General features: G+C 47.0%; 2 protein-coding genes across 6 annotated transcripts; one reads left to right on the top strand and one right to left on the bottom strand.

Moving 5' to 3' along the window:
* Positions 1 to 3,229: 3,229 nt before the first annotated feature.
* Positions 3,230 to 87,030, top strand: CHD2 (chromodomain helicase DNA binding protein 2). 5 transcript variants are annotated; one of them, XM_033070388.2, is made up of 43 exons: positions 3,230 to 3,489; positions 20,360 to 20,432; positions 21,128 to 21,212; positions 25,273 to 25,333; positions 30,650 to 33,803; positions 34,139 to 34,272; positions 47,269 to 47,476; positions 50,166 to 50,252; positions 55,789 to 55,850; positions 57,094 to 57,216; positions 57,513 to 57,659; positions 58,469 to 58,602; positions 59,258 to 59,483; positions 60,181 to 60,281; positions 60,946 to 60,990; positions 61,143 to 61,318; positions 61,993 to 62,117; positions 62,731 to 62,947; positions 63,542 to 63,631; positions 64,484 to 64,674; positions 65,677 to 65,865; positions 66,316 to 66,478; positions 66,851 to 67,003; positions 67,482 to 67,553; positions 68,615 to 68,764; positions 69,356 to 69,504; positions 70,013 to 70,109; positions 70,858 to 70,950; positions 71,434 to 71,607; positions 72,499 to 72,674; positions 74,106 to 74,147; positions 75,108 to 75,247; positions 75,937 to 76,075; positions 76,214 to 76,364; positions 77,640 to 77,762; positions 78,081 to 78,209; positions 78,955 to 79,095; positions 80,243 to 80,377; positions 81,403 to 81,581; positions 82,129 to 82,228; positions 82,688 to 82,904; positions 83,688 to 83,937; positions 84,023 to 87,030. In XM_033070388.2, the coding sequence occupies exons 6-43, from the start codon at positions 34,211 to 34,213 to the stop codon at positions 84,354 to 84,356; spliced, it is 5,490 nt and encodes a 1,829-aa protein (XP_032926279.1). In that variant the 5' UTR covers positions 3,230 to 3,489; positions 20,360 to 20,432; positions 21,128 to 21,212; positions 25,273 to 25,333; positions 30,650 to 33,803; positions 34,139 to 34,210; the 3' UTR covers positions 84,357 to 87,030. The 5 variants fall into 5 exon arrangements, with proteins under 5 accessions (XP_032926279.1, XP_032926276.1, XP_032926277.1 ...); XM_033070385.2 differs by lacking the exon at positions 3,230 to 3,489 and adding an exon at positions 17,351 to 17,764; XM_033070386.2 differs by lacking the exon at positions 3,230 to 3,489 and adding an exon at positions 17,969 to 18,496.
* Positions 87,031 to 89,948: 2,918 nt separating this feature from the next.
* Positions 89,949 to 114,949, bottom strand: RGMA (repulsive guidance molecule BMP co-receptor a). Its single transcript, XM_033070390.2, has 4 exons — positions 114,713 to 114,949; positions 107,518 to 107,633; positions 95,252 to 95,763; positions 89,949 to 93,111 (listed from the first exon to the last, which is right to left on the bottom strand). Exons 1-4 carry the CDS (start codon positions 114,724 to 114,726, stop codon positions 92,416 to 92,418), a joined length of 1,338 nt encoding a protein of 445 aa, XP_032926281.1. The 5' UTR covers positions 114,727 to 114,949; the 3' UTR covers positions 89,949 to 92,415.
* Between the last annotated feature and the right edge of the window lie 26,720 nt (positions 114,950 to 141,669).

Consider the following 141,669-nt stretch of genomic DNA (forward strand, 5'->3'; position numbering starts at 1 on the left):
CTCCCTTTCTGTGGAAAATGTGTTTATTTTAGTGGTGGCCAGTGCTGTGTTTACCCATTATGCTGTGACAACAGTGTCCACTGTGTGGAAACCCAGGTTGCATTAGCAAATCTAACAAAGCTGAGGCGTCTTTGCATGCCCTCCCTCGTCTGTGTTGACTGAGACGAAACCCCTTTTGCTTTCTTTGTCTCAGAGCACAGCCTTGGAAATGCAGCAGAAAATTCCCTCAGTTCCCTCCAGCGGAGCAGAGGCTGCCACATGGGCAGGTCCACGCCTGACCATGGGTTCTCTGTTCCTCTATGCAAGATGTCTTTATGTAACCCCAGCCTCCAACCAAGATTAGCTTTCATGGAAATGCAGGTTTGCAGCTATTCCAGGGAGGCTCTGCAGGAAGCCTTGTGTGCTGCTGGAGGGTTTTATTTCACTTCTCTGTACAGCTTGTAAAAAGCTTCTTGGAAACCAGATCTTTGCATTTTACTTTGAGTTCACTTATCTGCCAAAAGCTGTTTCAAGTTACTCTTTCCGAACCATATTAAATTAATCCTTAGGTAGGAAGGAAGCAGCAACAAGTACTGTGTATCTTTGTTGAGAACTCACCGCTTCTAATTACGTTTCCCTCTTATAAGGTTTAATATCGAGGACTACAAAATGAGGTCAACCTCTATTAAATATAATGACTTTCCCTGTGGAGCTTGCAATGAAAAGGTTCACAACAAAGGTTTCTATTTAAGGGAGAGGAAGTTTCTATTACAAAGTAGTCCCCTAACTTGGTGCAGGGGCTTTGTTTTCATTTGCTGGCTACAACAGAGTGAGAAAAGATTTGGGTTGAGGCTTTAAACAGTGCTTATCTGAGACAAAACAGGCGAGTTAATACATGAAGATAGGGAAGAACAAAAGCACTGTTGTTGCACGAGGTGACCTAGAACCAGTCTGGCATGCAACATCTCTGATCCTGAGCCACACCAGGGCCACCAGGAGCTGCATACAGTGAGCAAAAAGGAAAAAAAAAGCAAGAGCATAATCTCTGCGTTTCTCTTTTTGCTGCTGCAGGCTGGACACAGATCCCTATAGGCACCCCAAGAACAGGCAGTGTGGTCTGCTCGTGCAGGAGATTAAATGAAACTTGTAAGGGAGAGAGGAGCTACTTTGGAAGACTGGAAGAGCACCTTTTGGTGCTGTGCCGTCTTGTTGGGCAGCTTCTGTGTGCTCCGGGGGCAGATCCTGCCCCGCCCAACCAGTAACTCTGCATAGCTCTGATTTTCAGAGGTGCAGTGGCTCGAACTGGCTGATTGGTGCTCCTCTAGCTATTTGCGGGTTTTTTTGGCTTGGTATTAAAAGCTAGGTAGGCACGATGCTGCCTGATTAGCTAAATTCTCTTTTACACAAGAAATGGAGGTAAACATGGCCATAATTTTTTTTTTTTTTAATTGCTGTTGTCCTTTTAGGAGCTTAACCACTACCAAAGTTTGCTCTTTATTTAAGGGTATTTTTTTCTTCCTGCAGCCTTGCAGGAACGTGGCGGGCAGTTGTTAAAACACTGCGGCTGCCAAGCGCAGGAAGGTTATTTTGGTATCAGAGCTGCGCTAAGGTTGCCGTGTTCGAGCAGCTCCAGAACGGCAGCATCTCCGGCTGCTCTGCTCCCCCTTTCCCTCGCTGCTTTACGTTCCTGATCCCCTTATCCGGCTGGAATAGCACGCAAATTATAATTCCCTGTATTAATGTCCCGGCGCTGCAGGCTGCTCGCAGGGAGCACGGGCTGACCCTGCGGAGCGGGATGCGCATCAGCCCTCCCCGCCAGCGGCGGTGCTCGCCCTTTAAGAAAAAGCCTGCAGTAATTTTCCATTAGCCTGCACGGTCCTGTCTACGTGGCAGGAATTGTTTGTGGAGGCTGGAGCATCGCGGGTGAGGCGCAAGCCCCAATCCGGCTGTCGTTGCCTGGCTACGCGCTCGGCATGCCGGCAGCACGCCAGGCTCCTGGGAAGCACCTTTGTTCCCGAGAAGGGATTTGAGCTGTGTTTTCATGCCCAAAGCTGGGGACAAATGCTGCTTTTCTCAAGCAGCCTGGTAGAACTGGGCTTTCCAAACAGCACGAGCCGGCCAAAATGCTTAATAGTAATAATAATAATAATAATAATAATAATAATAATAATAATAATAATAATAATAATATGCGTGGAGTCCATCGTGGAGTCCATCTCGGAGTCCATCTCTTGTGGCAGTTTCTCTTCCTTTGCGCAAGGAAATATCTTGTAATGAGCTTGTGATGTTTGTTTGCTGTTGCTCTGATCGTAACAGTCAATTAATCGAGGTAGAAATACTGTCAGCACAATCCTCCCCCATTCTTGTTCATCCCATCTAATAAACCAGACAGATCGCTGTTGTTCTACAAGTTGATAAGCAGGTTATTTTTTTTTTTAATGTAATCTCTGGAGCCCGACAGGAGAGTGGTCTGAAATACCTAAAATATTTCAAATGCTGCCAGCAGAACCTGCAGCAGCAGGAAGAGCAGGTCTGTGTGCTGTTCCTACTTGCTGGGGCTTAGCTTCAAGTATGGCAGCAGCGTCAGCGCAACAGGCATTTCCATGATGTCTCGAGCATGGCTTCAGCTCCAGGATAGCTTATTTTATCTGTTTCAGGCTTGATACCTGACATGAACAAGCGTTCTGTGTTCCTGCTAGCAGCTCATGGTGCTCAGGTCTCTCCCAGCATCAGCAGACAAACTACACTGATAGCTGTCACACAAACAAATGTGCCACCCCACAAGTCCTCCCCACTTCAGTGATGCTGTCACTGCTCCCCAGGAGGAATGAATGAAGATGACTTTGGTGTGTCTGTCTACCACTGGAAACCTGCGAATTGGAAAATTTGGTATAAAGTGGAATACACTGAGCATCAGCCTTAATTTTGCTTCATGGAGTATGCAGCCAGAGGGGAATTTTGTGCTGGCATTCTGGCATCCTTCATTGCACCGATGAACAAACCTCATCCAACAGAGCCCTGGCAGAGCTACACAGGGACCCCACTCCTTAGGGAGCTCCACTTGGATCGTGGCTTTGAGGCACCTCTCCTGGGCACAGGCACAGCCTGCCCTGCAGCCCTGTCACCCTGACACCTGTGTCTCCTAACCACAACCTCTCTGAGGTTTGCATTTAAGAGATGTTGGTTTCCTGCAGTTTCTCTTGCAAATTAGCAACGTTCTCTGCTTTCTGGGCTCTTTTTTGGTGCTGTTTCTTCACACCCAGCCTTTCCACCACTTCCTCCTCATCCCTGCTGCTGAGGGCTCTGTTGCTACCACCCAGCAGCTCGGTTGATGCCCAGACCATCTGGGGGCCTGCACAGCGTTCCCCACCTCCAGGAGAGCCATGCAGGAAGGGTGGAGCAGGGCATGTTTAGCAGCTTGGCTACATGCCATCCATCACCTGGAATATTCTTGTCCTCCATCCAAGTGTGCCTTGTCTGATGGGAACGACTGAGCAGACGTTTGGGAGGGTGAGTTTCAACATCCCAAGGTCGAATTTTCCCGTATGGGTAACTCGATGGTTAGAACAGCACCTTATCCATGTTACACATTCCTTGGCTCTCTGCTCAGTGAACTTTTGGACTTGTTTTATCTGACCCTGGATTGGTTTTAGTTTGTTTGGTTTTTTAAAAGCAGACTACTGCCTCTTATTATTAAAAAAACTTATCTGAGAAAAGATGGGTTTGGCTCTTAAAAAGCAGTTGTTGGTAGTAGCCCTTTTCCTTTTCAGTGTGCTTTCAGAAGTGAAAAGCAGTATTTGGGAGCTCTTTATTGATTCAAGAAGGCACAAAGAGGTGTGCAAAATTGGGTCCCTTTCCAAAATACATCTGCCCTGTGCTGTGTCCGCAACAACATACCATCACGGCCGCCTTTGCTTGGGATTTGCTCCACACAGGAAAATGTGGAGGATACTAATTGCCAGAGGAGGGTTTGCCTGCCTTGTTTTTGCAGTTTGGAATGTGGGTGAGTCACTGCCTTCTTTGAGGAATGAAACCTTCCATCCCAACCCCTTATGCCTGTGTTTGCTTTTAGAACTGCCGTGCTGCTGGAGGTAACTCACACTCCCGTGGCTTCTCTGGGGCTCAGGTTCAACATCTGGTTTCACGTTTTGTATTCCCTTCTCAAAAGCACAGGGATGGGACTACATCTTCCCACGAGTGGTCAAAATCCCTAGGATCCTGAAGAGCTCAGAGATCAGAGCAGGCAAACCCCCAGCCGGTCCCCAGCGAGCGAGGCTGGTTTCCAGCACCATCAGTGCAGTGGGGTGTGGCTCTTTGAACAGCAACGTCCCTAATTAAAAGAGGCAATTTCCAACGACAAAATTAGAACAGTCTTTGAGGTAATTTTGTTTCAGGAAGGCAAGAAAAGCAGAGGAAGAAAAAAAAATGTGCTAGAAAGAAAAAAAACCCCAGAGCACAGTTTTCTAACTTTTCTAGCTTTCAGCAATTTAAGCTTAGGGACCTGTGGCCATTTTGTGTATTAATTATCTGATTTCAAAGATTTTTAAATACCTTACATGATATTTCTACTTTAGAAAATTAAGTCCTTACTTTATGGAGATGCTTAAATATCAGTTTCAGTTCTTTCAAGTTATGCAGATTGAAAAAATATATAAAATATTTCTTACATAATTGTGCCATTTCCTCGACTGTAATTTGACATCTAAACCTGATCTTTTTTTCATATAGAATAGATGGTTTCATTCTTGGGTTGATTTTTTTGTTGTTGTTGTTGGGTTTTTTTTAGACTGTAAATCTGCAAGTTATTCCCAAAAGCCAAGTATTTATATTTATTCCATAGTAAGCGTGTGACTGGTGTGACTGCATAATTATATCAAAATAAATTTGAGTTCCTTTTGTCACAAAATGTTCCGGGGCTACAGATATGTTTTGAATGCGTAATAAGCACTGGGTATTGAGATTACAAGAGAAACTATCTGCAAAATCCTACGGATTAAGGTCACGCATGAGATACTTAATTCTCCCTCCTGTGAGGTTTGATTGCAAGATAGTGTGCTCCCACTGACTTCTTAAAATGAGAAAACTTGAAAAATCGACAGATTCTGTCAAATTTGCTTCACTGCTAGTGGAACTGGAGGTGTTGAAGAAACGGGGAACTGTGAGGAAAGGAAGAAGCAGAGACCAGGAGGGTCAAAATCCCTGCTGGTTCACAGCTTGGAAGTGAGGAAAGACACCGAGATGACTTTTTTTTTCCTGCTGCAATTTTATCTACTGTAGAATTTGCTATATGAGAGGGGGCAGCTCTTCCCTCTGTTGCTGTGACTGCAGCAGTGTCTCAAGGCTGCACTTGGGACCAAGGTTCTGTTGTGCTGGGCCAAAGGACGTGTCCTTGAGGGTAAAGGATTCAGAGTGCAGAGGGGGAAACGCAAGGAGCCAAATGGAGAGCGGGAGGGAGCATTTCAGCCCTATGGAAATTCAGTCATATCTTTTCCCCCTGCCCCAAATGTATGTATGATCAGTGAATACACCACAGAGACTTGATGGAAGGTAAGGCTGGGTACAACTCTCTGGGGGACAGCCAGTCCCCAAGAACATTGCTCTCCTCCACATCTGCCAGGAGGTGGATTCAGAGAATTCTTTTTTATAACTTCCAGTAACTGATTCTGTCATACAAATGGGGTGTATCCTTACAGAGGACAAACAACCCCGCGTTTAAGTTAAATATGGATCAGTTGCATGGACTCCCTCTCCAAAAAAGGTGTGGATGTAACAATTTCACCCTGTTGCAGACATGATTAGTCACTCGTGTCGTTTGTGCTGTCTGTAACTAGGGCATCGCTTCTGCCTCACTGCCTGTCCCAAGGGACCTGAGTGGTGTTTGTGCAAACGCCATTGGGCTGAGGAAGGGGTGGAGAAATGCAGCTCTCAGCCTGGGATATATTTAGTGAATGCAGCTGTGGGAGGCAGCAGGAACAAGGGAGCTTTTGTATTGCCTGTGCTCTGACAGCTCACATGCCTAAATAATCTGCTAGCTTCTTACCCATATGTTTCCTCCCCCGGTCCCTAATGTTTTTAATTTGAATGTAAAGTTATACTTTAGTCAGAATCCTTCCTAGAGCTTAAAAGTGAGATGTGGTACAGTGTCAGCCTTGGTACAGCACTTCAGGCAGGGCAACCTGCAACTTCCATGGGCACTGGACTTTCTCCATGGTGACTAGGGAAATTTTACTTCATCTTTTAGGGAAGGTAGCGATCAATATGCCTTTAATGTGCACTGCAGAGCTTGTTGGAGGTAGGAGCAGACCTGCAGCGCTGCTGCTGCCCCTCCCAAGCAAGTAAAGTCTGCTTCTTGCCAGGGCTGCTGAGCTGGGCTGCAGGGCCTGCTTTTGGCACCCTGGGCAGTTCATTGAGCTGTACAAACCCTGCTGGTCCTCCTGGCATCCCTGGGAGTCTGATCCAGTATTTGCTGGTACGTCATGGGATAAAAAAGGAGGACAAAAATAGGTTTACTGACCCGCTGGGTCAAGCAGGAGCAGGTTACTGTTGCTGTGCCTTAGGACTAATTTGTCTGTGCTCTCTGGCAATGTTCAGTCTTGTCCCCAGAGAAAAATATAGAGCCTGAGAATTCCCTTTGTGTCTTCTTCCCTAGCTTGTTTGGCGGCACACAACAATTCACGAGCTGGTCGGCCTCAGGCTTTAAAAGTTTTATAACAAATTATACTGCAGAATATAAAAACACCTTTTATTTTTCAGGGAGGGGGTCTTGTTCTGATGTGGTTAAGGAGTTGACAAAACAAGACTGGTGCAGGATAGCGCTGTGTGGATGATGGCAACATCACGTTTAGAGGGAGACAGGCTCTGCCATTGCTTTCCTAGAACCTGTCCCACCTTAGCGTGTTTTTCCACCCACATCAGCATCGCTGGGAGATGTTGCAGTGACACATTCTGTGGCAGGGCAGCACTCTGACCCTTCCCAGCCTGCCATGGGCAGCGTGGATTTGCTGTTCCTGTGGCAGGGACCTGATATCCATATCGGAAATGCACCTCCTGTGGGTGGCTTTTATCGTTCCACCGCTGATCCTGAAACACGTCCAGCTTCTATAAAAATTGGTGTGTGTAAATGTGCACGATACAGCTGTCCCACCTTTGCATGCTAAAGGAGTTTCGGTGGCCGGTTTGCCTATCGAAAGTATTTATTACTAAAGTAAGGAAAAAAAATGTATGTATGAAAAATTCTGTACAAACACGATGCCCTGGGAGCCCACACCACCTTTTGTGTCAGGAATCCCGCGGACTGTGTGCCGGGACTGGCTTTGTTTCCGCAGTTAAATGGTTAACCCGAGCACTAATTGGCTCTGAGCGCTCCAGCCCTTTGCAACAGATTATTGGCATGCTGGTAGAAGCAGCTCCCTTCCTTCCCTTCCCCCTTCATTATAAAAACATGTACTGTAGAGAAACCAAATACCACATGGCGCCCTGCGCCGAGCCCGTCACCGCGTTCAGCACAAAAAGTCCTTTTATATTTGGGAAGCGGAGGGAGAAAATTCTGGAAAGGCAAGATCGTGGCGATAGCGGCTGAATCGGCACATTTATTTTAGAGTGTGCAGGGGCTGAGCCCACAGCCCCACGGCCGCGTGGGGAGCAGGGCCGGGGGGGCTCCCCAAGGCCGTTTTGTGAGGGGAAAACTCTCCCCGCACCATTCGGCTTTGTGGAGGGCTCTCGGGAGGCACCGAGGGGCTGGATGTGAAGAGAGAAAAATAAAAGCTTTGCGGGGGGAAACCAACCAAACAAAAAGAAGCTGCGTTTGTGTTTTGCCGTGGGCAGGCAGCTTTTTGCCTTTTTGAGGCAGCTGGCTGCAGGGGCAGGCGCCATTTCGTGAGGCGGCGTTAGTGCAGCCGGAGGAGACATGTTGTGTTCGTGCCGTTTGGATTTTAAGGGGTTTTTTGTCCTTGGTTTGAAGCTTATTCATTCCGCCTTCACCCTCATTCAGTTCAAAGGCTTTCATTTTTATAAACTTGAAGGGAAAACTAATGATAAGCAGGGAAATCTAGGGAAAAGTTCTCCTAAGGGTATCACACTGTGCAAGCAAAATCACATCTGTCTCCAGGAGAAACAAAATCTTGGAGGTGAACACGGTTCCAAAAATGTAGGGAGGATAACCAGCATGGCTGTACACCCAGCCCAGGTGTGCAGGGAAAATGTGGTACGTCAGGCATGTTTTAAATAGAGGATTATTTTCCTGCTGCAAAAAAAGGTCTGACTGGTCTGTGCACAGGCAGAGCTGGCCTGTTGTGATTTACCCGAGCTGACTTGACTTGCAGGTATTGAGATGCTAGTTTTGATCTAAAAGCCCAGACTATTGCTGGTGGTGCAGAACTGCTCTTTTAATCAAAGGAGAAAATAGGAATTGTGGCAGGAGTGAGCTCAGGCAATGCCCTTCAGTGCAGAACTGGAGTAAGCTGCAGCATTTTCATTAAGGGCCTTTGGTATGGGAGTTGACTTTTTGCCACTCCGAGGCCTTTCACTTGCAAAATGCATTATCAGGCTCATTTGTTTAACAAGTCTGTGGGAGCTGGGAGAGAGAGAATTAATGCTGGCATTTGGGAATACAGCTGATAGTGCTGCATTTGATTTTGGTTTCATGTCATTATTTTCTGGTTTCAGAGTCAGGAAAAGCTGCTCATTTATTTTTCATGTAGCTGTATTTTTTTCCCTGGCTTCTTAAGGAGGCAGAGCTCATGAAATCGTGCTGTTGAGACCTGGAGCTTTTGATCTGATGTTCAGTTTCAACAAATATCATGTTCTAGAGGTTCTGCACTTCAGGGGAAGGCTGCATGTTAAAGAAATGAATCAGTGCATCTGCTAAAGGAAGAACTGCAAAATGAGTGCAGAAGGGTCTCTGTTCACTTTCCTTGCTGACCCATCAATGAGCATCTCGTTGCTGGCTGACCGGTCCGTAACGTATAGCTCAGAAATGCTGAAGCCTCTGCAGGAATCAGGAATATGGTGTGGGATTGGGAATGCTGCAGCAGTGCAGCACGCTTGGGTGTGGGGCTGCTGACTCCCAGGAGAGCAGCCATCGTTATTTCAGCTGCTCACAAAAGACTTGAAAACTTCCAGCCCCAGTATTCAAATCCCAACGAGGTTTGCAAGGAGTATTAGTTATATTTAAGACTCCTCTATGTTACGCGCAGCTGAATTTTGCAAGGTCTTTGATCTCCTCAATCTGGGTCTAAAGGTTCCTTTTCAAGCTTGTCACCTGCAAAGATTTCTTTGAGACAGTGATTGCTTTATTCCAGAAAAACCTCTTTGCCATTGTACAACCATTATTTTCTTGATTGCCCTTTTTTACTTTGCTAAGGTTACCTTCCATCTGCAGTTCAACCATAACCTGGGTGCAGTGCACCGATCACCAGCAATAAATGTAGTGAAAAGCTCTGTGTGACATTAATGCATATCCTTGGTTTGTTTGTCTAAGACTGTGCGTTATAATGATAATATAAAGCATAAAATAGTTTCCATATATAGAAATCCCTTTTCCAGCATATACTAATGTTCCTTTTGGAACCTCTTAATTAGGTTACGTTTTCTCCTAAACTTAATTTCACATTATTAACAGCACTTGAGTAGACTTCAACATTCCAATTTTGGTTACAATTTTCATTCTGTTCAGTGTGTGTGTGTAGATATATATGTATATACAAGAAGATAATCATCCTTTACTAATCTTTTGAGCAGAACAGTTTTCGTTTGTGCAGCAAAAGTCCTGTGCCTGAATGTTCATTACCAGCACCTGATATTCTAGCCTGGAGCACAATAGCCTAATAATTGGAGTTTAAGAGGATAAAAAAAAACCCTAGTTATAAAGTCACAGTGTTTCATTTTCATGCATGTTATGATTGTAAATTATTCAAGCATTTGCCTTTAGCTCCTACACGTACGAACTTATGCTACCCACACATTTTTTCCCCAAAGTGCTCTATGGTTTCCTTAGTCTTACACCCTAGGTTAGAGTATTGAAATGTACTGATTAATACCAGTGGCATGTGTGGCTAGTTACAAGAAAATCTGAGATAGTTTCTCAATTAAAAGCATTTTATTTTGACCTATTTGCTTCTACTTCTGTCTAATGTCTGGTCTCTTCATAGACAATATTCTGTTTTATGGAAAGGTTTTAAAGGCATACTGAAGGAGAGGAATAGGAGGTGAAGTATCTAGGACAATTTATGTTCTTTTGTCACTATTAATAAAAATATGAAAGAAAAATAAGTATTGGGGAAAATTAATGGAACTGTGATGCAATTATATCTGTATGTGCAAAGCTACAATATGCTTGCTCTTACTCTTGAAATTTAGACCTTTGCTTCAAGTTTTCTTTCCCTTTTACAGACTGGATTAGCTCATTTCAGTTGCATTTTCCAAGTACTACCATCCATGCTCATCCCTAAATTCACTTCATGTGCTTCCAAATCCTTAGGACAACATTTGGTTTAGACACCAAGAAAAAATTGGAGTGATTCCACGGGCCTAAATGTAATTACTCAGCCCTGAATTAAAGACACAGGCACATAACTTATGCCCCATGTGTTTGGAGTAACAAGAAGAGATAAAAAATCTCAGCTTTTGTCCCTAAAGTGAATGTTTCTACACTTCAGACACATTTGTAGAGAGAGGTTGTAGATTCTGGTTGGATGCGTGATTAAATCTTGAAGAAAATAAATCTTGTTTTGGGCACTTAGAACCTTGTTGGGATCTTCCTCTGGTGAAACGGCAACGAAGCTGGCAGTCGATGTTTCAGGTGGTGACCAAGCACTGTGCATGTCTCAGCCAAGATGTATTGTATTTGCTCTGCTGCTTTAATTGCACAAAAAGCCATTGACCTAATTTTGTGTCAGGATTGTACCAACAGTGTTTTCTAGGGCTGCTTACGTTTTGGCACAGCTCACCACGCCATACAAAACTTTGACTATTAAAATAAAGTGCACTGTGAATGGTTTTAAGCTGAGACAACGTTATCACTATTGACGGCTTGGTCAGAGAGAGGGGAAGTATTTGTTTCAGCATGAAAATCTCTTGTCTGCAGCAGTTAAAGCTGGTAATTCTGGAGTTTATGTGCCTGACACGCCCAGAGCTGCTCTAGTCTCTAGGCTGATGAGCTCTCTTGAGTTTGGTAAAGCTCTGCCAGGAGCCACTTTATAATGAATTGACTGTAGGAAGAAAATATAAAAGCTCATGGGAAACATCAGCTTAACACAGGAGCTGTTTCTGTTCAGGTGACATTCTAATCCAAGTGTGTTGGTGCACCACTACAGCAAAAATTGATTTGATTCCACATCTAGCAAGTATTGACAAATAGGAAGAAGTTTGTTTTGAGCTACTACATAAGGGGTCTTTTATATATCTGGTGCATTACAACAGGGTGGTTCAGTGCTTTGTTACACTGTCTGTGAAATAAAAAAAAGTATATGCTTGTAAGATTTCAGGGAAGAAAAAGGTTTATTTTCCCAGCATGTGGCAATTTACTGAATAATGCATCATTTTGTCAACTTTTATATAGCAATCAATAAATGCCCTACAGTGCTACCTGCACACGGGAGACGAGAATGAAGATCATTATGGAAACAGGCTTGAAACTTGCTTGAAATAAAAATCCCTGTTCTATGTTTGTGGTTTTGGAGGCCTGGGCTGTTTTTCTTTTCATTCTAGAGTAGCTGTAATTTATCTTGTTCAATCTGAGTGAAATTCCTCATGTTTGCAGGACTGGTATGAAACCTTTTTGCCTCCAAAACTCCAAGGAGATTTACCAAGAAAGTATAGTTTTGTTATAATCATCATCATGACTTTCCAAAGTCTCCACTAGAACTCAAATAGAGAGTAAAAATAAAAATTAGAGCTTATAGTTGGGATTGTTTTCCCCTCAGTTTTGATGTGTAAACACATATGTGTGCTAAGCCTGTTTTCCCTTTTCTGATTCTATTCCTCAAACACTCAAGCAATCAAGGTTTACTGGCTTTTGTTTGCAGGAAATAAGTTTCAAGGATGGTCAGGTAAATGCCTTTGGAAAATGAGCTTTAAATGTGCATGAGGAAGTAATCATGTTAGAACTTCAAACTTTCTGAACTTACAAAAAAATTAATTTCATTGTCTATATCTTCTAAAAATATAGTTTTGCAGCTACATTTAAAATCCAGGTATTCTGAAGATTTGGCTTAAAAGTTATAAAATGTTCTGACTCTTTATGTAACAATTCCATAACATATTGGAAAATGGGAGAGCAATATCTATTTTGAAATCTAAGATGGGATTTTAATTGTGCTGATGTTTTTGGTTTTTTTTAAAAAATAAACTCTTGATAAAACAATTACACAAAACACTCCCATGATGCTGCAGACTCTTATTTCCAGCCGGAATGGTGAGATAAAGAGCACTGCTTGCAGCTTCAGCCTTTTAAAGTGATTTTAAACCCTATCACCACGTCTAATCCTTGTGTGGTTCCAATCCTGCAGGCTTCCAGCAGTTCAAGTGTGTAAGCCAGCTCACAGCACCTGCCTTGGTGTGCTCTACCTCTGGCATTACAGTCCCTGGCAAGGTGCACTTTAGTTTCTTATTTACTTTCAAAGGTGATGTCAGCACTAAGCAAAGTTGCATCATAATTTTTTCATGTAAGGAGATATGTAGTACCTTGTTAACACTTTTATAAATTCCAGTGTCTAAGTGGAGACAGGTAAAATGATCAGTATTTTTCTTCCATGTCCCAGTCCTCTTGTAAAAGTTTTCCAAGCCAAGCAGAATAGTTTGTTATGTAAAAGGTGACCTTGAAAAAACAGAACATTGCATACAAGAAGCAGGGGCTAAAAAAGGGGGTAAAGAAACAGATTTGTTGTTCCAAGCTCCAGTGGTTTACTTTAAGAAGCAATTAAACGTATTATTATCCAATCAGCCACATTATTTAAGTTTGAAACAGTCTAGAATTTTAAACTCTTATAAGATTTTACCAAAATAAGGACTACTGCATCTTTCTGGCTTTTCTTGTACCTCAAAGGCTACCATTTATGGCAATAGCTGTGTGTTAGACCAAATACAGCATAAATACCTTGACTGAGATGGTCTCTATTTCTTATATCCGGTTAAGATGGCAACAAGGGTTAATTTGAAGATGATCTGTAATAAAAACGAAGAGTTTCAAGTCTCAGACCTCCTTAAGAAAAGTGGATTTGATTTGCCAAGAAAAAATGTGTGTATATTCCCTAGAGGAGTTAATATAAAGCATAATAATTAATCCTCTCACTAGACAAAAATTGCTGGTCTGTTACTTGCTTTATTGTGTACAGGAACTCATGCAAAACTGAAACAGTGAGGTGTGTCAGTTGGTAAGGAGCTCTTAGATCTAAAACTTGAGCTCAGGCCACAAGATCACGTGTACAGCAACCGTACTGACTCTTTGATACATTCTGATCAACAAGCTAAAAATTTGCTTAGGAGAGACCATTAAACCCCGCAAAATATGTTGAATCCACTTCAGACTTCCATTTTGTCTTTATATTTTTTATTAATAACTTACTTTTCTTTGAAAGCAGGAATAGAAAGAGCCAAATCTTGGTTAAAATTGCTTCATTTTGAATAAATTGAAAAAACACTGGGGTTTGGCTTAGACTGAAGATTTTTTTTTCTTTACCATATGTTTATAACACTGATAAGAATTTGTTTCTAATTATTCATGGTAATAAATCTTTTCCTTGTTGCTCACAAGGTTCTTCATTCTGAACATGAGCCCCATGAAACTGCCAGCAAACCCCCCATATTAACATAATCTCAGTTTTGGTGTTAAAGCCTAGGAACAAAAAGGGCACATGTAAAAGTTCTCTTTATGTGTGTCGATGTGTTTGCAATTATTCATTACCGGCTGGAGCAAAAGTCTGGATTTCAGTCCAGTTCCAGACTCGGAGCAGAATGAACAGCACGAGTTCATTGCTAGAACTGAGTTTTATCCTTGCTGCTGCTGGGTTTATTGCTTGTGTTGTGACAGTAGCAAAATGGTTTAGCTGAGATCGATACAACGTAATCATCTTCACCAGTCACACAGGGAACGTGGTTCCATGCTTAGAGGGTGAATTTGTATCTACCTGAGCAGTTACTGTGATTTTAACAGTGAATTACCGAGGAAGGAAACAGAAGGGGGCAAAAACCGCAACAGATTGTTTGTTTGACCAACATGTTACAAGTTGCATTCAAAATCTGAAAAAGAGACCCTGCTTGATACAGGACAAAGCGACAACTTGTATAAACACCCAGTCCACAGGAAGTTAAATGCCTGCCACAAACGCCTTGCTGTGCTCAAAGGGCATTCCATATCCTGTTTGAATATTCTCTGTCCAAGTAATCCAAACTATTCTGTTTGGCCTAGGAAATTGGCAATGATTTCTTCTGAAAAGTGAGAGTTTTGGGGAAAAGTTTGGTGATATCTCTCAGTCTTGTTTAGGCTCCTGTTTTCTACTTCAGAAGGTGGATACAATACTTAAACATTTTGTCCAATATTTGCCTTGCCATTATGCTTGTGTTTCCAAAGATCTGTGGGCTACACTGTATAACAAGGAATAAACTGCTTCACCAATCCTTTGGTGTCCTCTGGTACACAGGGCAGGAAGGGACACTGCCCTGTGGGATCACAGTGTGCCTTTGTATGTTGTCCCTGAGGGCTAATAACATGGGGCTGGGGGAAAGAAGGTTCTAGAAGAAAATAAGAGTACAAGAAAGTCAGGTTCTGTGCCTGCATCTGAAATTCCAGCCTCAGATGCAATCTCAGAAAACAGTTCCCAAATTAGTAATGAAAACATTAATTTATGTCATTATTTTCAGACACGCGGTTCGTAAAACATGGCTGAAGTGTTTCATCTAATGATACACAAAGGAAGAGAGTGTGTCATCCGAATGAGAAGAAATAAACTTTATAGAGGAAATTGCAGTGTAGAAATGCTGAATTTAGGAGGAAAAAATGGGGTAACTGCAGAGGCAGTGGGAATGAGAATTTTGTTCCACTCTTTCATGAGGAAGAAGAATGCAAACAGTCTGCTCCTGATAAGGAGAGTGACTGCTTGTGTTCACCTCCAAGCAACTCACTCAGGGCCAAGGAAAGGAGAAGGTCATGGATACTCATGTAAGGTTTTTTGGAGCTGCTGTGGTCTTGGTGCCCAGGAAGCAAAAGAGCAGTGCTGCACATATTTAATGAAGATATTAGACTTTGAGCAATTTTTTGGTTACACATAGCAGCAATAGAGTAAGGGACTTCCAGAAACATTTGTCTATAAATGTACATAGGGTTTGGTTTTGGCTTTTTTTTTAAGAGGAACAGTCTGTTACACTAGACAGTCTGGTATAGTTAGAGAAAATCAGATAACAGTCTGAGCACACAGGTTACATCTTGTTCAGGTATAATCTTAAACTCTCCTGGCTGGAATCACACTACTCTTGTAAGGCACAATTATGTCTAGAAGTCCTGATCTCTCTTCTCCCTTTCATGAGGTTATTGCAAGTGATTACACATATATTCTTCTAGCAATGTACTTGTGTTTTGGGAAGAACCAAGAGAAAGGCTGGAAATTGTACATGGAATTACTAATCTTGGTCCTTGCTGTGAAGTTTTACCACTCAGGATCGGCTGAAAATGCTGACATAAGGAGAAGTGCTGTTGCTGTACCCTGCTTGCATCAGGATCCTGCCTCATCCTTCCCCCTATTTTCACTGCTGATGGTTTTCCAAGTAGGACAGCACCTGGGTTCTGTCCGTGCAAGCACCTTTAGGTACAGCTATATGTGAGAAGTTGCACTGAGAGCAGGAGGATTGGCCTTTGCAGGAATCTAAATGGGAATGAAGTTGCAGAACAGGCTTTCTGCTCTCCATAGTCTCCGTAGACCAGAACTTCAATAATTCTTCTTGTGAGAGGGGAAAAAAGGCCTTTTTCTCCTTTTCAGTGAGAAGCTGTATCAGCTCTTTTGTACCATCACTGACTCCTTGACTGGAGGTTCCCATGCAGTGGCACCTTTATGTAGGTCACCACCATCCCTTCTCTGTGGATGGTAACACCTTATCCCACTGTCTACAAGTGCTGGATATCCCCTGCTATCCTATACACAGGTCAGCTTCTCTCTGTATTTTGAAAGGAAATACATCTCTTGGCTCAAAGTCATAGGGATTGATTCTTTTCAGCTGGCCACTTCTTGTGGCTTTTCCAGTACTCAGGAGAGAACTACCAAAGTCCAACTGCATGATCTCATGTGCCAGACTGGATCCTGAGGCCTTCCATAATAATTTGAACTATTGTTAGTTTAATTCCGCCATAATTACCCAGGTTCATTAATATGAAATAGGAAGACTTAGACAATTTATTTCTGCTTTTAATGGAGTCAGCTGAGCAAATGAAAGAAGGTGAAAGGTGTGCATATCATTCAGTGACTGCTGAAGTGTATAAATATCAGTTCTGTTTGCTGTGTGTGCTTCTTGCGCAGGAGCAACGTAACTGGGGACAAGATTCATGACAGTGACCAGGAATGTGAGGGATGCCTTTCCATCTTGCAGATATCTGAAGTGGTTTCCATGGCTGTAGTCAAAATAGGAGACAGTGTCCTGGTGAGGCTGGCACAGCAGAGTTTCTATGATGTTGGCTGAATAAAGCAGGATACCTGGTTTTATTTGTGCGTCTGTGCTGTTTCCGAGCAGCAGTAAAGGGAGATGGATGTGGCAGACAGGCAGGTGACTGGATTGTGCTGGCTCTGTGCTCCAGCCGGGCTCGGGAGCTGAGGGTGCACAACAGCGGTGTATCCCATCAGAACAGAGGGGTTCGTGTCCCCACTTCCCCTTGGGGACCCTGGCGGGTGAGCTGTCCCTGGCTCATGTCAAGGGCTGCGAACAGACGTGCCGCTTGTGGAATGGCGGCAAACGGGGCCGCGAGATGCGGGGCGCCAGCAGCACCTCAAGGGGCTGAACCCCGCTGTGTGTGAGTGCAGGCAGAGGAAAGCACGAGGAGATGTCTGGAGCGGGGTCAGGGCTGCGCTGGGGCAGCACAGGTGGGATGGCCCGGCCAGGTGGGGCTGGGAGGGGGCGGCGGCCGCTCCTGCTCCCGCTCCCGCCTCCCCCTGAGGGGCGGCTGCTGCGGCCGGCGCGCGAGGAGGCGGCGGGAGCCAATGGGGGGCGGCTGAGGCGGGCAGCGCGGGCCAATGGGAGGCCGCGGCGGCGGAGCGCGCGGGGCCCGGCCGGGGGAAGGCCAATGGGGAGCGGCGCGCGGCGCGCGCGCAGCGCAGGGCGAGGAGGGGCGGCGCGGGGAGGGGCGGGGCGCGCGCGCGGGGCCGCCCCTTCCCCGCCGCAGTGAGGAGCGACCGGGCGGCCATGTTGTGCGGGGGGAGGGGAGCAAGGAGTTGAGAGGAGACGGCGGAGGCTCCCTCACACACACGGCACAAGATGGCCGGGGAGCAGCCGCAGCTCCCGCCCGTCTCCCGGCGCTCTCCCCGCCGCTCGCGCCGGGGACGCCCGGGGAGCGCTCTCCGTGCCGCTCCCGGGCGCCAAATCGGGCCCGGCACTCTGTGGGCTCCGGGGCTTCGAAGGGCGGCGAGCTGGGCTGCCGAGCGGGGCTGCCGACGGTCGGGCAGCAATGGCGCCGGGCTGCGGAGCCCTGCCCGCGCCGCTCCCTCGCCGGGCGGGCGCGGGGCTGCCCTTGGCCGCGGGCAGGGAGAGCCGGGAGCAGCGCCCCGTCTTTGGGGTCCCGGGTGCCTGCCAGCGGGCTGTTCTTCGCCGGGTAAGTGCCGGAGTCTCGGCTTCTCATTGTCCTTTGTCCTTGGGAGGAAAAACAAAATGTCCTTGGAGCCGGGAGGGGGAGGGGGCGCTGCCTCCCCCTGCCCCCCCTTCCTCCCCCCCGCCGCTCGCTGAGGGGACCTGCGGGTACCCTCGGGGACCCCGGTCCGTGCCGAGACCGGGCTGGGCTGAGGGGGAGCGGCGGGACGAGGGGAGCCCCGGTGACCCTCGGCGGCTGCGGGCGCTCCCTTCCCTCTCCTGCAGCAGCCGGGGGGCTCCGCACGCCCCGTCCCCGGTGCAGCCCCGAGGGGAGCAGCGGCGGGGTTTGGCTCCCCTGTGCAGCACCCAGCACAGGGGGGGCTGCGGACCGCTGCCCCCAGCGCAGCCTGCAAGGGGGGGATCTGCAAACCAGCCTGGAACTCCAATGCAGCAGTGCAGGGAGGGGGGAGAGGTGAAGGCTGAACGACAGCATCACTGAAATGTTTAGCCCCGTGTCGGTGTAAAGAGCGTTTCTTGCCCGTCGCTGCTCGGATGGGGATATGTTTTCGTAGTTTCTAAGAACAAAGACGCCATGTCCTTTTCTCTTAAAAATAAAACTTGGAGTGATTTTTTTGTGGGGTGTTGGCTTTTAACTCTTTGTAAACCAGTAAGAGAGAAGCAGGCTGCGGATGAGACAGACTGATACTTTATGAAACAATAGAGAGAAATTGACTTCACTGGAGAAACGGCAATTCAGGTGCAGAAGTTGAAAAGAAAACTCTTAGGAATTACGTGCAAAATTGATTTTGTAATTAAAACGGCTATGTAGAAACTTAAAAGCTCGAGAAAAACAAAGCTCGGTCATGCCAAGTCTACAGTTTAAAGTTGGCAAAATACTACAGTTGTGATTTAGACGACACTACAAAAAGAAAAGAGAGTTACTTAAATACGAATTACACAATAAGGAAACGGATGAGTTTGCGTCTGACATTGAAAGCTTTTAAAAAACATTTAATGGATATCAGGTTTGTTTTTATTATTCAGTTTATAGGTCTTTCAGAGACCTCACAGTTACTTCTCTTTACAAAACATTTTAATCGTCGTTTCTGTGTTCTGGTGATTTAGAAGTTGTACAACACCTATTGCAAGACTTTCTAAAAATGCAAGTTTAAATGTAATGGCTGACGTTTGTTTTGGGTTGGCTCGCGTTCAGCAATTACCAATTTAAGGGTAAAATTGTAATTCTAAATGTATAAAGTCTGTAGCAGAGCCAGAGGTAAATACTAAAAACTTTAGTTTTAATTGGAGGTTGTGTATAACCGTATTTGTTGGCTTTTAATGTTGTATGCTTGTGCAAGGTTATAAAACTCTGTGCCGATTTTAAATACTGCAGTTGGAGGTAAATCTACATTTTTCGGTACTTCCTCTGCAAATAAGAATCTGTCATTGCAACAATTGGAGTTAGCCCTTTTTTTTTGGAAATAGAAATATAAGTTTCAGGAACCACTGGACTTCTGTCACCTTTATGCAAAGTGTTCGGTGTCTTTATTTTAGGTTTGGATTATGGTGGTTTTATAACCCCAGTAACAGTTCTGCAGTGTAGAACAGGTTCTGGCATACACACTTTGCCCTAAAGAAAGTTCTAGCTTTAGGTGGGTGTCTGCTGGATTTGTCTTAAGTATGTTAGAGGATAATTTTTAAATAGTTTTGGCTGGTTTGTTTCAGCAGCTGAATGTCAAATAGCAGGTAATTGTCCAGAAAATAAATTACTTGTAATTCATAATGTGTTTTATTTAATAGTTCTGCGGTGGGTTTTTTATGTTTAAGGTGTAGGGGTTTGAATTTTTACATTTTTTAATCCAGCATTAAAGTATCTTTTAAAATTTTATGTTTACAGAATGAGTCTACACTTCTAGAGTATGAAGTTGTGCTGGTGAAAATATGATTGCTGGAAAATAAAATGTTATGGCTTTTTATAAAAGGGAGGAAAAGTTGGCTAGAGGTAGTGCAAATATGGTGTTCCTGGTGCTAAAAGAGCATAGTTTTGAGATCTGATTAAAGGTTAAGAAAGCTGAAGGCTTTAAAACTGTATTTTAAAGGGCAAAAAAAGATGTTTTTTGGAGGTGAAGTAACTTAGTACTTAAAATTCAGAGAGGCAGATGACAGAAGCCATTTTAAAATAACCTTGCTATCAGTAGAGGTTTTATTTAATTTTGCATAGCCTACTTTTAAAGACTTTAATGTGGACAAAAAAGTAGAAGGGCTGAGAGATACTGTGTGATAAATTACTCGATTTAAAGAAATCTAAAATTGATATTTTAGCTTTAAGTCTTTCAAAATTAAAGTGGTGGGAGACAGTAGAGCAGACTGCAGTTTTTCATGAAAAACACAGATCATGCGTGCTGTATGTCAGTCACTCATTTCCAGTGGGTTTTTCTTCAACCAGGAATGTACAGCCACTCATACTTTTATTTTTAGAGTTCAGTTCAAAAGATAGTTACTGTGATCATAAGTTTTTCCTGACTTAATAATTATCTAAAGATTGATAGATTTTTGGCATATGACTTAAGCTGCTTTTCTAAAGCAAAATACTGAAAATTTCCATGCTTTGTTTTTTCAGGTAGAATTTCATGAACAGAACTGTATTTCCTGACTGGCTTCCAGAGGATTCGCTCATGCCTTATTTTTCTTAGGTAAGAACAGTTATGTCTTGTGATAATACATTCATTTCCTTGTCATTTTTTTGAAACTGAAATTTGCTTTTTAGCTACTGTGCAGATGGGAAGGAAAAAAATCTCTTTTATATGGAGGGGACACATTTTATAAATTGTTTGCACTTCCAAAAAGCTTTGCTTTGCAGTTACAGGTAGACTGTCTTCATATAATGTCAAGTTTATGTGCTGTTTGGGTATAAATTTCAGTTTAAGGCTATTTAATAGGTGGATTGTTTATTTTTGTAATATATGGTACATATGGAATACATACATATAATACGTTGTATTTCATGGAAGAGGACAGTATTTGCAAATAAACTGAAGTTCTGTATGTCCCATTTAACCAGTTAAAATCTGCATTTAACTTTGAAAATGATTGAGGTTTTTTACTTAATGAGTTTGTAGCATTAATGTTTTGGGAAATTGTAGAATTTGTATATGAAAGGATTAGATCAAGACTTCAGGAATTCATAGAGGAGATTTTTGGGGGACCTGTTAACGCTTAACAACGATAGAATATTGGTTTTGTACTGTTGGTAAAACTTTTGTTAATTCAAAGACATTTCCTTTACATGTTTTCATAAAGTTTGTCGGTCAAGAATGTTAGGACTTAAAAAGCTTGTCTGTACCTTGTTTTCAGACAAACCTGGTTTTGTTGTTTTTTTTCTTCTAAGGGTGTTACTGGATATTGTTCTTCCAAAGATTCAGATGACTGGTTTGCAAAAGACCTTGAGCAAAATTCTGAACTGTGCGTGCCAGGTATGTTACACTGTGTTGTGGGGTTTTGTTTGTGTTTTTTGTTTTTTAATTATCCTGGAAACAACTTTTTTCAAAATAAAAATTGAACATTTAAGTTTCAGTGTTTTACCTTGTTGAATTCATTTTCTTTCGAGCTTAGTGCATTTGGAAATTGTTAGTATGTACGTACTACAGGAATGTTAATGTCTCCTGCATCTTTGAAGACTTTTATGGTCACTCACAAGTACAACTTCTTAACAATCTGCTATGACCATGTTGACATGTGGTGAAGCCAAAGGATTGTCATCTCCTAAGGATATTGTCTAATCAAACTTCAGGAATGCTTTTCCTTAGTTCAAGATATTGGTTCATTAGCAAGGAACACCTAAAAGTTTTTCCTTTTCAAGAAATTGTTTACACAATAAACTTAAAAATTCTGGTTTTGGTGTAAATGTTATTCTAAAAGCCTAAAGTGGTACCAACTTGTTACGAGGTATCTTGCTCTCCTCCTGAAGTGTAAACAAAGCAGCTTTTTAATCTTTATTTTTTTGTTTTTGCACTTCAGATTCTGCATTTAGGATCAGAGTAACATGTTGCCTTTTGAGTCAGGCTTTCACCACTCTGTAATTAAAAGTGGGGGATCCTGTTTTCCTGTCTTACCTGGCTCCTTTTCACAGCTTCCCGTGCTCATGTACTTCGGTGCATACTCAGGACCTCAGAGCGTAATGCGTCTTCATGAGGACACACGTATCAGGATTCCCAAAAATACTTTTGATGACTTGCTTTTTAAAGTTACATAATTCATCATGATAACCAAAGAATACAATTGTGAATCCCCACCTGAGTGCAGCTGGGTTTTTTTTTTTTTGCTTGGATGACGCCTTCAGTCTGTTCATAGAAAAGAGATTGTACGCAATTTTCCTTAAGCTTTACACAAATGTCTCTTCAGGTTGTAATAAACCTTTATCTGCAGTGAGTCACTGCTGATGTGCAAGGTAGAGTTCAAATTATATTTATAGCTATTGGACATGTGCCACCATCATGGATGTCCTGCAGCAAACACAGCTACCGAGCAAGGTGATATGTCAGTGTGTTCCTGCAACTTCATCGTGTGACTGTCTGATGGGAAGTGTGAGAACTAGAACTTCTGTTAGAAATTCTCGTACCTTAAGAACAACTGGGCATATCTAAAATCCCACATAAATCTGAATCTCAATTTAGAGGGTCAAAAATCACAGATACTGCGCAGTCTGTTATGATAAAGGCAAGCCCAACCTGGGTTGCACAAAAGTCTGATAATAGTGATGGGGTTGAGCCCGTCAGATTCGACTTAAATTCTGAAATATCTGAATCTGCAATTCCTAACTGACCTGCTCTTTAAAAAAAAAAAAAGGTAGAAAAGTTAAAATTAAAAAAACCACAGTGCTCAGGAGTAGATCTTGGCTGACCTGAGCATTTTATGGTAACCTTGAAATTGGGCACTTTCATTTTAACGGTCTTGCATCTTCCCAGTGTTGTCCTGATGCTACCTGTGCTGAATAGACATTACAATAAAAGCAGCTTTAACTGTCCCCTTTGTGAGCTCTTTGGAGCTGCCACTTCTTGCAGGAACAACTTGTTTTCATCTAACAGTGCCTTCACCTCTAGGTTAAGTAGACCTCAGTGGGTTAGATGCACACTACTGGGACTTGAGGGAAGTTCCATGTTTATGGCTACGCTACAGCGTGCTCATGAGGATCCAGGGAGTCAGGAGAATCTCAGGTTGAGTCCAAACCTTTTTTCAGAGGCAGCTGTTCCTCTGTGGGGATATGAACCCATGTGAAGTATTTCATAGAATAGATTTTGGTAGCGTTGACAGCGTACATGGAAGAACATCACCACTGGTGTGGTGATACATCTCATCTTTGCCAAAATACTTTGTTAATTAAATAATGAATACAAAATAAAATGTGATAGGTTTTGGGCGTCTGACCTCACCCCTTGCTGTAAAAGGAGATGCACTGTGTGATATCTAGTGCCAGTCTCTGAGAGAAGGAACCATGGACCTATGAAGCTGGGCATGTTTTGTGTGGCGTAGGCTGTTCTGAACTTCGAGTAATTTTAAACTGTACTTCTGTAATTCTAAAACAGAAAATGAGCTACAGTTACTAGATTACTTAGAAAAAGTAAGTTCATGTTTATTTTCAAATAGGGGATGAATTTTTTAAATCAACCAGGCTACAACAATTACAACAAGTAGTTTGATTAAAAGATTTTGACATTAGATACAGGAAATACAACTGTTAACATGAAAGGTTAATTTTTTCAGCCAAGACTTGTATTTCCGAGCTCTGGTTTCTGGCTCATGGCATAAACCTGTACCTTTGGTGATTTATTCTGTAGTTCAAAAGAGAATGTGTTTCGGATGTTATTAAAACTCAAAATCCATGGGTATGTTCTATAATAGTGGAAAAAATCACTCATGTGAATGAAATATATCAACATCCTCATGCTGCTTTTACCAAAACTTCGTTGTTTGGTTCATCCACTCACTTCCAAGAAGAGAAGTGTCACTACTATGTGATACCACTCTGACAAACAAAAGATTGCTTTTGCACAAGAGTGCCAAGGTCAAAGAACAAAATTCTGATGGCGTCTTCCTAACACCGTCATTAGAGGAAGGTGCTTTGTGGTGACAGCCATATTAAATACCCTAATTAAAGTTTCTGTCAAACTACCCTAGCTGTGTACTTGCTCTAGAACTAAAGAAAGCAAGAACCAGCTTGAAAGCAATGATGGATGTGTAGCTGTGCTGTAAATTATTAAAAATGGCTGAGAGCTGTAAACTGAGTCTCTCAGTCATTAACTTTGCCTGTCTTCATATATTAGATTGTAGTTTTGAAGTGGCCTTTTTGAGTGAAGTGATTGAAAGGGCCTAAGGAACTCCCCTGGTTAATTTTTCATGCCTTGGATGGCTGGTGGATGCCTTGTGGCTGATCTGAGTTCAGCAGCCATGTTGTGTTTCTTCTAAAATGGTGGATGGGCACTTCACAGGAGTTCTGTGCTTCCATTTAATAGCTGCTTGTGCACATTCAAATACATTTTAAAGTATCATTGCTACACTTTTAAACCTCTAAATTTCACATGCATTAGGATATACTGCATGCTTCTGTTGGTCTACTACTATATTTATTTCCCTTTTCAAAAACTTTTTCCATAATAAGAGTTTCAAGTAAAGTACATCAACAGAGAAATTACAATCCTGGTCCAAGCTTTCTTTCTATACATCTGAGTAGCTGTCAAATGGAAAAATTTAGAGGATTGCACACTATACTGTCACTGGATGGGTTCATTAATTTTTATGTATTTGAGGCTATATTTCAATCTAAGTAGATAGTGAGACACTACAAGAGAAGTGGTTTGCTTGTACGTATCAGGAGGATAAACTTGACTGGCGAATTTCATGTAATTGAAATTTACAGTAAAAAGAGGATTCATGAGTTGTTTTAGGTCTTTAATCTTGCTACCTTTGCTGAAGGTAACTGTGATTAAGAATTTATTGATACAGCTTGCCAATAGGCGTTTCCAAAGTCAGATTTCCACATTTGGACCTTGCCCTGTAGATGAGAAACTTTGAGCTAGAGGAGATAATTTGTTCCACGTAAATGTGTTACATAATTGCCCTGCATCCAGCTGATACCTCCTCTCAATCAAAAGAGCATTTTATTTTCTGTTGTGAAGGTCCAGTCAGTTTGCTTAAGCATGCTTCCACTTCATGCCTGATTGATCTTCTTCAAAAACTTCAAAGAATATATTTTTTTATTGTTTTTTCCTCAGTGAATTTGTGGACTGGGTTTGAACTTCTTGGTTTGTTTGCAGGTTCTTTAATAATAGGCTCCTTAGCGATACTTTTAATTTTTTATTATAAAGATAACTTCTGCAGCACATGCTGGGAGCTGGGAATGCTTGTTTTTTGTTTTTTGCTTTTTTTTTGTATGATGTAATAAAAACTAATGCTTGGTCTCATAGACCTTAAGGTCTAGATCTCTTATTTTTTAATTTGTTGTAATTGAAGTGTTTTAATATCCCATTTTCCCTACAGATGTGTTGAGGAATTGATTTACTCACTGTAAGCAAAATAGCTGCTCTTGGTTGAAGTACTGGTAAGTTGTTATTCCTAATAACATTTACTTTTTAGCTTTAAAAAAACCCCAGCAACCACACATGGCTCTAATGTTTAAGTGGCTGAAGGATTTGGCTGAATACATTCTGAAGTTCATTAGTGTGTGGCCATGTGTGCATGTGTGTTTCAGACAAGCTTAGTTCAAAGGCCCTGGGATCATTCCTGCTGGGCTCTGGGACAGTGAGCACTGCTTGGACAGTGCTCTCTCCCTGGCTGGCTGTAGAACAGCTTTCAGATCTGATTCTAGTTCTGGGGGCTTCCATGATTTGACTCCAGATTTCACTGAGAACTTTTATATCACAGTTCTGCTTGTTCAGAAATGTTTTTGGTATGCAGATGTCTGTCTCTAGAGAGATACCACACACAATTTGGATAACAAATGGTGTGGAAAGTATAGCAGGAAGAACTTGCTGTGCAAACATCTTGTGTTGTCCTTCTGTCAGGATCAGTGGGAACCTTTGAGCAGACAGTTACTGTCTCCTGTTCTGCAATTGTTCTGTTTCTGTTCTTCATTCATAAAGCTCTGACTTTGTACAAAATGATAAATGCCAGTACAGTTTTCTGTTTAGTTTTTTTAAAATTGCTAGCTGATAGACTTTAAATCATTCCTCATATAGTCAAAACATAAAATTGGCAGGCTTGAGTAGGTAAATTAATTCAGTTCTATACTGGATGAATATAGGGACAGGATTTTTTCCCTTTTTCTTAACTAAAAGGAATTTGGTCTTGACCTTTTGTTGTCTTTGGCACATTTTATGACTTTCTTGGGAGTTGCCTTTGGAAAGACAAAAGTTTTTTTGTCTTCTGTCTACTTAAAATTCAGACTCCTTGATTCTACATGTTTAATTAGGGCATCCATAGCATTTTGTGTACATGGATTAACTTTTTTTTTGTGGGGAACCCTATTCCTGTTGCACTGTGCTTTGGAATATTTGCTTTTCTTTAAGAGTTTCTTTTAGTCTGACATGCTACCTGATTGAGCAAGGCCTTCCTTAGGCTTCAGGTGGCTTGGGAAAATGTTCCAAGATGCAAATTCACTCATTTTAGTGGCTAGATGATGGTGAATTTTAGGTGTCCCATGGCTGTGTTTGTTAGCAGAGCCCTCCAGCAGCCACTGCCTTCTGCCCTGCCTCAGGTACTGGAAGAGAAGCTGTTTGTACTCCAAAGTGCTGTGCTTCTCTTCCACTCCATGGTGTGGAGACTAATGTAGAGCCTTTTTGAAAGGGAAAAGGAATATGTGGGGTTAAGGTGCAAACCTTGCTAGGCTGTCTTAGTCTGGCCTCCTGCTGCTTCTGGGTCCATTTCATTTTGGACCAATTTTATCAGTTGAGTTTTCAGTCCTGAAGCAACAGTAGAAAAAGATGAAGTAAAAGAGTTAATGGACTTTAAGGAATTAAGTTTTAATGTGTGTACACAAACTCTGTTTTTTGATAAGTATTTAATCTCTTCTACTACTGTGATCTGTTAAATTTTATTACTTTGTTCTTTCAGAAGTCTTAAGATATTTTTCCCACAGCAGGTGTGTGTTGAACAGCATTATTTCTTGATATGTTTCTTTTCCAGCTGTCCCTCAAAACTCTTCCTATGCTATCCACCGGTGTCTTCCTAGAATCTCTAAATATGTGACTCATGTTCCATTTTAATATTAATCTTCATGTGATTCCTACATCTTTCTGTGTGCATTTTTGTTTTTTCATTGGGTTGTAAATTAGCCATTGTCGGATGTGGCTCTTTGAGTAGAACTTTGGCTTTTCAGTTACACACTGAGTAATTCTTCCATCCTTTTCTGGTTTACAATCCTTACCTAAAGGAAGAGGTGAATGTGAAACCCTTAAATGACTTAATTGAAATAGTTGTGTACAAAAGAAGTTGCTTCAAAAAGCAGTTGTGAAAGAGTTCAAATGAGTGGATCTTGAAAGATCTGGTGTTGCATTCTCTGGTTAACATGGTGTTTAGTTGAAGCACTGATTTTTATCTTTAACTCTCTTTTTTAAGAGAAGAGAGGAAATGCTTGAAAACACCAGGAGCTTTATTAAAGCTGGCATACTTGCTTAATGCAATAAAATTTTTTATTTAAAAATAATGCCCACAAAGGAGTGCATTTGTTAATAAAATTCCACATCTTATCTGGAATTAACCTTGAAATCTGTCAAACCTGGCAAATAGCCTTTCTTACCTAAAAATACCCAAACCTACATGAGTTGTGCTTTTACTGCTCTGCTTAAGGAACATCTAATAGTGGTAAAAGCAGATTTAGGACTGTCCAGAGCACTTAGTTCCTGCTCAGAATGGTACAGAATAACCTAATGGACTTAGCTGCCAATGAAGGACACTTCTTTCCTCCAGTGTATAAATTACCTGGGATGTTGTTGAGAATAAAACTTGCTTTAATGAACTTTGAAGTGTAGAACTTGAGGTTTGGTTTACTCAGAACCTCATTCTGTCCATTCAGCTCCCTCTGTTGGAGTGAATTCCCTTTCCCAAGTAGGTCACCTTGGTTAAAAGTTTAAGGCTCAGGTTTCATTCTGGAATAGTTTGTAAATGTGGTGGTGTCTTATGCATGAGTGTTACATGTGTTGGGCTTCAGTCTCACACTTGAAGGAATGCAGGGTTACAGTGGGCCTGAAATGGCTGAAGCCATGGGTTTGGTCATAAGGGATGTCTCTTACTGCTGGGATCTTTTAATTCAGCAACAAATAATTGCAAAAAAAGCTGAAGAGAAAAACTTTGTAAGCTCAGATGTTTTGTAATTGTTGCCTTGAACCTTTAGGTAGGTTGGAAATGGATGACATGGAGTGTCAACATGTTCCCAGTAGTTTGAAGGAAACTTGGTCAGTGTTGCAAGATTACCCAGGTCCCTGATTTATTGTGACCAAAGTACAGTGCTGGGAAACCAAACCAGTAATTAGTAGATAACAGAAACTTGAAAAGTGGGCAGATGCCTAATTCATTTTACAGTAGGAATGGTAGAACCATGTCATCTGGGGAAAAAAATGGGTTTTTCAATATCTACCTCAAGTGTAGGATCACTGCATATGTCTTCATGGAGGAGTGTATTTTTGTTACATGATTGAAATTTCTTAGTAAAATGTGCCTTAATTCATAAGTAAACAAATGCTGTGAAATCTTTTAAAGCAAATGTAAATTTCACAAGTGTAGAGACTGCTATTAATATTTTGGCCATTCTTGTGGCATCTTTTTGATGTATAATAAGAACAAGAATGTGTTCTTAATTATAATACCTCATCAGTTGTGTTTACTGCTAATTATTTTACAAGATTTAGAGAAGAGTTTAAGATGAACGTCATAGGGTTACTTGCAAAGTTCTTGCTCCAACCCATTGTAGGTGAACCTAGCAGGGAAATTTGCCCTGAAATTGCTTTTGGCAGGTTCTGTCAGTGTCTGAGGCAGAGGGCTGACACCAACTGGAAAGAGCCTTTTAAGGGTGACTAATACCTAACTAAATTACTTTTTTTAGAGGTGGGGAAAGTTGATGTCAGTAATTGGATTTCTGTATGTTAAGCTTATTGAAAATAACTAAAAATTATTTTAATGGTCTTATTTATGGCGTTTCCACTGTACACGCTAGTACTTCAGAGTGTTTGATTGTGTCAGTAATGGACAACTTGGTGGTGGTTTTTTTCATGTTTTGATACTTCAGTCAAGGCATTACCATGAAAAAATATTCAAACTTTTAATTCATTTTTGAATGCCTAAATAGACTTGAAATTAGTTTTGTGAGAACTGGAAAAAAAAACCAAACCAAACCCAAAGCAACCCCAAGACCAGATTAGTGTGAGGGAAAAGCACCTTTCAAAATATAATAATTGTCTCAACTGAGGATGAGTTGAATGTTTCAAACAGAGCATTTCTTTAAACCTGAAAGTTCTGTTTCTGAAAACATGAATGACCTGGGGTTGAATACTCCTGCAGCTATGCACATTTCACAGTGCAAAGTGAAATTACCAGATCCCATATTCCACTTCTATGTGCAGTACTTTCCCATTGTATTTCAAACAAGGAAGACTATAGAACAGCATAACACAGGACACATGGGTACTTGTGAAAGTCAGACTGGGGCTTGTTGTGCTGCTCCCAGTGCTCTTTGCTTTGCTGTAACTGGTGATTTTGAGATGAGACTGGGCAAGCTGGGATGCCGAGGCAAAGACCACTAGATGGCCCCACTGGTTTTTGCTGGGCTGTGGGTAATTTCTGCATCCCTTGTCAGAATCTGCCCAGGACCATCAGGGAGCAGAGTGGTGGTGAAGTTGGCTTTCAGAGTAAAATGAGGTTAAACCTATACATATTCAAAAAAATAAATTGACGTTGGAGTGCAGATACTCAAAATCGTGAGGACATTTTAAAACCCTTTTTTACATGTCATCCTACAGTCAGCATTGGTTTCAAAATGATGTTCTTAACACTTAGTAACTTCCTGTACCCAAGTTTTGCATTTGAGGAGGAGTAAGATTTTACTTGAAGTAAATTGAGCTTATATTTCTTGGAAGATAGGAAGATGGGAACGTTGGGTTTGTATTTATCCATGTGGATATTGGTGCTCAGTTTGGTTTGTCATTCACCTATGGGCTTGGTTGCTGTTCCATGATGAAAAGTTGGAAAATGGCTCAGGAGCCTTGCTAAAGGCAGCTAGTGTGACTTGTGACCATTTTCATGTGATTTCTGGTGTGTCCTTTCCCACCAGTAACTAAACCAGTCATTCCATTTGCTTGTGTGTTTGCTGTTGCATTGTACATCTTTCACGAGCTGGAAAACTGGGTTAAGATGGTGCAATGTCTTGTGTCCAGTCACCATCTGTCCTTAAGAAACCAGTTTCCATTGGTTTTGATGGACCTGTGTCTTTGATGAAAGGAGCTTGAACAATACTTACAAATTTTGACTTGTTTCAAGAACCTTGGTGTTCGACTAAGCAATGTCAGCTTCAGGGGATGGGCCAATGCAATGAAAATGGTTGCAAGAGCAAATTTCTTAGATTTTCCACCACAGATTTCTCTAGTGGTTTAACACTGAAGAAATTTCAAATGGGATTCATGGATCCTGAAAGGATTCTTGCACTTCTAATAATTTCTCCCCTGTTTTTATAGTTTTGGTTGAATTTTCTATTTTTGATTCTTGAATTGATTATTTGACATTGTTTTTGATAAAAGTAGCTATTGTGTAACATAGAATGAAGCATCAGTTACATGTTTAAATTATCTTCAAGGTACAGTAGTTGAATGTCTTAGTTTAAAGCAATGATGTGATTCCAACAGCATTTTTCTTCTAATTTTTTATAAAGAATCCATTCAGATGAAGAGTGTCAAAAGGAGTCTACGAATGAGACACCAAGATGGCAGTTCCACTGGGGATTGAGAGGTTGAGGAAATGGACTAAGGCTTGAGTGCTGGGATGTCTGTCCAAGAAAAGGATGTTAAAACGTGGACTCTCATGTTATTAAACCAGAGAAGATCTGGGTTGTGATCATCCTATCAAAATGGACTGTGCATTTGAATTAATCAGTGGCTATCCAATGATGGATTTGTTTGAGGACTGGGTGGCAAAATTTTCCTTTTGCGTTATGTTTGCATGACAGGCAAATTAATTTGGTAAAAGATCTGTTGCTACCCCTTTCGAGAAAATGTAATTTATAAAGTGACTTTAAATAAAAGGTTTTGGTTTATTTCACACTTTGTGTTTGTCCTTTCTGGCTGAATTTTTTTATTGTGTTGATATTGAAGTGGGTTACCTTTTTGGTTGCTATTAAACTGAGAAATATTTTAGCAAGTACTGAAGGCAAGGTAAAATTTTGTGCTATACTTGGTATCAAATGTGGTTTTCATTTGCAAATTATGTTCACTTTGCCATGACTTCCAATGAATTTTTATTCGCTGGCTTGTTCATTCAGGTGCTTAATATGAGGAGTTTTCAGCACTTGGCCTATTGTCAGGGCACTGCTGCTGAACTTTGTGAAGTTATTTTAAGATGGAATTGATACCAATTGAAGGCTGAGAAAATACAACAATAAAGGAGTACTTGAATGTTTTGTGTAACTTTTTTAGGTATGTTCTTGGGTTGTGTTGTGGGTACAGAAACTTTTCAACAGATTTCCTGGACTGCAGACTTCCTGAACAGTCTCTTTGGTCTTAAAATTGTTCTGTGCAAGTGTCCAATCTGCTTCATTGCTCTTGCATGTAGCTTTAGTGTCACCATACTGTGCCATGTGTTTGGTGAGAAAAAAATGAGTTATTCTTGATATTGCATTTGATACAGATGACATATTAACCTTTGCAAATTAATTTTAAAATGTTTCTAATATTCAAAGTCATTATTTCCTTCCAGGTATCTAGTAGTCATTTCTTCTCTGTGTGTTTCACCTGAAACTCAAACTTGTCTTTGTTTTGTGCTGGTGGGCCAAGGTGATAAACCTGGTGCTAAGATAACCTTGAAATTGTCTTTGAAAACCCAAAAAAATCCTGTTCATTGTCTGTGTTTAACCATTTGCCTTGCTCAGACTTTTTTGGAAATACCCATTTTTGCCATGATGAGTTGCTCATAGCTGTTCCATCCAACCATTTTGGTGGGACATGCTTGCCCCAGTTTGGTTTTGCCATGTGTTTTTATGGTGGAGTTGGTTACTGTGGGTCTTCTGAAGGGTTTCTCATTCAAATGAGTGGTTTTCCTGAGTGTTACCAAAAAATGCTTGGCACGGTCTTGCATTGGGGTTTTTTAGTTCTTGCAGTCAAGGTGCAAGAAGTCTTCTGTGAATAATTGGTAAAGTGGGATTTTTTCTGAAACGGTTTGTGGCATTGGAGAGTTCCTAATGAAACCCCTTGTGGAAAGAGGCTAGATGGTTGTAGGAGATAAATGGCAGGTCTGTGGAGGAATTAAAGGGGATGGTGTTGGTTCTATGGTGGAAACCAATGGATTTGGGCTGTTGGGATGCTGGCCCATGGATGTTCCCATAGAACCCCAAACTAGCCCATTGCCCCTTCATCCTCCAGTGGTCCCCCAGTGGCTGATGCTCCTGTCTTGTTGTGATGCTTATGAATATGCCAGATGTCCTTGTGCTTTGAGGGGTTGGTTTTGGTCATGGAAGACAACTGGTGGCCAGAATGGAGTGGTCAGGGAATACTTGGATCACCTCCATTCCCTTGGTGATATATCCTCTCAATTCCAGGATGTTGTGTTGGCGATGTCTATTGATTGATTTGCAATTCTGCAGCTTGGCTATTGTGCAGCTTTAAAATTAATTGGTGTTAAAATCTGTTAATGACCATGAATGGGTTAAGAATGTGCGTTAGAAATGAGCAGTTTGATGGCGTTGGACTGGCTTGACCGTAGTGCCTCGGTGTAGCTGACGGAAATGGCGTGGCTGTCGGATTTGAGTTGTTGGGGGAAACCACTAGGGAGGCGCTGTGGAGCTGCAGGGCAATCTCAGCTCTGTGGGCTTGGCTTGGGAGCTGCTCATGCTCCTGTCCCCCCCTGCCAGTGCCAGCACTGGGGGGCAGAGGGGACAGCTCTTGTCTGGGGATTCTGCCTCCGAACTGGGGGGAAGCTGCCCCTTGGGTGGGGTGACCCCCAGGGTGGGCTGCTGCTGCCTGCATGGCTGTGAGCTCCACTTCCATGCCTTCAAAATGGCTTGTAACAGCACCACTTCCTGTCCAGGGAGGAAGTAATTTTAGCCCAGGCACTGAAATATTTAGCAAATCTTTAAAACAAAAGGCACAAATTCCATTTCTTTCTGGCTTCCAAAGGGTGCCTGAGCCACATGGGGTTAAGGTGCCCCTTGAGCTGGGGTAGTTGGAAGGAGCCAGGGCTGTGGGGTAGCAGGCACCCTTTAGGTGGAGGCTCTCTCTTTTTTTGGTAGAAATGAAGGGGTGGGTCTATGGTACATCACCTGAGTTGTGGGGTAAATGTAGAGAGTGTCAATCAAAGGCAGAGCTCAGAGCTGGGAAGGAGCTCTAGATGGCGGCTGTGCCTTAGAGAGAGCGCGCTCAGCTCCGTGCCTTCCCCAACACTTTACGCAACTTTCCCTAACTTTCAGGCAGCCTCAGGGGGCCCCCACAGCCCCTTGCCTCTCCTAGGCACTAATCGGGGGCCGAGCGGACCTTTTTCGGGCAGAAAAGCAGCTTTTGAGGGCTCCCTTTTCGTGCCTTGCTGGAAAGAAGAAGCCGTGGAGAGAGCCCAGGTCGTTGTTTTTCCAGCTTAGAAGCCATGGCGTACCTCCATTTTTGTGCGCTCTCCTAATGAGCTTTTTCCCCCGGACGTTTTTGTACTAATTACCGCTTCTTTTGCTTTATCGGCAGCGTATTTTTGGGATTAGAATATATATTTTTTTTTTCATTTTCGGAAATTTGTATTTTATCGGTATAATTCTAAATATTTTGGATCTAATGTTTTTCCACTACCCGAAACTAATATCGACTTGGTCCTGGCGGCGGTGCATGGATCAGGTAGGTGAGCAATTAATAATAATAATTTTTAGATTTCTACCGTTTTGAGTACTTTGATTTTCGACCGATTTGTGCTGTATTGGGATGACGCAATAAGATACAGAGATTATTTGCATCCAGTGTTACTTTGGGAAAGTTTGCAGGATGCTCCTCTCCTGTGTTTATTCTCGGATTTTTCTTGTAAAAATGATTATTTGTTTTAAATCTCCGGTTTGCCGTGTTGATCAGTGCTGTGTATTGTTATAACAATATCATTGCAGCGTCAGGACTTTGTTCCTGATAATGAAAGCCAGTGAAACGAACTGGGACCTTACCTTTCTTTCAACTTTTGACAGTAAATACCTGGGCACAGGACTTCAAAGCAAACAGACACCCCTGACCCCCTTTTAATATTTAAGAATAAAAAGATGATGAGAAATAAGGACAAAAGCCAAGGAGAGGAGGGTTCAGTCCACAGCAATGCATCGAGGTATGACCTATCAACTTTCTTTTTTTTTTTTTTTTTGTAAAACCTGTGAATACCCTGTTTACTTTGACAGCCTTGGGTTACTGTCAGTGCTTAATAGAAAACATTTTACTGATTTTGCTTCCTTTTTAAGGAATGACCTTGAGATTGTTAGCATGCCACACCCTAAATTTTTTTTGTAGCAATTTCTGAAACTTGTGTTGTGACTTAAGGGCCCATGTCCTAGGCAAAAGGTACTGTACCTTTATTCAGGGCAGCCCTTGCCCCTGTATGATGTTTTTCCAGCTTTTGAATTTCAGTTTTTAGGTTTTTTGTGCTGTGAAAAATGACCTTGTCGGTTTAGCCATTGCTGCATTGCACCATTTTACATACAAGGCAAATTTTTCTTTGAAGAATCTCAGAAGTCTAAACTTTAACTGAGGGCCATACAGAAGCCTGGTGTAGTAGTAAATTATAGTAAATAGGCACAAGAAAAAGTTACATGAATGAAAAAAAGCTTATTTTAAAATATAAACTGGAAAGTGCCTGTTTGTCGGATACCTCTTACTTCAAATTTTATTTGAGCTTGTGGAACTTTGATTCTGTGGAGGTATTTTAGAATATTTTTATACAATTTAACCAGACTTTGCCCTGCTGGGGATGGCATTTTGTATCATAAAATATACTCTGGGACTGATAACAAGAGGCACCAAACGATTTGCTTGCTTTGTTTAACGTATTTTTCCTCAGATTGTTTTTATTTACTTTTGTCAAGTAATGAGATTCTTTACAGATTTTTAGAAACTTAACCTTGATGTGGGAAAAGTATGAAATACTGAAAATGTTTGTTTGCTGGGAATGCAGAAATATAATTACCAAATCGCTCATTTTGTATTTAAAAGGTCGGCTCTTCCAAACACTGGAAATTAATCTATATGCATTTTTGGTTTTTTAGTTTGTAAATATTACTGAGTTTTGCATTTTGTTAATTTTAGTTGAATCTTGGCCTGTTTCTTTTTCTATGGTGTTCTCTTCCTGAATTTTTAACCAACATTAATAAAAAAGAACTCTGAACTGTCTGTTGTATCACATGTGCTCTATGTGATGTTCAGGTGTTGGAATATTATTCTTGATGTCCAGTATTTAACCTTCCTAAGCACACGAACTGGAAATGGTGTGGCAGTATATATATTATCAAATTACTGTAACCTTCTAGCATAAATGTGGATGGTGTTCTGGGTGTATTAAAAATACAGACGATTTTTAAATTGTAAAATAAATATGGGTAAGATTGTTTAATTTGAAATTATTAATAACTAAATTAGCCTCAAGGATTGTTGAGGCACTTAGATCTTTTCTAATAATGCAGTTTAAAAACACATCAGATTTTCATACTGTGCTTTCTTTACTGTGAATGCTGCACACAATATTATGTAAAAAGTCACTGTTTATAAAAATTATTTTTCAGGTTATATAAATTTTTGTGCTTTTCTGAAGTGGAGATTATCAACAAGAGCAGCAATAGACATAATTTGTTGAGGAAATTGAAAGTATTTTATCAATGTTGGAAAGGAATAGGAGCTAAAATCTGAGCCATGTAGCACGAGTCCCACAGGGGGTTTTGTCCTTAGGGGTATGAATTTGCATAGTGCTTCGTGTGCTTTTGGGGTTTTCATTGAAAGGTTATTTATCATAATTGATCCATTTACATCTAACACCTGTTGTGTGAGGTTACCCTTGTCCCCCTTCACATCTTTTTTTTTTCTCAAAATAAACCTGTTGTGTGTGACACCAACACACCTGAAGTGTGGGAACAGTCGAGCACAGGATATTTGCAAGTGAACCCTGTTGAGCTTATTTGTGAGCTGTGAGTCAGCTCAATGTCATAAAATGGGCTTTACTTCCTGAGGTTGACCTGAAGTAGGGGAAATGATTTCTAGGAAGTCAAGCCACCACTTTGCTGTGCTGTAACCCAGAAATGCACCGGTGTCTGCACTTCGCATGCTGCTGAGACCAGCTTGGCATCTGTGGAAGTCCCTGAAGGTGGAAGTGGCACAGTCCTGGTGGGAGCCCGGGGTGGTGCAGGAGGTGGATGTGTGGATGGATATCCAGGATATGGATATGTGCCTTTCACCTGGGCTGGACAAGGGTGTTAGAGCAGAAGAAAATACAGCTCCTGCACACCACTGTGGTGCCCTCACTCAGGAACTGACTCCCACTTTTCCAGTTCTAAGGAAATACAGAGGCCTGTGTGGAATAAACAGAAATGCTTGAGAATTGTCCCAAAGCAGATGATTATTCTTGGGGAGAGAGGTGGTGTTAAATCTTTGCAGTTTGTAAGCTGAGGGTTGTACTCCTGCCTTTCCAGGTGTCCAGCAATACCTGTCCTTTGTGCTTTGACAGTAAATGGAACTTGGAGCTGAGTGATTATTTCATGTAACTTTGCCCAACAGGGAAAAGTTGCTCTGGGTCTGCTGCAGTTCCTGCTGACCCCCAGCTGTGTGCCTGGGATTTGCATGAGTAATTGAACACAATCTGCTGTATTTTCTAGCATCTTCAGTGCTGCGTGTCTGTAAGGCAGGTAGTGTGAAGGTCCATCCATGGTCGGCCCTCGTGGGAAGTGCAGAGGCCGGAGGAGGGCTGGGGCTCCCCTAAAGCCCAGGAGTGACTTTTGCAGAGATAGCAAGTAACAGGCGTGGGATACGTAGTTTCTTTCCCTTGGCCTGTATCTGTTGTAGTTGCTCTCCCACCTCTGAAATACCCGGCGTGGGAACGGTTTGAGCTGCAGACCTTGCAAGGCTGGACAAGCCCTTGTGTCTGTATCCAGCTCTGAGCTTCTCTAGCATTAAAATAGCTTTTTTTGGGGGAGAACCAGGTTGCGCTGGGTTAGCTCCCAGGCCGTTTTCTGTGCAGAGCTGGAGCTCCGAGGTCTGAAATGGCGTGTTTTGCTCAGCAGCCACCTCCCAGCGCAGGGCTTTGCGCAGCACAACACCCTCGCCTGACGTGGCAGCCATTTTATGGAGATGTCGGTGCACACCAGCCAGCACTCGGCGGAGCGGGGGGAGAGCAGGGGAGCGATGGCGTTCAGCACAAACTGCCCGCGGTGCGGGGCTGCGGGAGCAGGGGCAGCCCGCTGCGGCTGGGGCAGCGGCGGGGCCGGCTGGGGCGGGCGGCGGCGGCCGCGCTGTCACAAAATGGCTGTTCTTTGTGCCGCACCGCTCGGGCGCCGCGGGAAGCGGCCGCGGGGTTCAAAGGCCGCCCTGAGCCGGCCGCGCCGCCATTGGCTGCGCGCCGCGCGGGCCCCCGGGAGAGCGGGCGGGCGGGCGGCTGCCGCTGCTCCCCCCGCTTCCGCTGCGCGCCGGGCGTGGGCTCCACTGCCTGCGCGCTCGGCGCTTTCGCTTTAATAGCGCTAGCTATTTTCAGGAGTCACTTGAAAAGAACCACGGCTATTTTTTGCTGCGGATTTTTTTCCTTTTTTTTTTTTTTAAACTTCAAAAGGAATTGCAGAATGCCGTAGTAGTCCCGGAACATCTGCCTTTTTTTTTTTTTTTCTCTTTTTATTTTTTTTTTTTCCAGTATCCTTAAATCACCAAAATTCACTATTTCCTTTCAGTATACATTTTAAAACTGATTTTCTTTCAGCTGAGTAGAAACACTGAACGTGCTTGTTACAATGCCTCAAACTATGGGTTTTAAGGTTTTTATCCAGAAGACGAGTTATTTAGCTGTTGTAGCCATGTGCATGAGCGAGGCTTTCAGTTTCATTTGCACCGCTGCATTCTTCAATAAGGACTTTTTTTTTCTCCCTTCCTTTTTAAGCTTTAACCCTTTGTGAAACTGTCCGGAGCCTTTTTTGAAAAGGAAATGTGCTTGATCAGTGCGGGACACAAAAGGAATAATGTGCAAGGAATTCGTATGAATCATGATGTAATCTGTGTGCGGCACAAAGGAGATTGTTCTTGTTTTGCTTTGTTACTTCTGTTTCGCATTACCCTGTGAAGGAAGTGTCTCATCTAATTACGCATGCACAATCCCGAGGCTTTCAGCTCCTCTGTTCCCTGTTTTGTGATTGCTGCCAGAGATGGATACAGTATATACAGTGCTATAAAAAGAGCTCACCAACTGCAAGGAGCTACATTTAGCTGTAATTCATTGTCTTCTGGATTGTTCTTTTTTTAGTTAAACATCTTAAGCTAATTAATCAAATTGTACAGATTCTCTAAAATGCATGACTTTTGCTGAATAAAAATTGGAAATTGGGAATAAAGAGCTCACCTGGGTAATTGTGTAACCCAGTTTCTGTGCCGGGGCAGGGGCATTGCCATGGCTGAGCGCACGTGTGTGCAGGTTCCCAGCTCCACCAGTGCCTTCAGCCCAGGGAAGGTGATGGCTCAGATCGCAGATCGCAGCCTGTTTCCCGTTCTGTCGGGTTGGTGTTTCACCTGCTGCACTCTGAGGGCAACAGCTGCCCTTATCTGCACCCTGCCCCACTTCCTCCAGCGCTGCAGCCGAGCTGTGGCTGGTGGTGCCATTTCCGAGAACACGGATCCCGGCTGTGCCTCGGGGCTGCCACAACCACACTTGTGCCTTCAAACACCCTTCCACTGGGAGCTTTGGCAGCAGGGCCAGGAAGGCACCAATGTTTCATTTTAATCTCTCCAACTCAGTGTAGGGTTAACCAATTCCTGTCTTTGTTTTCATGTTTCACCCCTCAGAAAGTTAGAAGGTTACTGGGCTACCGGACTTGTCTCTGAGGAATTTTTGTACTGAGCCATCTCTTAATTCAGGTTTATCAGTGCTGGTTTTGAGGAGCAGGTGAGGGTACCAGTGGCAGATGCAGCCTGGCCCTGAGGTGAAGTACCTGAGACAGCAGGCAGGAGTCTAGGGACTGAACTGAAGCTTCTGATCCGTGGACTGGCTGCTTTTGAACTTGAGATAGCACAAGTAAACCTACTTTGGGTGGGTTTGGCAGCTTACATTGTAATTGCATCTCCCGATACATAACCGGAGGTGTGTGTATCCAGTGTATCTTGTTTCATGTTGCACACAATGGTCCCAGCAGGAACTGCAATGTTAAATTAGGCTGCTAAATCCTGGAGATGAAAAAGGCTTCTAAATCTATCCTTGCCCCTAGCTGAAATCCAGCTCAGGAATGAGCTGATAATGGCTGGAGAAAGCTTCTGTTCTGCTTTCTCTCTCCTCTCCTTCAAAGAAAATAAATACAAACAGCACAGCACTGGGGGGGAGGGGATGGCCTGGATTACCACAGTTAGATAGAAGCAGCCTTCTAGCAAAGGATGTGCTGTTCTACTGACATGGTGTCTTACATCAATCTTTCTGGTGTGCTGAAATGCCATGTGAAGATGCTCTTTCATTAGGTTCTGGTCTGTATGTAAAGCCCACCTTCGCATCCCTTAGGGGAGCCTTGAAATTAAAGAAAAAAAGCCCAGAGGAAAAGTTCACCCCTAGTGACTTGCAGTGAAGCTTTTGTAAGTCTGTCACACTGTTAATGCCTCATTTTCTTAGAGCAGGGAGTATCTTTTGGATATAATGAGCCAAATGTTGCCGAGTCTTTCCAAATGTGCAGCAGTTCATTTTACTTTACAGCTTGTTTAGCACTGCTGCTAAATTATAATTTTCAATGTCCGTTTTCTTTTATATTTACCTGTGGGCTGAGATAACCTGCTCTGTACTACATGTGCTTTTCTTATCTTGACTAGTAAGGGTTAAAAATTAAAAAGATTTTAACAGTGATCTCAGATTCCTCTCTGATATTGTGCTGGAAGTTCTGGCATGGCGTTTGATCTTGGAGGGCTCAGTGCAGTGTGTCTGCCAAGCTCCACAGACGATGGGATGGGATGTTTAACACTTCACTGCTCACCAACCTTTACCCCAGCTATGAACAAGGGTGTTGCAATGTCAAGAATCCACTGACTCCAGAACACCCGACTTCTTAGGAAAAAGCCGTGTTGCAACTATTTAAGTTCCTTGCAAGTGTTATTGTTAGGTATAGATGACTTCATAGAATTGCTAATACTGTAATTATAGGAGTTGTTTGCACCTCTCTCAGGGGGAGGAATCTCTGTGCTTCACTACAGAATTGTCACCAGTTGAGATCTGAATGCCATGTGCTGTCTGTAAAACTCAGGCTTAGTGATGAGCCTTAAACCTCTTGGTTAAAAACAGCTTTTAAGAGTCACTTGGAATAACCCCCTCAGGCCAGATCAGGCTCCTTTTTTCTGAACTGCAGTCACCTGGAGCCATAAAGGAATTTTTGCACCATCATGCAGGGACAGCCCTGCCCGATCTGAGGGAGGTGTGCACCCCTGGGCTCCTGCTCCTCTCCTTGGCTGGGGGTGAGGAGCTGGGAGCTGCCAGGAGCCAGCCGGGGTTCTGATGTGGGATGTGGAGCCCGGAAACGCTTCGCTCCCTCCTGGGGAGGGAGAGATGGGCCCTTTCAAACCCTGAGAACTGCAATTGTTCTCCCCTTTCTGTGCAGGGAAAGGGAAGGATGCTGCCTTGGAGATTATCAATGGTGCTCCTTAATCAACCAGACGGGTTTTGACTCCTTTTGTCCCTCTGCTGTTTTTCTTTTTTCTCTTTTCCCAGTAAACATCCCAAGCATTTTTAGCCTCTGGCTTAAAGATCAGAAAGGAGAGAGCCAGCTCTCCCCATCATGAATGAATTGCTCCTTTTGCTTGCTTATGCAAGCACAACATAGTGTCTTCCTAGTGGAGGAAAAGCCCCTACCAACTTTTGGAAAGTCTGTATCATTCAGGATAGCCCAATGTGCTTTGAACTGCAACAGAGCAGTGAGGGTTATATTTAGCTCTGCCTTTGGCATTTGGGAGTCCTGTGCCGGGGTAAGTAGCAGTGGCCAGAATAGGCTGGAAAGCCTCACAGCCTAGTTCAAGTGGATATTTTGGATAGATACTTCTTGGGTGCATAATCCCTCAGCTGGTGCAGCAGCACCATGGCCCAGCTGTGCCCAGCACTGTGTAAATGTAATTAACACCCAACCCTGCAGGCCAAGCTTGCAGGCACAGGTGGGAGAAGTGTGGATTCTCCATGAGAACTTATCACATGCCTGTTTAAGGAAAAAAAAGTAAAGAAAAAAAAAAAGTTGCTGATCACAAAGTGAGTTTAGGGAAACATTTTGAGCTTCTTTGAAGAAGGTAATCTGGAAGGGGCAGCCCTGTCACCGTGGGAGTTTGTTGTGCCCCTTTAAAGCTGACCCAGCTTTGGACAAATCATATTTTAAATATTCAGAGTTCTTTGAGACTTACTCCTAAACAATATGAGGAGCCTGGTTGTGTTTTAGGATATTGTAATTTAAGTTCCTACTTGGAGACAGATCAATGTGTAAAAAAGTACCATGCATAGGTATGGAGAGTAGAGGAGGAGGAGTATTTTTCTTCCTTCCCTTCCCCCCATTTCTACTTTTCCCTGCGGGAAATAAACTGGGAAAAGCTCTTTCACCGAATGACCCTTCTCAAGGTTTCTCACTCAGAAAATCTTTGCCTTGGGAGACAGGCAAAGACCAATCAATTTTTAGTAGACTTTCAGAATAAAATCAAGGGAACTGAAAAAGCTAGGAATTTATTTATTTATCTTCAGTGTCACAATCTGTCCTTTGCATGGTTCTCCTGCACACTCCATGTGCTGTGTCTGTATGGCCTTGTCTATGATTACTGTGGTATTTTCTCAGTCTTCTGTGGTACCCATATTATCTTCTCTTTATCCAGTGATCTATAGCAAGAACCCATCTTGTGTTCCTCTCCCTGACTTGTTTAGCCTAAAGGTTAAATTTAGTTTAGTGCCTTTTTACAGCTACCCTCTGACTTGGGTACACATATCAGCGTTGACGGTATTGTTTGTATTTGCAATATATGTAGACATTTTACATGTGTTTATGTAGAAACATAGGATGGTTTGTGTTGGAAGGGACCTGAGATCATCTCATTCCTACCTCCCTGCCATAGGCAGGGACACCCTCTCCTAGACCAGGTTGCTCAGAGCCCTGTACAGCCTGCCTCAAATGCTTCCAAGGAATGGGGCATTCACAACCTGTCTGAGCAACCTGCTCCAGTGCTTCAGGAAGCTCACAGTAAGGAATTTCTTCCTAATATTTAATCTAAACCTACTTCCTTTCAGTTTGAAGGCATTCCTGTATCCTGTCTCTACATGCTCTTGTAAATAGTTTTTCTTCATATTAGGGAACATCACATTTATAGCTCAGATATTAAAAGGAAATGTTTAACAGCAGCACAGTCCTCATCTCAGTGTGTTTGTCCTTTCTGTGGTTTGTCACCGTGCTTGTGTATCCTACAGTTTGTGCAGGTCACTTTAGGAAGACAGACCTGTTTAAACAGTTTTAAGCTGGTGGCCTGCACTGGCATTGCTGCTCTGTGCTTTGCAGTAAATCTCAGGCTGGTTCTGCTGGTGGATGGGAGTGGCTTGGAGCAGCTGACAGCCTGAGCTGAAGAGCTGTGGCGGCCCAGGAGCTTCTCTCAGGCAGAGCTGGCTCTGCCAGACACCATGGTCCTGCCAAGGCCAGTGGGGCCGACCCAGCAGCTGCCTCCAACCCTGGGCTGCTCACCCCCTTCTCAGGATCAGTTAGGTTGGGAAAGAACCCTGAGATCATTGAGTCCAAGCAATTGCTGTGTTGTTCACTCTGGAACTCGCCTGCACTGCCAAGTGCAGTTTATTTCCACCGTCCCTGTTACTGTAAAGGCTGGTTCTGGGCTGGGCTGAAGCCGGTGCTGACCTGCAGTTTCTCTGGGCTATCCAGCTGTGATATCAGGAAGCCAGGCTGGTCCAGCCAGTGCTGGGAACATGGGCTGCAGGGTGAGGAGGGATGGGAGCAGGGAGGGGCTGTGTCCCAGCCACCTGCCCAGGGCATTTTGGTGTCAGCACGCCATGGATGTGCACCTGGCTGTCAGTTACCCACAGCACTGGTGACGCTGTGGCCAGCAATGCACAGGAGTTAAATATAATGATTCCTGCTGTCATCCAGCCCCTGATGTGATCCAGCCATGGGATAATCTGCCAAGGTCCTTCTCCAGCCTTCACAGGGTGGTTTTGCTGGTGCCGAATCCCTGCAGAGCTTGTGAAGCACAGTGGAATGTTGCTGTTTGGATTCAAACTTGTTTGGATTCAAAACATTCACAACAGTTCTTAAAGCTGGGAGGAGCTTTGCTTGTGGGAGGGTCTTGGGTTATTAATCCTCCTTTATTCCCCTGTCTGAATTCAAGTTCTGTCCCTCAAAAGCCACATTTTAAACACTGGGATAGAATGGTCCCAGTTAGAGCCATTCCCCAATTTGGTTTCTTGGTTTCACAAATGCATATTGGGATCATTTTTTCACCTTCTGGAAGCATATCTACTGTTTGTTCTTACTGAGTGGGAGCTTATAAAATGATTTGCAAAGATGATCCCCTACAAAATAAAGTCATATATGAAATATTAAATGCAAAGTCTGGAGGCTTCAGGCACATGGTAATTGCCTTTTAAACTCAGATGCCTCACTTTAAAGGATCTTATCACTGCTCTTCAGCTACTTACTTCTTGGAAAGAACAGTCCTTCTTGGTAAGGAATGATTTAGTTTTGCTCCCCCTCAAGTCAGGAGCAGCCTCTTAATTAAAACAGACTTAACAGCCTGAAGTATTTCTTAGAAACCAGAGGAATGTATTTGGCTGAGTCTTTGCAGAATCTCAACTTCTTTTAGTAGTTTCTCACTTCAAGGAAATTACCAATGGTCCATCTGTTGCTTTCTTTTGAGGTTCATGGGTTTTGGAGGAGGGTGGTTTGGCTGAATTGTGATTTTTGTGACAATTCTATTCCTCACTTATAGTTTAATTGAAAGTAGGTCTTGTTTAGATGCTAACTCGGGGGCATTAAACCAGGACATATTCCAAAAATAACTTCTGAAGAGAGGACTTAGGTCTCCAGATATATACAGTGCTAGGCCTGACTTGACATCTCATGTTGATAATACATTATATTCCGTTGGCAGGTGGAAATGCTTCCTGATTGTCCCAGTGACAGAAAGGATTATTTTATGAAAATAGACCTTTCAGTTATCTTTTTTATCTGACCAACATAGAAAAGAAGACAAAAAAAATTTGCCTCGATAACAGGTTGTTCATTAAAAAAAAGAATTACTTGCAACAGCCTTCAAAAGGACATAACCACTTCTCATCTGTGTTTTTTCCTCAGTAGGGGAAGCAGGTGTGCAGGCAAATACCTGCACATACAGATGTGTATCTCATCAGAGAAGTCTTCCTCTTTTCAGATGACACAGTTCACAGCCTGAAAAAAAGAATTAGTGTTCAGACAATGTTGTGGGTAAAGCATATGAATTGTGGCTATTGATGTGCAGAGAGCCTGTGTCCCCATGTCCTTGAAATAAAGCTTAGGGCTTTGAGGAACAAAGAGCTCTAGAGCAGGAGGAGGACACTAATTACTGTTCTTTCTCTAAACAAATACTGTCAGAGCTGTCTGGCCTCAGTCTTGCCTGGGCTCTTAAAATTCCTTGCAGCAATTGCTCAGAAATCTGACAGAAGGAGAAAACATCTTCCTCTTCTGTGCATCCCTGTGGGACATGGGACATGAACATGTCTCAAGCAGAGCCTGATGCTGCCACTTACTCTAGTGCCAGCAGAGGTTTGGATGCCTCCAGATCCCCTCATTTGTGGAGCCCAGCGGGATGGTGTCCTGCCAAGCCCTGCCCATGGACACCATGTCCCCAGAGCTGCTGGAGTGCTGTTCTGTGGGTTATGGCTGTGGCACCACCACAGGTCGTGTATATGGCAACACCATGGGTTATGGCTGTGGCCCCACAGGTTATGGCCATGGCACCACCACAGGTTATGAGTGTGGCACCACAGGTTATGGCCATGGCACCACCACAGATGAGTGTGACCCCACAGGTTATGGCCATGGCACCACCACAGGTTATGAGTGTGGCACCACAGGTTATGGCCATGGCACCCCCACAGGTTATGGCTGTGGCCCCACAGGTTATGGCCATGGCATCACACAGTTTATGGCCATGGCACCACCACAGGTTATGGCCATGGCATCACACAGTTTATGGCCATGGCACCCCCACAGGTTATGGCCATGGCACCACCACAGTTTATGAGTGTGGCCTCACAGGTTATGGCTGTGGCCCCACAGGTTATGGCCATGGCACCACCACAGGTGACAGCTGTGGCAGTGCAGGATGTGGTGGACAAGGGAAGGACTGTTGTAGAGCCCGCAGAACAAGGGGTGTAGTGGGACACAGTGTGTGGGGCTGCACCTTTGGTTCTCGTGGATGACCTCCATCCATGAACAGGGACAGGGACTGGGCAGCCTGCAATGGCCGTACTTCAACCTGAATTTCCAGCCCTGCTCGCAGAATGCAATGTGATAACCCCGTTCCCTCAAACCCAGGCTGGGACAGTGAAACAGCACCGCGGGTGGTGGCTGCCCCCGCTCCTTGCGGAAGGGGCTCCGTTTGTGTCCCCTCAGGCTCGGAGGGCCGCGGTTCCCCTTCCCGGGGCAGTGCCAGGGATCCATCCCGGGGATCCATCCCGGGGATCGGGCACAGCCCCGCGGTCGCAAGATGGCGGCGGAGGGGCGGCCGCGAAATGGCGGCGGCGGCGCCTGAGGGCGCGCGGGTGCTGCCCCCTGCCCGCCTCCCGGCCCTCAGCCGCCATGGCGGGCTCGGCCTGCCCGGCGCGGCCCCATGGCAGTGCCCCGAGCAGTCGGATGGAAACGGACACGTGCGCATGCTTGGGTTTTGTTTGCTTTGGGTCGGTTTTTTGTCTGGGTTGTTGTTGGTTTGGGTTTGTTTTTGGTGGTTGTTGTTGTGGTTTTTTTGGTTTGTTTTTTTTTTTTTAATTATTTTTTTTCCTTGAATCATGAAATCTGAGCAAAGCCTTTGATGTCCTTTGTTACTTCTGTACAAAAAAATAAAAATCTGTTTAATCCCTCTATGAAGTTTTCCTGACTCTTCTTTCATTGTGTTCTACCTAAGTGAATCCTTAAATATCACAAACACATCCAGCTGCCAGTGCAAAGCCGACTGGGAAAAGGGTGCTCCTGTCCCAAAAGTTTATAACATTATTTTCACTGTGTTTTTGTGGCAGTGAGGTTTCAATGCTGCCTTGTCAGTGCACGTGTGATAAGGTGTACTGAGATTTCAGTTTGCTTTTTTGGATCTTAAAATAAAAAATATATATGTTGGGAGGAATTGGGCAAAGATATTTGAGTATTTTGGCCACCTAAAATAGTTTGGCCTCTCATTGTTTTGTTGAGGAGCCTTTAAGGGGATACTCTGTGTGTTAAAAAAAAAAAAAGGAACTACACCTACTTAGTGTTCTGCTCTCCCATTATTGGTTTGAGAAATGCAGTCTGCACAGCATTGGTATAATCCTTTAAAGAGGAGCTGCCCCAGCCACAAGCCCATATAAGCTTCTTTCTTCTGCCCTTTTGTTGAATTCATTATTTTTGCAAAAAACATTATATTTAACATCATTCATGGTGTTATGGGTATAGTGATTGATAGTGGCCTCTTCCAGAAGGTGGATATCAGATTTATTTGGAACCACTGGCCGCGCTGGGCTGCAGTGCAGAGCTGTGCTGCGCAACTATTTGTATTTATACAGCAGGATGGATGCTGCACTGCACCGTACTCTTCCTCGCTCCAGGACAGCCAGATCCTCCCAGCAGTACCTGTGTGTGGTACTGCTAGTGCTTCTCTTCACCTACCACCGCTGCTTTTGTTCTGGTGATGAGCAGGAGATGCTGGACAGGGATTTTTGGGGCTGCACTCTCACCCGTGTTCACTGGAATTACCTCTGCTGCAGAATGCCAGTGCGGGTGTCTGGGCCTGCAGGGTTCACACTTGCATTCAGGCTTTTCCAAGCCTGTTGTTGTGGCTCGGATGTGTCTCAGGTTTGCTCGCTGCTGCGTATTTCACAGCTGTGTCAGTGCAGTTGAAATGTAACCTCTTCTTTCTCTACCATTAGTCACTCGGCATCCGAAGAAGCCTCTGGCTCTGACTCTGCAAGCCAGTCTGAAAGTGAGCAGGGCAGCGAGTCAAACAGCAGCTCCGAGTCCTCTGAGAGTCAGTCTGAATCCGAAAGTGAATCAACGGGTTCCAAATCCCAGCAGACCCCTCCTGAAACCAAAGAAAAACCAGCCTCTAAGAAGGAAAGGATAGCAGATGTTAAAAAGGTATTACCCCTGCTGCTCTGCACTGACACGTTACTCTTGTACCCACCACGGAAGGTCAGACAGCAGGACCTCAGCGAAGCTGTGCCCAAATTCCTGGCCACTTTGTACACAGACCAAACAATCTCTGACATCCAGTGTCCCCAGAGGCTGTTTGGTCTGTGTGCTGGAGCCCTGCTGGTGTCACCCTTGAGAGCAGGAGCTGCTGCGTTTGTGGAGCAAACCCTGGGCACCAAGGAGATGCTGACAGGGCTGACTGGTGCTAATGAGGGGCAGGTGCCTGTCATCATCCTGTCATTTCATTTTCCTCCTCTGTCTTTCCACTCCTCTCTCCTGTCTCTCCCTCAGAAGTAGTAGAGCCTCCCCATGTGATAAATAATCAGGAAGAATGTTTGTTTAGGGTTTGAAGTTTGAACCACTTTGCTTTCAAACAGCCATATGAAACAAAGAAAAAAGAGGAAGAATGAAAAATCTATTTAACTTTTATTATTTATTAAGTTCAGAGCAGTGCTTCTTTGTTGTGGCTTTTTTCTCCCTGCAGCTTCCCAGCTCCTTCCTAGCAATATCCCTCAAATAGCCAGGTTTTCCCTCCACTTGCAGTCCAGCAGGAAAGGGGATTTTGGGTGTTACTGCACATGGTATCCCTCTGCACACCCAGGGCAGAAGCTGCACCTCAGCTGCACCTGCTTTACCTGAGGGGTTGGAGGCACCTGAGTAACACAGGGCATTGTGAGGTGAGAAAGAGGAGCCCAAATACCATTTGGAGACAGGAACTCAGTGAACTGAGTTTGCTTGGAAGAAGAAAATTCTAGTTAGGTCAGCTTGTTTGTTTGTTCGTGGTGTGTAATCATCCTGTTGTTCTTAGGCGTGGGTTGCACTGAGCACAGCTTGCTCCTGAGAGTGAGTATTACAGAAAAAGGTGCTATGTGTGTAAAGGATAAGGAGGAAGGACAGTGCTTCCAGCCTGTGCTTCCCACAGACCTGCCAGGGAGAAATGAAGGATTTTGTTACCACCTTCTCCCTCCCACAAAGCTCCAGGCTGCTGGCTTAGGTCGTGGCTAAATCCTCCAGTGAGTGGACTGGCAAGAGAGGATGAGTTTATAAAGCAGTTCTGGTAACACCATAGTAAATTTGTGGTATATTGTTGGTAAGTGGGCACCAAAGGAAGTCTTCTGTCCCTCTGAAGGATTCTAAGAGCATGTCCCTAACGATAAATGCTAACATAATCCTGTGAGGAAGTGCATCCATACACAGGGTGATAATTAGCATGGATGAAACATGAAAAGTTCAGGACACCCTCTAATAAGAAAGCCTCTCCCTTCCTTAATTTGTCTGTTAATGGGTGTCTTCCCTAGTTAAGTCTAACCTAGACATGTTGATACCTCTTCCCCTTGAATAACCAGTGCAATTAATTATTATATTATTGTTTATTTGGTATTTGTCTAGATACACCCATGAAGGCGAGGTTAATCTGTGTTAGGTGCTATTAAGATTTGTCATGGAAGTTGCTCCCACATTCAAAACCCATGCCATTTGATAGATGAAGAGACAAGTTCTTCAAATGGTTTGGGGAGCATTCAATTTGAGAGTTTACTCTTTCATAAGAAAGTACTTCAGTACCTGCAGGCCTAACAGATACACAGTGCCATGCTCTGTCCCTTATCCCATTGCTCCTTTCACAGAGGCAGAAAAATTGCTGGGCTGCAGCCTTGTATCCATCATTTTGATTTCCTTTTCCCGCCAGTGGCTTGCAGAGATATTTGAGGATTGGAGGGAGAGAGAATCAGAAGGAAATGAATAGATGCAGACAACTAAGAGCTCTGCTGAGGAAGAGAGGAATTGCTGGTGTAGGAATTTGAGGGATGTGGTGGTGGCTTGTGTCTGCCCTGTAACTCTTGTGTCCTGTGTCACCCACACAGCTCTGCATTCATCCCCCTCAGGGCATCCATTTTTGTGTCCCCTTCTCCCACCCATCCACAAGAACAATTGCATGCTCTTATACACAGTGTGTTGAACTGGTGAGAGCCTCATTTCACAGCAAAGAGCACAACCATTCCCAGCAGCCACCTCTGCACATCCATGCACATCCTGTGCTGCCAAACCACATTCCCATCAGTGCATTCAGGAGAGGAGCCAGCTGCCACTGCCTTGCCTTGCCTTGCCAAAGGACAGGATATCTTGCTCCATTTGCCATCTAGACTGGGCCACAGAATTCACCTTTGAAGCTGCAGCTGGCAACACCTCCAGGCATCTGGTGAGGCTTTCCACCAGGAAAGGAATTGTGCTGGAAGCTGTTAGTGACAGAGAATTGCCCTGTTGAGTTGGTAGCTCTGTTCATTCCACGTCCAAGGTGTTTCCTCCATTCCTTTGGCACCAGTGCTGCAGAGGGCTGGTTACCTCAACACTCTGTCCTTCAGCCTGAGCGAGCTGGAGAGTGATTTGTGCCTCGGTGGAAAGATGGACCACTGTAAAGATAACACTGAGATAAACACATGCTGCTTTAGAGGGGTGTCAAATTTCCCAAAATAATAATAATAATCTTTTTCAGCCAGTTTTTTAAACTGTCCATCTACTGGTTGCTAACTCCCTAATGGTTTTTTGTTCATTTTTTTTTAAGCCACCATCAAACTTTCTAAAATGTCAAAAATAATTGGGGTGAAGCAGGCCTCCTGATGGTCTGTTTATTTTGCAGATGTGGGAAGAATATCCTGATGTTTATGGGGTTAGGAGGTCAAACCGAAGCAGACAAGAACCGTCACGATTTAATATAAAAGATGAGGTAAGGAAAAAAAAAGGATGAGGGATTACTGAACATACAAAACCAGCCAAACCCAAAGAAAGAAAGGGAGGTCTCAACTGCATTGCCTTGTAAACACTGAATCCCAGCTTGGTGCATGGATGCTGGAGCTCACAGTTGAGGTACCAGTCCTGCAGCTGGATCCTTGGCCTGAGACCTCTGGAGTGAGCAGGACACTGCGTGGGCTGAGATCTGCATGCACTGATCTGATTGCTGAATGGGGCATAATGCAAGTCATGCTCTGCTGTAGGAACATCCTGGAGAGGAGTCTGTGTAATGAAAAACATAATGGAACCCAAATGCAACACAAATCCAACCAGGAACAAAGGAAAGCTCCCAGAAACACCTCATAGCTACAAAACAGTCATTGCTGCCCATCCTGGAATGGATCCCACTAATAAATACATTTGTGTGTGTGCAGCTTTATGACCCATCACTTTTCTTTGGTTGGATATTGGGAAGTCTTTTATGCTTCAGTTGAAGGTGTCAGTGGTCAGAGCCTGGCAGCCAAACCTTCTAAATGTTCCTGTTTCAGAACACTGTTGGGTTTTTTTCCAAAGATGTAGAAATTAGGTGCCAGTTTCATTTGCATTGACAGGTTTTGTGTGTGGAGCATTTCATCTGCAGGTCCTCAGGAAGGTCAGATAGCTATAGCAGAGTGGAAAGAGAACCAGAGAGGGGCAGCTGTGGAGAACTTGGGGCTGGGAATCTGAGGATAAGCAGCAGACTTTGAGCAGACAGGAGCGCAGTGACTCAGGCTGTTTGTGCTTCACCACCAAGGTGTGCGTTCGGATGCTCGGGGTGTCACAACAGGTCTCCAGCTCCTTGCTCTGGTGCGTTACTGCTGAGCCTTGGTGGCAACCCAGTGCCACCAGCTGCCCCCCCAGACTCCTGTGCTGGCTGTCCCACAGAGCAGAGGTCAGGAAGGGGCTCAGGGTGCACCATTGATGTAGCTTTTGTTTTCCTTTTCAAGTTGGCAGAGGCTGGGCTGGCCGGCCCCTCTGTGCAGTGCCCTGGCATGCACTGTGCCGGCGACCTCACACCCACCCCAGAGCTTGGCTGCACACCCCCCTGCCCTCTTAGGGGCCCAGGTAAGTCCCTTCTTTTTTTGTTTTACAATATTACGTGGTTTTGCAAATGTTGTTTTCTTTTCCAATATCTTTATTTCCTACTACTTAAGGTAAAATTTATTAAAAAAAATTAAAATCTGAGATGCAAAAACTTTGCTATACCACAAAATATTGTAAAAAACAAAAAAAACCCCCAAAGGTTCTTCAAATGACCCCCCACTGCAACTTCTGTGAAACAACTGAAATTAAAAAAAATTTGAGTACCCTCTCATTCCTCTCTCCCAAAGCAACGCTGACTGGTCCCCACAGGGCAGCTCCCATCTGCAGCAGAGTCTGATGGAGGGTGTGACCTGTCAGGAGCACAGTGCTGGGACCTCACAGAGCAGGAGGAGATGGAAGGGCTTGCTCTCAGAAGACACCAAGAAAGAGGAGATAGCATAGCTCAAGCCTTTGTGGTGCTGAGCACTCCTTGCTGCTGCTGGAGGGGGCAGAGACACCCAAGGCACATCTAAAGATGCTTTTTGCCTTGGCAGGATTAATCCTGTCCCCAGTAACCTGCACCTCTCCTTGCTGCTTGGGACTTCCAGCACAGTGTCTGGGGCTTGTAAATGCCTTCTTCCCTAATGCTTCTGTGCAGATTAGCATTGTGCAGACTCAGAGACCAGAGCAAGGATGAGCCACAGCAGCTCCCTGTGCTGCCCTGTGACTCACCTGCGCGGGGAGATGGCGCAGAGGTGGAGGTGATTCGGGTTTTGGGGCCCTGCTCAATCACTGTGTCCTCTTAGAGCAGCACTCAGGGTAGGCTTATTTGTGTGTTAGAAATGGTTACCTTCTGGGGATTTCTGGGTTCCTTGTGTAGGTGTCCAAGGTGTGATCAGGGAGGGTGATAACTCGTGGTCAGTACCCAGGTGTGGGCTGAGCAACTGGGGAAGCGAAAGTGCAACTTTGCATAGGAGCTCAGAGGCCCAGAGCTGTCTCCAGGAACAAGAGAAGGTGTGAGTTTTTTAGTAAAAACACAACTTCCCCAGGCATTTTCTTTGCAGTTAATTAATCAGCTTCAGTTTTCAGCCAGGAGGTGTGAGGCATGCAGAACCAGGTTAAATTTAAATTTAACCAATTTAAATACTCTGAAAAGGGGCAGATTTAGGTTACATATATAAAGGAAAATCTTCCCTGGGAGGGTGGTGAGACCCTGGGCCCAGAGAAGCTGTGGCTGCCCCATCCCTGGAAGTGTCCAAGACCAGGTCAGACAGGACTTTGAGCAACCTGGGATAGTGGAATGTGTCCCTGCCCATGGCAGGGGGTTGGAACTGGATGATCTTTAAGGTCCCTTCCAACCCAAACCATTTTATCATTCCATCATTCTGTGTTTCTGTTGAGAAATAAATGTGCCCCCAACCAGACACAATCTTTTTACTATAAAAAGAATAGTTTCAGATTGAAATCAGTGACAAATGTGAGTGTATTTTTTCTGTCAGAGAGAGGCCAGAAGTCACGCACCAGTGTGTTCTAAAAATACAGCTGGTTTTCTTATTGGAAAAAAAATCTGCTCATTTGCATTTTGGTCAGTGCTTTGCCTCAGTATTTGCTGAAAATTCAAACACTACTGGGAAAGAGTTCAGCAGACATAAAACTAACCTGGTGAGCTGAGATTCTCCTGCTTTTCTGGAGCACTAGAGTTTGACCTCTGTTAAGTCTGAAATGAGCAATTCCTCAATTTGACTTCAGTCTGAAATACTTTTGGCTCCATTTAAGCAAGTGATTATCTTTCCTAATGTGAGCTCCAGAGGCTCATCTGGACCTCTTCTCCAATAGCCTGGAATCTCCATTTCTCCTGGCCTGGGCTAGTGGCAAGGACACTCATGGATAATCTGTAGGAGCAGAACTTTGAATTGCTCTGCTTGGTGCTACACGTGCAGCATCATGATGTTTTTTCAGTGTTGCTCCACAGCAAAATACAGTGCAATTAAGCTAGTAAAAGTGTGTGCACTTCATGTGCTGGGAGAGGGAAAGAATTGATGGTAGGAGTCAGTGAGGCATGGAGAGGGAATTGTAAGAGGCCAGACCCTAGTCCAGCTGGGAGCAGTGGTGCAGGAGTAAGCTGTGCACATTTTAATGAGGGGGAGCCAGGGTTGTCTTTTCCCTTGGCCACAGCAGCAGCCTGAGCCCAGCACTGGCACTTGGGCTCTGGAGTGAGCAGCATGACCCCAGCATCTCCTGCTGGGCTGACAAAAATCCCACTGGCACTGGGGATGGACTTTGCTATTCTTGTGTCATTCAGGAGGTGACATTAGGAAAATTCAATTTTTGTGTGATTGCCCAAGCAGTCTCTTCTGGTGGTGCTGGTGCTGGGCAGACAGGGGCTCAGGTGCTCTCTCTGGACCTGGCACACCCTGGCTCTCTGGCTGTCCTCTGTGCTTCCTAAAACAGGGAATTTACCACCAGGAAACACCGGGAGCAGGCAGGAGAGGCTGAGGAGCTGCAGCACAGCCCTTCCCAGCACTCCATCCTGGGATGGGGAGGATGTGGGAGCACAAGGCAGGCACATGACAGGCTGGGGACTGCCTGTGTCAGGGGAGATAGGGCTGGGCTTGACACACATCCAAAACAGACAAGGCTGTCTTTGAAAAATGTACGAGAAGGCAGCTCAGCTGCAGTCACAAGTTACATTTTTCAAAGTGGAAGAGGGGAGGAAAAGTTGAGTCATTTAGAGATTATCATCAGCTTTGCAGAGACAGTGACAGAGCAGGGGGAGAGTACAGGCATTAGGAAAATGGACACCAGAAACTTGGAAAATGAGATTTTGGCTCAGAAGTGATGGGATTTTGGCACAGAAGTGGATTTAACTTCAAAGAGCTAAAGGTTGTATTTGGTTTTCTCCCAATGTGATCTCTGACACAGAGCAGAAGAGAAATCCACCTCTCTTTACTTGTGGCTTGCCAAAAGGCAGCAAGAGTAAATGAACACTGAGGGGTAGCTGTTCAAATCATGCCCAGTTGGAATGGAAAAGCTTCAGAAATGGATAGGATTAAAAGAGAAAATGAAAACTGAGGACTTGTAAATTTTGTGTGTCAAAACTGAAATCTGTGCAATGCTTGGCTTGTGTTGCAAGGGTGGGTTGGGCTCTCCATGGTGTTTGCCAAGCACTTGCTTCATGGTTGGTAAATGAGGCAGGGATTTCATGCAGGGATTTCATGCAGGGCTGTCAAACAGGTGGATGAACACGTGTTTGTAGTGAGATATGGTGCAAAAGGTGTTACTGTGCCACGTGCAAAGCTGACACCAAACCCAGGAAAGCTCATGGCCAGATGTGGCCATGTATTTTAGTGTATTTTTAGTGGATACACTGATGAAAGTGAGACAGAAGTTTCTGTGGGAGGAAGGAAAGCTGGAAAATGGGAATGCAGGGTGCATGTTGCAGCTTGCACCATTTCACAAGGTCCTTGTGTGCACAGCTGTGTGAGCTCTGTCCAGAAGGGCAGGGGAGTGTCAGGGGATGCAAACTGAGGCGCCCATGGTGATGGACAGACAGTGCCTGGAGCCAAAACTCAATACTGTGGCAAAAAGCAGCCAGAAGTGGAAGATTTCCAGTAAGTGTGTGGAGCAAGCAATCGTGGAGGCTACCTCTGTCATTTTAATACTTCTAGAGAAATCTCACATGGGTTTCTTTCAGTTTTGTCCCTGCCTATTTGTGTTTTCTGGGGGAGGCTAAGGAGAAGTCATGTTATCTGTGTGGTGATCTGTTTTCATGGTTGACTAGTTTTTATGAAAATGGGGTTGTGTGCAACCAGCATAAAGAGATTATTTTAGCTCTCTTGGTCTGTGGGAATTCAGTACAGCAAGTAGTTAGAATAGCTCTAGATATTTTTAGCCAAAGAGACTTCACTGGTGGAGACTGTAGGACTAGGAGGAAGGAAAGCAGCAGGACACAGCTCTGACCCAGCAAGGTCTTTGGTGTGGGAGAAAAAACCCAACAGCAAGACAAGGACACTTTTGATGAGAATATTGCCTTCTTATGACAATATTTTTATTTCATTCCTTGTAGGCAGTTAGTGCAATGAAGGCAGAGATCTTAATGCATCTGTGGGGATAAATTCACCTGTGGGTTTGCAATCCCTGGGGTGTTGCACACACTGCAGGTCTGCCTGGCCACTGCTGCTGGTGTCTGTTGGTGCTGAGGGGTGGATGGCTCCTGAGCTCAGGGACTTCAAGACAGGTGATGTTATAGAGCTCTCCAGGCTTCCTGGTTTTGCTTCAGAGTTTTCTTCACACTGAGAGCAGAGCAGCAGGACTGAGGTGGCTGTGCTGGGTGCTCTGCACCAAAGTGTCCTTCAGGCTGCAGGGAAAGGACTCCAGCTCAGCCCACCAGCCTGTGTTTCTCTTGCATCCTTTGGGGAGCCAGTTCACAGTCAAGCCTACAACTTGATTTTCTTTCTTTTCAATTAAAGGCAAGTAGCGAATCTGAAAATGAGAGCCCAAAAAGAAGACGCCAGAAGCAGTTGAAAAGAAAGTAAGTTTCTAAGGAAAGGGTTTTGAGTGGTGATGCTGTGGTTTATATCTCAGTAGTGCATTGGATTGTTTGGTAGGAGTTGTCAACATGGTGAACTTGTAAAATAAGTACTTTAATAATACTTCGGATTACTAAAATTGGAGTATGAATATGAATCTATAGATGGATGCAATTTTCCAACTTTTGTCTGTATTTTCCTGCTGTGCCTGGGATGGAATCTGAATGAGTCAGGTTCACTTTCTGTTGTCAGTCTTTCACTTTTCCATCAGGTTACTGATTCTCCTTTAGAGTTATTTAAAACAGTTTAATCCCTTCTCTTCCCACCTTTTTGATTAACTGAGAATAAAATGCCAAATTATTATCCTCTTTTATCTTTTATAACCCTCTGTTAAAACAAAAGAACTACCTTAAAGAATGCTTTGGATGTCTAAGCACCATAACTTGAGTTCACTTACAGTAATATTTTACTGCCTTTTCCCATCTAAGAAGTACCTTCTAGTTTTTGCAAACAGCAAAGTGAAGCAGGGAACTGATGGAGAAAATCCAAACAGAGCCACATGATCCTGCTTGCTTTCTCCTGCATCTTGCCTTTTAACTCTTCATTTAGTTGTACCCATCAGTGCAGGAGGGAAGGTGATAAAACACAGGGAGGAGTGTGGTGGTAAGGGCAGTGATCCTTGTGGACCCTCCAAAAGGCAATTTGTAGCTGCAGCTTTGTTCCTAGTTGCCCCCAGAGAGCATGCTTCCTTCCTCTAATGGTACAATGTGACTTGGCTTCACTTGGAAACTTGAATTGGCAGGAGAATTTTGATGGCAGGAAACTCGTTCCATTTTCTGGGCTCCAGGGAGCTCATGTAACTGTGCACATTGTGGCTCATGCTCTGTGACAGTGAGCACTTCTCTTCAGATCCTTCCAGCCCATCTCAAAAATGCAGAGAAAAAAAAATCAGCAATCAAATCCCTCGCCCATCCAGGTTTGAGCAGTACAGCTCTGCCAGCAGCACTTGTGGCAAGAGCTGCTCTCACTCAAGGCAATCCTGCCACTGTGTGAGCAAAACCCAGGTGACTGAGACCCCCCTCCTAAAAGCAGAGAATCACAACACAACACCCCCCTGCATTGCACTGAACAGCCAAGAATACAGTTTGGAATTTTTTTCCTGTAATCATGGCCCTGATGGTTTGTTCAGCCAAGTATTTGTGCAGAAATATCATTGCCCTTCATGACCTACATTTCTGACTGCAGAATTAAATGGAAAAGAGAGGTCTCTGCTGGAGAAGACGATGAAGATGGAGGGGAGCAAGGCACCAGTGGAGAGAGTGAGCCTGAACCGAAGAAAATTAAAGCAAGAAGACCTGTCCAAAGGAGGTAAGGAATGGTTGGTTCAGTCTCTTTTTCTGCCTGGGCTGTGTGGAGAGGCAGTCCCTATTTGTCACTAATGAATGTATTTTTCCTGCAGTATTACCCAGTAAACCTAGGGCCTATTTACTCCCTCTTCTCCCCATCTCATGCTCCAGTGAGCACTAGAGTGGTTTCCATGATCATTAGACAGATTAAATCCCTTAGGAGTCTAATATTTGAGATTCGTGCTTCCTGCAAGACTTACTAAAGTGGATATTTACATAAACCATGCTGCATTATGGCTTTATTAACTCTTATTTTAGAACAGTGGCCAAAACTGGTGTTAAAAAAACCCACAAAATCCAGCGTGGGAAGAGGAAGAAACCAGACTCCTCTGAAGATGATGATGACGATGAGGACGATGAGACCCCCAAGAGACAAACTCGGCGAAGAGCAGCCAAAAATGTCAGGTGTGAGGAAGTGTGGGGTTATTGGGGGTGAGAGCTGGCTGGGGAAGGGGGGCCCTGACTCCCTGTGTGGTCCTGCAGAGACCTGTGGCTGAGGTGTGGCTCTTTTGACAGGTTCCTGCTGAGCACACCCAGGGTTTACCTCATTTTGCCACCTGTGAAGAAGGGAATGTTTACCAGTCCCTCTTAGAGAAACGTGAGGAGGTTTGCACAATATTTCTAAAGCACTCTCAGATGAGATTAATAATTGCAAATAGCAGATGAAAATGAGCAAAAGGGAGCAGCTGTGTTGGACTGGACCAATTGTCTTGGTCAGTGTGTTGAGCCAGGGTGGAGGTAAAGCTTTACCCCTTCCCCAGTGTGCCTTCTCACCTTCTGGGCAATCCCAACAAGGGACTTGCAAAGAGCCATCCAAATGATATTTTGTGGTGGTTAAACATTCATCAAAGATGACAAGTGCAGTTCCTAGGGCAGTATAGACACCCATGCAGCCTTTCAATGCTCTGCAACCTCCATAGAATAATCCTTCTCTCAGTAGTGGAGACTTTCTCTGTTATGGCCTTGCTTCTGCTGCAGGGATTGTTCCACCTTTGAATCATCTGGTGTTGGTCATGGTCAGAGAAAATATACAGGCAGGATAGAGGATTAGTCTGGGGAAAATACTGAATGGATGACTTAAGACATGCATGTGCTGAATGTGCACTGAACACAGATAAATGCTGGAGAAGATGCTCCAGTCTGAGCCTGTCTCTGTGTTGGTGGGCTAGGAAGAGTCAAGGGTTTTATATCGGTTTGGTTTTGATCTTACTCAGCTACAAAGAGGATGATGATTTCGAGACGGATTCTGATGACCTGATAGAGATGACTGGGGAAGGAGCTGATGAACAGCAAGACAACAGTGAAACTATTGAGAAAGTCTTGGACATCAGGCTTGGAAAAAAGGGAGGTGCGTGGTTGTGGAAGAAGCCTTTATTTCTGACGGCAATCGCGCGCTCACGGTTTCTCTTGAGCTGCTGCAATGCTTTTGCAACTTTAAAGTGGGGCCAAGGGTTGTTCCAGTGCTTTTCATCTTTTCCTCTATGGCTCTTATTTACATCTTGTAATATGTAATAGCTTTTGTAACATACAGTGTTTAAAATCCTAGAATCTCTGTAGTTTATGTGCTCGGCAGCTTTCATTTAACCTGCACACATTTTAGAGATGCAGCCGTGATTCTGCAATTCCTGCTTTTCTTTGTTTTGAAATATAAAACAGATCTAAGAAAGTTGGTTTTCATAGCCCCATTGACAAAGCCATAGTGAAAATAAAGCCAATGTTTTCTTCTCAAAGCCTTACAGAAGTGTTTTTGTAAAACTGAATGGTTGTGAACACTTTCAAGAGGCCTTTGAATTATACTTAAAGAAAAGCTACTTATGACAGATTTAAAAAGATTTTGTTGTATGGGGAAATTTTGTATGCCTGCCTTGTAGGGTTGCAGAATCTTTTGGATGTTCTTTGTGCTGCCACAAAAGATGTATTACAAGAGTAACTTTCTGCTGTAATGCAGTTGATGTGCATGGCTGATAACGGGGGTACCAAATTCGGGCTGGTTTCTCTTGCAGCCATTGGAGCTTCCACCACCGTGTACGTGACCGAGGCCAACGGCAACCCCAGCGCCGACTTCGACCCCGAGAAGGACGAGGGGGAAGTTCAGTACCTGATCAAATGGAAAGGCTGGTCATACATCCACAGCACCTGGGAGAGCGAGGAGTCCTTGCAGCAGCAGAAAGTGAAGGGCCTGAAAAAGCTAGAAAACTTCAAGAAAAAAGAGGAGGAGATCAAGCAATGGTAGGCTTCGCTTCAAGCAGTGATTTGGCCTTGGGCAAATTGTTTTTAGCCAGAGGTTTGAGGAGTCATGACTGAAAATGTTTGATTTCTTCTCACAAAGTCTGTTTCATGTGTGCTCTGATCTCTCTTTGCCTGCTGAAGAACATCCCCCCACAAAGAGATGTTTCCTGTGGTGTGGATGGCTGGAAAATGGAGAGGACAAGGCATGAAATCCACACTACTACCACTTCCTAGGCTTATAACTGGGAAGGCTGGTGACAGATAAATGGTGCCCAGACTCATCTGGCCCAGGAGGTGCTGTGACCCTTGTTCATTATGGGCATCTCTGTGTGCAAGTTTTTGCATCCAAGTTTATGTCCAGCTTCCCCAGGAACTCTGTCGGGAGCTACAGTATCTTTCCAAAGTGCTAAAGCTGGAGTAGCAGCTTCCATCTCTATTTGGTTTCTGTTTAAAGACTACTTCTTGCATTAGAATAAGGCAACATTTAGCAGGGAGACAATCTGAGCATCTATGGCATTTGCTTCTCGGCAATAATTTATAATTTTTCATAAAACAATAATTTGCCCCTGTGACTTGTCTGAATGACAGAACCATATAGGAAAGTAGATTTTCTATATACAACATCCATAAGCACTATGACAGAAGCATTATAGTGGTTTTTTTGTTGTTGTTTTGTTTTGAATTATTTTGCATCTAGGCTGGGCAAGGTATCACCTGAAGATGTAGAATATTTCAACTGCCAACAAGAGCTGGCTTCAGAGCTGAACAAACAGTATCAAATAGTGGAGAGGGTTATTGGTAAGTGGAGTCATGACTTTGGTAAAGGGGTGAAGTAGGAATGGGAACTTTATTCCATGTGACAGCAGAATGAGTGTGCACCTCTTTCTTCTTCCCTGTCCTCCAGTACCCCTGAAGAAAACCCCATGGTGTTTGCTGTATTTCATTGTGTGAAATTTGGGAATTTGGACAGTAGAAATCCAGGTTTACAGATTTGTATTTACAAGCAATACAAATCAGTGACTCTCCTTGCCTGGAGTGCAGGATGACACACTAGTTTCCAATGGGTTGCTTAAATGGTTGCTATTGAAATTCTTTGTCTTCAATCCTTTGGATGCAAGGCATTTGTTCCCACAGCAGCAGCGTGGGCCTGGCCTTTGTGAGGTCCACTTTCTGTGGTGTGGCTGAGGATGTGGTTGGGCTGCAAGGCAGCTCAGGGGTGAGATTTTCATGATTACTTAATAAAAAATAAAAACAGAACTTACTGAACACTTTGGTAATATCACAGTCACACCAGTCAGAGGTGCCAGCACCCAGTTGCTTTGGAGATTGGCTTGGAGAGCTGTTTGAGCTATTTCCAGTACAATTCCTGTAAAAACGTGGGTGTGAGGCAGTGATCCTGCCCTGCTCCCTCTGCTGGCTGCCAGCATTCCAACCCTCCCTTCCCTTCTCTCTCCAAACACAGCTGTGAAGACCAGCAAGTCTGCCACGGGACATTCAGATTTCCCAGGTAAAGGCACATTTTTTTATTCTCTTTACACTTTTCCTGTGAGCCAAGACCTGTCTTGTGGCTGTTGGGGCTGTTCAGCCTGTGAACCATGCTTGTGATCCAGCTGCTCAACCACAGGTGCTGAGCTTTGGGCTTTTTTGCACATTTTACAGCAAACAGTCGCAAAACATCCTCAAATGACCCTGAATACCTGTGCAAGTGGATGGGGCTGCCCTATGCTGAGTGCAGCTGGGAAGATGAGGCTCTGATCAGCAAGAAATTCCAGCACTGCATTGACAGCTTCAACAGCCGGAACAACTCCAAGACCATTCCCACCCGGGACTGCAAGGTTTGCTGGCTTCTCTCCTCTCCTTTGCTGGGTTCCTTCAGGCTGGGGAAAGATGCAAGCAGTGGGAACATGAAATTTTGTCAGGATAAATGCCAGAGAACATTTTCCCATCCTCCCACCTGCGTTTGAAGGGTTGTTTGCTGTTCTTGTATTGTGCTTCCAGCAGAGCCGTGAACCCCTTTGAGTTTGATTTGCTCTGTGCACTGTGAGAACGTTATGTCCCCCTGGGGAGTGGGAGGCTTAATTAATCCTTGAAAAGTGCTTCCTCCTCAGAAGGAGCTGCAGCAGTTTTAATATCAGTTGGATGAAAAAACAGCACACCTGGGAAAAGAGGAAGCCTGCAAGATGCTGATACAGTGAAGGAGAGGGACAGAAATAATGGGAGAAAAACCAAAAGAGGACAAAGAAGAAAGTGGAGCTTGTTCCAACTCCTGTGTATTTTGTTCAGCTTACTACACTCCTGGGGGACCCAGAGCCCTGATCTTAAACCAGAGGGCAGCAGGCAAATCACAAGAAATGCAGACACTGCACTGGCTAGGAAAATGTGGATGGACTTGAACCAGTGAAGAGATACACACTCTTTGCTGAATTCCTAGACCCCATTGCTGAATTTTCAGCCTTTCAGCCCCTGTGTGCCTTTCTCTTCAGTGGACTGATGGCAGCCTGTGTTTCAGGTGTTGAAGCAGAGGCCGAGGTTTGTTGCCCTGAAGAAGCAGCCCTCGTACATCGGTGGGGAGAACCTGGAGCTGAGGGATTACCAGCTGGAGGGCCTCAACTGGCTCGCTCACTCCTGGTGCAAGTATGTACAGAGGCTGGCATGTTCATTCTATGGCTTTTTTGTCCCAGAAGGATTTGGCACTTCTCCTTTTCAAGTGAAGTCTTTTCCCACCTTCTTTCTGCAGCTTGGAGGATTTCAAATGTTATCATGCCCAGCTGCATTGCAGATACTGCAAGCAGGAACTACCTAAAGCATGAACTTAAGAAACCTTGTGTGAAAACAAAAAGGATTTTCCCTGTCTGGGCCTGTTCACATGATGAATTTGGCTGTTGTGTGAGCCTGGTGCATATCAGCCCTAGATTTCCATTGACTTAATGGGAAAAAATCTGGCTCAGTGTGCTTATATACTCATTGAAGTCTTTGAGAGATGTCCTTCTAAAATTAGGCTACTGATTCCCTTCTGCCTTTGCCTGTTTTCCTCCAGTTTGGAGTCATCATAGTTAATTTTTGCATATTATTATTCCATGTTCAGCCTGGCTGTCCGTGGGATCCACCTGGAAGTGTTCAAATAACTGTTTTTGCTCTGCCCCTCTCTGCCCTTGTCGTGGATTGCTGTTCATGTGGAGCACAGTAAATGAGCAGCAGCAGAAACGTGCACTCAGACAGCATTTTTGTTTGTTCTCCTCTTTCTCAGGAACAACAGCGTGATCCTGGCTGATGAAATGGGGCTGGGCAAGACCATTCAGACAATATCATTCCTGTCCTACCTGTTCCATCAGCACCAGCTCTATGGCCCTTTCCTGGTGGTCGTGCCCCTGTCCACCCTCACCTCCTGGCAGAGGGAGTTTGAAGTGTGGGCCCCTGAGATAAACGTGGTGGTTTACATCGGAGACCTCATGAGCAGGAACATGGTGTGTAATCAGAGAGCAAAGGGGAGAAGCACTGGGTGCAAGGCAGCAGCTTGTGTGTGATGTGTGTGACACACAGTCAGCTGCAGGGGCTGTGGATAGTGCTGGCAGCACTGCAGGCAGCTGGAGCTGCTGGAGCTGAGTGTGTGGGTGTAACTCCCTGCTGCAGGGAATTTTCTGCTTGATTTTGCCTCTTGGCCTGAGTGCAGGAGTACTGGCTTCTCTCAGAGTGATCTGGACTGAAACATGCAGTGAGAAGTCCAGCAGTGTAAAAGTGCTTGTCTTCAGTGTTTGGAACTGTTCAGACAATGGAGCACGCAGTGTTGGGACTCTAGTAGTGTCCACAGTGAGGTGATGTGTTCATTCATGTCACAACAGCAAGTTAACCTTATTTTGTTACCTGTGCAAGGGCAGTTGAACCATGTGTGCTCTAAAACAAATTGTTCCTCGGGCACCTTGAGCTCATCAAATGGCACCTTGGAACAGCAGGGGTCTGGACTTGGTTGGAGTCTCTGGCTTCCAGCTGCACTAAAATAACAATTGTTAGGTCTTTCCTTTTGGTAACGTGTTCAAGTTGCCTTTTGTCTCCCCTCACAGATACGTGAATATGAGTGGATCCATTCTCAGTCTAAAAGATTGAAATTCAATGCACTTATCACAACATATGAGATCCTCCTGAAGGATAAGGTGAGTAATGGTCCAAGAAGGTTTTCACTTAGACTTCCTCTCATTTTCAAAGGGGAAAGGCAGTTCTCAGCTAGTGGGTTTCACCTCTTCCCTCTGTGGTGATGGAGAACTACAACCACTTTTCCTTCCCAATAATGCAAGCAAATGTTGGAATGTGGGACACATTTTTCAGTGTCTTCACTCTTGTACTGCACAAGTAGCACAAGTGGTTGCACTACTCTTTTTACATGTAAGACATCTGCCAGGATCCAGCAGTATCTGGATTTTTACCTGATTTAATTTAGGCTTGTTAAGAGGACAAAACATTACATTGAACCTCTGGCCACAATGTTAACAGTATTTAAACTTTTACATCTACAAGAAATCATTCTGCTTAGGAAATATTCATCAGCCCTGTCAGTGTATCACTGCATCCTAGCAGAAAACAAAAAACTTAGAAAAAAAATAAAATCAAAAGTCTTGAATTAGCTGAACTTTTTAGGCTTGTCCATCTGCTCTCCTGTTTTTGCTCCAGTGGCTGTAGTGCTAGCCAGGGCCCCAAGGGCATGGGGAAAGAGGGGAATAAAGAGTGGGTAGAGCAAAGGAGGATTAGGAGAGGAGTGCTTGCTTCAGGACTATGAGATAGAGCAGGAGTGTTGTACAGCAGGGCTGATTTTCAGTTTTCCTTTCTGGGAAGGCACCCTGGTCCCCAGATTTTTTTAGCAAGAAGGCACAAGGCTGGCTCAGGACTCCCTGGACAGCACTCACTGCAGGGCTCCCTGCCCTTGCAGAGAGACTCTTGGGCAGGGTGGTGGGGCCTGTCTGACCCAGCCTCTCCTCAGCCCCTGTGTTCTTTCCCTTCTCTTCCTGCAGGCTGTTTTGGGGAGCATTAACTGGGCCTTTCTGGGCGTGGACGAAGCCCATCGGTTGAAGAACGACGACTCCTTGCTGTACAAAACGTTGATTGATTTCAAGTCCAACCACAGGCTGCTGATCACTGGCACCCCGCTCCAAAACTCACTCAAGGAGCTCTGGTCCCTGCTGCACTTCATCATGCCAGAGAAGTGAGTCTCCTTTTGGGCCTTCCCAGAAATCTCTGTCCATTCTTGTCTGCTCAGTAGGCTCAAGGGAGTGCAGAATGGCAGAAATCCCTGAATTAAATCCCTGAATTAAACTCAGTGGTGTAACAGCAATGATAGGAGAACAAACATTAGTGGGGAAAATCAAAGGTTAAATAACCAACACAAGGAGTATTTCTGGCAGCACACTGAATGGGAAAACCTGATACATGCCTTACAAATCTGTCTGCTGTCTTCCAGCCATCTCTAAAAAGCTGAACTTATTTTAAGCAATCATTTCAGCCATTTCTGAGGTTTCCAGGACACTGTGGTTCAGGCACCTCTGCCAACCATTTTGTGGCAGCTCTGGGGCTGCTGTCTGGCTGATTGTGTGTTCACAGTGTAACAAATGTTTTGTTTTCTTTAAAATAAAATGAGCTATGGGCTTCTCTAAGGCTAAGGCAGGCATGCCCCAAAGCTCACTGAAATTATGTTTGATGCAAGAAGAGCTGTCCCCCAAAATCTTTTTGTTGGATCACAGAAAGAGGGAAAGAGAGGCTTGAGGTCTCCCAAGTGGAGGAGAGTGGATCTCCACATTTCAAAGGAGCTGTCAGAGGAAGCAACAATCCCAAAAGATCTTTCAGAGCAGGATAAAACAGTCTAGTTGTCAAAGCTGTGCCTAGGGGAGGCACCGAGGAAAGCTCAGAAACTGCTGCCAGGTAAATGCCAACAGAGTAAAATAGTGGGAAACTTGGCATTTTGGGTCCTGGGAGTCAGTGTGGAGCTCAAATATAAAATAGGAAGGTGTCTAAGCCCAGAGATTGTCTAGCTTTGCCACAATCTGATCAGTTAATCAGAGCAGAGTGAATCTGTTATTTTCCCTTGTGTTTCCATTAAGCTGCTGTTCTCCTCTCTTTGGTGCAGCAGGGGTGTATCCAATAAGTCCTGTTTGGTGCCATAAGACAGGAGATATTCTGACTCCTCCCTTCTCCTCCTTTGTGTTGCCAGGTTTGAGTTCTGGGAGGATTTTGAGGAGGATCACGGGAAAGGTAGAGAGAACGGCTACCAGAGCCTTCACAAAGTCCTGGAGCCGTTTCTGCTGCGCAGAGTGAAGAAGGATGTGGAGAAATCTTTGCCAGCCAAAGTGGAGCAGATCCTCCGGGTGGAAATGTCTGCTCTGCAGAAGCAGTATTACAAGTGAGTCTCTGAATAAGTTCCTGGGAGTGCCAGTAGAAAAGGGCACATCTTTCTGTGGGCCTTGGCAATGTGCTGCAGTATTCTGTGCACACTGTGGCCTTCAGAGTGCAATGTGACACCATCACCTGCAGTACTGGGAGCTTCCCAGAAGGGAAATGAAGTCGGGTAGTTGATATCTTTCCTTCTGGAAGATGTTTTTGCAGAGTGCTGCAGTTCAACTGGGCAGCTTTGCAAGACAGAGGTTGTGTCTTTTCAATATTAAACTGTGCTAATATCAATAGCAAAGTCAGGTCAGGGTTTTTAAAGAGGAAAGAACATCCTGTAAGAGAAGTTAGGAGAGAAGGAGGGAAATAAACTGATGGCTGAATGAGCTGTTCCTGAAGGTTTTGTTCCTCCAAGACTCCGCTCTGCACCGAGTAATGATCTAGACTTTAATTTTCCTGCCTGCAGGTGGATTTTGACAAGAAACTACAAAGCTCTTTCAAAGGGAACAAGGGGAAGCACATCTGGTTTCCTGAATATTGTGATGGAATTGAAAAAGTGCTGCAACCATTGCTACCTTATCAAACCTCCTGAGGAAAATGAGAGAGAGAATGGCCTTGAGACCCTGCAGGTGAGTGCTGTCCTTGGTCACCACCTTTTCTCATTAAATTTCAATCTTTTGTCCTCCTAACAAAATAACATCTGGTGAAGCTTTAGTTTCTATGGCTTCTTCTTCAAAAGTATTTCTCACAGCTAAGCCATTTGAATCCCCAGTCCTCCAGTTCCACTGTAGGCAACATTTTCTGACCTTCTAGAGCAGGAGTTGTGGGCAGTGTAAGATCTGTCTTGTGTGATTCATTGTGTGTGTGGGCTCTGCTGTGTAAATCCAGATGATTAGATTAGAGATGTAGAAGAGATGAATGACCCCAAAAGGAGCAGGTCTGTGCATGTCTCTGTGTGATGTACTTAAGGGTAAGATTGGAAATGATGGTTATTTCTTCAGTCTTTGATCAGGAGCAGTGGAAAGCTGATTCTCTTGGACAAGCTGCTGACCAGGCTGCGGGAGAGAGGCAACAGAGTGCTGATCTTCTCCCAGATGGTGAGGATGCTGGACATCTTGGCAGAGTACCTGACTATCAAACACTACCCTTTTCAGGTGAGAAACATCAGCATGGAAAGCAGTGGGGTCCCCTTGAAAATGTGGGAAAAACTGGAGGGAGCTTGAGGAGTCACTGAGTTCCCCAGAGGCTGGTGGCTGGGATTACAGCTGGCACTTCCTGAAGGGATCTGGGGTGTCCCCTCATTTCAGTGTGGCCCCAACTCAGCAGAACTCCTCTGACAGGCCCCTGCTTTGGGCTGTGACATGTGCTGAGCCCTGAGGACAGCGAGCAGAGAGAGCTGGCTGGGAGCCTGTAACGGGAGCTGCGGTGTCACCCGCTGTGAGCCTGCTCCCCGAGCATCCCCCAGCCCTTGTGACACAGCTCAGGCACTGCAGTTATTTTTAATTGGTGGCTATTTTTAACGATGGAACAGGCAGGCAGCAAAGGGGGCTGTAGGGCTGGCAGCACTCGGTGCAGCAGCCCCTCAGGGCTCCTTTAGCTGCCTTCTCTTATCGCTGCTGTTGGTTTTTGCAGCGCCTGGACGGCTCGATCAAGGGGGAGATCCGAAAGCAGGCGCTGGATCACTTCAACGCCGACGGCTCCGAGGTACTCACCTGGGCAGAGGGTTTGTGGCTGAGCCACAGGTTGTGACTGACACCAGGGGAATAGCTCAGTTGTTTTTACAGGGCCCCAGGTACTTCTAAAGACACCATTATGGCAGGTTTTGCCATATTGCTTATTTTAAATCTCTCACATACAAGGAGCAGGGCTGCAGGTCACATTTCCAGAAAGTTCTGAAGAGGCTGGGAAGAGCCAAAATTTAGCAGTTCTCTCCCTGTTGTTCTGGAGAATGAGATGGTTGCTGAGTGATTCCAGTCCGAAGCTGATTTTGAATAGGCAAAAGAAGGATTTTAAGTGTTGGCAGGCAGTGGAGTCTGGTGCTGGAGGTGAAAGTCTCCAGTGTAATAGGAGAGGGATCTGAAGCCTCTCATCTGGGCTTGCTGACTCACAGTGACTGGTGCAAGACACTTGTTTTTGTGTCAGTCAGCCCAGCTGTGAGAAATACCTTTCCTCACTCCAGAAGCCTGGGCTGGAGCAGAATTCTTGGCTCACACAGGAATTGTGAGAGATCATGATTGTAGGAAAGTTAACAAAAGGAAGGGGGGAAGGAGCAAGAATGCCCACAGAATGCCCTTTTCCCTGTCCTGAGGACACCCATGGGGCTCAGGCATCTTGGCTCTAACCTGGCACAGTCTGTTCCTTGCTGACATCACTCCTAACAGGATTCAGACAAGAAAAAGGAACTGTTTATCTGCTGCCTTTGTAGGAGTCTGGTGGGCAACAGATCTGACCTTCAGAAGTGACTCCAAGGTGCCCTTGCCTTGAGCTTCTTGTGTTGCTCTCCCACATTGATTCATGCCTGGAGTAGCACACCCTTCACCTGGGCCAGCACTGCCTCACCCTGGGTCTGGGCTTAAAGACTGGTGCTGCTCAGCCTGCATGGGCAGGGTATATGGGAAGGAGATCCTTTTTCTGCTCTAAGAGGAATAAGTGCAGCAGAGCCTTCCCTCCATTTCCTTTTACAGCTTTTGAGTCACCATTGCTATTTTATGCCCACAGTTACAAGCTGGTTAACTCATGGATGCTTTTCATTTATTCATTCCCAGGACTTCTGTTTCTTGTTGTCAACACGAGCTGGAGGGCTGGGAATTAATTTGGCCTCTGCTGATACTGTTGTTATCTTTGACTCGGACTGGAACCCCCAGAATGATCTTCAGGCTCAGGCCCGAGCTCATCGCATTGGGCAGAAGAAGCAGGTCAGGAACTGCCTGGGTTCTTTTCACTTCAGTGTGTGCATCTAAACATCCTCTCACCTCACCAAAGCTTCTGAAAACATGGGCTTTTTGTCCAAGTCCTTGCTTCAGAGGGTGCTGCCCAAGGGATTGTCATTTTAAAAGTAGGAGACAAAAAACCAGCTGAGATTTACCAGGTGCCACGGCCTTCTGTTGGTTTTGAGCAAAACCAGAGCTCAACCCCTGGCATTGAACTTCTCACCCTAGTCCTAGTGGACTCTGTTCTTTCTTGCCCTGAAAAACTTAAAAAGTAGAACATCCACCTTTACTAGGGGTTATTAGATGTATGAAAAGCTAGTTTGGTGCTAGTTTGAATTTAGAGTGGTTGTTTCAGAAGATTTTTATGCTGTACTTGGGCGCACTACAGGGTCTGGGTTAACCATCCTGATTTTAACTGGATCTCCTGAGATACAGAGAGAACTGTTTTTCTTCTGGAATAGCACATCTGTACATGAAGAGACAATGTCAGCAGCACACTGAAAACAGCTGAGGGATGCATTGCTGTGTCAGCAGAGCCTGTCCAGGAAATAGCTGTGCTCTCTTTTTGCCTCTCAGGTGAATATTTACCGCCTGGTCACAAAGGGGACAGTGGAGGAGGAGATCATTGAGAGAGCCAAGAAGAAAATGGTGCTGGATCATTTGGTCATCCAGCGTATGGACACCACTGGCCGGACTGTTCTGGACAACAACTCTGGGAGATCCAAGTACGTGACTGTGTCGGGAGGCGGAAAGGTCTGGAACATGTGGCACAACCAGCTTTGCCTGCTGGCATTTCCCAGTATTTATTTGATAGGGTACAGGGCAGAAGGCTAATAAATAATGGCAGCTGCCACTGATTTGGCTTCTGCAGCCATTAATTTGGACACACAGGATAGAGATGATCAGTAATTTAAAACTAGTTTTAGGGCACTACTTGTTTTTTGCTTGTCTTCCACCCAGAGATCATTCTGGTCTGAGGGAACCTGGCTGTGGAACAGCTGCATTTTGGCAGTGACCTCAGATTCTCTTCATTTCCCCCAGTAGATGGAGGTGGTTCCCATTGGAGTCTTTGTCTGTGCTACAGCAGGAGAGAGATTAATAACAAAGCTTTTTATAGTGCTGGGTTGAAAACTTACTCCTTGCTTCAATTAGGAAAAACTTTGGTATGGTTTTGTGCTGTAGCAGTTCTGACTGAACAGCTCAAAACACCTTTTCCTTCTCTTGTTCTTGCAGCTCAAATCCCTTCAACAAAGAGGAGCTGACAGCTATTTTGAAGTTTGGAGCTGAAGATCTTTTCAAGGAGCTTGAAGGGGAAGAGTCAGAGCCTCAGGTAGTTTGAAACTGAAATCACACAGTCTGTACTGCTCTCCAGGTCTGCAAGAGGGACTGGGTGGTTGCTCCTGCTTTGTTCTTGCCCTGTGCATGAGAGCAGGTTGGTGAATAGGACATGTGGGAGTCTGGAGAAGCTGGAAGCAGGCTCTGGAATTGGGGGATCATGGGTTGAAGAGAGCCTTGTTGTTGGGGATTAAATAGTAGAGGTCACCAAGGGACCATTGCCTTGCTCACCAAGGGACTCCCTTGCCTCCTGAGGATCATTAGCTAGTGACAGCACAACCTGCTGAAGGCTCCTCTCTCTGCCTCCTCTGGGCACTTTTCAGCATCCTCTTTTGGTGGTTCTGAGTGAGGCAGGAGTCAGCACAGTGCAGTGAACAGCTTGCTCTCTCCTACCTCAGTACAACATTGCTTGGACAGTTTAGCATTGAGTATTTTGACCAATTCTCTTAATGGCCCAAGCAGTAGAACTTCCCTCCAGGGAAACAGTCTACAGTTCATGCATCTCACTGCCTGGAAGTTTTCCCCACTGTTCAGCCTTGATGGTCCTTTCCTTCTGTTCTGTCGCTGTATTTGTAATTTGTTGTCCCACTTGAGACAGTTCATCCCTGCCCTCTGGGGTGACACCCTGCAGATATTTCCACTTTATTTAGCTCATATCAGCACACAAATCTGTTCTCAAAGGCTCTTACTTCCCACTGTGCCTGGCACCCTCCACTTTATCCCTCCTTGTCCCTGGCTGGCAGGAGATGGACATCGATGAGATCCTGCGTCTGGCCGAAACGCGGGAGAACGAGGTGTCCACCAGTGCCACCGACGAGCTGCTCTCACAGTTCAAGGTAGGGACCCCCAGGCTCTGTTGTGGGGTGTGGGAATGTGGCTCCCCACATCCTGCCATGGTGGGGAGGTCAGTAACAGGCAGGAACACCTCAGAGAGATCACAGAATCACAGGATGGGTTGGGTTGGAAGGGAGCTTCAAGATCATCCCGTTCCAACCCCCCTGATGTAGGTATTAATTTAATTTCATGAAAGTAGTTTTGAAGGCTGTGAATAAAATGCAGAATTTACCAAATTTGGAAACAAACCCAATAATTTACAAATACTCAGCAGTACTTCTTAAACTGCACGTATTTCCTCAAAAGCTGCTAGTCCAAAGACGTGGCAAGGAGCCAGGAATGCAGTGACATAGGGATCAATTATGAAGGAGTTATGGAAGTGCTGGCAGAATTCCTATGGAGAAGGAGTTGAGGCTTAGCAGACAGCTCTGGGGTGTTCCTGCCAGGAGAGGGAATTGCTAAAACTTCTCCTTTGCTTGTAAAAGGTTGCCAACTTTGCAACCATGGAAGAGGAAGAGACAGAGCTGGATGAGCGGTCCCAGAAGGACTGGGATGATATCATTCCAGAAGAGCAGAGGAAAAAGGTGGAGGAGGAAGAAAGGCAGAAAGAATTGGAAGAAATCTACATGCTGCCTCGAATCCGGAGCTCAACTAAAAAGGTACAGCCCAACTGGAGGGGATGAGAGGCTGGAGGAGAGAGCTGGCAAAGAGAGTGCTCAGGGGAAGCCTCCTTGCCATCTGAGCATCTTTCCCTCCTCCAAAGCTGGTTGGGAATAAAGCACAGAGGTAGCACAGTGACCTCCTGTTGGCACTGTGCATTGGACCAATGGTTTGGGATGCAACATGAGGGCCCAGACTGGACTTGGTGTGACTCATCTCACCTTAGTAGACAAAATACAAAGAATCTGTAGTGACCACAGAGCAAAGTATCCAATTGTATTGGATTTTTTTGCAGATTTTGCCATTTTTTGGCTGTCTCTTTTCCTTGGGCTCTCTAGCTCCCTGGGTGGCTCTTGCCTAAATCTGGATCCTGAGGAGCAAAAGAGATTGTGTGTTCCCAGGTTCTTCTTTAGGTAATGGGATCTACCCCAGTCCAAAAGAAAGCTGATTGTGCAAGGATGCTCTGCTGGGACATGGGACCTTAAGGGGTTAGAACTCTTTTCTGGGGAAAAACAATGACATGAAAAACACAGAGAAGGATAATTCACATTGGATGAATCCAGATTAATTTCTCTGGTATCCTAGTTTTCAAAACAGTCTAAGGGACTGTGGCACAAACCCATGGAAATCAATATTTTAACATCTCATAGTAGATCAAAAGGCAGTTGTGAAACTGGTGGCTGTGAAAACAGGATGACCACCACAGCCTCAGCCAGCTGGGAAGTGCAGGTGTGTGCAACCTCTCTGGGTTGGTCGCATGGGCTCCTGGATCTTCAGGAATGGTGTTTTATAGTCCATTAAATAATGCCAGTGCATGGAGGGACAGAAAAGCTTGTTAGCTGGTTAGATGAGCAGTTGCTAACTGTACTGCTGTTCTCTGGTATGTGCAGGCTCAGACAAATGACAGTGAGTCTGATGCAGAGACCAAGAGAAGGCTTCAGAGATCATCTGGGTCAGAGAGCGAGACGGACGAGACCGACGACGAGAAGAGACCGAAGCGCAGGGGACGCCCTCGGAGCGTGAGAAAAGACACTGTGGAGGGATTTACTGATGCTGAAATCAGGAGGTCAGTGCTGGCCACAGGAGACAGGTCAGAAAACAAATATAGAAATGCCATGCAGGTGGAGAAAATCCCAGATTAGTCCAGGACATGTTCACCTGTAAGCACGTCAGGGGTTAGGCAGAGCTGGTTCACTGGCACAGCTTCTGCACCTTTATATATTCAGTTTGATCCCAGCTGATGACCTTAGCATTCAGGTCAGTGCAAAATGGACTGGATTGTCTTTAGTCAGGTTACAGTGAAGCTGGTACCTTCCTAAAATTAATCTGTGCTGTAACTGTCCTTTGTGGGCCAAGTGGATAGAGCTAATGCCGTATAACATCTGAGGTCTTGGGTGCCATGAGCTGCAGAGCTGGAGAAGCCAAGGCCTCTGGTCTTCCTGACATTTTTCTGCAGTCATCCTGCTGATTTAAGCTCCCAGTGAAAGTCAGGCTCTGACAAAATGACCTCATGAGAAGCACTGGTCCTGTTGATCCCAGTGGTTGTGTGTCAGTCTCTGATGTCAGCTGAATTTCAGAACATTGTTTTCTTCTCCTGTCTTCTGATTCTTGAGTCTTTCCCAGAGATCTTTGTCTTTCTGCTCTATCCAGATGTTCAGCCAAAGATGGAAAAGAGGGAGTTAGGAGTTTTCCTTAACTCTTTCTATCTCTGAGCTGCTATATTTTTATCAGGAGATACCAGATGCTGTGATAGCTGCCCCATAACCATTTTGACACCATGGAGCAGGAAGGACATGTTACAATATGCAATATAACACCCATTTCTGTTATTAAGATGTAGCAGAAAGAGGCTGAAAGAATACAAAATATAAAAAAGAGGGCAAAAAACTAACAAAATTTAAAAATAACCTGTAGTTGTAGCCATTGTGTCTACTCCCAGCTCAAGGCAATGTTTGATTGCAGCAACTCCTGCCCTAAAGTTGTGTTAGCCACAGCAGGGATTTTCACAATAAAAATAAGACAGGAAAATAAATAGCAAACCTCGTCTGCAAACCTCTGTGATCGATTGAACCACATTTGGCTCTTCTGTGATGGGTTGCTACATTTACAGCCTGAGCTTTAAAATTACTAATGACATTGATTTAATGCCTCCTTTCTTCCTGGAAAAATGAAGTTAATAATTACCAACGTGGAGTGAGCCAATGCTTTCTTCTATTTTTTCTTTTTTTGCCCTACAGTTACCACTCTCCTCTTTTTTTTTTCCCCCTCATCTGTCAAACACTCAGCATTCATAAAAACGTTGTGTTCTTCTTCAGCCAAGGTCACAAAACCTTTGTGGGGGCTAATGGATGAGGCTGAGGGATGCTGAGCTGATCAGTGGGGAATGCAAGGTGATGATGTGACAGGCTGTAATTAATATATTCAAGCATATTTGTGATATTGGATCTACTTTTTTATGGCAGTTAGTTTAGGTTTTTAAATTTTTTTTTCTCCTTAGGTTTATCAAGGCTTACAAGAAGTTTGGATTGCCTCTTGAACGGTGAGTGCCAGCCTGGCCCTGCTCCAGAGGGGAATTGTGGAGGCACATTGCACCTCTGAGCACAGCCAGGCACACACTGCTCTGGGTGTTTGACACAGCCTCCACTGACAGCACCACTTTCTGCCCTGCCATCAGACCCCAGGCACTGCTGCACAGTCCCTGGTGTCCCTGCTGATGGGCACTGATGAATGCTGGCTAAAAACCAGCTGGAGCAGTTGTGGCGCCAGGCTGTGACACAGCAGTGTCCTGCTGGCACAGTCTGCCCCTTGGGGCATTCCCACTCTGCCCAGAAAGGAGAGGGAGCAGCTGTCAGAGCAGAAAATGCTACCCAAAACACTTGCCAAGCTTCTCTATGCACGTTAGCCTCAGGACTGAATTTGGAGCATCTTTCCATCCTCTGTCCCTCCTGAAGGGAAGCAAAGAGAGGCACCAGCCTCAAATGTGGATCTGCAGAGCCCTGGCCCTGTGCTGGCTCTGGAAAGGTCTCAGAGCTGAGGCAGAGTCTCCTGAATGTATTTATTGTAGTTCAGTGCTTTTTCAGCTGGTTCTACTCTTCTGGTATGAAACACAAGGCTTGTGTGTGAGTCTTGATGTTACTGACTTCAGGCAGGCAAAAGGGACAGCAGATGGCAGCTTTGGACCATCAAATGGAGTTAATGTGGCACTGGAAAAGCCTGAGGGAACACTGGACAGTCATGGAGGGTCCCTGTTGTCCTCAAAACAGACAGTTCTCACCTTTACTTTGGTACTAAAAAATGCAGAGAATTGGACCAGTTTTTCTACATCTGCACTGCAGCTGTTAGACCAAAAAAAGACAAAAACTGGGTTGTTTCCTGCACGAACTCAACTCATGCATGTTTCATACATTTATATTTGCACAGCACTGAGTGAAACAATTGAATAGGAAGTGACTGAGAGAAGATAAGCTGTTTCAAACACAAAACTGTCCCCATTCCCCAGGTTGGAGTGCATTGCCCGGGATGCTGAGCTGGTGGATAAGTCTGTGGCTGACCTGAAGCGGTTAGGGGAGCTCATCCACAACAGCTGTGTGTCAGCAATGCAGGAGTATGAGGAGCAGCTGAAGGAAAATCCAGCAGAAGGTAGGTTGTGTGCTGCTGTTAGGATGGTTTTGGGCTGGACAGGGAGGCCACATTGTGACTGAGAAGCAGTGAACAAGAACACACTTAAACCACCCCATCTCTGCCAGGCAGCTCTCACCCACAGAGAGGAGTCCCTGAGCTTTCTGCTCAGACTGGACAGTGCCACTTGGGTCTGTCAGCTTCTGCTGGACATGAGGTTTTGTGGGGAGAGGCTGAAGTGACCAGCTTATTGAATGCTGGGCCACAAAGCAAAGCAGACCTTACTTTAACTGCTGCTGGGACTGGAAATGAACCTGGTGCTGTGTATTCCATGGTAAAGCTGGATCCACAGTTAGCAATTCCCAGAGCTGGAATCACCACCCACTCTCTGTCTGTCTGCCTGTTCTTTGCTGTTTGTTTGGACATACAGAGTCAGGGATGGATTTCCTGCTGGGTCTCTGCCTGTTGCAGCTGACCAAGATTGCAGAATCAACAGCTCCAGTGTATTAGAAGTATTTTTAAGAAGATGATACTGGGAGGTGTTTAAATTGCAGATCTAATTGAGTTAGTGAAAGAAAATTTATATTTTGGGCCTCGTGTTTAAATAAGAGTTTGCAGGCAAGGTCTTGGTCACTGTCTCTGAAGCCATTTTACAGAGACACTTCTTCCTGTAAGAGCTCTCTTAATTGCTGTGTTGTATTGCTGAGCAGGAAAAGGACCTGGGAAGAGACGAGGTCCTACCATCAAGATTTCTGGTGTCCAAGTCAATGTGAAATCCATCATCCAGCACGAAGAGGAGTTCGAAATGCTGCACAAATCCATTCCCTCGGACCCAGAGGAAAGGAAGAAGTGAGTTTGGCTAAGTAGGCAATGCAGGAAGAGGCTCAGGGAATTTGGATTTTGTAGTGGAAAGAGAATAGCCTGGATGTGTGGATTTGCTTTATCCTCCACAGCATTAAAAGTAGCTCGTGTTTGAAATGCCTTTAGGTACCGCCTGACGTGCCGTGTCAAAGCTGCTCATTTTGATGTAGACTGGGGAGTGGAGGAGGATTCTCGCTTGTTAGTGGGAATTTACGAGCATGGTTATGGAAACTGGGAGCTAATTAAAACAGATCCGGAGTTGAAGTTGTCTGATAAGGTAGGTCGCTTTGCTTGGTGCTTCCATTGGGTCCATTGCAGTGCTCATGGCAAACATGCCTCATTTACTCCAGAAACAGATGTTTGTGCTTGTAACTATCCAAAAATCATGATAAATAATAATGAGGAAAACAGTGACCTTCATGGAATGTTGCATGCTCGATGGAAAAAGCAGAGTTGTGTCATTTGGTGGGCAGTACCAGGTGAACCACACTGCAATGATGCAGGCAGGAAATGGCAGTGCTGACATGTGTGGCTCCATGCACAGGATAGAAGAGGCTGTGATGTGATGTTTCCTTGAGCATCTCACAAGAAGCTGAGTGCGAATTTCTGAGTGGAAATAATTTTTCACTCAGATTTGACACTGCTTATGTCAAGGCTGGTCTGTGTTAGCTTTGAGGGTATGGTTACACGACTGGGAATGGCAGCACAGCCAGCTGGAAAGCCTCCATCTAGTTCCTCTGTTCCTCAGTCATCCCCACAAGAACAGTTTGCAGGCACCATGTTGAAATGATCTGGGTTAAAAATAATCCACCATCCCTTGTGTCAGAGTGGTGGAAAAGTGTGGAAACTGCAGCACAGGGCTGAGGAGCACTGGGAATCTCCACACCAGCCTTGCTGCCAGCATGCAGCTTTCCTGGGACATCCCTGCTGGTGCTTCTAGCAAAGATCAGCCTCTGCCTCAGAGCCCTGCATGTGTGGAGCTCAGAAAGGCATTTTGCAATGGAAACAGCTGCCTGAGACATGCCACCCATTTCCCAGTGAAGTATGAAGCAAACCTAGTTGGCAAGCTGAGGTATTTCCTCCACAAAGTGTCACCTTACAGCCTTGTTTTCCACTAAAAATTGTGCATCTGTGCCCCTGCTGTAGGGATGTCTCAGGTTACCAGAGTGCCTGGGTGCTGTGACCAAGCTGTCACAAACAAATCTGATGTGTCAAGGCCAGTGGACTCAGTTTTGCAACTTGAGGTCCCAAATATAACTTGTAAAGGATTTTTTTCCTTCAAGAGAACTTAGCAAGCTTGCAAGGCTTAGCAAGCCTTGGGATCCTTTAACTTCTGCAGGATTCCAAGGGGAGGGATGCTTGCTTGCTAGCAGCATTGCCTTTGGCCAGACAGGGACAGTCTAAGAGGGAGAAGGAAGGCTTGAATCTTCTTGTTCCCGCAGAAGGTGCAGCATCTGCTGCCCTTTGCTGGGCTACTGCTAATGTCTGAATCTGTTGTCAAGCTTTGGCATATGAGTATATCTATATATTTTTTTTTTCTGCTTTATCAAAGATCCTACCTGTTGAGACAGATAAGAAACCTCAGGGAAAACAGCTTCAGACCCGAGTTGATTATCTACTGAAACTGCTGAAAAAAGATCTGGACAAGAAAGAAAACATGAAAGATGGGGAAGAGGTGAGATGTGGCTGCTTAATTCTGAGAGTTTCAGGGGGAGTAGTTGGAGACACCCTGTGTTCCCAGGTCACCAGACATCATTTCTGTAAAGGAGTATGGACTTGTCTATTGTCTGATTGCATTGTGATATTTCTCATTTAAATGATAATTAATAAGGGGCAGGTTATTACTGCACTTACTGAAGGATTGGGGCTCATCAGGCTTCCTGGCAGCCTGCAGGGCCTGCAGCTGTTTGCACAATGTTCAGGAGATGGGAAATGTCCCCAGGAAGTAGCTGTAGCTATTTGCTTTCCCTGACTTGTTCTATGTTTTTACCAGGGCAAGCTGAAGAAGAGGAAACCACGAGTAAAGAAAGAGAACAAGGCTCCCAAAGTCAAAGATGAGCATGGGAACGAACTCTCCTCTCCTCGACACTCAGACAACCAGTCAGAAGAAGGTGAAGTCAAGGTGAGTCAGCCTTGGAGAGCAGTGGCTTTTCCAGGATTCCTTGGGCTGTGCTGTTACTGCCCAAGCTCACCTTGGGAAGCATTCCCAGCAAAGCCCCCAGGAGTCAGAGGCACTAAGAGCAAATTCCCACAGGATTGGCAAACTCACAAAACCACCCATAGAGCTATTGGTGTGAAAGAAGGACCTTTCCCACCTATTCTTTTAGGTCAGTGCTTTAAGGGGTTTGGGGCATCCCAGAATGGCCACAAACATCCCCATATTGACTCAGGGGAAAGGTTGTCTCAGGACAAAGCCTGTTGCCCTTATAAAGGAGAGAAAGAAGAATTGTTTCCCTCTCCTTTCGGGCACGTCAACCCGTGGTGAAACTGGAGTTTACCAAGGTCATGCTGTTACTTAGAAAATGTTCAGTCTTTGAGTGGTTTGGCTTGTAGTCTGAAGCTTTTTGTTCGTGTGCTGATCAGTATCTACCTCAGGGGCTGAGTGTTCTGGAGCACAGCTGGCACAGGAGAGCAGGGCTGCTCTGCAGCTTGCCAGCTTGTCACAGAGTGGGGCTGCTCTGGTTTTCATACCCTTTTGTCACATTTGGGGAGATGGCAGCTGCTTGAGCAGGGCTTGCTGCCTGCTTAAAGAGGTGTGAGGGTAAATCTGGATGGACCTCAAAAGTTGCCTGTTTTAAGGATGTTTTATGGAAGAAAATGTACATGAGGTGAGGGACTCCAACTCTGTGCTGTGACTGATGTTCTAGGAGGATGGCTTGGACAAGAGCCCAGTGAAAAAGAAACAAAAGAAGAAAGAGAACAAAGAGAACAAGGAAAAGCAGACATCCTCTAAGAAAGAAAAGGAAAGCGATAAAGAGAAAAAGAAGACGAAAGAAAAGAAAGAGAAGGTATGGGGAACTTTCAGGAGCAGCTTGATAGGGGAAGTCCCTGAGCAGAACAAACTGTGAGACTTAGGATTCATTAAAGGCCCTGTGTGAAGAGACATCAGTGAAGCACGGTGGGGTGAGGGGTTATCCCTTTTTCAGCCCTTCTGAATCGCCATAAAAAGTAGGAAAGGCAATATTTGTCCTAAAGCCTCATGGAATGTGACCAAAACGGAAGAGATTTTGTCAGGCTGCCTTTAAAGTACAGCTGTCCTTGTGACATGGATATGGCCACAGAGCTGATGTTAAGGAAGAACAGGGAAAGAGCCTGGAGCACTCAGATCAAAGTTCTGTCCAGTTGTGATTTATCACAGGCTTGGCAGCTCCTTGTCTGTATTCCCCTTTAATTTAAACTCACCCAAATGACCCAAGTGTCCAGACCATCAAGACTGAAAGTTGTCATTGTCACTGTTGAAGACTCAACAGAATGAGTGTTTCAACATCACTGGTATGCTGGAGACTCAAATGTCTCTTGAATTTTGGGTACAAACTGCCCTGAGGCTGGGTGCAAATTGGAAGGGGGGTTAAAGCTTGCATAATAATGACCCGAAGTACCTGTCCAAGGAACAGGTATGTACTGCATGCCCAGTGTGTTTTGACATTGAGGTCATAAGTGCAAACTAAGAAGTTTTGTTGCCTGTGTAGGGGAAAATTTGCTTTCCAGTGATTTTTGGTATGGCTTTGACTGCAAATAAACCATATAGTTAAAAATGTACATGAACAGGCCATGATTTGAGAACTAGTTATAGCACATCAAATTGCAGATCCTTGTAGACATCAGATCACCCTGAGCTCTGTCCTTTGCAAGGGAGAGATACTCTTTATTTTACCCTCTCTTCCAAGTCTTCAACACTGGTTTCTCCCCATGAGTGTGAATATCATATTCATGTCCAAACTGTTGGCTCTGACTTCTCCCTGCTCCCTCGGGGATGACGAAAAGCTGAACAGAGCCATTGCAGCTCTGCAGTTGGAGGGTTTGGGAGGAAAGTTGTAGGAACAGTGCCCAGGTCTAGCAGCTGCCAGTAACAATAGTGTGGAGGTTGTTAGCTGGGTCACGAGGGATCCTCCATTCTGGCTCACGGTGTGATGTGTGTGGTTTGTCCTTGTGAAGCCTAAAGGTGGCGAGGCCAAATCTGGAAGCAAAGGGAAGAGATCGCAAGGTCCCGTCCACATCACGGCAGGGAGCGAGCCAATCCCCATTGGAGAGGATGAGGATGATGATCTGGACCAAGAAACTTTCAGCATAGTGAGTATTTTCATCAGGAAATGGGAGGGCAGTGCCAGAGCCCAGCGAGGCAGCCAAGGTTTGCTCAGATGTCATGCAAGGATGTGGTTTAGGTGTTGGGGTGTGAACCCCCTCCTAGTGCCCCACAGGGCTTTCCTCTGGCTGGTCTGAGAGCAGGGCAGGACAGCCCTGGACAGGAGCTGCCCACCAGTGCTGCCAGCCTGTCAGCAGAGCATGCACAAGGGCTCTCTGCTTCTCCTGGTGACTCCTCACTGCTCAGCTGGCAGCCCTGGCTTACAGAAGACCCTGCAGCCTTACATTCCCTCTCCTGTAGAAGCCAAGGAGCCACTGAAGCTCTTTCAGGCAGGAGAACTTTGAGGGTGATGCTGTAGGAGGTGCAGAGCTGTGTAAATGCTCTCACAGCAAACATACCCACAAGGCTCGTTGTAAAAACTGCTTTTTAGTAAAAGTTGTCATGGCAGATTCTCCTTGGCTTCATAAAAGCCATTCTCTTGGTGCAAATCTCTGTATTTGCTGCAGGTCCTGTGGGGTTTTATGTCTTTTTCTTTAACTTTCCTTCTGTGATGCACAAAAGATCCAGGCAGGAGTCAGAAAACCTGTCTGATTTCCTATCTGTCCACGGTGTTGATGTGCCCAGGCTGAAAAACATGGTGCTTTCATCTCATGTCTGCCAGTTTTGGTAAAAGCAAGCATTAAAGTGACCAGAGATGGGATTGGACAGGATTGAGTTGAGCAGTCTTTGAGGTGGGGTGGCTGGTTCAGTGTGTGGAGGTTTGGATACACCATGTGTGGTTACTGATTGCAAAGCAAATTGTTCCCCCTACAAGCAGGGGCAGTGGAGGTGTGGAGACTCTTGTCTTTTACTGATTATTGTCTGCAGCTTGTCTAACAATTTGCTATTTAATAGCTGATTTCTCTTGCCTAATGGCCAGATAAAACTAAACGAGCTTTTTTCAATTAACGGGGCAATGACGTAGAGCCCTCTGCCAAATTAATCACTTTCTCCTCTCTGTTGCTCTTTCAAGTGCAAGGAAAGGATGAGACCAGTCAAAAAAGCACTGAAGCAACTTGATAAGCCTGATAAGGGACTGACAGTTCAAGAGCAGCTGGAGCACACGCGGAACTGCCTCCTAAAAATTGGTGATCGCATCTCTGAGTGCCTTAAAGCCTACACTGACCAGGATCACATCAAGCTGTGGAGAAGGTGAGGGATCATTTTGTTTTCCTTAGCTGGTCTAGGATATTTTGAAATGGTTGTCAGAGGCTGCTGGGTTTTTAGTGGATGGATATGCCATTTGCCTCTTAATTAACTTTGTGTTTTCTGGTCCGCTCAGTCTACAGAATCACAGAATCATGGAATGGTTTGGGTTGGGAGGGACTTTAAAAATTACCCAGTTCTAACCTCCTGCCATAGGCAGGGACACAGTTCACTAGACCAGGTTGCTCAGAGCCCCATTCAACCTGAACCGTGAACTCTTACAGGGATGGTCTTCCATGACCAGTCCCAGGCAAGTGTTTTGTCTTCAAGTTGTCCTGGTTTCACTAAAATTGATTTCAAAGCTAAATCACATAAACCACTGCAAACCTCTTTATTTTAGTTGGAAGAACATGTTTCCAGCCCTCCTGATCATCCTGTCCTGAGCAGAGACTGTTTTCCAGAGAGGGTAGAATGAATTTGATGTTGGTTTGGAAGCTGTTAGCAGTTAAACTGCTGCTGTAGCACTTAACAGAAAATGTTCGTGTCCTTCTAGGAACCTATGGATATTTGTGTCAAAATTCACAGAATTTGATGCCAGAAAACTACACAAACTCTACAAGATGGCTCATAAGAAAAGATCACAGGAAGAGGAGGTGAGAGCTGAAGTGCTTTCCCTTTGATTTCTGTCCTTAAAAATTGCTGCACTGGAAGTGCCAATTTTTTCTGCCTTTTACCGTGGGTGTTCTTTGTTGTGGTTGGCAGCGTGTGATTTTCTCAACATCTAAACAGTCTGACTGCATTTGCCTTCTTTTTCATGTGGCATTTCTGGTCACTTTGTCCTGGCTGTTGTGACCAAGCAAAAGCATTGTTTGGTGTGGCATGTGATGTTCAGTTGCCCTGTGGAGTGAAAAGCCTGGGCGTGCTGCCCTGTAGAGATCAGGTGTGGAAGCAGAGCTGCCAAACTGTGCCTGTCCCCCACCACGTTTGTGCCGTTCTTGAGCACAGAGCTGGCTCACTCAAAGAGAAAAATCAGAGCCTGGCAGACAAGGCCATTGCTCACAGGATGTTTGGGTGGGAGAGAGCTGAGCTGTATCCTCTGCTGCACCTTGCAGGAGCAGAAGAAGAAGGAGGACATGTCCAGCATGAAGAAGCCGTTCCGCCCCGAGCCCTCAGGCTCCAGCCGTGACTCTGTGATGTCCCAGTCCCACGTGCCTCACAATCCTCACTCCCAGAAGATGCACATGCCCCCCTCCCACACCCAGCAGCAGATGCACGGCCACCCGCGGGACAACTACGGCCATCCAAACAAGAGACATTTCAGCAACACAGGTGAGCACTGGTAAACCAGGAGAAACCTTCCCTTCTGCCGTAATGCTCCTGGACACAAATCCTCCTTGTGACTGGTCAGGTTTAAAGGTGGTGGTGGTGATGCCTTGGGTTTTAGCTTTGTTATTTTTCAGAATCTCTACTGCTTAGTGTGTAACTCTGAAACATCATATTAGGTGTTAGTGAGGTCTCCTCACAGGGTAGTTAGACTAAACAATTCCTTTCTAGCTGGAGAGTTGTGGACAAGTGGTACCCAAAAAGCAAAACAACAGTGAGGGAAAGGGGGCAAGTTGGGGGGCTGAGACTTCATAGCCTGGGGCTGTGCTTGGATAATTGACCCCAATATGTAGATGAACCAAAACTTATAAAAGTGTGAAAACTCATGACCAGGATCCATCTTGGATTTGATGTGGGTGTAGCCCAGCCTGGGCTCTTGCCCTGCCCAAGGTGCACCCTTTCAATAAATATCTGTTTTATTCCTTTTGCGCTGTCTAGTCTCTGTTCCAGATCAGCCTTTCCAGGCAGCAGTTCCATAGAACATACACTACCACTGTACATGGTGATGTAGTGAGGGAAAGAATGTAAGGATGGGACAGAATAACATTTGAGAGGATGATAAAGAAACAGTGATAAAGAAATTCAAAGAATAAAATTGGGCCCACATAGTTCAGGGAGGAGAAAGTTAAAGGGGCATCAAAAGCTATCATTTCTTGGAAAATTCGGGGAAGTGGATGGGGTTAAACCAAAGCATGAAGGAGACTCAGAGGCGCTCTTTGCTCGTGGCAGACCGAGGAGACTGGCAGAGGGATCGAAAGTTCAACTACGGCGGCAACAGCAACCAGATGTGGGGCGGGGAGCGGCACCACCAGTACGAGCAGCACTGGTACAAGGAGCACCACTACGGGGAGCGGCGCTCGCGGGGGGACCCCCACCGCAGCTCGGGCAACTACAGACCCAACAACCTGTCCCGCAAGCGGCCCTACGAGCAGTACAACAGCGACCGGGACCACCGCGGCCACCGCGACTACTACGACAGGTACGGCTCGGCGGGGCTGGGGGTGGGTGAGCGTCGCTGAACCCGGCTTTGCGGAGCTGAGCTCGGTCTGTTTGTCTCTCCACAGGCACCACCACGATTCCAAACGGCGGCGCTCCGACGATTTCAGGCCTCAGAACTACCACCAGCAGGATTTCCGGCGGATGTCTGACCACAGGCCGCCCATGGGCTACCACGGCCAAGGACCTTCGGACCACTACCGGTCCTTCCACACAGACAAACTGGGCGATTACAAACAGCCCCTCCCTCCAGCCCACCCGGCCGTGTCGGACCCTCGCTCGCCCCCCTCTCAGAAATCCCCCCACGATTCCAAGTCACCTCTCGATCACAGGTCACCTCTGGATAGGTCATTGGAACAGAAAAACAATCCAGATTATAACTGGAACATTCGGAAAGCATGAAGGGACTGAGAGGGGGAAGTGCACGTCTGAAATTCTGGGATTGATGCGACGGTGGCTGCTTTCTCCAAGCCAGCAACGAGAAACTCTGAACATGCTGCTATCATCTGGCTGGGTCAAGGAAGATTTTGGGGGAGTGGGTGGAGGAAGATTTTCCCTAGTTCTTGATTCTGGTTTAGATTCCCATTTCCTTTCCCCTTTTTTTTTACCATTGAACTGTTCTGTCATGGAACCAGCCTTGCTGCCTCGTTCTTTGTTTTGTTTTTGTTTTCCTCAGTCCAATGGACCCAAGGGAATTTTCCCCAGCCAGTATTTCCTCAGAAGGAGAAGGCAGATCGATGCTGCTTAGGATGGTGCAGAAGGCTGTGTGCCTGCTCTGACTTGATGTTACGTGACAGATGCTGCTTTGGGGTTGGGGATGGGATTTGTGTGTCACCAGCATGAGGCAACAGGAGGATGTATTCAAGGAGGGACAGGAAAGTCCCTCAGCAGCCAAACTTGGCTGAAAGAGGCACTTGATGTCCCTGCAGAATGACTCCAAAGGAGCTGGAGCCATGCTGGTGACAATCCATCACTTTCCTGCCCATGTTATCATTTCCATGTCTTTATCCATTTCAAGAAACTGGCTCTGCTTTGCTGTTGTGTCCCCTGCAACAGAAGAGGTGGGGGGATCTTCCTCCCATCTCCAGAGCTGGAACTGGCAAATCTTGACTCTGGGGGTAAGAGGGAGCTGGGATATGGGAAAAAAAAATCAACTTCCTTAGCAAAGGCTTAGTTCACTTCTAACCAGCAGGAAAGAAATTGGGGTGAGAACAGTATTTCCTAGTGGACAGGGCTCAGAAATTAATAACAAAACACTTCTCTTCTGGCAGGGGAACTTGGGTGGTCCAGGAGCTAACAGATGCTGGCTGGGAGGTGCAGGATCAAAAGATGGCTCTGGGGATCCTGGAACTCCTAATCTCCTAATAATTTCTTTCTGTGCTTCACAAAGCAGTGATCACAAACCTTTGCTGTAACTGAGGGATAATGGATGATAGAACAAAGTGAAATAGGGATCCAGTGGCGTGATCACTGTTCAGGGAATGGTCACCTTCCTGACGCCTTTCCAGCAGTCAGCAGTGACTCTGAATTGCTAAAAGTACCTGCACTTACACACCTTTGGTTTGTCTAAATTGGAAGTGAACCTGAGGACTTAGCACCTCAGTGAGCAGGGAGAGAATGAGGAATTCAGGACTGATCTGTAAAGATCCTTGGAGCAAATGTCTTAGAGTCCAGCATGGCAGAGGGAAAACCTGTGCAGCTCAGTGGACTTCAGGACAAGCCCTCCAAGTATTCAAACCACAGCATTTAATGGAAACCAGCATCTGGCCTGGACACTGGTGTGGTGAGAGGGGTTGGTTGTGCACATACTGCTGGCCAGAAGCACTTTGGGTGATTGTTTTTCAGGCTGGAGTTCCCTGGAGACCACAAAGCTCTCCCAAGAGCCAAGCTTCCCCCAGTGAGGTGTCGGGGCTGCATCATCACCAGAGCTCAGTATTACAGACCAGGCTGTTCCAGACTCTTGTTTGGTGGGGCACAGAAGCTGGGCCTCCTAAGATGCCAGTATTCGACCCTAATAAGCTGTGATATCCCTTCCCCAAAAGACTGAGGGCAGATGGGTGTTCAGGGCTGGCTTCCTGACTCCAGCCAGTGCCTTGGAAGGCGCATGCAAACTGACACTAAACCTCCATGCAGTATATCCCTGGAAATCTGCTGCCAACACTCCTCCGGATCCCGCTGCTCCAGCGGGACACACGGGAAGTGCTTTGTTCCCCTTTTGCTTTTATGTTGCAAGATTTCCACCAAATTCAGGGCAGTTTTGTTCCCTTAGGGGCGCTTGCTGCCCTGATCAAGTGTTACACTTGTGTTTACCTGTGCAGGGTGAGGTGAAGGCAAGTCTTCCACAGTCCCCCTGGCAGGGGTGGGAGGTGTGGAGAGAGCACGTTTCTGTGGTGTTTCCCACTAAGCTGTGATTGCAGGCTGTGCTGTTCAACAAAGAGGTCCTTTCTTTTCAGAGGTATTAGCTTTTAATGTGAAAATGGGAGCAACCTCGGAGGGGCAAAGAGAATTGCTCTTTTTGTCGCTGTGGGAAGTTGGTGCCATACTCGTGTAGCAAAGGCAATACCGAGCAACCAGTATGAGGGTTGGTGCAGGAACACTTTGGGTCCCAGCAAGAGGCATTTTCTGTGCCCAGATGTGGGGGGTTCTGCTTATCCCAGGTTCCAGGCACGAGGTTGGTTGGGATTTCCTTGTGCAACAGCAAAAGCTTTATCCATGTCCACTGGAGAGCTGTCCCCACTGTCACTTTAGCCTGGTGTTGAAGTCACATCGTGTCCACTCATGGTGGGTGGGTTTTTTTGCTGGGTTTGGCTTTAGTGAAGCTGGAGAAGGAGATTTGGGAGCAAGTCTTCCCTGAGCACACACAGACACACTTATGCATTTTATGTCCCCTCAGCATAGGGACCATAACCAAACCCAATCGTGGGGACATGAGTGGGATCAGAGGGGACACATCCACAGCCATAAACTTCCTGTGGTGGTTGTGTCAGCATCTGGTACAGCTCTTCCTTCCAAACCAGCTGAGGGATTCCCTCCAGTCTCTCTGCAGGAAAAAGCAGTAACTTGCTGGGGTTCAATTTGGAAAAAAAAAAAAGTTTTTCAGCCTGACCTCTTTGGAAATGGTGTAAAGTTATGAGTTCACACAATGGAAATCCTGCAGACCAAAAGACCAAAACCTGCTGTGGGGACAGGCAGTGTGATCCCAACCAAAATGGACATGGAACCGAGTGTGACGTCTTTGTGTGAATGGTTTGTGATCCACACAAAAATATTATTCTGCTTTCACCCATTTCCTCCCCACCTCTGCCTCCCCTCTGGGGAGAGAAGGACTCTTACTGTAAAAATACGGACTTTTAAACCTGTTGACTAAAAACAGTAATTAATATTAATTTATATTTGTGAAAGAAATGCCACTGTCCTAGTGATTTCTGATGTAAATATGTTGTTTATATAGTATGTATGAAATTTTCCTACATTGTAAAACTGCTGTACTTTTGATTCTTGTATATTAAAAAGTGTTACTGAGATTTTCAGAAGGGCCCCAGTGTGGTATCTCTGGGGGGGTCCTGTGGCAGCTCTGGGGGCTGATTTGGGGTCACAGGGCCTTTTCCTGCCACCGTGGATGTTTTCACTGTGCAGGAATAAGCATGTTCTGCTTGGCTGTTTTTACACAGTTTCACAGTCTGTGGTAACAGAGACTTGGAAACCTCTTCAGAAGGGAATTTCCACCTGATCAGAAGGAGCTGTACATTCTCTAACCCAGAGCCACCAGGATTTCACAGGGATGATGCTGATGGTTATGTGTTTATCTCACCTCCATGTTTTATGGGTCTTTGAGGATGTGTGAATTTCCTTTTTTACCTTTTCTGGGGAGAATTCCCCTTTCTCTAGGAGAAGGGTTGCTCCTGCTGCACCAGTGAGTTCTCCTCTCTGTCCCAGCCCCTCCTGGGCAGGATGTGCCTCTCCCCAGGTGGGATGTGATGGCATCCAGTGGCTGCTTTGGTCTTTCCCTCCAGTGCTCACACTGGGGCCCACACAACAGGACATGGAGCAGGGATTGGAGCCATTTCTCCCAAGTTATAGAAGCTCATTGTAAAAAGCACTTTTCACACCTGTAGCCACTGGGTCCAGCCCTTCCCAGTCTCTCTGCTGCTGAGCCAAGTTTCAGCCAAGAGTGAAATTTCACAGCTGAGTTATATGCTCCTGAAAAATGGATTTCCTAATGGAAAGAGTGACTGGCTGTTAGCCATGGGGCTCAGCAGGGAGAGGGGCTCAGCTGCAGGGAGGCACAGGGGCTGCAGGGAGCTGGGCTGGGTGTTACATGCCTGGGTGAATCTACCTGACACCACTGTTTTTAATTTATTTTTTTTTTATTATTTAAGCAGGCAGGTAAGGATGTGAGCACCCTGATGCCAAGTGTCTCCCCAGCACAGCTCAGCCTGGCACCTCCTTGCCCACCCATGTCCACAGCACCACACTGAGAACAATTCAATCCTAAGGCCTCAAAACAGATGAGGAAATGACCCCTTCCTGTCAATGCCAGGCAGGTCTGGTCAGGCCCACAGGAAGGTATCACCCCTCAGGACAAGGTCCATGCAAAGCCATGGGCTGGCACAGGGAGCAGGACCCCCAGCCCTGCCTGCACCCACCCCAGTGAGGGGACAGGGCTGTGCTTCACAGTGGGACAGACCCTCTAGAGGGCAGCCAGTTCCCAGCAAAAAGCGTTTTTGGTGAACATCAACGTTCTGCAGTTGTGACTGCCCCTGGACAGCCAGTCCTGGCTCACCCTGAGCACTCAGATGTGGAGCTCAGAGCCCAAGGCAGTGGCCAAAGGCCAGGGATGGGCAGGCACAGCCAGAGTGGGGCTGGAAACCGACCCCAGGTCTCAGGTGGCGGCACTTTGAGCTGTTTCCCATCACAGTGATGCCCCCTCACTAACCCTGAATGTGGTCTGGAGAGCAATTTGAACCTCCTCGAAGTGCCACAGAGCCACCACTGCCACCACCAATGTCCCTGCACTGCCTGTGCCTTCCCCACTCAGCTCCTGGGGATGCTTTGCTGCCTTGTGTGGTTAATGGGGACAGGGCACCCTTGTGCCTCAGGGCTCACCATTCCCTCACATCAGCACCTTGTCCCACTGGAGGATGCAGGTGCTGCGTGCTCACTGTCCCAGGCTGGACAGCAGGGGACCATTGGTGACCTCCTGGAACAGTCAGTGACACCCCTGGCCCTGCACTCTGGGCACTTTGTAGATGATTTTACAGTTTTAGCTATTTCAGGTTTAGCCATTTCATGTGGCTGAACTCGAGATCTGGTGCAAGGAGTGGCAGAGGGAGTGGATTTGGCTCTCCCCATACGCTGCCAGTTCTCTGGGCTTTGAAAGGGGGGAAGGCCAGATGTCAGTTACATCTCTGGTACTGGGCATCACTGCATGCATTCACCCAAATGATGTTTTCAGTTGGTGTGAGTGTCCCACCTGCCCTCAGCATCTCCCCGTCCCCAGCTGCTGTGACAATGAGTCCATTCAGATTTCAAAACCAGAAAATTTAACAGAAAAAAAAAAAATGCAATTTTATTTTTCCTCATTAGAGGGCAGCAACAAACCCAGCTGGGACAGGAGAGCTGCCCAACAAAAGGGAGATGAGGAATTACCATTACCAGGACTACACCCCAACCTGGTGAGCAGGGGAAGGGGGGTGGTGCCCACTTGGACTCCACTGCTGCACATCTCCTTTCCTAGCGAGGCAAGGCTCTAATGGTTTACTATCTATATTTCCTCCCCTCATCCCCTTTTTAATTTTCTCATTTGGGTGTAGAGAAATTGAACTCCAGAGCGAAATTCTCAGGAGAATTCAGGACAGAGATGATCTCTCAGAGGGTCCTTCAGGTGGAAGAGAGCTGCTTTGGAGTGAGTGCAGAAATGGGGCAACACTTGCATCCTGAGTGGGGCACAGCACCAGGCAACACACGGGGAACAAAGCGAGACCCACTCATTTATTGTCAAAAAAACCTCAAACTTTACTTGCGTTTCTCTCAATAAATAATTTACAGTATTTACAGGCGGTGACACTCCCGTGGGTCTCAGCGAGGGAGGAGCTGGGGGGGCCTTTTCAGGATGCCCCCCCTTTGCCTATTTTTTTTTTTTTGTTTGTTTTGTTTTGTTTGTTTCCAAGTATCGGGTCCTTCTTGGCCACACTTCACCTTTTACCAGAACTGGGTCAAACACAACCAAAATAAAGTGCTTCACTGTTTGCTTCTAAAATAGGGATACCCCAAGCACCTCGCCCCATCAGCCACCACTGGAGCACCCACCTGGACAGAGGGAATGAGCCATGCCATAACCAGACTTTCCTTGGATGGAAACTGTCCCTAAACCACAGGTGTCTTGCCATGGGGTGATTGTTTTATGGGAAAGGGAGGCCCTTGGGGAATTATTGACCTGTTGGCACGCTGTGGCTGGGCCAGCTCGGGCAGCTTTCAAGCAGCACTCTGTGCTCAGAGGGAGGCTGCACACAGCTGCATTTAGCTGGGGGGTAAACCTCCTCTCTGCCCAGAGACACATTTTGGCTTTTAAAAGGTGTATTTTGAACTTCTAGAAGACAAAAATTTGTTTTCTCTAGAACAAAGGAAACAGAAAGTCCAAATCAGCCTGGCTGAGCATTAGTGCATTGGGAAATGAATCTGTCTGGTGCAGTGGTCCAGTGGCTGCTCCCCTCAGCACCTCCAAACTGTGATATCCTTATTTCAAAATCTCCCTAAACAGAGTATCTGGGGCATCAGCAAACAAAGCAAGGAGCAAAGTAGTAAACACATCTTTTTGTTTCTTTTCTTTCCTTAAACATTTAAAAACCAATTACATCTTTTCATCTGTACAGTCACACGAGATCAATGCCAGGGCTCTATATATTAAAGAGACAATATAAATTACATCAATTGACACAAGTTTGCATTTCTCTGCTGCTTTACAAATGGAGCTCTAGAGCTGTAAGGACACAATGAATAGTCATGTTCAATATTTACACCAGGCTGCCTCTTGGCACCAGTTCAGACTGCCAAACCAAGCCTGTTCCCACCTCTTTTGGTGCTAGCTTGTCTCATCATGCCCAGAGACCTCCCTTTTGAAAGCAGGAGGTGCCCCCAAGTGTGATGTGTTTTGGGGCTTGTTTGTGGGAACTTCCCCCTGAGGAAAGGTGGGGGAAACCCACCAGGAGGTCCTGAAGGCGCAGACCAAAGGTGGTCTTGATGTTTGTTCAGTGAGCAAGGGGGTGAACCACAGAGGAACATGGAGTGGAGGAGATGGGCAGCACTACGTGGTGGGGGAAGGACATTGATGGTTTCAAGGCAGGGAACAGACATCTGGAGGCAGCTGGGGGGGTCCTCTGCTGCATCCCATCTCCTGGCTGAATTCTGATATTGCCCCATTTCTGATTCAAGCCCAAAAGGGCTTAAGGTGCAACTGGTCTGCAATGGGGTTGCAAGTCGCGGCCCCAGGATGGGGAGCAGAGCAGAGACCTAGCAGCAAAAAAAAGAGCACCACGCTCCTGCTCCATCCCAGAGCTGGGCCAGGCAGAGCCACAGGCAGGGAGGGGCTGGAGGGAGGTGCAGGTCGGGTCTCCCACTGAGCAGCCACCCTGCTGCCGGTTTTAGGGGACCCAAGAGTGAACGGTGTGAGGAACTCATCCAATGCTGGGCAGAAGTTGCAGAAACCGCTTGAATACTGGCCAGGTTTCTCCCGCTGCCATCAAGAGTCCACGGTGGGTCCAGACAGAGACAAGGGAGACAGGAGTAAAACTACTGAGTGAACCAGCCAGGTGAACTGGCTAAAATAGGGGATGCCTTTGAACCACACAAAATGCAGGCCAAGGCTTGAGGAACGTGTCCTCCATCCACCCAGAAGGTGCCTGGCACCAGCAGCCAAGCAAGTGTGGGATCATTGCCCACCACCTTCTGCAACAACAGGGCTGTGGGCAGAGCAGGACGTGCCAAAAAGCAGAGGCCAGCCCTGGTGAGCAGGACATCCTGCCCTGCTGTGCTGGCCAGGCTTGGTCCTGTCTCACTGCTCCATGCCCTCCTCGTGGGCTCTGCTCTCCAAAGACAAAGCCACGTTCACACACGCCAGTGTCACAGTCACCACGTGCACGGCTGGGACCAGGGGAGTGCTACGAGGAGAGTAGCTACAAGGGCTCCCCAGCACCCACTCGACTGGGAGCAGGAGGAGGGGGAAGGGAGGAAGGTCCAGACAAGTTACAGTCCAGCAAAAACTCCTGGCTGGTCCCACTGGCAGCACATTCCTCCCAGGCAAGAGCTGCGAAGGTGGAGGACTTGCACCAAGAGAGAGACTGAGGTCTGAGGACAACCCATGTGGCTCTGATGTCCAACCTCTTGTTTTCCAACACCTGCATCTCATCCCTGGTTGCCTCCTGCTCCCCTTTCCCTTCTCTCCAACGCGTGAAGGAGCAAACCTCTATAACAAGCACAACCAACACAAACACAGCAGTGCTACCCAGAGGGTGGGATGTGTTCCTGTGGGAGCCGTGTTGCCCGGGGTCAGGACCCGTGTCCTTTCATAGAGGTGCAGCTTGTCCTTGTTGGAGTGAAGCATCTTCACGTCCTCAAAGGCATAGTAAGCAGCCAGCATGAAGTTGACATCCCCTGTGGTGAGGAGGTCAAAGACACAGGACTGGAAGTAGAGGTCCTCCACGGGCAGCTTTTCCCTGCACTTGGCCGTGGCCGTTTCGTAGGTGAAGGCCTCGGGAGGGGCCGGCAGGCTGGGCCCCTTCCTCCGGGCACGACCCTCCGTGGCCTGAGCCGAGCGGATGGCCTGGAAGTCAATCTGTTGGTTGAGTGGACAACCACGGAGGCACAGGTAGAGGCCCTGACTGTCCCGGTCCTCCACGGCGTTGACCACCTCCTCCGGCATGCGCACGGCGAAGGTGAGGTACCGGCCCACCTGCCTCACCACGATGGTGGTGCCGATGTACTTGGCCTGGATCTCGATGTGCTGGCCCGACACCTTCTCTGTGATCTTCAGGCTGTTGGCTCCGTGCTTGTCCCCTCCGTTCTTGGAGCCGTCCACAAAGGCAGCGGGGAGCTCGTCCATCTCTGCCTGGTACACTTTCTGATCCACGCACTCCTGGAAGCTCTTGAAGATGATGGTGAGCTGTGGGGGAGGAAAGGAGCATGGTTACAGCTGAGAGCACATGGCACCACCAGCAGTGGGGTGGGAGGTGGAAGAGCTGGATGCTCAGTCTGGACAGGAGTGTGACCTTCAGCTCATGGGCAGGTCCTTCATCCTAAGAAGTTTTTTAGACCCCCTGGTGATACAGCAAAAGGGTGAGGACACTGCATAGAGATCCAAGACTCAGAGGTTTGACTGAATGCACCACCTGGATCTGCCTGTTATCTCCAGGCCCAGCACAGGAGCTTCCTTGCAGCTGGAGCTGGGTGGAGTATCCCTGCTCACAGGCCTGTGGCTGCATGCCCGTGCACGCAGCACTGCCTTGCCTCCAGGGCTGGCAGATGGCAGCAGGGACGAGCCCTGACTCCCTTGGAGGCGGTGGAGCTTCTCCTCTGACTCCCATGACATTTACATCCCAAGGGCTGCACCAATTTGTTTCCCTAACCAACTGCAGACTGACAGGATTTCTCCCATGGGCCCTCAAACATGTCCTGCTCTATCTCAGCCCCAAAGGCACATGTGTTCAGCCTGCTCCAGTGGGATGGCCCTTCTAGGGGTGACTTCCTGGTGGCCTTGGCAGTGTTGGGTTAATAGTTGGACTCCATCTTAAGAGGTTTTTCCCAACTTTAATGATTCTGTGGTTCTGTGACACAAACATGCCTCCTCACCCCTGGCTGGCTCAAACACAGGCCCCTTGCCAGAGGAAGGACCTCACAGTGCCTGCTCCTCCTTTGCTGGCCTGGCTTTTGGAGGGAAGACCTGGGGAGGAAAATGAGTAGAATTTGCATGCACAAACAGTACAAGCTACATTTCCTCTTTCAGCTCTTGCACCTCTCTGCCCATGAGGGAGAAGTGGCAAAAGGGACCTCCTGCCACATGGGCCCCATGAAGGGGGAGACTGAGACCTGGCTAGAGTGGGGTGGGGCTGGAGAAGAGAGCAGAGAACAAAGAGCCTCAAGGATGGAGTGTTCCCATCCTCTCCAGCAGCACAGCGCCCACAGCAGTGCTTCCCACAGCTCATGCTGCAGATCTCATGACTAATCCCTCTCACCACAAACCTCTAAGGCAGATAAGAAGAGAAAAGGCTCAATTAAGATGATGATTCTGTGATCCCAGCAGGTCCTGGGATCCTTAAGGACCACTTTCCTCAAGCCAGACTTTCTTGCAAACTTCAGCAGGTTTTGGTGTGTTTTAGCAGGTAAGGACACCAGAGCATCATTAGGTGTCTTTGGGGGTTTATCTGGGGCAGGTCAGAACCTCAATGCCAGTTTCAGCCCAGGATAAAGGGCTGACATCCAGAGCAGAGAAGCAGCCCCTGTCCTTCCCACACATGGTGGCACAGGACATTTTCCAAAAGCAAGAGCCTCCTGTTGAGCCTCCCTTTTTCTTTGGCACAAAAAATGTCATGTTAGCTTTAGAGCTTCTGCAGCAGGGGCAGCCCACCAGTCCCTCAGCTCCAGGTCCCTCCTGAAGCTGAGGCTGTGACACACAAGTCCTGCTGTATCACAGCAGCACATTTTCACTTGGACTCTCTGTGTTGGCCTCATACCTCCAGGATGTTTATTTAGTCTGTCAAAGCACCTCCAGAACAGACTGTTCCCCACAAAATGGCTTGACTTGGCTGCAAACCACAGAGACAATTACAAGCCTGGGTGGAGGGGAAGGCAATGTGAGGAGCTCAGCTCCCTTCAGGCTTTTCCTGAAAGCTGGAACCTCCCTGGAGGGCAGTCCTGGGTTTGCTTGGGCCTTGGGGTTTTCCCAAGAGGTGCCAGCATAATTCTTAATCTGGCTGTTCACAGCAATCTGGAATCCCAAGGTGGGAGCCCTCTTAATTTGCAGTACCTGGCTTGGCCACGAAGGCCCCCTGAGGTGCAGCACCTCAACCCGCTGGCTGTGATGGGGCTGGATGTGCTCAGCAAGAAACCACAATTCAGCGAAGGCTGGGCACAAAAGAAGGATGGACATCTAATACTGAGGGCCAAACATTAAAATTCAGAGGAGCTCATGCTCTGTCTTACCCTCCCCAAGGAGATGTGGAAACAGGGGAAGACAGAGAGGAAAGAAAAGCTGTTCTGAAGCCTCTCTGCCCTTTCCCACCTCTGTCCAGGGGGACAAGGCTCACCTTGCTGGTGGCAGTGGCTGAGGAGCCAGGCAGCACGGGTGTGTTGGTGACCTGCACATTCAGGTAGTTATTGTCTATGAGTGGCCAAGCCCCCTGCACCTTGCAGGTCTGGAAAGTGTCCGTGAAAGTCCTGAGGTGGGGGTCCCCAAAGAGCCCGCAGTGGGTGTAGTTGGGGGCGGCCGAGTGCTTGTGAAAGCTCTTCTCGTAGTGGCAGATCTCGGGGCTGTCGGAGCGCTCCTGGCTGTCCCCGGGGGGCAATGTCCGGAGGCGGGGCTGGGACGTGGGGCCATCCTTGGAGCAGTTGTGCTGCACCATGAGATCGTCTATGCCATGCACGGCCGAGTGGTAGGCCAGGTCTCCCCTGCAGGTGCGGGCGGTGCGGCGCGTGCAGTGCGCGTAGGCGCGCAGGGCCGTGCAGAACTCCGGCGCCTCCTCCGCGGCCAGGTGGTGCGAGCCCGTGGTGGCCGCCCAGAACTCAGAGTTGCACTTGAGGATCTTGCATGGAGATGTCACTGTGAGAGGGAATGAGAACACAAGGGGGTCAGTGCTGGCTTGTCCAGCTCCATCCCCATCCAGAGCTGCGTCCTCCTCCCGCTGCCCAAACTCATGACACCGGCCCAGCGCGTGACGGGGCCTCGCTCACCAGACGTGACCCTCTCACATGGCCCAACTCCCATGCATCAAAGCCAAAGAAACCAACAGGATCTGCCCCAATTGAAGCCAAAAAGGGAAAGAGCATCCCGCCTTTAGATGAATGATCATGGGGGAAAGCTTGGTGTGGAAGAATGGGACATATTCATAAGCAGTGATGAGGGAGGATCATTAATGTGGGGGGAGATGCAATGGGGTTTTTAATGCCCTTTTAGGGTTTGACATTATAAACTCTGTGCTGTGGGAGTTACTGGGCGCTGTGTCCAGACTACCAACACAAAGCTCTCTTCCTTTTCCTTGGGAAAATTGAGCAGCAGCAGCACCACGGTGCCCAGGTTAGAGCAGGAGCAGTGCCACGTCCCACCCTGCAGCACAGCCAGAGGCCATCCACCATCGCCAGCGCCTCAGCAGAGACTGGTGCAGCACTTGTCCCTGTCCCCGTGCCTCCAGAAAGAAACAGAAGCCAAAAAACCTCTTCCTTGACGTCTGTACAGCTCTGCCCAGCCCTGGGAGCCCGTTCCCCACCACGGCCCGCTGAGAGAGAACAAGAGGTGGAGGAGAAAAACCGGCACAGCAGGTGCAGGGATGCCAGCGAGCCCCCGCCTCCCCTTCCCACCCTGTGCGTTGCCCAGGCAGAGGCGAAGCCAGAGGCTGCAGGGCCTTTGCCGGGCTCAGCCACAACCCTGGTGCTTCCTGGCAAGGAGGAGGAAGGCAAACAAAAATTCAGATCCTGTTTTTTCGCCCCCCCCCACACAACGTCTGCTCCCTGAGGCAGTGTGGCTTCCCTGGAGCAGACTTGAAAGCAGCTGTGCAAAAAAAGCACATGGCCATGGCTGAATGTCGCAGACACTGCTCTGCCCCTGCCAATTTGGAGTCTTGCTGGGTGAACCCAGGCTCACACTACTTAAAATTCATGGCATTTTCCTTCCTCTCCTCTTAATCGACCCCCTCGGAGCAACTGGAAACAGGATGGGTTCAGGCAGAAAAGGCAGCAGGAGGAAAAGACAAGCCCCACCATTTCCAGATGCTTTTATGGTGCCTTTTGCAGGCATACCCATATATTCCTGTCTCGGGGCTTGTTTAGAAGGAGCCTGGCAAGGCATCTGTGCCAAAAGTATCTCAGATTTGTTTAAAAAGAAAGTTACAAAACCCAGTATTGTTTCAGGGAAAACAGTATGTTTGAGTTTTAAACATCACAGTGCTGGAAACCTAAACAGAGTTGGTGCTGGAAAATCAGAAAGGGAGACTTAGACTATAAAACACTGAGCAGTTCAGCTGTGAGAAACAAGCCTGTCTCCTCTCTGTTTCCAAGAAGACTGAAGTGCAAATAGGAAATGGTGACAGGTTCCTCACAGTTTTAGAATTCATGTTTAATAAACTCAGATGCTAGCAACAGCACCAAGAGCCCGGGAGCTGTTTGGTCTTGGCAGCATCCCATTTAAACCTGCAAGAAGCTCTGTGGAAAGCCTTTAACTCATCATTGACCACAGGGCACTCAACAACAAGGTTCTGACCTGGGACATGGGCTCATGTTTCTGCTAAGTCTTCTGAATGTATGGGTCAAATTTAAAGATATTTATTATTTCACATCCTTCTCTTGTTCATCCCAGGAGTGTGGTTTTCCAGGACTGTCATAATGGAAGGCAGGAGTCAAAACAGCACGCAGGAGTGTGACCAGTGCCACCACTGCTGGTTATCCCAAACCCTTGTGGCATCAGGCAATTAAAGTCATTGCTCTCCTAGTTGTTATGCTAATGTACAGTTTGAGGATGCCTTGGGGTTCCGTGTGGCAGAGGGTGCTGTCACTGCAGCAAGACCTGCATGCACAGCCCCAGGAGAAGCTGGAGGACACATCTCTGGACATGCAGGAGCCACACACCCCACAGCTCAGTAAGGCATCAATCAGGATGCACACACAAAGCATCCCATCCACTGAGCACCTTGCAGCATCCTGACTGCAGCACTTTGCCTACTCCAGCCCTTCAGCCACTGCGTAGAGGGGATTTTTTTAGTAGGAATAAACCCATAGCCTCTTGCTCTTTAAGGACTTGCTTCACTCTCTTGGATGAGGAGATGCAGGCGTGAGCTGTGGCTGCCTAAACAGCCACAGAGGCTGAACAGCCCCCAACACCCAGAGCTGGACACATCCTGGTGCTGAGCATCCCTCACTGCTGCCCTGCCCGGGGTCACACATGACTTTATAAGGTACTGAATGAAAAAATCCCAACCGGAGGGAGGGCAGGGAAGCCCATCTCCTTCCTCCCTGCGCCTGAAGGGGGAGCGTTCTGCTCTCCGATGTTATCGCTCCACTTCTGGCACCCATCCCCTTCTGGCTGCTTCGCTCAGGGCCCCATATAAGGCCACATCTCCAAATCCAGGTGCCCCGGCTGGATGCTGGGCGCTGTGTGAGCTCACGCCTGGCCTCGCCCACGGATATTTCCCCAGCCACCCTCATGGCAAACCCCTCATGCTGCTGGGGAGGGACCACAGCTGACAAAGGCTGTGGAGGAGAGCAAACACGACCCTTACCCCTCCCAAGCAGCCTTGCCTCGTCCCCTCTGGCAGCAGCTTTGGCACAGTGGTGCAGGCTCATTTGTACCCAGGCCAAGAAACGATGTTTATTCAATTTCGCATAATCTATTTTCCATCGACTCACAATGGTTCTGTTTTTCAACCACAGATGACTTAGCATGGAAACAAATCCCTCTCAAGCAGGAACCCAGCAAGGCTCTCCTGGGATCTGTGAGACATCCCCAGGTCTGGGTGACTTCTCGCCCATGGCAAAGCAGCCTTCATCCAACCCCTCCAAGCCACCTCCCAACCCTGCCCATCATCTTCTTTCAAGGCCTTGGTGCCACTCAAACCAGAGAACAAAATTTCCTTTGTTATCTTGAAACCAACGGTTTCAGAAAGTTAAAGCCAGAAAAAAAATCAGAATATCACCCGGACTATGGGAGCCCCCTCCCATATCCCCCATTTGTTCAGGGACACTTCCCGTGAGGACTCCTGAGGTCTGTGCCCACTGAAAAGCCACCCCCTTCTCCAGGCAGGGTGTTTCAGGAGTTTATCACCTTTACAAAACACGGGTCTTGGTTCTAAGTGGATTTTATCTGACTTCATTGTAAGGACATAAAAAGAACCAGCGATTTTCTCCAAAGCAGTAAAAGGTCCTTTAGTAACGAGCGTGTTTCCCACAAAGATATTTACACACTGCAATCAAGTCCCTTGTCAATCCTCCAGATAAGCTAAACGTTTTGCACTTTTAAGTTCTCGCTGGAAGGTGTTTGCCGGGTCCCACCATCAGATCTCCCTCCAGCAGCCTTGTTCTCTGCACAACCTACCACCCTGACAGGACACGGGGATAAAGGACACGCTCACAACTTGTCCCGAGGTCAGCCCTTAACCAGGACATTGCAAAGAATTGTGACCTTTTCCTGAGCTCCAGGTTTGGAGGGCCCTGCTCCTCCATTCAACAACATCCCAGCAGCAACTAAACACATGCTCAGGGTTCTGGGGTATCACACAACCCCAGCCCCACTGCTCTGCCCTTGCCATCTGCAATTACTTGATGTCAAATTAAGTGTTCAAACATATGAACACACCTAACTTTAACAGCATTTAATTACCAGTGCCCCTCTATTCTCCCTTCAGCTGGTATCAAGTAACCTGGATTTCATTTACCCAAATCAGGCTCCTTCACAAAACCAACATTTCATCTATTCTCCTGTAATTCCTGTAACAAAGAGAATTACTGGAAATTAATTTCTGTAAGCAAAAGCCAATTCTTTTAAGAGTCTTGAATGCACATTCACCAGACCTGTTAATTTTAAAGTGTTCACTGCTAAGCAATGTTTTTTAATATCCTCTTGGTTCCTAACGGGCTGGAAAGTATTTCATCACCCACATGTGATGCAAATACATCATCCCGCGTTTTTCCAAATACACGGATTGAAGTGTAGATGTGCAAGCCTCACACATGCAGTAAAGGGCCTTTTTGGAGAACACAGTAAAATGTAATTACCTTTGGCCTCAGATCTGAGCACCCAGGCTTAGGCTCCTAAACACATATTTATTTAAGTAATCTAAATAAACATATTTATGCTGACACCTCAATAGGAAAGGCACAATTCTCCAAGGTGCTAAATACCAGCAACATCTGCCAGCTTCAAGGAGATGTGGGCTGCTCTGCTCACAGGCAGACAGCAGTCACCACCAACATGAAAATGACCCCAAAAGAGTTTAAGAGGGGAAAAAAAAAAAATCACATTGCTCCTTAAAAACATGGCATGGGGGATTGCTTCCAGCAAGGTTTCAGGAGTCCCAAGCAAAAAAGGGAATGAACACTGCTTTGCATCCAGCCCTTGTGCTGCTCCTGTCCCAGGGGGTGTCCCCATGAGCCATTCCTCATGGTGGCCACATCTGGATGCTCATGAGGGTCAGGAGATTAGATATAAAGAAGGAATTTTTTTACAATGAGGGTGCTGAGACACTAGCACAGGCTGCCCAGAGAGGCAGTGGTGGGTGCCCCATCCCCGGGGACATCGAAGAGATCCCTGCCCATGGAAGGCGGGTTGGATGGGATGACCTTTAAAGACCCCTCCCAACCCCAATCATTCAGCGATTCTATTTTATGACACGGATCAGCCGGCGCCTTGTCACACCAGGGAGAGAAAGGAGCGGCTCGGTGCAGCCCTGATGGATGGGATGTCACGGGCAGGGACAGCTCTCCCGCAGCCCCACAGGGCACCGTGGGGCGAGCAAGAGCCAAGGGCCACCTGACCCAAGCTTGGTGAAAGGATTTGTGCGGGAAGGCAGCGCCGGGCTCTTCCAGCGACCTCCTTTGAACTGTTAATCAAGCACAATCTTGCAGAATAATAGCCTGGTTATTATTGCCTTGTTTGCATAACAAAGAGGCCCAATAAAACTGATTTGACTGTGCTCAGAGGGGGTGTGAAAGATCAGCCCTGAGAAAAGAGCTGCAGGAATGCAGCAAACTGCTCCAAAGCCTCAACCCAGGAAGAAAGACAATGCAATTTGCCATCAAGAAAAGCCCAATAGACCAATAAATTACCCATGTGCAAAGGGATTAGATCAGGTTTCAGTTGCACTGAAGTGGGGGGAGGACCAGGAGGAGGGAACTGAAGGAGAAAAATAAACCTGACTCTCTTAAAGAGCTGGGGCTCATATTTTGCAAGGGTGTTCGTGGGGAGGCTGGCTCGGAGGGGCCACCTTCCATGCTGGGGCCGGGCTTATGTGCTCATTTCCACCCACAAAAGCCTGCATTAAATCCAGGTAAAGGCCCTGCTTTGTGTACAGTAATTCGGATTCTAGATCTACCCCAGAGCACACCTCAAACCATGCAGCTTCCTTTAACCCAGTCCTTGTCTTGCTCAATAGGATGCTGGGGGAAGGAGAAACTAGTTCCTTGAAGTCAGAAGAGGGACACAGAAGGATTTTTCTTGTTTCAGCCCACGTCAATCACTAAAGCATCTGAAGGACCTGCCATGGCCGACTCCTTTCTGTCCTCAGCGCCGAGTTCACGGCCCCCCATCCCTCCTCTGCAGGCATGGCAGAGACACGGGGCAAGTACAGGCAGGAAAGCAGCAGAGTCAGTGTCCTCAGCAGCTACAGCACAAACTGCTGCACGCTGCCGAAGGAGCCCTTGATCGCTCCTGTCACTTAGTCAGCTCTTTTGGCTCCAGCCTCAGCTTACGGCTGACCCGGCATGCTCCGCGCCAGCCAAGGCAGCTCTCCCCAGCCCCCAGCCAGCGCTGCTCCTCCAGCCTCACCTCGGCAGCATGTGCACAGAGAAGGGTGAGCAGCCACCATCCCAGAGGGCACCAGGCACGGAGCTGCCAGCCAGGGCCGTGCTGCTCTGAGAACTACCAGCAAACCTTGGGGAGTTCAGCAAGCACAATGGGTGGAGAGGGAACCAGCGCAACAGACAACGCAGCAACGGAGTTACAGACACGGTTCTTGAATCTTCCTCCTGGGATTCAGGTCTTAGCTCTGCCTGTGCTGCAGCTGTTGGGCTTCTGCCTGCTCAGAGGAAGCAGTGCCTGTGGGTGGTTCAGATGACCCAGGTTTTACTCCTCCACGAGGAAAAGCAGGATGGGAAGCAATAGGGCAGTGATCTCCTTTGGCTCTTCATCTGCAGAAGGGCACTAACAAAGCTGGCTCTCCAGCACAGTGTGCTACAGGCTGGGAAGCTGTTCTGGAGCTGCACACCTGACTTTCCACGCTGGGAGTGCACCTGGACACTTTCACCAATAGCTCACAAGCGCTGGCAAACCGCCTCAGGCAAATGGTCCAGTTTAGAGATGAGGACACTGAAGGATGTTAAGGCTTTCACCCAAGATGAGTGCCGTGGGAAGAGAAGTGAATTTGCACTCTCATGCCCTGCATGAAGCATCACCCTCACCTTCCTCCTCAGTCACCACCACCCATGTCCCCATCCCTCTGGAGCAGCGGTCTCTGGATAAAGTCACCTCTGCCAGCCACTCCCACGACCAAGTGTTTCAGGTTTCCAGCAGACATCACTCTCCCCACGCCAAAGCTGTTTTCCCAGGGTGCCTTTGAAGGCAGCGCTGCCACCCACCAGTGCCCGAGGGCCCCCCAGGTGTGGCAGCGGGTCCCTCGCCCTCCTCCCCCTCGCCCGGGCCGCGGCAGGGCTGGCAGGGAAACGCTTTCTGCTCACAGGTGTGGATTCCCTCTAGGAATAATCATCCCTGCTGTGCTCTTGTGAAATTTCAACCCTTCAAACGCAGAGGTAAATGAGATACAAAACGAGGAGATGGAGAGAAGCCCGGAGCACATAAATCTGGATGAGGCAAATTTATACAATTAGATGTCTGCCAAAAAGTTGCGGCATCTCAATCGGAGGCGTTGGCTTGCGCAGGGTGTGGGGTGGCAGCTGCCCGGCTGGAAGGCAGCAGCCCCACGAGCCCATCAAGACACCTGACTGATGCTGGAGCCCCACCTGGGGATGCAGGGGACCTTGAGGATCCCTTCCTGCAGGTTGGGCGCTCACCCAGCACCAGACTCCCCCCGCTGTTGCTCCATACCCCATGGAAGCCACAGTACCTGCTCATCTTTCACAGCCACAGACCTTCAGAGGTTTATTTATTTTTACATACTGCCTCTCTTGGACTCAGGTTTTAATTTTAAGAGGAAAAAGTCACTTTCTAACTGGAAACCACTCCCCCAGTCCCCCTGCTCCCCCACTTGTATCCCAGCATAGTGATGCTTTCTCATCACTGTGGGCTGGCAAAGTTTGGAGTCATGTCCTGCCACATGCCCTTGTCATCTCAGAAAGGGCCAGCTGGAGTGTGTCACACAGCAAGAGAAAAAGGTAGCTTGTCCAAAACCCAAAATGCCACAGATCATTACTAAGGCCTTGGGGACCAAAGTCAACAGCTGTCCAGGAAGGAGAGGAAACCAAGGGAGGAGAAAATTCTTTGGCCTCAAGTGAAGCTTGCTCTCTGCCTGACCCATAAAACCTGCACGTCAGGCACAGCTCTGCTTGCTGGGAACTGAATGGTGAAACACTTCTGGATGCTCACGCAGTGCAAAGTGGGACCTGACACCCTTCTGAAGGACCTCCTGTCCCTGCAGCTGTGGGGACATGAGACCCTGGCCACCCCACACACCATGGCCAGGCCATCAGACAGAGCGGCTCAGTCTGCGCCTACCAGGGCTGCGTGTGTGTCGGAGCCAGCTTGTTCTCCGCAGTGAGAGCCCGATGACTTCATCAAGGGGATGGCATCTGGTTTTGCAGTTGGCTATAATTCAATTCTCCCCCTTGCTGCAGGAATTTCAGCTGGTGGAGCAGTGATTTACTCAGCCGGGGCTGCACTTGAGTGCAAAGCAATCTTGAGGCTACAATCGAACGCACTGTTATTTTGAGAGCTCACGGACAAGGGAATAAATATCCTCTTTTCATCCCAGTAGCTGCCAAGTGCAGGCTACAGAGCTTTTTACAGGCATTTAGGAGCTCTCCTCTTAACAAGTGCACTCTGGATGCTGTGCATGGTCAAGCAGGATCCTGCCTGCACAGCTCACTCCTGATCTGGGGCATCAGGACGGCATTTGCAAGAACAGCCAGACACAGGCCAGGGCACCACAGCTGCATCTCCAAACAACCCCCATCCTCCCTAAAGCCCCTTCCCCATCACCCTAGCACACATCACTCTTGGATTCCAGCAGCCCTGAGCTTACCCCAGCTCCCTTCAAACCACCTGGGACCCTGAGGCTCTTTTAGTCCCGTGTTCCTGCACTTCCCCTTACTCCAAATCCGGTATCTGCTCCAACAAGAAAAGCATATCAGACCAAATCAAACTCATCCAGATGGATCAAAAGCCCTCATCCCTGACCTCTTTTGCTGTCTCACCAACACTTACCCCTTGGGAGCAGTAGGGCTTGGCTGTGGGATCCCCTGAAGGACTGACAGGCTGAGGAGGGGCTTGCTTGGGCCACACACTGCCATGCCCAGAGTCTAAGGATGCTTTATGGGATGTGCCCATCAGGGAGCCAGAAGAGAGACCACAAAACTCATTGTCACTGGGGCCGCAGCCTGGCTCTCCAGGGACAGCAGGTCAGGGCAGAGCCCGAGAAGAGCCCCCAGGTCAGGAAGTTTTTATGGTTGCCCAGCCCTGTGAGCACTTTCATGTACACATCCGACTCAGCACAGCTGTCCAGGCCACAGAGAAAGAAACCTCCACTGCTCCCATGATAAAACCAAAGTCACTCTTAACACTGCTTTGTCTCCAGCAACCAAGGGCCAGGAAATCCACAGTTTTCTGAGACAAAAAAAACAACAACATATCCACTCCATCTACATTAAAAACAAGGCGCCTCCTTCCAGCCCCACAACGTGCCTTGCTGGCAATGGCAGAGAACTCCCTGTTCCAAGTACGAGACCAGCTCCAAGCTTGCAACAAAACAGGGAAGCCAGAATATTTCCAGGTTTACGTTTGAATCCCTCCCTTCTTCTCTGCCCTGACAACATCCTGCACAGGCGCGTTCCTCCCCTGCCTCCACCTTCCCCAGGATGGGTTCCCTGTTCACAGCACTGTGGGGGGTTATTTTAGCCTCTAAGCCCCCCATCTCAATTTTGGCTTAATACTGCCATCACCTCCCTGCTGCTGAGACAAAAGCCATTCATTTATGGACCACTCTGATACACCTCCAATAGGGTTGGATCCTTATTTGGAATCCACTGCGCTGCCTGGATGGACCAGGAGCAGAAAACTCCAAATTTTTATGGAAGCAGGAGTGTATTACAACCAAAACAAGTAAGTTGGAAACAAACAGGGAAAGCCAAAGCAAACCTGAGCCTGCCACACCTGGGACAAAAACACCCAGGGCCAGATTTTGGAAGTACAAAAGGATTTGCAAGAAAACTAAGCACAGCCTGTACTGGGAGGCACAGGTTTGGCTCACCCAGGAGATCATGGTCTCAGCTGAGAGAGCACCCATAAGCATCCAACACTGGGACTTGGCACAAGCTCCAAGGAGAATTTCTGCCAAGGAAACTGTGAGCAGTGGCCCGCTCTACCCAGAGCTCCTTCCCCAGCCGCCCCACGGTCACCCTGACCCATGGCCAGAGGACCCAGCCAAGGGCACTGGACTGGTGGGGGCTGCCCAGGAGGCAGCAGGACGAAGCCACCAGTGTGAGAGCAGCACAAGAGGGAATCCAGCCCGGGCTGTGAGCGTAGGGGGGTTAAGCAAATAAATAAATAGGGCAGGACTCTGATCTGACACGCTGAGCGCCTGCTTGGGCAGCCTCCAGCAGCCCTGCTCACCTGGGGCTCCCAGGAGGGGTGCAAAGCCTCCTTGATGCTGGGAACCCACAAATTCCCAGGAAGCATAGGGAAAAAGAATATAGCAGGGAATAAATCCCCCTTTTTCCTACCTTCCCACCCATAAAGTTTTCCAAAAAGCCCCCAGCCTGCTGCCAGCCCAGGGCACGGGGAGCCCCGTCTCCGCCTGCGCCCCGCTCCCGCGGGCTCTGGATCTCCTTGTTCTGCCAGTTCTTTGCACCTTATTTGACTGCTGAAGGGAGAATCAAACAAAGCAGCCAGCCAGATCTCCTATCAAGTTCTTTCTTGCACCGTAAATCTCACAGCCTCGACGCTTTGCAACTCAACCGCTCCGAAAAGGGCGTTAAGCAACACATATGGGAGCAGCTCCAGAGTTTCCAGAAAAAAAAACCAGGGGGTTCAGCTTCCAGCCTGCTGGGAAGTCCCATGGGAAAAGTGGGGTCCAGAGAGACACCTCAGTGCTAAGGGCAGCGCTGAAAAGGTTTTCCTGGAAGAGGGCGAAGAGGGCAAAGATGGGAGGAAGGGCGTAAAGCAGTTATTTATTTATTTCCTGCATGTGTGTGCAAGACTTCACCTACGGTTATGCAAAAGAAAGGCAGAGGCGATTTAAAAATTAATAAATTAAAACTAAAAAAAAAAAAAGGAAAGTTTTACTAAACTAAGAAGAGAGATAGGGAGATTTAAGCCTTAGAGCGTTTCTTTCTCCCTCCTGCTTTCTCTCCATTTTTCCCCCCTTGCAAGTGAAAAAAAAAAAAAAAAAAAAAGAGGTAAAGAAACTGGAGAGTTTTGGAAGGAACAAATCCGCCTCTGTGGACTGGGTTTCCCCTCCCCCAACAAAAACAAGCACTCAGGGCTTGAAGGAATTTGCAGGCAGAGATCTGCCAAAAACATTGTGAAAAACTATGGGGGATTCATTGGAAACAGATGGCGTTTTCAGCTGTAATTCTGAAATTCTCCCCTTTTCTGACACAATACAAACATCGGGGCCGGGGGCGGCGGGGGGGCCGAGCCCCGCGGCGGGTGCGAGCGGCCGGCCCGGGGGTGCCGATGCTCGCGGGACCATTTGGTTGCCATCCCGCCCTCGGACAGCACAACAGCTCCCGGCCCAGCCAGGGCAGACTTTCCAAGCAAACGAGGGTGCTGAGCCCCGCCAGAGCCGCGGGACGCTGAGGGAGAAGGGGCGGTGAGGGAGAAAGAAGGGGCGGCCGCCCGCAGCGCCCGCGCATCCCCCGCCCGCCCAGGTGCGCCCCGCGGCCGCGCTGCCCGGGCGGCCCCCGGACCCCACACCGACCCCAAAGCACACCGCAGTGACCCCCCGAGCCCCTCCGCGACCCCTCCCAGCTCTGCCCTCCGCCGTGGGGAGCGCGGACCCCACTGCTTTCACGGCAGAAATTTATATGGGGGTGTTCATGTGCGGGTCCCCCCAGCAGTGTCCCCCCTGCTTTTCGCGGCACCCGGGAAGGGGACGGCAAGGTAAGGCGGCGCTGTCAGGAACACCTCCCGGCTGCCTTGGCCGCTTTGATTTCCACCATCTCCTTCCTTGTGGGATGAGGAGCGGGGAGACAAAGAAGATGAGGTAAAGGAAAAACACCCACCGCGACTGCTCGGGGAGCGGGGAAACTGGGGGTGCGCGCACCAAAACTGAGCCCCATTTGCTTATTTTAAACATGTGGCAAACTGCTGCGAGCAGAGGGAGAGGGAAAGAGGCCCAGGGACAGGGGAACGGGGGCGGCGATCCAAGGGCTGCCAGAAACACAAGGAAAAAGTCTGCAAAATAAAGAGGCTGTTCCTTACCTGAAGGGAAGATGCAGAGAAAGACAGGGAGGATTTGGAAAAGTCCCAGGGCTGTGGATCCTGCCCCTCTCCCCATACCCATCCATCCAGCTCGAGCTTTAACCACTATCCTCTCCCTGGAAGAAGAGTTTAAAAAGGAGGAGGGAAAAAAAAAAAAAAAAGGGAAGAAAGGAGGAGGGAGGGGAAAAAAGGGAAAAATAAATCAATCGAAAGAACTTGGGGGGAAAAAAATGAAATCAAAAGCCCCACATGGCTCCGCGGAGCGCGGCAGGCACGGGCGGCCCCAGCTCCGGGCTCTGCACTGAAATATTACACAGACTTTTTCTCCTTCTCCTCCTCTCCGTCCCCTCCCATCAGAACCCAGCCCCAGCTATCAATCATCCCTCTGGCTCCCAATGCCTGCATCCTGCTCTGCGCCTCCTCCTCCGGGCCCGCCCGCCTCCCCGGCCATGCTGAGGGAAGGGGCGGGAGCGGCGCGGCCATGGAGCCGCCGGGAGGGAGCGCGGCTGTGAGGGAGCACGGCCATGGAGCCGCCGGGAGGGAGCGCGGCCATGGAGCCGCCGGGAGGGAGCGCGGCTGTGAGGGAGCACGGCCATGGAGCCGCCGGGAGGGAGCGCGGCCATGGAGCTGCCGTGAGGGAGCACGGCCATGGAGCCGCCGGGAGGGAGCGCGGCCGTGAGAGAGCGGGCACAGGGAGCTGGGAGCGCCAGGCCGCGGCTGTAGCTGTGGATGGAGCCACCAAGCTCTGCCTGCCCACGGGGAAGGCGGTGGTCCCACGCAGGATGGGCAATGGGAAGGGTTCTTCTGTCTGCCCGCCTCACTTATCGCAGGTCTTGGCAGTTTTGGGAGAGGGGGTTCCTGCCACCCCATCAGCCCCGCTGTGCCTTCCCTGCCCCTCTCCCATGGGCCTACCGAGAGCGCTTTGGATCGTGCACAAAACAGGCAGTTTGGGGTAAAAGGGCTGTTGTACAGCACAGGGAAACTGAGGCAGGGAGGGTTTGGGCAGCTGGTGCGGGGTAGGGGTTGTGACAGTGACACTGGGAGATGTGGTCCCCCCCCAGCACATGGAGCTCCTCCACGTCTTCCCAGCCCTGGCACCATGGTTGGTGAGAGTTTCACAACAGTTCCAGGTCATTCACCCGCACCTGTGCTGGCACTGGCAGCGGTGAAGTAACCCCAGGTGACTCAGAAAGTCTCATAGATCCTTATCATCCGACTGGCACTCCTTTACATAGGGGCACGGCTGTCAGGTACCCCAAATCCAGCTGCCAGCCCACGAAGGACTGATGGAGATGAGTAACAAGACCTACACCGTCTCAGGACCTCCACCACTGCCTGTTCTGCACCCCCAGCCCACATACAGACCTGGATATATTCAGTTTACACTGGGGGAAAGTCACAAATTATGTGGTTGTGTTGGGATCTCATTTTTAAGCCTCCCTTAGAGACCCTCTGGGCAGTCCCACACCAACCCTGGGAGAACCCTGCCTGCTCACAGACCGTCAGATGGAGCAGCAGCTTGGAGCACACAGGCTGGGTTTCCAGATCCTGCTCTTTTCTTCCTCCTGCAACGCCGCAGCGTGCGGAGGCGAGCAGATTGCATCTGCATCCCCACCGTCCCAGGGGTCTGTGCCACCCATGAGAGGGCTAGGCCAGGAGGAAGACATCCACTTAGCTTGGATCTCTTAAAAATTTCCCTTGAGGGATGTTTTAGTCACAGTGAACTAACACCACTTCTGCATGAGGGTGCCCACGGGTGTAGGCTTTAATAACTTCCCTGTTTTGGGTCATTAGCTCTCCTTTGATGGCGTGTCCCCTTGCCATCCTGATGTTTCATCTCCTTTTTTTTGGGGTTATTATACAAAGAATAAAAGGATACTGGTTGTTCTACACCACCCTTCTTCCAACTCTGTAAGACCATACATCTTTATTCCTGCAGGTTGGTATAGGCTGGGATAGTTCTTGACATTTCTTCTAATTATACTTGGAAACCTCCCCTTGTTGCTCATAAACATCCTTAAGGATGCTTTTTCAAGTCATTGTGGCTTAAAGTCTCTAACAAGAGTTTGTGATCTCCTCCCTGTCATGGATTGAATCTGTGATCCAGTACAATACATAGAATATGAAATGCATAGAAAGAGGAAGAGGAGATGGGAATAAATACCCAAGAAACAAAGATATCTTTTAACACCTATCTATTTCTCCATGAGGGGAGTGAGCCCCCATGCCTCCAAAGGAAGGAGGAGCTACTCTGGGGCTTTATCCAGGAATTAAAACACTGCAGCTTTTCCATCTGGGACCCAGATGGGATCCAAAAAATCCTGTGGCCTTGCCTGCCTAACGGAATATCTGTCTTGGTCCTGCTGGTCCTAGAGCTGCACCCAGACTGTGTCCACTAAAGTCAGAGGGAGCTCTGTGTGCAGCGGAGCTGCCAGAGTGGGCAGAGCTGGGCAGGAGATGAAAGCTGGCAGACCGGATCCAGACCTGTAGCAGAGGCAGTGTGGGAGGAACTCGAAGCACCTCTTTGTGGGGGATGTCAAACAGGGGCAAATATGTCCAAACCCTGCCAGCTGCTCCTACCACCCAAGAAGAAATGCCTGCTGATGGGATGTGTAGGCAGCTGGAGCTGGAAGGGGCCTGGGGGGAGGAGAGAGGGTCTGTGAGCTGGGGAGAGCCCAGGAAAGCGGGGGGAGATCCAGGGGATGGAGTTCCAGACCTCAAATCCTTTCCTCTTGCTCCCACCCTCTCCTCTTGCAATGCAACTTTTGCTTTTATTTCAAAATGAAAAACATAATTTCTGCTGTTATCCTGACTGATGACATTTAACATGATCTGTTTAACTAAAAAAAACCCCCATCTGAATTACAAACTTTTAAAACCCAGCTGTTAAATAGCTGCTGCGAGGCTGCTTTGATGGTTTGACCTAAAGCACCACTTTGGTATTGCCCTTTTGGGGCAGGCTGACACATGGCAACGATAGCCTGGAATCCAGTCTGAGGCATTAGAGTTAAAATAAGACCCTCGATGGAAATTCTGCCTTTGGTGTAGGGAAAACTGTGCTGCCATAAAGCAACGGTCGGATGCCCCTGGCTCCAGTTTGTAAAAATTTCTCCTTGATTTTGCTCCGTTGCATCATGCATTGCAAATGGGATTGCTGTTCTTGGCACCCATCAAAGCAGCGGATTTCGCTGGAGAAAACAACAGATGTGTCCAAACCCTAACTTCAGGGAGGAAAAGGCCCCAAATAAGGTGTGTTTCTGAAATCCTGCTCCCCCTTACAGGTTTTTTGAAATAAACATCTTTCTGTTTAACTGAATCAAAGATCTGGACTTTAAATCGCCTACTGAACCAGAGGCTGTGTGAAATTCGGATCTCTGCCCTGCTTAATGGGGATACTTCAGCTTGGAATTGTGGAGTGACTGCGTTTCCCCCAATTTCTGTCCTTCTCAAAGCCCATCCAGGACTCCCTGTTCAGGCAGCATTGAGCCCGATGCTCCTTGCAAACAGAATGTGGGAAACCACCCACCGCTGAAATGTAACCACTGCAGTGGCTCAGCTCCGGGGCACAGGCACCTCTGTGGTCATCTGCACAGTGATTGCCGTGCTTGGTGTCACTGTGGAGGGGTGACATGCAAGTCACAGCCTTCTCCGAGGTGTTTGCAGCATGCTGGAGGAGTCACAGATCCCATGGGACACTCAGCTGGGATCACTGGGCTGAACTTTCCTTTTCTCTGCCCTGCAAGGCTGTGGGCTTCAGTGGGGCTGAGTGAATGTGAGCCCAGAGCTTTGCAGATGAGGGCTCCCCTTACAGCCTTCCTAATGGAATCATTCACTACCTGTAATTATATGGCTAAAATAGTAAACATGGGTATTTCTGAGGGTTGCAACTAGTAGTTAGAGGAATGGATGTCAGGGCTCCTGGTCTGCTCCTGACTCTCCCATGAACTTTCTGTGTGGCCACTTTTCACACCACTATCTCCACACTCGTGCCTTTGCCTGCTCTGCCTCAGGACACGGTGTTCAACTCGTGGCCTGTCTGGGATAAGCCATAATCACTCCTGCAGGAAGCTAATCCTGACATGCTCTGCAGGGATATATGTGTGTTTGGGGTGAGCAGCAAAAAGCAAGCTGCTCCTTAAAGGAGGAAGAAAGGAAGTTTGGAATGGAAGTCCCTAAGTTGCTGTCTGGAGAGGTTTGACAACTGATCCCAAAATGTTCATGGAAATAAAAGCAAACACTTGTGTGCTGAACTCTTCTCTTACTAAAGAAAAAAACCCTCTTAATAAGAACCAAAAATACCTTTATGCAGTAACAGCCACCTCTGATATCTCCAATTAATTTTAAAGACCTTCCTTTTACTCATCATTCCATTTTTCATTGTTTTACAGTTTCCCTGGCTGACCAAGCAGACACTGTCCCCGAGCTGTGCACCCAAAACTGCAGAATATGCATCTAAACCCCCTTCCCTACCAATGTTTCCTTGCAGGTAGAGCAGGAAAATGCCCCCCAGGATCTCCTTAGTGCCCTGCACTGAATTTGGCATTAGCTGGACAGGGCAGGCAGAGGGGATGGCACAGAGCTGGGCTTGGAAGAGCAACCCACTCCTGTGTAGCAAAGTGCACAGAGGAGTTTGTTGATTTATCGAAATCCTCCTTCCCACAGCTGCCCCTGTAAACATCACCAACCTGGCTATGTAATAAGAGGCCAGTTGTGAAAGATGGGAAAAAATACTTTGTGCCAGCAGTAAATGAAATGTAAGAATTCTTTGTTGACCTGCATCTTTGCATCTGCAGATTAACTGATTATCAGCAGCCCCCACTGAAGTCACAGTGGGTAATCTTCACTCCTCAAATTGCCTGCTCCAAACCCACAGCCATAAAAATCACCTCTAAATGCTGAAAAACAGCCAGGCTGCACAAAAGGAAGGGAAGATGAGCTGGTGGAAAACTTCCAGTCTCACCCATGACAGAAAGCAAAACAGACTGATATTTTAAGGCAAAGAGAGTTCATCACAAAAACTTTTTTTTTTTTTTTACTTATTCATTTGTGTCTCTCCTTTTCCCTTTCTTGCAAAGCCCTGGGGGGGTGAGGCCTAATTCCTACACATGGGAGTTCATAACCATCCCTTGTTCAGCAGTGTTTGGAGGGCTGGCTGGAATTCACCATCTGTATATTTAATTCTCTGCAGGGAGCTGGTCTTCCTGGCCCAGTCTCCTCTTTGGGGTAGATATCAAGCAATATCTCTGTAGTTATCTTCTTCACATCTGGGCTCCCTTCTAAGCAAAAATAGAAGATGGGCTGGGAGGTTCCCAAGAGCAAGTTCAAATGGCCAAATGTCAGCTCAGCAGAAAGGATGGATAAGTCAGAACTGCCAAAAAATGATCAGAATCATAGACTCACAGAATGGTTGGAGTTGGAAGGATCATCTAGTTCTGATTCCTCTGCCATGGGCAGGGACACCAGAAGAATTGCAGAGAACTGGGTGTTTATCAGCTGAGACTGAAGCCAGTCTGTGTGATGGGACAGTCTTTCTCTGCTGCTTTTAAAAGCTCCTGACATCTCAGAAAGTGCAAACATAACTCACAAATTCCCCTCCTCTGACGGACAGGTCAGCTAAGGACATCTCCTCAATCCTATTTAAAGGTAGGAGATGGCATTGAGTGTTTGCAAGTCTACATCTGCAGCCCTTTGAGCAATGGGTGTTTGAAAGAGCCTCTGGAAAAAGCTCTGTGAAACCCAATCACCTTCCCCAGGTCTCCTTCTGTCAATTCCTGACAGCAGTGGCCAGAAATACAACCCAACACAGAATGCCTTTCCTGTGTTCTCAGTTGTGAAACACTGAGTGACAGTGACCTCAGCTGATTTAAAACTTTGTCCTGAATATCTGAAAAAGAGACACTTCTTCTTATGGGGGAAAAAGCCCCAAAACCAAACAACTCTAATCCAGCACTTCTAGTAAACGAAAATGGGAGTTTTTGTGGAGGAAAAGCACCTTGGAGTTGGCACCAGGAGTCCTCCCGGGTGTGCCTGGCTCGGGGCCGGGCTGGGTTAGGGTTGGGCTGGGATTAAGGCTGGGACTGGGGCTGGAGTTGGGACTAGGCTAGGGCTGGAGCTGAGCTGGGACTGGGGTGAACTGGGCTGGTACTGGGCTGGACTGGGATTGGGCTGGGCCCGGGCTGCGGCCCCACTGGGTGGTGCTGTTATCCCTGCGCCGCCTGCAAAAGTATCCAGTTTATAAAATAAATGCAATCCAACGCCGCCTTAAACCACATGACATAACAGCAGCTTGCGAGCTCCCATTAAAATCTCAATTTGGGGAAATTGATTCTACCTCTGAGCAATTGCGATGCAATTACTCCAACAGGCAGCAATCAAGAATCACATCAAAACAACACCAAACTTTCATCTCCTGCCTTGCAACCACCACCACAACAAAAAGCACCTGTCTTGCAAACGCAGCCCGGTTTCCATAAATATATATAATTTTTAGGAAGGGCAACGTGCGTGTCCCAGAGTGAAAGCTTGGACAGGGGCTGCTCTGGCTGGTGCGTCTGAGCTGTCCTGTCTGGGGGCTATATTCTGTCCCCCCGTCCCCTGGAGGAGGTTTTGGGCTATTTACGGACCCAGGACATCAGGAACGAAGTGGCTGCCCCTGCCGTGCCACGCTCCAGCTGCCCATCCTCTCCCTGCACACAGATGTGCCCATCCCAGCCATGTCCCACATCTGTCCAGCTGTCACCCCCCGCCTTCCTTCCCTCCTAAACCCCCCCAGCACTTTGCAACCAGGGCAGTTCAGGGAAAGCTTTTGTGTCCCCGCTCCGGTCTGGATAACCGCGATCAGCCCCGGGATGAGCTATCCAAGGGAAAGAGGGAAATATTGGGGAGGATGTTTACAGTTCTCATCAGTGGTCTGCAAGGAATTACTCGACTGACTTAGCGCAGCAGGGAGCAGCTTTAGTGGCAACCATCAGAAGGGAGGATAAATGAATAACCTCATGCATGCCAGCTAGCGCCGAGCCGGGCAGGGAGCGCTGGGCAGGGGAAGCGGGAAGAATCGAGGTTCCTTATAAAAACGGGGAGGGGAGCGGGGAGCCAGGAGGAGACCGAGAGCCTCAACAGGTCCGGAGGAGGAAGGGCCATGCAGGGAGCCGGGGGACATGCGGCCGGGGGGGCCCCCAGCCTCCGCCCCGCTTACCTTGGCGGCCGCATCAGCCTCTCCAGCCCCGCGGGGGTCGGTGCAGGCAGCGGCGGCTTTTTTTAATATATATATCTATATAGAATTTTTTTTCCCTGGAGGGTCAAATAAAACAAAAATAAAAAACTGAATAAAATAAAACCCAAACGAAATAAAATAATAAAAGCCCCCAAGGGTCGAAGCGGGGGTGGCGGGGGGGTGGAGGCCGAGGGGCGCGGGCAGCCCCCCGCCCTGCGGGCAGCCCCGGCGGGGTGCAGGCGGCCTCGCTCAGCGGGACGCGGGGAGCCGCATCGCCCTCCCGGAGCATGTGAGAGGCAGCGGAGGAGATAGAGCCAGATAGGGAGGTCCCCTCCCTCCTCCCTCCTTCTCTTCTCCCTCCTCCCTCCTTCCCTCCGCACACGCTGAGCAGCGCCGTTCGCAAGGAGCGGCGGAGGGAGGGCGGGAGGGAGGCGCAGCCCCGGCCCCGCGGAGGGGTTGGGGGTCTCCACTGCAACAGCCCGACCCCCAGCACCCCTTCTCCGCCCACAGGCACACAGCCCAGGGACGTGGAGGGGGATGTCAGGGTTTTCCCGGAGAGGTGGGGATGCTCCACCTGCAGCGGGAGGGGATGAAGGGGAAGTGGGGTTTGGGGGATCCCCCCTCTCCAGCCACCTGGGGTGTGTGTAGGTGCTGAGAACATCTTTACATTGATGGGGGATTGTGACTACGACTGGAGTGGGGGTGGGAGGAGGATCCTCAGCAGGACTGTGTGGTGGGGATGGGATGGAGACCCCAGGCTGCTCTAAGAGCCCAGCATTGTCAAGAGCTGGGCAGTGTGGCAGCTTGCCCCCAAGTCTCCCCACCACTCCTGGGATCAGCACCCATCTCCCAGAGAGGCCTGTGGGGGCTGGTTTTGGCATGCACAGGACCAGGGCGATGGGAAAGCTCTGGGTGCCGGGCTGTGCCAACCAAAGTGTCAGACACACAATTAATTACTGCAGCCCCAGAGCCACAAACACTAAATATGCTGTCGCCGTAGCGCGCGGATAATAGCAGCCCTTTGCAAAGTGTTTCTTTCTCCCTTTTCTCCTCTGTGTGCAAGAGACAGCGACTGCAGAGAGCACACAGCAACTCTCCACTGCTTGATTAAGTCAGCAGTGAAGACAAAATGTGCCTGTACAGCTCAGGCTTAAGGAGGGATTTGAGTGTGTGTAAGGTACAAATTAGAAAATGGATGTGATTTAATCACAACAAATCTAAACAGCCCTGCTACAGAAACCTTGCCATCAAAGAGGTCTTTCTCTTAAATGTGGACACAGTGAGTGTATAGTCCTGACAAAGGAACAGCGTGTTTGGGGATGAGTTATTAAAGCAGGAACAGAGAGAAGACTGGGGAAAGCCTGATGTATACCAGATAAGTTATCAGTTATAGAAGGAACGGCTTCCTTCCGTAATAATTATTCGCAAATCAGTCCTTAGTTCTGGATACTGTGGTGTCTGGACCCCACAGCAGAGACAGAGCAGCTTCTGTCAGGCTTGGGATGATGCACAGACAGGAAACCAGGCACAGACCCTGCCTGGGAGAAGGTAAACTGCTTGTTCAGAGGAGCCCAAGTGAATGCAGCAGACAAAGAGGAGGGGGGAGAAGTGATGGCAAGCCCAGGCCTTCCTGCAGGTGTGCACAGTGGGTCGGGCGCGAGTCCCAGGCTGTAAAATACCGAACACTGGAGCGTTACTAATCCCAGCTCTTGGGGACTGTGCCCCTGCTGGCTGGGGGGGCATTGCCACCGCAACCACAGCAGCTTCACTGTGCTGGGGAAGGGCTGCCCTGAGAAGACAAAGCACAGGACAGAAGAATGCTAATGCACAGGGCGCTGAGGTGCCGTGGTAACAGCAGCAGAGCATTGCAGCAAGTTGGTGCTGAGCCCAGTCCCTGTTGGGAAGCAGGAGCCCCAAATTGGGGAGGCTCCAGCAAAGCACAGCTGCATTCGTGGGAACCCTCAGAAGTCTCCGCTGGCCATTTCCCCCAGCTCTTATCAGCGCGCCCGTTAATCTTTGGCATCACAACAGGAGTTGGCACCTCCAGTTCCAGGTGCAAGGTGCATGTCTTTGACCTTGCCATTTCCTCCATAAACACCCTGAAAGGTGTAGGAGCAACAACGGCCCTCCATGGGCACCTTGTGGGTGAGCTTCACCCCTGTGTGACAGCAGCACCCAGCTAGCAGGGCACTGGTGGGGATGGCTGCGGGTCCTGGGGCAAGAGAAGGACTCCTTGGAGGGTGGAGTCCTTGCAGGGAAACTCCAAGAGTACTGATGTAAGTTTGGTCTCCATGTGTTAAGTACAGCCAGGTTACAATTAGATCCAGCATATTCAGATTTCCCTTTTCTTTGCTTGTGAATCCCCACTTTAGTGACCAGTTTCTTAGTCCTGGAGATGAATTTTCTGCTCTGCTTGTGCGGGGACCTTCCTGGCCACAAACCAAACAAAGCAAATAGTGCCAGTAGAGTTTGTCCTTCCAGATATGATTAAGACAGCACAAGTGAACAGGCAGTTAAAGGAGGAGCTTGGCCATGGGAAAAGGGGAACGGTAGCACAAGACCATTATCAGGAGGCAGGTGGCTGTCCTGAGATGCTGGAGGGCTCAGGTGACCGGGGGAATATTGATGGGTTGGCACATGCTGTAGAATCACAGAATGATTTGGGCTGGAAGGAACCTTAAAGATCATCCAGTTCCAGTCCCCCTGCCAGGGGATATGTAGCAGAGATCACAGCTCACTGACACTGATGGAAATCATCTTCAAGAGTTTGTGGGCAGCACAGGGCTGACGTGCAGTTGCAACTGAGAGCATGAGACACACGAGCTTTTCATCTGCCATTTCCATCCATGCATGAGGATTGCCTAAACCTATTATTTTGAAGGCATTTTCCATGCTGCAGCTATCTTCCTTGACCTCTAAAAGATCTGGCTGATCCTGATCTCAAGATGAAAGATTGCCACCTCACGGGCTGTGAACACCCGTCTGTGAGATTAGGCCCTGAATTATTAATACAATCAATGACTACCTCTTTTCATCCTGGAAGAGGCACAAAGGAAAGCTACGGGGGCCCTGAAAGGGAGGGAGGATTCTCGAGCAAGGGGGAAGAAGTCACCAGTGGAAACTGGTTTTCTTTGGGTGGAAACGCCTCCTGTGTCTGTTTTATTTTGGAGGCAGGAACAATGGCACCATTCAGGAGGTGACAACCCAGCTGTGCTGGTAGGGCTGATGGTGGCACTGGGGAACCTCCCATGGGGACTGTGTCCCCAGGGAAAGGCATCCTCCCTTCCAGCCCCTTTCCTGCATTCAGTGCATCATGGGCTGCACTGAAATGGGGGCCCAAAAAGCCTGAACCTCAGAGCTAAAACAAGTGGAGCTACTGAGGAGGAGCTGGGCCATGTGTTCGTCCTTCCAGTGCCACAAAACACCAACACTCACAGGTGAGACCTGACCTGCAGGCAGACAGAGCCTGTGTTTTGTGGGGTCCATGGTGAGGTTTCTTTACCATGGGAAGGATGTGGAATCACCAGACTGGAGTGAGGGATGGGCTGCAAGGCCGTGCTTTTGCTGCCTGGAGCACAGTAACCTTCCCTTTCCCCTCTTCCCTGTGGAGGCTTCATTGTGGAGGTGTTGTGAACATACACTTTTCCTTGGTTTGAGCCTGACTGACCTATTTGGGACATTTTGGTTCCTTTCTCTGTTGCATTTGGGAGGAAGGTACCACAGCCCTGTCCTCATCAAGGACCAGAGAAAACTCCCCAGTTCTGAGCCCCACATTGAAAAAGCTAGTTGGAAACCAAAAATAAAATACTATCTTCACTCCATTTTTCAAGAGGTTAAAAAAAAAATTATTGTGCTAGTGAAGCTATTTTTTCTGGGTTGATAATGTAAAGCATTGCTTCAATGCCGGCCAAAATGTCTGAGAAACATTTTTTTTCCCCTTCTTTTCATTAAAGTTCATATTAACATTGCAAATAAGATAAGAAAAGAAATGTTCAGTTACAATTATGTAGCGCTTTGTGATCACAAACAGATTCTGTAATCCCTACTCAGGGGGTTTCAGAGCTGAATTTAGCTTATTTCAGAGTACAAAGTTGAGCTCAGCCAAGACTGCTCTCCTACTCCGTATGATCCTCATCTGTGCTCTGGTCACACAAGGGACCCATGGCAAGCCAGGCTGCACAGCCAACATCTCACAGATGCATCAGCTGCCCTGGCTGGGGACCAAACCTCCTTTTTGCCTATGCAGCTATTTATTAATATTTATTAATATTCTTCTACCTATTAGTTTTAAACTGATGCTTGTTTCAAGCATCAAAACCTGGTACTGGTTCATTCCCAGAGATGTGAAGCTCTTCTCTGTGGCTGAAAGTGAGCATTAATGGGCTCTGACCTGGTCAGTGTTGTCCTCTCCTAAGAAGGGCTATGGCCCATGGGCAAAGGCAGAATCCTGAGCAGATGGAAATATTCCTCCTCCCTCACCTGTGCTTCTAAACTATCTGACCTTAAAGTATTTGCAGCAGGCAAGCAGCAGTCCCTTGAGTTCAGCATGGCCATTCTGTGTTTAAATTTTCAGCATGGCCATTCTGTGTTTAAATTTAGGCATGAGTTGAAATATCTGACTGAGCTTTGGAGTGACATTTACAGTAGAGCTACCCCTGGCACTTAATAGAGCAACACAATCCACAGAATGTGAAATTCAGTGCCAGGCTGTGCATGGATAAAGCTACAGAGAGATGGACAGGAGTCAAGTGCATCAGGGCTTCTGGAGAGCAGCCCCAGCTGCTCATGGCTTCTGCTGTCATTCCTTGACTTTATGTCACAAGATGGAAAGAGCAGAGGATGGAAGGTCAGCGGCAAGAGGATGCCCTCTCCACAAAAATAGTCCTTTGCTGTGCTGTAGAGCTCTACTTCCATTTCCAGCAGCTGTTAGAGAAACATTTTTACATCATTATGTCTCCTAGAGCGATCCAGGAAGAGTAGCTTAGGGAAGCATTAGGGCTTTATGTGAGTTTAGGCTGCAGTTAGCAGAAGTGCTTTGTTCCTAAAATGCTGATTAGGTTCGCTGCAGACGCTGGTGTGTTAGAGGCAAGTCTGGCTAGAAGGTGAGTAAAAAGTCACCTGCCAAGCAATTTGGAGAGCTTAGGCCTCCCCAGATAATTCAGTTCCATCAGGTGACTCATGCAGGGCACCACCAGAACAGTCTCCAGTTCAGGAGGCTGCATCTGGAGAGTGAGCGGTGAGGTAAAATTAAATTCAATTGAGAAGTTCAGCTAAGGATTTTGGGGTTGTTCTGGACAGACAGTGTAAACTTCAATATCAACCACCAGAAATAAAGACTAATGAAGGTGTGAACTCCAAAAAGCAAAGGAGCAATGTGGATGGTCGCAGCAAAATGGTGTGAAGACTCCAAAGAAGCATTAAATAATTAATACAAATGTCTGAAGGCACCTTAGACCTTCCTCCCCGTTTCTATGCATTGCAGGGAGATCAGCCAAGATTCCCAAACTCTTCTGCCCCACCGTGCAGGGCTGGTGTCCCCCCTCCCCAGGACAGCCACCCTCCCCTGTCTCGCTGTCCCTCCCTGCTCCGCTCCAGCGCCTCCTCACCGGGGGAATACAAATTGGGCAGCACTGAAGCATATGGAGGGGAAGAATGCTCAGCTGTGAATTTCAGGGATGGGTATTATACAAACCCAGCCACCAGCACGTCACCTTTTCAAAGGCTTCAAATCCGCTACAAATTGCTTCTGAATGACAATGGGAATTTCTCGCCCTTCACAAAGCCCCTCGTATTAGCATCTTTATTGGAATAAACTAGCTAATTTCTGCAGTGGAAGGGCTGGTCTGGAGAATCCGTAATTCTAATTAGATGGATATTCATCAGCACCCTGATGCTTGCGGGGTGTCTGGTCCAGCGAGGGTCTGCCAGCTGCCCAAGTGTGGATCAGACAAAGGGAAGGGGAGCGTTCAGTCCCTGGGGCCAGCAGCAAAGCAGGACATTGCAGGGACTGAGGGGTCCTTGTAATCCTCAATTTGTGCCATTTGTTAATTCCCAGGCACAGGGTGGGGAGCCTGTTCTTGCAGGGATAATGATAAATCTGTGCCCTTCACTACCCATCAGGTCCCTGTATGGCAAATAAACCTACAGCTAAGCCAGGCTGGCTGACTGTGGCCTGAGTGAAACCCTTTAGGAGTAGAAGGAGATTCAGTCTGTCTGTCTGTCCACCCTGAATAACTGCATAAGAGCTTGCCATTTAAATCAGCATTTGTCTTGGAGAATGGTTGTGGGGTTTTTCCAAAACAAGGGCTGATGTCTTGCAGTTCTCAGTGGTGCAGAGATGAAATTTCTTCTTTCTTGCTACCAGTAGATTCCATAAAGAGAAAGGAAAAAGGGAAGAGATAAGCAAAGGTCCATAAATATAAATACCCCAAAACTAAACCTTGATGATTTTGCAGGGCAGCAGAGCTTATTTCTCACTACTCATTGAAAATGTGAAGACTTGGGAGGGCTTTTCCTGGACACATGCTCATGGAGCATTAATTAATTGGGCATTGACAGGGCAGCACTGGCCTGGCTCATGGCCAGGATGGCTCAGGACTGTCCCAGCACTGTCCCCACAAAAAATCCTGATCTATAACCCGGGTACCAGCCATGCTGTAGTAACTGCAGTGTTATCAAGAGGGAGAATGAGTGATCTGCCTTCCTGCCTGTAGCAGGTATCTTTAAACTCTGATCTGTTTGGCCAGAAGTGGCTCAGATCAGTTGCATTCAGTGGCTCTCAATGTCAGCAGGACAATATTTTCCCTTTGTTTTTATGTTAAACTCCTGCATTTAACCCATGGGGCATGACTGTTCAGGAGCACTGAAGTCTCCACGGTGTCACTTGTGGGGGACAGATCCTTCAGATTTTATTCTCTTACAAGGTTAGGCTTGGTGGAGGAATGCTGAAAATGTCTCATCTCTGTGCTGAATAAACACAGCCTGAAGGCAAAGCAGGGCTAGTTTTGACACTGTCTGTCTAATTGTCAGAACAGTGAAGACCCCAGATGTGCAGTATCAGAGGCAAAGCTGGTGGCTCCAGAGTCCTTACAACTGCTGTGCCACTCCCAGCGTGCTGTGGACCAGGCAAAGCAGCAAACCCATGCCAGGCTGCTGTCCCCATGCTTCCCCCAGGGATAAATCTGTGCCAGATGTGTATCCTGAGAGCAGCTCACTGCCCTTCACACAGGGCACCGAGCACCCAGTGTGCAAACCCATTCCTTTCTGTGCCTCCCACCTCGCCGAGGGTTAATGGAAACAGGAGATGGGCTGCTGAAATGCCAGTAAACAAGGCTCAGCTGCTGAGGGGGAGAAGGTCAAAGGACAAAAATGAGAACAAGTCTGTGCACAGCCCGGCGGCTGCTGCTGCCACCTGCCCCGGCCCCACGATGGAAATTGCTGCTTGAATCTCCCTTCCTCCTGTTGAAGGTGTCATCCTTCATCCAGGCTCTGTTTGTATTTCAGTGCATTTGCCATAGGCTTTCTTCTCCTCCTGACCAGTGGCTGAGGGTCCCATGGATGTAAAATGTCTTGTTCTGGGTTTTCCTGAGATGGAGCAGAAGGGTTCCTGCTGAGGAGGGACCCAAAATGTGCAGAGCAGTGAGGTTTGCTTCCCATCACCCAAAAACTGCCAGGCCACCCCCTGCCTGATGCAACACCTTACACAGGCAGATTGCAGAGCCTGAACCATGGTGCTGCCTGCTTTCTGATCATGGGTGAGCCTTGCTGGAGACTTATTTATGCTGGAAATATTTGAGAATATTTTCCCCAGCCACTGATAGGCAGCCACTGCTGGGGTGGGATGTGGAAGCCTTGATATAGGCTTTCCTATCCCTTGCCAGTGCTCCTATCCCAAGTATCAGCCATCTTTCAGCAGTGCTCTGGTGATGGGATTAACATGCATTAGGAGGTTTTGTTCTCATCTCTCCCTGGGAGGATCAGATGCAGTGAAATATCTCATTTTGCTGGTTGCTTTTTGAAAAATGTGTGGTATGTGTTAATGTTAGAAAGGCAAGGTCAAAGGAACAGGACCACAGGACACAGGGCTGGAAAAACCCTTTTAGGGCAAGGATTTTGGTCCATGTTTTTGTAGCTCTGTTTCCATTGTTTTAGAAGCAGTGCAGTTGTTTATCCCAGCACATGTGCTGCAAGGCTGTTCCTGGGTCCCAACTGTTTTCTGGGAAGAAGTGTGGAAGAAAAGCTGTGGATCTTGTGTCACTTGTCCTTCAACAAGAGAGCAAGCCCTGTGCCAACTCAGCATAACTCCATCTGCTGCACCTACAGGCATTACCCTGCCTTGGGAGGTTTCTGCTCTGCCCAAGAAATACAAGTCCTTGCTGATATTTATCCCAAAGTTTTTCATTGGTCATTTTGGATAGAGGAATGTGAATTTGAGTTTGAACAGTTTAAGCAGAAATAAGCCCTGAAAAGAGACTTTCTTCAGCTTGTAGAGAACACTGATGGCATGGTTTTGGAAGGATGTTGAGAGTAACAAATCCAGCTGAAAGAAGCATCCATGTGAGCAAGTTTAAACACCAAAAGCCATTTAGGTAGCATTGATACGTTGCTGCTGGCATCAGGTACAGCTGTTAACTGAGCTATTTGATGGACAAAGTGTCAGTGACATCCCCACCACACACCTCCTGCATGTTTGATCTGTGACCCATTTCTCTTGTGGGACCAATGCCCTCAGGTTGACCTGCTCAAGTCAGAGTCATCTCAGCCTGAAACTGCTCCTCATGTGGAAGCAGAAGTGGTTTTAGGCCAGCTGCTTGGGGATAATTTATACCTCTAGCACACTAGAAGTGTAGAAGTACACATTCGTATTTGTATGCACTTCTAGTTTTGTGGGTATGGTACCAAGAGCTCTGGAGAATTCCCTAATGATGATGCCTCACATATTGCTTTTCTTGGCTTTTTCTCTCCTGCAGTTCATCCTCCTTCCTGGGTCACAGTAATGGAGAGGTGTCTGAAGAGGGTTGTACCTTCCTGCAAGCAGATGTGACACAGCAACAACCAGAGGTGACCACGGCGTGCACCTGGGCCACACACCTGCCCTATGGCCTGGAATGAGTCCCACACTGAATGGTATAAGTGGGAGGGTTATGAACCCTTCCAGGAAACAGATTTACAAAGACAGGAGTGTTTTCCCGATACTGGAGTGCAATAAGTGGTAGCAGTGGCAGAAACATTGTTTTAGTGGTGAAGAAAGCATTGTGTGGCCAATGCCAATACAGCATGACCAACTTACTGGAAGAGTCTTGGAGCAATTTGTTTCCCTTTGGCTGCTGGCACCCTTTTCCATTCTGTTCCCTAGGGATTTTAGCTGAGCTGGTGTGTTTTCAAAAGCCAAAAGGTCTCCAAACCCAATGTAGCTGTTGAATCAGAGGTACAATTGCCAGAAATGCTCGGACTCAAAGCTGACTGAGCTCTGTCCAAGCCATCCTGGACCAGAGCTGACCAGAGTCAGCAGCCATGGATGGAGTGGGTGAGGTGCTGTGCTGGTATTGGCTGATATTTTGGCTGCCAGGCTGGAGTGGGAAGGCACAGGTTGTGTTTTAGGAGGGATGAGTCTTCTCTCCCCAAGGCATGAGTGTTGCTGGCTCCAGCTCCCTCATGCTGAAAGTTTTAAAGGTTTGACTGCACACAGAGTTGGAACAGACCCACAAAGATCAGGGAATCCAACTCCTGGGACATGGGATACTTTACAAGCACCCCTGGACATGAATGTTGAACAGAGACTTCTCCAACATTTCTTAAAAAATGAACATTATGTGTCTTCCATGTTCTTCATCCCCACAGATCCCCAGCTACACCATGGGACCAAAATTACCTGGAGTGAACAGTTCTTGAGGGGATGTGACTGGATCTGGAACAACCCAGCAAACCACCCAGTGCTTTAGGGGATGAAAAGGAGCTGGTGTTCTTGTGGGGGTGGAGTACAGTTCCCCCCAAAATCCTCTGAAGGCAGATGGAGCACTAAAGGGCATTTATCACAATGCTGGGATTAGCAGCTATGACTCTGCTCCTGGAAGATTTCCATGTACAAAGTTAATAATGCACTGGTAAGAGGCAGAAGGCAACCAAAGGCTGACTTTTTCAACTGTTAATTATCAAGGTCACACTGCATTTATGTTGGATTTTCCTGCTGGTGTGTTTTAATTTCATTACAGCTGAGTTTCTTAGGATAGAATCACAGAATGATTTGAGTTGGAAGGGACTTTAAAGAACATCCAGCTCCAACCCCACCACCATGGGCAGGGCCACCTTCCACTAGGATACAGCTGGGATGAGCATGGATGAGCATTGAGAGAATTCCCCATGCAGAACATGAATTTTTTTTTCCTTCCCCCAAACAGGCACTTCATGCACTGCTAGTTCATAGCAGCATATTTCTGGAAGACAAGCAATTTTCTTCCCTTTAAAAGGACTTGGGGAAAAAGGACCATCATTTCCAGGCAGAAGTTTTTCTGAGGAGGATATTTTTGTGCCTAGCTAAGGAGAGACATAAAAAGGTCATAGAAAATTAAAATCACATGCTCAGAACATTTTGGGGCAGGTGTTTTTCCTACATCAGAATTCAGTCTTTGGAGGGTGTATCCTGGGATTTGCATTCCTCCTAACATTTCACCTGTTGCAGCAGCACAACTGGAGGGCTAATGATTTCATAGCCCAAGCAGGCTGGTCTCTCTGGTCCCAGCTCACCAGCAGTGCTGTAAAACACTGCAGTTCCTGCAGCTCTCACAGCGCCTCGGACGAGCGCTGCTCTGCCTGCTCATCGCTGCATTTCACTTGGCATGTAGGCTACGGATGAGGAATGCACAGAATTTCCTTTTCCACCCCGTCAGATCCTCTGTCTCGAGCCTGGCCCAGCCCCAAGAGCACAACGGATGCAGCTGGAGAAGGGCAGGTCCAAGCTTGCTGCTAAGCCCCAGTGACACTTAACCTCCTGTGCTGTGCGATCCGCCAGCAGCTGGAGGTGGATGTGAGCATCAGCTGCTGCCTGTTGAAACAGTTTGTGAGGAAAGAGGAGCTTATTTCCCAGGCTGGAGGAGGTGATGGAGCCAAGAGCTCCTGTGGGAGAAGAAGGAGGTGGCCTTGAATCGGAGTGAAGCTGATTTTGCATCTTGGTTTCTCTGTTGGTGTTGGGCTGTGTGAGCAGGTCGTGGCACCCCAGGCTCTGCCTGCTGAGGGTTGTGCCAGCAGCTTTGTCCCAGTGGGAGAACTGACCACAGCTAATTGTAATTCCTTAGTGTCAGCAGTGGCTGGGAATCAATAGGGAGCTTTGAGCTATCAAATAATGAGAGCACTTAATCCCTTGTGATGCTCCAGAAAGGTGTTTGGGAGGTGGGGCAACCACTTCTTGGTTGCCACTGATGCTCTGTGAGACAGAGAGGCTTTCCCACAGGTCTGTTGGCTTGGCCTTTGTTGCAATGGGGGCTGTAAACACGGGATCAAATTCTGTCTTATCTCATCCTTGAAAATTATTTTTCTTGGCCTGGGATGGAACATTAACTGGCTTCTTTCCTAAAGCAGCTGTGCAGCAAAAATGGGATTGAATGAACCTCTTTCCCTTGAGCTTAGGAACAACTCAAGATGGGTAGAAAGCTGCTATTGCATCACTTGTACAGAAATAACTATAATTCACACCATGTACAGAGATGCCAGAGTCTGATTATTACCAGCACTGGCTGTCTTGGTCACAACTCTCTTTATTACAACAGGAAAGCAAGTTATATCCCAAGGATGTTGTTGAGAAATGATAAAGGGGTTTTAGTTTTGCTTGGTTTTTCCTTTTTAAATTTTTTTTTTCCAGTAGAATTATCCCAGCAAACAGTGTATAAATTGCTGGAAGAAAGTCAGACTTCAAAAGACATTAGAAAGTATTCCTCTTCCTCCCCAGACCATAGATTTCCTTTATTGGAAGAACAGTGCCTTGAAAATAGCCTGTAATAAAATTTGCTGTTTAATTAGACTTCATTTAATTTATGTATTTAATTTTGCTGGAATGGTTAAAGACTACTGATGTTGAGGGAATTTCCTTTTTGTATTTCCTCTGTATTTCCTTATCTTAGAATTTTTAGGACTGTCAAATGTTCTCTTCTGGTTTTGCTAGGAGATCTTCCTTAGCTGTGTAGAGGCAAGTTTGCCTAATAATGTTTATTAACTTAATCAAAATATTAACAAAGACCTCTTTTAAACAAAGTGCTGGCTAGGCACTGGAATGAAATAACTGTTAACAAAACCTATGAGTTTAAACTAGAAAGGAACTTTCTGCATTCAGCTTTGTGTTCCTAATGGTGTCATTATTTTGCTATTTAGTAACCATACAAAGCTCAACTCTCGCTTGAATTTTTCACATCAAAAATTACAGAGAAATGAAAGGTAATTTCCACAGAGAAGTTTTTCAGGCTTCTCTCACCAGCAAAAAGAAATCTAAGCTTAATCCTACATATTGATGTCTCTGGCCTCTTGGCCAATTGGGTTGGATTTAGTTTAACCCAAAGCAATCATCAGGTCATGCTGACTCTGGAAACAATTTTTTTTTTTTTAAACTGAACTACATTTTTCTTGTCTCTCCCCTCCAGTTGCTGTGAAGCAAAAGGCTTCAGTTGTCTTTTCTCCAGAGATTTCAGCAGCAGCAGAACAAGTGCCCTGCTAATGAAATCCTGTCTTGGTTTAGTCTAAGCAGGGATTTGGGATAAACTCTGTTTGTTCAGTGACCCCCCAGCACAGAAGTGCCCTGGGGATGGCTCAGGCTGTGGGACAGACCTGGGGACAGCCAGGCTGGGGCTGAACCCAAGCAGTGCTTTGCAGTGCTGGTGTTATCCCCAGCTCCTGGTGCTCTGCTGGCTATCCCAGGGATGGAGTGGAGGGGGAAAGGTAACTCTGGTCTCCTCTGTAGCACTGGGAATTTCTTTGTAAGGTGATCAGCCACCAAAGCAGTGCCTTGTCACCTCCTCACTGTGCTGGGGATGATGAGCACTGAGGATGAGGAGGAAGAGTGTTCCAATCCTGCTGCTTGGCAGAGCATCCCAGGGCCCTGAGGCACTTGTGCAGGCTGCACATGATGTACCAAATTGTCTGCAGTGGGCAGGTAAGGGCACCTGACCAGTGTGTGGTGTGGAAAACTCCCTCCCAGCCTCTGAAGCACGTTGCAGTGATGCAGGATGTTGAAAATGGACAGCATTTGAAGTGTTTCCTTATAGGATAATCAGAGGAAGTCATTGTATTAAATATCCATTTGTGTCATTAGCCTTTTATTTGGTGCTTTGTCCAGACATCCTGTTTGCTTCCCCTTTGAAGTAATGAATATATTTCCCGTGTGCCGGGTCCGATCCAAAGCTCCGATGTAAAAGTGAGGTGAGCTGAGAACAGCGGTGCCTCAGTGGGGAAGGACATCTCCAGGCTCACCTCTTGTGAGGAGTTTTGGATAAATACAGAGCAGGCCTGAAACCACACTCCTGCCCTGCCCAGAGGTGACAGTTACCTGCTCCCTGTGCTACAGGGAAGGAGTTCCTGGCATTTGGGACCTCATGCTGCTGTGCTGGGACAGTGCAGCAACATCTCTGGGTCATCCTGGCTGCCCCAGAGATCTGCTCAGCTCCCAGGTGCACAGAGAGGTGCTGAACCATAATTCTGTACATTAAGAGGTATCAGCTGTAAAGTTACCTCTCAGTCTGTAAACTTGGAAAGTCACAAAACTGCTCTACATCCCTCTCCCTGTCCCCTTCCAGTTCTTGCTGAGGAAGCTCCCACCACCTTGCAGGTGAGCAGGATCAGTGTCCAGCTACTTGTCTGCTGCAGTAATTGCTTCATACCTGCTGCCTTAGGGTCCTCAGGGGTTGAACCTGGGATCTCCCCAGCTGGCAGAAAAAGCCACTGTTTCTAAATTTGTGTCTGGGAAAAGAGGTGGAGGTTTTGTAGATGGGGCCTGCTCATGAGCAGAGTACAGCCACATCCAAGGTGCACCTTAAATACCGTGAGGAATGTTGTGCCAGCACGTGGGATCCTGCCCAACAAAAAAACAGCTGGAGAACCCCTTTGAAGGCCTGACCAGAGTGGGGAGTGCAAAGAGGGAAGGAACCAACTCTTTGTGTCTCTACCACACAAGTGCAAGCCTCTCTTGTGCCAGGTTGGGAAGGGTTAAGCAGGGAAGCACAGCCCCTGAGGACCAGGGCTGCTGTTCTATGCAGATTGGCTTGTTCTTGTTTCTTCTATTGATCGCAATCACTCAGAGCTGTGCCTGTAACAAACTGCCTTAAATCATTGCAATCATAATAAGCACACCTTGGTAAATAATGCATGAGATGTCCGTAAGCCTATATTCATTAGAAGGAAGGTGCATATGGACCTTGGTAATCATCAGGGTTTGAGATGGGGCTTGGCTGGTTGGATTGAGATGTAGTAGCTGCTAAGGATGAGCCCTGAACTGAGCTGGGTTTCAGGAAGGCTCCCCAGCCCCTCAAGATGTTGGAAACATAGACAGGCTCCTTTTCACATTCATGAATTTTGCACGAGATGTTTAAAATGCCTCCAAGGTTCACAGCATAATACAGGTTGGGCGGAAGCAGGCTTGTGGCAAGTCTCCAAATAGCACAATAACAAGGCATCACAATTAATAGTGTTTAATATACCTTAGTGACAACAAAACACACAGTGGGTAACAAGTTTTGCTATGAAAGCCTCATAGCCAAGTTAATGGTCTGGATACTAGAAGCCTTTGTTTGAAAATGCAAATTAATAATGCTTAGTTTTCCATTTGTCTTGAGGAGTGGTGTTAGAGCATGGAGCTTCTTTAGGGCAATTTTGCTTGAGCTGGGGGTTAGTGTGATGCTTTGGCCAGACCCCAGAGCAGGGCAGGCTCGGGTGCTGTAGCCTTCATTAGAAGGTTCACAGAGCAACTTGCAGGAGAAATTGGTTGTGAGGTGATTTCCACCTCCCTTTCATTCTAGGGAGATGAATTTTTGTTTGTGTAAAGTGGCAATGATGAGTTTGGCTTTTGTATGGTGAGAGGAGGCTGAGGAGGAGGCAGAAACATTCCTGGCTGTATCAGACAGCTGTGGATGGTGATGGGTCATTTCACTCCATTATGGTTTCTGGCAAGTGAGTATTAAAGGGGGTGTGAGGGCATCGTGTCTCAGCGATGACTTCATTTGGCTGTCTAAACAAACAGCCGTTCCTCACCAGGTGCAAAAGGTCTGCTATTTGTTTTTTCCCTCCATGAAGGGAAAAGAAATACCTAAAGTTAAAATAGCACCAGTGGGTCGTGTCTGCTGGACAGCCATGGTGGTCCCTGCTTCCTGCAGAGCAGCAGGGAAAGCTCACCCATCCTGAGCCCCCATGGGGTGCCTGCATGGACAGATGGGTGGGTTCAAAAGCCCAGAGCCCCCAGTTCAGACCCAGTTCAGCTCCAGGCTGTCTGTATCCAACATGCAGGTCAGCTGGGAGGACCCACAGTGGGCTGTGGAAGGTCTGAGCTTGCACAGGACATGAAGGGCAGTGGTCACTCAGCCCTGGAGGGATGAGCCTTTGGTGGGCTTGATCTACCTGAGATTAACTGGCTCCTCCTGGAACACAAGTGTGGGGACTGATCTTGTGCATGGTCACTGAGTCTGGCCTTGAAAATGGGTGAAGCTGTCTGGTAACTCAGTTTGCAGCCCACTTCCAGCTGTCCTGCTGCCCCATCCTTCACTGGTACTTGCACAGAGAATCACAGCATGGATTCAGCTGGAAGGGGCCTCAAAATTCACCTGTTTCCACTGTCCTGCCATGGGCAGGGATACCTCCCACTTTCCCCTGTCCAACCTGGTCTCAAAAGCATCTGGATGTTTACCTTACTGTGAATCAAACCTCAGCAATCCCACTTTTCTTTAGGTCATGAAGCAGGAGATTTAGAAGTGCTGACAAGTCTGCTGTCCCTGTAAAATGTCCTCTTTGGGAGTGCCAGGAGACCAGCTGGTTTGGAAGAACACCTCAGCTTCACTTCTTCCTGAACCAAAGCAGAGTACTTGCTAGATGCAAATAATTTAAACTTCTGTCAGGCCCCTAAGTAGGCTGCATCTCAGATAAAATTAAAACCCCATCTCTCCTGTTGGCAGTCACTTAAACTTTCATTAAACTGCTCTACCTTCATCTCCAAAGCTGTGTTTTTGTCCTTGATACTGTTCCCAGAAGGCTGTTGCAAAAATTCACAGCTGGTGGCTATGGTTAAATATAAGGAAGAATAGTGAAAGTTTTCCTCTCTGAAAGTACATTTCTGAGTGCCAAGCTCAGCCTTATCTCCAGGAACAGTCAGAGGAGCATGAGATTATTTTTTTAGAGTTCAGGGTTTGTTTTTTTTTCCAGAATCAATTCTTTTTGCTTCTTTCTGATGTAATTAAAGAAATAAATCCCCCAGCAGCTCAGCCTACGTAGAGTTCCCCACAGAAAAGTGATGATCCTAGCTAGTTTGTAGTTAAACTATACTTTTTGCTATATTTTTAGCTGCCTCATTTGTCACAGAGAGTTTTAGAATGGCAGAGAGAGAAAAGCTCAGTAAATCTTCAGCTGGTCCAGTTGGGCTGGAGAAGAAACATCAGCAAACCCAAGGAAAATAAATGGGGAAATATTTCCCAGCCTGCCTTCACCTTCACAGCCTTGGGTGCTGCTGGCCTTTGCTCTGGCAATTTTTAGCCATGGAACTGTGAGTCTGGCTAAGTTGCCCAGGAAGTGGAGCCCCAGCATGGACAGGGATGCAGGGATGAGGGATACTGGGCTGGGTGTGGTGCAGCACATCTGCTGGCTTGGCTGCGGAGGGAGGAGCTCATCACAGACCCTTTCAATGGTAACCTGAGCCAGGGTTTGAGCCACGGCCTCCAGAGGTGAAAGGCTAATACTCTGGCCTCCCTCCCTGCCACTGAGCCCCCCTTCTGCTTTGTTAAAGTGATGCTCTAACTTTGGGAAGTCTCTCCCGTGAGCCATGGCTGAAGGGAGAGCGCCCTGCTCGGTGCACAGGGATGAGGAGCAGCCAGTGCTGGCTGCTGGGCTCTTTGCTCTGTGATCCTCAGCAAGCACGCTGCAAAGAAATCTCAGCACGATCCAGGACAAAAGGAGAGGATAATCGACTGGAAAACTTGCTGGGTTCAATCATTTAACCATCCCCATCCGCCCCCTCCCCACCAAAGTCTGTCTCACAAGCAGCTTTCTCTAAGGTCTCAGCACAGCATGCAGAGGTGTTAGGCTCATAAAGGGTTTCTTATTCACACAAAGTCCTGTGGATGCCATGGAAGCTTGCAGAGATTGCTTCTGGGTGATGGAAGCAATGCTGGAAGTGGAAGGGGCTGGGATGTTCTCAAGGCTGGGAAATCCCGGCTGCAAAGAAGAGAGGAGTAGCTAAAGCCCATAAATAGTTCTCAACTAATGAAATTGCTGGGTGGGGAAAAGGGGAAAATAGCTCTTTTTCATGCCTCCCAACATATTTTCTGCTCATAAAACTCAGCCTGGGTTTCTAGGTAACTACTGGAGATACCCCAGGGAGAAGTCTCTAAGGGTTTCCCACAGTTGCCAGCTTTGAATAACCAAATGCTAACTAGCAAGTCAATTTGGTCCAGAGCCTGGCTCACCCCATCCCACCTCTCCTGAGACTCACTTGTGTATGGAGCAAACCTGAAAGCCTGGGGGTCCTTCACCCACTGTTGGGATCCAACATTCACCAAGTGCAAGAATAAGAGAGATCCTTTTTATATGATCATTTTTATATCTTGGCTAGCTCTGCTGAAATTACAGTTTTGTTCTCTGCCTGAGCATTGTCCTGGCTCCTGGGACTGCTCACCCTCTGACAGAGCCATGTCCCTTGGATGGCTCATTCACCTCCTGGATCAGGATTCAGGATCTGAGGGACATTCAAAAGATTCTGATCCCACTCTCAATCTTACCGTTTCTTTCGTTATGTTGTTTGACTTCTAAATTACCTTATTTCATTTTGCTTCTAAATTGCTTTATTTCTAAGCAGCTGTTACTTTCTGGAGCTCAAATTCTCAGCTGATCTCAGACTCCCCTTCAGTTTTGCCTAAAGTTTTGCTGTGCTTTGTAATGAGGCAGTGAGTCAAGTCAGTTATCAAAGGCATGGAGAGGTTCAGATGGTGGGATGGATATTTTTTCCTTTCTGGCCATGCTTTTCTTGCAGGACTGGGTTGCAAACAGTGGGAGATAAGCAAGGAAAAGAGTTCCTTCCTTCCAATGTGAGCAATGGAGCTGGGAGTGACCAGCCCTCTTATTAAAATTATTTTGAATGTTTCTCCCTGACTCTTTGAGATATTTGGGTTTACCCAGGTCAGTGGAAATAAGCTGTCAGATCCCAGCTGAGACTTGACATAAGCTAAGGCGTTAAAAACAAATCAAACTGGATGAACATTTGGCTTACATGGGGCTTTTCATGTACTGGTTCCTCATCTTCACTGGGCTCAGACAAGTTAATTCAGTGTGTGAATGATTGTCTGGTACAGTGCTGCACTGCAAAGCAGTTTAGGGCTTTTGCCTGTCATAAATTGAGTCCTGAGTCCAGGGAAGACTCGAATGGCAAAGAAGGGAATTCAGGTGTGTTAAATGCACCAGTGCTGCTTTGTGCACAGGGACAAGTTAAATCTGGGTAGCATGTTTTATGTGTTAGAAAGCAACTGTAGAGAAAGTAAAGAGTCAGCTGATCACACTGTGATATGAGAGGGTCTTGGGCTGCAAAAGACACAGATATTTTCCTGTGAGCAGGCAGGGATGCTGGCAGGGACAAACAGAGATTCTTTACCCTTGTGCTTGAATTTAGTATTACACATATGCCCATGCAAACAGGCAGGCAGTGCCTGTATCCTTCCCCTCACGTGGAGAAGGGTGAGCTGCTGTGTAGGAGGGCAGAAATCACATTTGCCTGCTTCCAGAGGGCCAAACCAGAGGCAGGATGGCTGAATATGACTGCAGTGAAATCTGGTGGCAAGTGTATTAAAATGTTTTTCTGCAGATGCAGAGGTCAGGTGTGACTACAAAGGCTGATAAAATTCTCGGTGTCTCAGGATTAATTAACACATTCTGGCAGTTTCTGCAAACACAAGCTGCTCTTGTGTTTGCAGAGTAGAAGGAGCTGTAAATGAAACAACAAACTTGTGCACTGACAAGTGAAGAGAGTGTTGTCTTAATCAGTCTCAGAAAGATTGTCTGGTGGATGAGTTCCAGACAAGGCTTGGCAGGGCAGGCACTGGCCAGTCCCTGTGGCTGGCATAGGTGCTGGGCAGTCCCAGCAGCTGCTCTCACCTTTCACACCTGCCCTGTGCTGTAGTCTTGTTCCTGCTCCCTTTGCCCTAGGGGCCAGGTTCTGCTTCTGACGTGCTGTCCTTGTCCCTGCTCCCAGACAACCTGTCCCAGGCCAGGACAGCTTCATTGTTCAGGGCCTGTCATTCCCTCCCAAGAGCCAAGGAGCTCCCAGGATGCTGTGACTGAGCCTGTCTCTGACCTCTCTTGCTTTGCCACACCTGCTCTCTCTCTACTGCCTTGACTCTTGGCTGGCCTGAGCATCCCTTTAGCACAGGCTTGCAGTTTAGTACAATTCCAGATGATTGTTTACTGATATCTGCTCCAAAACCAGTTCTAGTTGGGCTCTAACCACTTAGGCATAGTTTTCTAGCTTACATGATAGTTTAAATCCCACAGGAGCTGTTAATGTCTGCTCAGGTGTTCAGCAGAGGCTGACGTGTGTGGGGAGTGGAGGACTGTATGTTCTGTACATCCCTCCCGCCCAAAGCCATTGTTTTTATCCTCAGATCTATTTTATTCTCCCCACTAGACACTTTGGGAGGACAGATATAAATTAAAAGAAAATTATGGAACCTGATACCATCAGTCAACAGACACCTATCTCTGCCCACATACCCCAAATAAATGAAACAAGCATCATATCTGACTGCAGACCGTGGAAAAGCTGAGGGAGAGGTTTGAAGGTCAAAACACTCAGACACTGTATCCATCATGTGTTTGGGCATATTTTGAATAGTGCTGCATCAAGCAAGTCTCTCTCTTTGTGGTTGTGCTTGGAAGCACTGGCTGTTTCAGGTGACAGCTACTGGATCAAAAAGCAGAAGCAGTGGCATGAAATTCCCTTCAGAGGGAAGATGGATGGTGTGCATTGCTGTTCAAGGTATGGAGTAGCTGATGCAATCTGGGTCTGTTTCTGCTGTGGTGAATTTTCTCTGCAGGTGCACAGAGCTGTGGAGAGTGCTGACAGGCAGGTGAGGGGGTGCAGGACACCCAGCACTCCTTTATTGTGGGGAGGGGGTGCAGGATGCCACTTTTCTTTGCACTGAAGCCCTCCTGCTCCCCAGGAGCTCAGTTCTACCTGTGCTAGCAGAATTCTGACCAGTGAGACATCCAGTGTCTCTGGATCCATCCCACAGTGTGCACTCCATCCATCCAGGCATCCCCCACTTCCTCTCAGCTGCAGCTCAACTTCACCTGTGGAAATGTGTTTCCCTGTTAAATCCGTGCTTGCAAAGCCTGCAAAGACTCCAGACACGGAAACCCAAGTGCTCTGGGCTGTGCTGCAACCAGCTGGGTGCTGTTTATTGCCCCCAAAAGCTCTGTGTAATTGCAGGAGCTGGGCAGGGCTGGGCTGCAGGCTCCTGTTTCATGGGAGGCAGATAAGCGCTGCAGTTTTGCTCTCACGCTTTCTTCCACACGAGGATTTTGTGTCTCTGCATGAGATACAGGTCTGGCTGCTCAGTGTGAGCTCACAGAGCTTGGCAAGCCCTGCTTCATCTCTGCCCAGCCTCTCCTCATGGGTAGTGAGGGGGTAACCCTGCATTGCAGGGAGGCTCCAGCTGGTGTCCACAAGAGATCCCATATTTTGTGTTTGTCCTGTTCTCTGCAGAGCAGAAGCAAATTTTCCTCTGCAAAGCCACTGTTCTGCTGGAGAAGGGTAAGGCCAGGCCTGTCCTGATTGGCTCTGCTCTCCCATGGTGGAAGGTGAGCCATAAAATGAGGCATTTGGAAGAGGCTACTGGAAGATGAGAGTGAGCACAGAGGTGCAGCTTGAGGGGCCCATGGAGCAGAGACCTTGAAAACTGTGTCCTTGAGGACAGCCTTCTCCATGGTCTGCTCTCCCCTGGTAACTGCCAAACTTCATTCCTGATCCAGCTGATTACACAAGAAGCTGTCATTGTCACCATTTCTGGAGATGGCATTCCCTTCCTCACATTTGCTCCTGTGGCTGTGCAGTGTGAGCAGGAGGATATTTCTTCTGCTTGGTTGAGAAAAGCATCCAAGCTGTCTCCTTGGTATTTCTGCATTTCTCAGGAGCATCCAGCTTTTGAAATGCCATTTCCCCTGGTGTTAGGAGTTCTGGAAGCTGCAGGCAGCCAGAAGATCAGTATCTTTAACCATATCATGAGGACTTCTTTTGGGAAGAGGCAACTGTATAAGGAATTGTCATGGGTGGATGAATGAAGTGTTGAAAATCAGATGAGGGGCAGAGCTTACGGGGAAAGGTGTGTCTCTGGGCGTGCTGAAAGGAAATGTTATCTCCAAATTGCTCATTAAAAACTTCATTTTAATGTCCTGATTCAGATCCTGGTTATTCCAGTGCAATGAGGAGGAGCAAAGCTGGTGCCAGGGATGTGGCAGCACCCAGGTGGTGCAGCAGGAGGAATTTGGGAGCCTCTTGGACTCCTTACTGTGCTCGAGCTGTAACTCGACCTCAAAATCCGCCCCATGTGAGGGAGTTTTGCTGTCAGTACTGAGCACAACCCCCAGCTGCTGAATCTTTGGTCTACCTGGCTCTGTCCATCGGTGAGTCAGTCCTTGCTCTGCTGCTCTGGAGATCCAGTCGTGCTGTGCTGGCAGATTTTCGAGGCAGTTCACATGTGGTCATTCAGACACTGTCCAAACCCTCATGTTATAAGTTAGTAGCAAGGCAGCTTCCAGATCTGAGCTCTATTCCAGCCAGCTAGAAATTACACTATTTTCCAACTTCATTATTACCTCTGTTTTTTATTATAGCATCATTATAGTGAGAAAACTGGAAAGGAAGTGGGGATTGTATAATGCAGGAAATAGTGAATTAATACCTCTACCATATGATGGAACGGTGCAGAGCTGTGACTGTGTCAGGAAAATATAAAGCAAATGAAGATCATGCTGGCTGGGTGAGGATGGGACTTTTCCACTTGCTCAGAGGAGTATTAAGTTGCAAAAAGAATTATTTCTTAGAAATGCAAGATCTGCATTTTCTCCTCATGCACGTGTTCTTGCTTTTGATTAAAGCCATCATAGGGATATTGAATGTGGAGAGGAAAAAGAAGCTTTTATGGTATGTAGATGGGTTTTAGCACATCAGCAAAAGAAAGCTGATTTATTGCCTGAGAAATCGTGTCAGGGCATTTTAAGGAGGGGGCTACGTATGGTAATAACAAAGAATTGTCTATTCCTTATCATGTGCTTCTCCAGGGCTAAATCCTGAGGAGTGTTTATTGGCTCTTGAGCATTTATAACTACTGGCTTTGGTGGGCTAGGATCTGAATAGGGAAGTGCAGCTTGTGACAGCCAGGAATGTGGAGAGGTTTGTCTTTTTTATTCTGAAAGAGTAGGCAGCACTAAATAGTGCAAAATATCTTTTTATTCTTTTCCCTGACACCTTTCGAATCACATTTGTGTTTTCAGCTCGCTGACCTTACACTGACATACACAAATCAGACAAATAACCTGCTATTTGCTGTGTCCCCCTGAAATTTCTGTTGGAACATGGAAATTCCACGGCTATAATGCATGGAAATGGCTTTGCCTGCAGTTTCTGCAGATGCTTGGCTAAAAGCCTTCATAAAATGTGTCCCTTAAAAACCCCATTTTGTTTATAGCAACACCAGCAGGTAATTAAATATGTGCATGTATCATTTTTACTTTGGCACCGTCTTTGGAGAAGTGCAGGGATTACTTGGGGTAACCAGCTCTGCACACAACCCCTGTGTGTTCTCAGACCTCAGCAAATGTGCTTTTATAACAGCTTGTTACTCCGGGCTGCAGAGAGATGCAGCTTTTAGAAACAATTTCTTATTTAAGTATCTTATGATCCTTCCAAACGCCTGAAGATGCTGCTTAGCTGAGTAAACACCTCGGGAAGAGCTGCAGGCAAAAAGTGATAGCGGAGAGCACAAATATCAGTTGGGAAGCATCAGTGGGTGAGGAACCATGAATTTTAAAGGATAAAACCCGGATTATACGTTTGTAGAGGCTCTTGAAGGTTTAAACTCTTTACAGCCTGTTGAGAGCAGAATGATCTCTGACTTCCTGCGGGGAGGCCAGCGCAGGGGTGGAGGGATGCAGCTGCGGTACCGGCACGGAGCAGCTGGACCAGGCTGCGAGGGATGCAAAGAGCAGCTCTGCATCACCTGAAAACGCAGCGAGGAGGTGCAGGGGAGCGATCTGACCTGCAGTGAATCCCCGGCAAGGCAGCAGCTCTCGGGCACGCTCCTGCTGCCAATGGACCAGCGTGGAGGGCTGGGGCAACCCCCGGCGATGCTTTCAAAGTCCGAGAGTTATATAGGGGAAATTATGGGATGTGAAATAAAATACTAGGTGATCGATGAAAAACATACGTTTATGGAGATGTAACAGTCAATTGCATGGCTGTTAAAACAGCTATAACTGCGTATTAAATAATCAGTTCAGCTGGTATTTATTTAATATAATCGCAGCCTATTAAAACTGAATTAAATACAGAGTTAAGTGTCTCTGGGACACACAGCTGAAAATGGTGCCAGGAACATTTTATGTTGCCTGAAACCTTTTGTGGAAAACTCCCACAAACACGGACTCTGCTGCACTATCCTTTGCTTGAAGGGGGAAATAAAGGATGAGATTTTTAATTTTGACCTGGACTACAGAAGAAATATCTGCAACTGTCACCTAGACCCAGACTTAATGTAGATGCTTAATTTCTTCAGATCAAAAATAGTTGAGTGACTTTTTGGAACTGTTCCTGTCCAGATTTTTGTATGGTTTATTTTGCTTTACTTGCACATCTTTGCTCTCCTGACTTCCCATCCTTACGCAGTTATTCACCCCAGCACAAAGTGAGTCCAAAGTAAATGTAAAGTGCTGCTAAATCAACACGGGGCTTGCTCTGACCTGGCTGGGCTTACAAATGGGAGATGTGGATAAGGAGAGGCTCACACCCTGGAAATGCGAGGTCGGAGGGAATGCAGAGCCCTTAACTCCCAACAATTTCCCTTTTTGTTCCCACCAGCTCCGGGGGTTTGTGCCCATCTCAGGGGCTCGGGTTTGCTGCACCTCGGAGCAAGCACACAGCAATACCTGGGATAAAACCTATCTGTTGCTTTGCAGAATTGCTGCTATAGATATCCTGGGTTTGGGTCAAACTTGTTCCATTTTTACTTATTTTATGCCTCTTCTTTCTCTTTTTAATTGACAAATGAAACCAAGTGAAGACTCCTGTCTTTCAAAATAAATATCCAGACCGAATGCCACGTAAACTGCATATGGTGTGCATTATAGATTTATTTTCATGGGAGCTTGCAAAGAAAAACTGCTGAAGTCAGGGCAGACCCTCACTCATTAACCCTCGATGCCAGGGCTGTCTGTGGTGTTTTATGTGCAGATTATTTGTGTTTCTTTTACAGGACTTTGTCTTTCCCCTGGCTTCCTGAGCCTATATGTCATTTCACCATTCCCGGGGTGTGGAAGTGCTATGGAGAGCTGATGGTAATTTATTTTTCCCATCAGAGATGCCTTCCCTGAGGGTGGCAAACACAAGCGGAGAGGAGGTGAGTGAACCCACGCCGGGGGTGATGCTGCCTCCCAAAATTTCTAAATTTCTCCTGCCTTGCAGCCGAGGCTGCGCTGAGCGGGCACATCCCGGTTCCTGCAGAACCCGAATGTCTCTGTGTAATGAATAGTCCAGCAGCAATGCCCGATCCCCTCCCTCCGGCTAATTACCCCGTGTTTAACACCCGGACAAAGCCCCGCTGCACCTGCACAGCCTCGCAAGCACAATGCACAGCCAACAAAGCGGCGTGGCAGGGACCCCACCGCACTCAAAGCCTCCCCATCCCTTGCGAGCACTACTTAGAAAAAAAGGATGAGAGAAAAGGGAGAAAAAAAAAATAAAAAAGAGAAGGAGGAGATTCGCTCGCTTGGACTTTTTCACTATTGGAGAGAACGGGTGAAAGCCCCACAAAAGCGGCTTAATAAAGAGGAGAAGGAGAACAAGGAGAGAGGGGAAGTGCAGGGCAGGCTGAAAGGAAGGAGGGCTTCAGGTTGTATTGTTCCTTCCACAGATCCTTAGTCAGCGTCTCAAAGGCCGCCGATGACATCAAGTTGATTGGTTTTGCCGCAGCGTTAAAAGTGGGCTGGAGAATCAATGTGTCCCTCTTGCACACGGGACCCACTTGTTAGGAGGACAAAACGGGTCTCATTCATGGTGCTACAAAGGGGCAGCTCTGCTTTGATGTGGGGCTGGATGGCCCCTTCACCTGTTCCTTTCCTTGGGAGGAACTGGGCGAGGTGTTTTTGTCTTCCTCTTTGGCCAAGTTCCTCCTAAAAATCCCTGCAATAGGTGACGCTATTAATTTTTTTTTAAATACAAAAAATTATCCAGTGAGAAGAATATAAATAATTTTTTACTTTCCATCCAAAAGTGTAGACTTGTTCCTCCCTGGTCCATATGCATATGAAAGGAAATCTTATGCAGAACTTGTGTTTTTGGCTCAATTTTAGGACACAACTCTTAGAAAATGCTGCTGCCTTGCCATAAATAGTGGTTAACTCACAGATGTGCCAGTGGGGAGATTCAGGCTCCCACGTTTATGCATGGCAGCTCAGGAGGGAGCAAAGTGGGTGCATTGCTCCCCATCACCCAGGGACAACCTGAACTGCACAATTTTGTGTGTGATAGATGAGCTGTGCTGCAGGAAGGAAATCAGAGAGGACATTAAATATCTTTCCTGAGGTTCTGAAAGAGTGAGTGTTGAGGATGGCCATAGATCTCAGGAGGTTCTTACTTCCAGTGTGGCCATACCTTAGTCATCTTTTCTTGTTATTATCTGTATGGGATGAAATAATGGAACCCACACAGCCCAGATGAGGTCCCAGATCTGTTGTGCAAGGCATTTCTCCTCGGCTGAGTTTGCACTCCCTGAGCCACAGTTTGGTGCAGAATTCCTGAGAGAGATCTTACAGGGGAGAGTCTGTTCCCTGTGAATGAGCTCACTGATGTAAGGATTCACTGCTGTTTGTGCTGGGGAGGTCTGGGACACCCTGAGCACTGCCACATCACCTTCACAGCACCCCCAGGAGTGCCAGGCACGGTGGGCACAGGCAGGTTGTGCGTGACTGACCGGTCAGGGGTGATGCTGTCGGTGGGCTCTGGCATCTGGGGCTGCAGGGCAGTCAATTAGGGGATTGCTCATAAGAGCAGCAGTACAGTCATTAAGGGCTTCAGGCAGAACATGGCTGATCTCAAAGCACGAGCAGAATACAATCAGCCTTAAACAGGAGAGTGATCAGAAGGTCAGTCCCGACAAGAATCCCTAGGAGTCTAATATGCTGGACATAAATTAGTATCATTAGCTCAAACACCTCAAAAATGGGAAGTAAATTACTTGAGACACTCAAGACAGATGGTATCCACGCACCAGGCAGAGCCCATCTCTCAGAGCAATGCCAGTTCCTCCCTCTCCTGTGGGCTGGATAGCAGCAGGGAGATGGGACTATTGCTTGATGCTGATGTGAATTCCCTGAGCCTCCTGGAAAGCAGAGAAGGGAGGGGGCAAAGAAAAGCGATTTTTGCCTGGGAACAGATAATTTTTTCTGGAAGTACTGCTTCAATTCATCCAGAACATGATCAGCAGAGAGAAAAACTGGTTCAC

This window comes from Catharus ustulatus, chromosome 12, assembly GCF_009819885.2.
Source record: "Catharus ustulatus isolate bCatUst1 chromosome 12, bCatUst1.pri.v2, whole genome shotgun sequence".
In the NCBI taxonomy this organism is placed as follows: Eukaryota; Metazoa; Chordata; class Aves; order Passeriformes; family Turdidae; genus Catharus; species Catharus ustulatus.

Bases quoted from the DNA above. Each gene is read 5' to 3' on its own strand.
- CHD2 (XM_033070388.2), top strand. From the start codon at position 34,211: ATGATGAGAAATAAGGACAAAAGCCAAGGAGAGGAGGGTTCAGTCCAC. The intron at 70,110-70,857 runs GTAGTTTGAAAC...CCTGGCTGGCAG, and splicing joins GGGAAGAGTCAGAGCCTCAG to GAGATGGACATCGATGAGAT. The intron at 71,608-72,498 runs GTACAGCCCAAC...TGGTATGTGCAG, and splicing joins TCCGGAGCTCAACTAAAAAG to GCTCAGACAAATGACAGTGA.
- RGMA (XM_033070390.2), bottom strand. The intron at 95,764-107,517 runs GTAAGGAACAGC...TCCCTCTCACAG, and splicing joins TCTCTGCATCTTCCCTTCAG to TGACATCTCCATGCAAGATC. The intron at 93,112-95,251 runs GTGAGCCTTGTC...CCTCCCCCACAG, and splicing joins CAGCCACTGCCACCAGCAAG to CTCACCATCATCTTCAAGAG.